This window comes from Corylus avellana, chromosome 6 (assembly GCF_965113065.1).
Source record: "Corylus avellana chromosome 6, dhCorAvel1.hap1.2, whole genome shotgun sequence".
NCBI classification, from domain to species: Eukaryota; Viridiplantae; Streptophyta; class Magnoliopsida; order Fagales; family Betulaceae; genus Corylus; species Corylus avellana.
The window spans coordinates 30,436,429-30,564,952 of NC_142495.1; the positions used below are offsets into that span (position 1 = coordinate 30,436,429).

Here is a 128,524-nt window from a genome sequence, read left to right on the forward strand (position 1 = left end):
TGGCTTTCAAAGGATCGCCACATATATATATTGACGTACATGTCGATACTTAACCTCTTGCGGATCTTTTTGTTCACAGAAAAACCAATATTAATTATATATATATATATATGGATCGACAATTTCACTCATCAATCCAAAATGAATTCTCTGTATCAAATTTATACTCTCTCTCTCTCTCTCTCTCTCTCTCTTTTTTCCCTTCATTTGATAATGAATGATGGTGGAGGGAGGGCCCGTTGAGTCTTCAAGAGGCTCTCCCTCTCCACCAATTTTACCTGACAAAGTGACGAGGAAAAGTAAAACTTGGTACTGGGTTTCTGCATTTCATTTTTTCATGCACCCGGCCCGCAGCATTTCGTCAACTTTCTCTCTCTTTCTTGAGTGAGCATGAGCTATCTATCTCAGTTGATGAGTACTGTGTAAATAGTACCAATACTTCTGAGCGATCTCTCTCGTTTTTGCCATTTTATGCACTCTGAAAGGTTAGCTTGCGTATCCCGTGCTGTAAAAACTTTAAGCATAAGGCAGGCTGTGGCTTTAAGCACTACCACCACGCTTCATTACGCCCAGGCCCAGCTCCAAAGTTTGATATTTTTTATAGTGACAGTACAGTCATGGGAGTTAAAATGGGGAAGTACTCCAATGGCTGGCGTTTCCATTATTAAACACTTAATATGGAAAATTTGGTAGAAGCTGCTTTTCTTTCAGGAGAATGGGTATCTAATCTAGTACATCTAAATCTGGGCTTTTTTAATGTTTATTTTAAGACCTCGCTTCTTTCTATTTCTGTGTTCATCGAGAGAGCGAGTAGTACAGTTCCGTTTATTTCTTTATTTCATTTGGAAATTGTGCCAATTGGTCTTTGTGTGTTAAATATGCTTCTACTAATTAAATTATCTTATCAGCACACAACTTTTGAAATCGGGCGGTGAGTGGTAATAACTAATAATATTGTTTATGTGTTTATGGGTCATGTGACATATGCCAAATATAGGCCTCGACTAAAGTTCCAGTTTGGGAAAAAAAAGGATTTGTTTCAATGAATAGACGACTAGAGATTATCTGGGACTTTTCCTTTGACAGATAGACGTGGTCCAACTTTTTTGTCTTATTATTATTATTTTTCCTTTGAAAATCATAAATAAGAAATCACATTTTTATTTCACAACTATAACTAATTAGTAATTTTTTTATATAAAAAAAAAAATTAAAAATTAGTTTGGACTATCACATTATCATTATGGAATAATTGTGAAATAAAAATATATAGCATTGCTCTAAAAGGAATGAGGCCAATGACGGTTATTAATTTATATGTAGTACTTATGCGTCTCTTGATGATGCATGCCATTGATGTTTTATTTTCTTCTATTAATAATTATTGTTTTTCCAACGCCAAAGACATCTCTGTCTTGGTTTAGGATATTGTGAAAATCAATTTTGTAATTGTATCTGCAAAAATAAAACTTCCAAAATATGATATATCATATATGCTTGCTTTTGTAATATAATAAACACTACCTAATTAAAAGAAAATGTATATAACCAATATGTATCTACAGCCTACTGGGGTGAATTAGAATTTTAGAATAGGGGAATAAAACAAAAAATAAAAAATCAAATTTAGAAGAAATTTCTAAAGTTATGTGACGTTTTTCAAATTTTTGGGATTGTAACAATATATGACACTAAAATGTTATGCCCTTTCTCCACAACATGTGTAAAATAATTACTGAGAAAATAGGTACCTCCATTGTGTGCATTAAGAGCATCTTCAGTAAGGGTGGCTATTTTAGCCATTCAAAATAAACAATTTTTTCATTTTAGGTATTAGTATTTTATTACGCATTCCAACAAAATATCTATTTTAACCATCTCTTTTAATTAAATATTATTTTATTATTTTGTTATTTTCTATCTTTCCCTTTTCTTCCCAATCTCTCTCTCACACACATAGCAAAAATTGATGCGCGCGGTGAAGATCACAAGTCACAACTTCTGCGAAACCAAAAATTGATGCCTTTTCTTTTTGCTCAGATCCACTTCTCATGGAATGAATGGTTTTCTTTGTCTATGGATTTTTATGCATCTCTGTTTCTCCGTCTCAAGAATTTCTTGAACCCGTATTTGGATGACAGTAAGGGTCCGGTGAAGATTGGGGAGTGCAGGGAGAAGTGTGATCAAGACCATAAATGTGCAGGTTTTATTTACAAATAGAAAACAAAAAAACCCAACAAATCATACACACTCAGAAAATCAAACGATAGGCCATTTGCTTCGAATGGTTTGGGTTTGAGTTTGTTTGAGGTTCTGAGGGAGAGGAGAGAACTCAGAGAAGGGAGCGTTGAGGGAGAAGGGGTGAAAGAGAGAGAAGAGAGAAAAGATTAAAAAAATTAAATAATACTTACAGTTGCTATATGAAAGTTTACTGTAACATTTGTAGACAGAAATGCTATTTTACAAGTACTGCTGGACGAAGGAAAAAAAAATAATGCTATTTTAACTAAAAAGTTAACTTAAAAGGACTGTTGGGGATGCTCTAATGTTGTGTCGGGGTGGAATTTGGTACTCTCTATCCTAATTCATTCACAAAATGGCGATCATGAAATTCAATGGGCCAACTCTATTCATATATAGGGTGAGATTATATATGGTCTTCTTCAAGTGCCAACAAATGGGCCTAGCTCATTATGAGAATAAAATAACTAGAATGATTATGTTAGTCCGCCCAAAATTAATGAGAAATGCTAAATATTATAATTTTATCCAACATTTATAAAATTCTCAATTAACCCTTAAATTAATTATTGTTAAATTAAAAATTCCAATGGTTGATCTAGAGTACCACAACAATTGTTAGACAATTGTAAAATAAAAATATAGTATCTAACATTACTGATTAAATACAATAATCTCTCACTTTAACAGCAAAAGTCTTTCAACCCCAAAACGCGCAACAAGATAAGAATACAATGGGAGGATGCATCTTGCTTATGAAATATTTTCTTCACATTTTTGTAATTGGTGATGACTCAAAATAGCTCTAAATGGAAGGAAAACTTTTTATAACCAAAATCTGAGATTTATGGGTTGATGGTTGTCATACAAAGTATAACCACCATGTATTATTTCGACCAGTCCAGTAAGCAGGAAATTACCACCAAAAAAAAAAAAAACATTATTCTAACCAGGAAATGGAGGTGATGGAAATAAATAAATAAATAAATAAATAATAATAAATGAGAGTAACACTCCGTTTATTTCTAAGCCATCCTAATTTTTGGTGAATGGTACTATCGAGAATTTTGGTCAAATAAGAAATATTATCGGTTGACCTAAAAAACCTCTTTTAACCCAAGGTAAAAATGATTTTTTATTTTCTTCGTAAACTATTTTTAAAGTTTAAACTTCTCATTTTTCACACATATTTTTTTTATCACAGTTTATTTTTCATCGCGGTTAGAGGCTCGCCTTTAGAAGTCTCTGAGACTACCATTTGAAGTCATCGAAATCTGTCATCGGAGTTTGTTGGAAGTCAGCAGTCGTTATCAATTGCCACAACCGGTTGTTGCCGGCCATTGCCAATTTTTTTATATGAGTCAAACACTAAAAACATATTTTAGTTAAAGTAATTTTTTTTCTAATTAAAAATAGTTTAATTCAAAACAACTGAGCATAAAATGAAAGAATCCCTAGTAGGACCAACAACAAAGTTTTCCTTCAAACTAGGTTGGAAAAATTTCTTTTAACCTAATCTATAAATAAAAGTGACATTCCTTTAACATTTGAGATGCATATGTTTTTTTAATGAGTAATGCAAGAGATCATCATTTTATCATTTTTTTTATCCTCCTAAAGCTGATGTGGCTTTTAAAATCACAATTAAATTTTAGATGAATCATACTCGAATTTTGATTCAATGGTGATTTTGAAAGCTACATTAACTTCGAAAATAAAAAAAATGGTTAATAACATTACTCTTTTTTAATGGAGTAATAAAATTGAAATAAATTTTATTAAAAACTCATGTGCATCCTACATGTTATTTAAAAAAGAAATATATGTCAGTTTTATAGATTAAGTTAAAGAAAACAACCCAATTTAGGAGAAAGCTTTGTTCTAATTAACCACCATCAAAATTCAAAAGGAGTAAACCGTGGCTTGGACGAAAGAGAGAGAGAGAGAGAGAGAGAGTTGAACAAGGGCCTAAGGCTTGAGAGTCCAGCAATCAAAATTTACCCTAATCAGGAAATACGGATACTGATCCTAAAGAAATGGGAGAGGAGAAGAGAAAGGGGAGCGGCATGTACAGACAGATTGGCTTGTGTAGGAAGTGGGAACAGAAGCGTCTCTGATAGAGATATCAATCTGGGAGAAAGATAAGAGGAGAGGAGCGTCGTCTCGTCTGTCCCATTAATATTGACATAATAAACAAGCAAAAACTTTGTGGGTCGTCGCCTCTTGAATCGGGGGATCGGACAGAAAGAAAGGAGGTACTTCCATAATCCCAACGCCAATTCTTATTCCTCAATTCCGACATACATACATCTGAAACACAGTCTCGTAACTACATCTGAATCTCACATATTCCTGATCCTGTAGTGTTGGCTATTATTAGATTTATGATCCTTCTTGTAATATTATCAACTTGCAGGGGGCATGATCCGATTTGAGTAGGATCTTTCTAAAATGATCAGGAATGTGTGATTCGCTTGATCGTATTTCCCTTAATTTATAATCTGTTTTTGGGTTTGATGTAACGTAACTTTCAAGTGTGGGCAAGTAATGATGTGGTTACCCTAGACCCATGCTAGAGAAGAGGGTTCAACTCATTTTATGTAAATTTATTGTGGCTTTAGCATCTAATGGTATTGGCAAAGAATCATGAGAGCAGGACTGTAAAACTGATACAGGGGTGTACAATGATAACAAGGGGGAGCTGAGGTGCATGAAACTAGTGAAGGGATTGATAGCAATGTGTATAAGACTAGGTATACCAAAGAGCAGGATTGATAAGGGTCTGAAGCTCACTGTAGCTGATATCAGCAAGCAAAATAAACCTAAGAAGGGGATGAGCGCTGTATCAAGGATATGTAGGAAAATTTATTGGTTCACTTGTTGCTGGTTGTAATTCAGTGAGAGCTGGCTCTCATTGATGGAATGCTCAAGATTTCCTGTTTGTCCACTTTACTTCTTTTGCATGTTAGATGTACTCTTAGTAATTCCTATGTTCTATGAGAGAGATAGCATTGTGCAAATTTAGCTTCTATTCAACTACTTTTCTGTAATCACTCTGATTGCTTAGGGTTTCTTCTTCCTATTTTAGCTTCCTTCGAGGCTTTGATTAACTCATGCTCTCCCCTGGTTATTGACTGCAGCAAGCACTCTGATAACAGCCACTTCGTCACACATGAGTTCAACCGTTTCAACATCTCAAGGAATACTTCCTCCAGCAAGGCTTGGCACCTGTGACACCCCAAATACTGGGGCCTCTGATTCTTTTAGCCAACCTGAAACAGAGTTCAATGACGGTGATGAAACTGAGTTACTTTGTGTATCTTGGAACCAGGACTATGGTTGCTTTGCTGCTGGCACAAGCCAGGGTTTTCGTATTTATAACTGTGACCCATTCAAGGAAACTTTTAGACGTGATTTGAAAAGTGGGGGTTTTAAAATTGTTGAGATGCTCTTCCGGTGCAACATTCTGGCACTTGTTGGAGCCAATTCCCAGTACCCACCAAATAAAGTTATGATTTGGGATGATCATCAGAGCCGATGCATTGGTGAATTTGCATTTAGGTCTGAGGTTCGTGCAGTGAAATTAAGACGGGATCGGATTGTTGTTGTTCTTGAGCACAAGATATATGTTTACAACTTTATGGATCTGAAGCTTCTTCATCAGATTGAGACTCTGGCAAATCCTAGGGGCTTGTGCTGCCTTTCACACCATTCAAATGCGTTTGTGTTGGCTTGCCAAGGTCTTCAACGAGGACAAGTTCGAATTGAACACTTCGGGCTGAATATGACAAAATTGATTCTTGCTCATGATTCAAATATTGCATGCTTCACCTTGACGATGGATGGGCTGCTTCTTGCAACTGCTAGTACCAAGGGCACTTTGATAAGAATATTCAACACAATGGATGGGACTCTCTTACAAGAGGTAGCCTACTTGCCTATGGATTTTAGTATTATTTTATGATTGTTCTCTCAAATTTATGCCTCACGGTTTTGAGATGCATTCTTCTGTATAGCCAGTGCTTGATTATTTTCATTTACTGCTTGCATGTAGGTACGTAGAGGAGGGAACAGAGCAGAAATATATAGCATTGCTCTCTCTCCAAATGTCCAGTGGTTGGCAGTATCAAGTGACAAAGGCACTATTCATATATTTGGGCTCAGAGTTAGAGTGGTTGGGGAGGACTCATCAGCCCAGTCAAATGCTGCTCAAGGGTTGGCACTGTTTCAGCAGAATTCTTCGACTTCCCTAGATGCCCTTATTTCTCCGAGTACTGGTGCCAACCCTGGTTCATCATTATCTTTCATGAGAGGTAAAGGAAGTTTGTCTGTAAATAATCCATTAGTCTTGGAATGACTCCGTTTAATCTGCCTTGATATTTGAAACTTTTTGTGCTAAGGATTGATGTGAATTTTTATATTATTGTGAGAAAACTTGACTATATTTGCTCTGGAATTTTAAAGTAGTGAAACATGAATATCAAAAATTTTTATCTCACACTTTGTAGGGATACTTTACATGCATTGAGTCAACATCTGGGCTTTCTAAGGGTGTCCATGGGGCAGGCCAAGACTATATAATAACAATCAGTGCTGGCGCAGGCCCAGCCCTGCCCTAGGATAGAGTTCTTAGGCCTGAGCACGGCTTCGCCAAGCTTTTTAAACAGTTACTTTGCATGAAATGTTATTTTTAATTTTCAACAATAAGAGGATCAGCTGAAAAGTTAACACTTCAAATACTGAACTAAAAGGTGTATTTTTTCCTTTTGCTTTTTTTTTTTTGGACACTAAGGGGAGGGAAGAGATTCAAAGTAATGACCTCTGCTTCATGAGACGTAGGCCCAGCCTTAGGGTCATCTCCAAATTAAAATTGTAAAAGTTGTTTAGGGTTATAAGGAAGAAATATTTAACACAAGAAAGTCTCAGTCTGTGCTTTGCTGGTGCAAGCCAAATGCCATCATGTCCATGCCTGCCCCAGACTTGATCAGCTTAAGAAAATCTAAAGCCCTAATATTTTTTGCCCTGCACTTAACTGGCCCCCTGACTGCCTGGCCCATGGCTGCCCTTTGGGTCAGCTGGGATGTAACAGCTCAATTCTGTGTTAAACATTTTACTTATTAGAACTCATGGTTTCTGAACTTTGCTTGGGCAGTTTTCCATAGCATTTTGGCGTGGGCATGGTCTTTTCGCTTTTTTTTTTTTTTTTTCCTTTACAACTAACATTTCTGTATTTTCTGATACTTCCCTAGGGGTTTTACCGAAATATTTCAGCTCAGAATGGTCATTTGCTCGGTTCCACTTGCCGGAAGACACACAATTCATTGCAGCGTTTGGATCTCAGAACACCATCATTATAGTTGGCATGGATGGGAGGTATGAATTGTATTATTTGTATGCTTTTATATATATATATATATATATATATATATATATATATATATATATATTGAGTTTTTGAATATGTTTCTGAATAGCTCGATTGAACATAATTTTAGTTCTGATCACATATAAGTAGTTTTCTGCTTATGTCTAATTCGGAGTTGTGAATGAAATTGATGAAGAAAAAAAATCCCCCAAGTTGTAACTATCAACATGTTATATTTGCTCATTTTTTCCTATTTCTACTACTTGTTTGACTTCATCATGATGATCTTAACCTCTACCTACTTGTGTCTCATGATTCTTCTCTTGACTGGTTCAATTCATTGTTTATGTGGAGATGCTCTTCCACACGCTTGAAATTACCTGATGATCTGCACTACATTCATCAGTAGCATGTAGCTCTGCTTGCTTTGCTCATTTTCTCTTCATAAGTTGACAGTATGTCCAGTCACTTAGAAATTGGAAATGGGAATCTCTAGTTTCGTATACAGTTGACAATTTGGAGTGAGTGACCTAAAATAGTTGACGAAATTGAGATGATAACATCTAGAAACTTTTGGAGTGGATTTCGTATCAGCTCTATCCCCCAAGTTGGAGACTGAATGCAGCGTAGGCAGTTACCTTTTATGTAGTGATTAGGTGCCTGTTTATATAGACTTGACTGGTTTTTGTTGTGGAACCTACTGCACATCCTCATGAAGTAAGCCAGTTATTGTCAAGTAAGAAAACATGATGAAGCACATGCCTCGAATGCATTTGAGTTATCATGTGCAAGGTCATGCAAATCTCTCAATGTTACTCTCTGGAGCCTGGTTTGTTCTACTCCGAGTGACCTTGCACGCCAATGAAAATTTATACCTGGTAGATACATAAAGGCTTATAGAATGTATCATATAGCAATATCAACAAAAATCATTAACAGCAGTATTTTAATATGCTTAACTTGTACTATTTGTCTCTCTCACCCTTCTTCCCGTATTAGCAGTTTCTACAGATGCAGCTTCGATCCAGTGCATGGAGGGGAGATGTTACAGCAGGAATATGTACGCTTTCTAAAAACTGAAAGTAGGCCCAGATAGGGCTCTACTGATAATTGCACGAGCAGTTAATTCTTTCTCATCGTGTGTAAATATGGAGGCTGAACATAACTGTGAATATTTTTGATGGCTACAATGTTCTTACTGTATATCATATATGGGCAATGGTGATGGCAATAATTGCTTTAATGGCAACTTGTACTCTGGATGAGAATCTGTTACTTCATAATTGCAGCAGCTTTGTTCTGGTGTATGTAATCATGTCCCATTGCTACAGAATTTTACTCAACGGTTGCTCTTTATAGCAACGACTATTTGCTTGTTTTACAGCCTTGGAAAATGCAGAACACTTTTAGGTCTTTGTTTTTGGAGTGAGGAGTGGTGTGACGTGTCCTCCCCCACTCCTCTCTTCACTCTCCCATGGATTCAATGGACCCTGACCTTCCCAAAATAATCTCAGAAACAGCCGGTTTAAGTTGGGAGGAAAATCCCCCTCATCTTGAACCGGCTTCGAAAGAACAAACAGCCATGCACAACCATTGGATTTGGGGATCCCATGGGCAAACGGCTTTGCTTTCAAATTCATGATGGGCTTACTATCTTTATTTGGAATGATCACTGGGTTGTAGGCTCTCCAGATCACATTCCTTCTCCAAACCCTCAAGGCCCCTCAACTCGGTCAGATATGAAAGTAGCTGATTTAATCATTAATAACCCACAACAACAACATTAGCAATTAGGGTTGTAACTCTAAGGTCACCGGTTTTTTTCTAGAGAGAGAGGCTCTAACTTCTCTCTAGAAAAACCTTTTCCACCTCCTTGTGAGGGCTTTTAGGGGAGGATGATTGGTTCTTTTCCTTTCTTCCTCTCCTCTTTTTTCTTTTCTTCCTCTGTTCTCTTTCCCGTTGTTGATCTTTGTAGTGTTTTTTTTGTTGTTTCCGTTCTGTCCAGATGCGCCGGCATCCTCCCTTTTCAGCTCTCAGCGGCCGCCGCTCCGCCAACGTCAGCTCTCTATGGCGCCGCACCGTCCGTTTCTTCACCGGGTTTGTTGAAGGTTTTAGATCTCATTTTTTCAAAACTAGATCTACAATTTTCTACCAGGCTTTTACCACCACGCGCCTCTCCACTGTGGCCTCCGGCATCCCACCTTTCAAACACCGGCTGCCACTCTTCGCTTCGATCACCACGCGCCGGAGCGTGGTCCACACTTACCGGCGCATGTGTCCTACGCGCCGGTCAGTGTGTACCACCTTCTGTTTTCCGGCCACAGCTGCTGCTTTTCGGTTGTTTTTTTTTTTTTTTTTGTGTTTTTGTAATTTCTTTTGTATTTCTGTTGTTTTTTGTTTTGAGTTATTGTCTCCCTGTTTTTTTTAGGTTAGATCTAGATGTGGAGGCTTTTGTAACTAGTTTGGTGTTGGTACCTCTCTCTTCATCAATCCCTGCTACGGACTTCGACAGTGCATATTCGACTTTAGCCTCTTTCCGGTGGTTGATGTTGTTTCCTAGTGGGGGTTCAAATAGGTTCGACTTAATCTGGGCCCCTTTTGCTTCTGTAACCGCTTCGTGCGGCTCTTTGAGAGGACCGGGTCACTTGTTTGTCCCATTTCCTATGCTTTGTAATTATTTCTGCACTGTTATTGTTTGTTTTAGGTTTGTTGTTGGGAAGCCTACCCCACTTTTAGTTTTAGGATTGCCTATTCTCTCTTCTATTCGGATCAGAAATGGGAAAGATCATCCCTTGTAACCTTTTTCCCTAATCAATTAAAAAAAAAAAAAAAAAAAAAAAAAAACCCACAACATTAGGCTATTGCCTTGAATATTCCCTATAATCTTATTGAAGTATTGTTCATATTATTTTATTTTGAATACGAGTCGAGCTAGATAATTTGTTCAAGCTTAGCTCATTTATTTTTTCAAACGAACTTAGGCTTGTTCACGAGTTGCTCAATTAACTTATTTGCTCATTATATAAAATAAATATCAAGATCGTTTATTTTTTTTTTCTTTGTAATTCCATATTAATTATTAGTTAATTAATAATTGTTAAGATTTTATCATTCGAGTTAATTAAATAAATTAACTTAAATCTTAAATAATCAAATATCGAGTTTATATGTATATATATGAATTCATTATGCGCACGCGAGCAAAAAACATATTTCTACACACACAAATACATATACCTATATCAAGACTTGCAATAACAATAATTCAAGATATATCTATTATATTAGGAAAAGAAGGTATTCTAATACAAAATTAAAATAATACTATAAAAAAAAAAAAAAAAAAAAAAAAAAAAACCCACAACATTAGGCTATTGCCTTGAATATTCCCTATAATCTTATTGAAGTATTGTTCATATTATTTTATTTTGAATACGAGTCGAGCTAGATAATTTGTTCAAGCTTAGCTCATTTATTTTTTCAAACGAACTTAGGCTTGTTCACGAGTTGCTCAATTAACTTATTTGCTCATTATATAAAATAAATATCAAGATCGTTTATTTTTTTTTTCTTTGTAATTCCATATTAATTATTAGTTAATTAATAATTGTTAAGATTTTATCATTCGAGTTAATTAAATAAATTAACTTAAATCTTAAATAATCAAATATCGAGTTTATATGTATATATATGAATTCATTATGCGCACGCGAGCAAAAAACATATTTCTACACACACAAATACATATACCTATATCAAGACTTGCAATAACAATAATTCAAGATATATCTATTATATTAGGAAAAGAAGGTATTCTAATACAAAATTAAAATAATACTATAAAAAAAAAAAAAAAAATTAAGTTATACGAATTTATGCAAGTCGAGCCAAGTTTATACGAGTATAACTAGTTTAATAATTGAACTTAATTTTATGTTCACGATGAGCTAATTTATTAAACAAATTGAATTCGAGTCAAATTTATATGGGTTAATTGTCAAATGGACTTGCTCATTTACAACTCGATCCATGGCTAGGCCATGGACAACTCTCTAATCTCACCTATTAAACAAAAAAAAAAAAACACTTGAAGTGGTTCTGTGGTTACACCATGGACCACTCTCTCTGTAACTTTCACTTGCAACTTTCCGAATGGCCAACCTCCCTCACTCTTCTTCAGTAGACAAAGTGGTTAACCACCCATCTCTAAAATGTGTTGAGTGCCTTGAATCGAACTCGCAAAAGTACTCTCAACTTTCAATCATGAACATGCATAATTTTTTCCTTTTTTGATAGATTTTTGCATTGGAGTAATAAATTCAATCTTCTGCCAAACTAGAATCATCTGTTTGTATTCATCATCTAATATTGCATTTTTCAACATAGTAAAAAAGAAAATATGGGTGAATTGTCAAACAGACTTGTTCATTTACAACTCGATCCATGGCTAGGCCATGGACCACCCTCTAATCTCACCCATTAAGAAAAAAACACTTGAAATGGTTATGTGGTTGCACCATGGACCACCTTCCCTGTTTCACTTGCAACTTCCCAGTTGACCAACCTCCCTCTCTCTTCTTCAATAGACAAAGTGGTTAACCACCCATTTCTAAAATGTGTTGAGTGCCTTGAATCGAACTCGCAAAAGTACTCTCAACTTTCAATCATGAACATGCATAAATTTATCCTTTTTGGATAGATTTTTGCATTAGAGTAACAAATTCAATCTCCTGCAAAACTAGAATCGTCCGTTTGTATTCATCATCTAATATTGCATTTTTCAACATACTAAAAAAGAAAAAAGAAAAAAGAAAAGAGAAAAAAAAAAAAAAAAAAAGCCGGGGGGTGGGGGGAACATACATTCATTTGACTTACTAATGAATGTAAGCCTTGCTGCATAACATCCTTCTTATATTAATATTTAACTTACTACCCCATGTATTTTGTCCAAGACTTGCATGCGCTTATATAGATGACATGGTATCAATAGGTCTTAGATTTGATTCTTAACAAAATTACAAAAGACACCATGAATTATTGATCTTAAGTTATGTAAAGGTGGAGTTTCTGAATCCTGAACATGTTAAAGCTTAGATCTTACACTTGTCTTGTCATCAAGAATAATCATCACCTTCCCAATTGCTTTCCTATCTTTGATAGCAGAAAAGGCTAGGCTGGCCTGTCAATAACAATTAATTGAGTTGATCAAATGATGCATCTCCCACAAAAAAAAAAAAAAAAAAAAAAAAAACAGAAGCATGCAAATTATGACAATTTTTTAAAAATTTAAAGCAACAAGTACACTATGCTTTGAATTGGAAAGGACTTGAGTTCCACGTATTGAAGCACAAGGGTGGAGTTGAGTGTTAGCCTGAATTTGAGCTATAAGTTGTGAAATATGTTTGAAGTCACAGTAGTCATTAATTGGTTAAGGCTATGGTGAGATATGTTTTACCTAAAACTCTTTCTCAATTAAGAAAAAGAAAACGCATGCACAATAGTGAATAGGGGTGGGGGAGCTTCAGGATTGCCTGACCTCTGACATGCTGTAAGTATGAGAAATGTGGATGGTGATGAAGCCTCTTGCCATCCATGAGAGTAGCTCCCTAACAGAATCTTCAAGAACACCCGGTCGATGTATTCTGTAGCTACCCCAATAAAGTCCGTGCACTGTCCAATTCTGTTGGAAAATGATTAAAAACGACAATAAAAATATAAGAAATAAATTGTACCAAAAATCACAACATGTGAAAAGGTGAAAGTATTTGATCCTCCAATTACAATTTACATATAATCGTACCTTGACGAGGGCGATGTTAGCAGGGATGAGAGGGACTTCTCCGCTCGCAAAGCCAATGACCAGAATCTGGGCACCCCAATTCAAAAGCCTAAGGGCTTCTTTCGTAAGCTTGCCTCCCACTGGATCGAACAAAACATCAACCCCTTTGAGCTTTCTAGCCTTGAGAAAGTCCTTGATACTCTGGGTAACATTTTCATGGCTCAAGTCCACTACATGATCAACACCCATTGACTTCAAGAAGTGCACCTTTTCAGTTCCCCTGAAATCCAGAACACAAATCAACAAATAATTCGTATGAAGAGAAAGAGAAAGAGAAGAGAAAGTACCTAGCGACGGCAATAACAATGGCGCCGCAAACCTTTCCGATTTGAACAGCAGCAAGGCCAACGCCTCCAGCTGCACCAAGAACCAGCAATACCTGTCCAGAGCTGAGATGAGCCCTGTGGACAAGTGCCACGTGCGAGGTTCCGTAGGCAACGGGAAGCGCACTTGCGCCCACCATATCACATCCCTCTGGTACTCGGAACCTTCAATTCCAATTTAAAAAAAGTCTAATCCAACAAAAAAAAATTTCAGACTTCATTAAATAAAACGAGGAAAGATAGAGTGACAGACAGTTGGGACTGGTCGACAACGATGAGCTGAGCAAAGGAGCCGAGGTTGGCGACGGAACAAACGGGGTCTCCGACTTGGAATTGAGAAACATTGGGACCCACTGCATCGACGATTCCCGAGTAGTCGGAGCCTGGGATGAAGGGCAGGGGAGGCTTCTCCTGGTACGTTCCCTGTATCTGCAGGTAATTGGCGTAGTTCAAACTGGTGGCTTTCACCCTGACCCTCACTGCCGTGGGAGAATCCACTTGAGGGATCGGGTGGTTCTTGATCAACACTATCGGGGAATTCGACTTGTCTTCTGTGGTTGGATCACCCAATTTCCTGCACAACACTGCTTCCATTTCCTTGTTTCTTTCAATTCTCTCTCTCAAAAAATTCAGGGCCTGCTTCTACTGTTTGTTGATGGTAAAAGAGCAAATTCACATGGGCATTTAGGCTTTACCGAGCAATCGCTTTTATGTTTCCTTAGAGCCAAAGAGACGATGTGACGATGTCGTTTCATGAAGAGAAAGAAAATGGAAAAAGATTTGGTAGTAGACAAGACGGGTAGTTTAGTCATTTTCAATTATTACTATCCTATCCTATTATATTTACCTGGTTCAGCCCGCGCTCCTCTTTCTTTATCCTGCCTGTTGCTCATAAGTCATATCTCAATTCTAAACTGAACAAGCCTATTACTATAGCATCTCAACCATACTAGATGAGGAGCGTGATGGGGGTGTTTCAGTTTCAGGAGAATCTGTTATTGGTTGGCCATTGTGGACGTGGTAGCGTTCCTCATTTCTCCGATTATGCTGGAAATAACTTGTCTCTAGAGATTCAGGGCAGCCACAGCTTTCCTTCTCGACTAAGATTTTCCCCCCATCCTCATGCTTCTACTTCTTCTTCTTCTCTCACTGCCTCAGGTGCCCAATATTCTTCTCCACCTTTTTTTTTTTTTTTTTTCCCTAAGGTTATACCTCAATTGTTAATTTGTTATGGAACTTCCTTATATATCAGATGCTATTGTTAATATGGACTCTTATATTTGAGCTTATTTCTACAAGTAAAATTATTATTTTTCAGGCTGTTGATTTATTCCTGTTTTTCCCCTCAATACTATTTCCATACCAAGAAGAAAGATTAATTTAATTAGATTAATTTAATTTGTATATCATAAAAAAAAAATTATGATATACTAGGGAACAAAAGGAAAACCTCGTACTTTGGTTTTCTAGATTCTATTTGCAAGGATTTATTTTATTTTATTTTATTTTAATTTCTGATAAACAATTATTGATCAGTATATCAAAGTTCTAAGAGTACTTTCTGTGTGCTTCAAATCTCCAGAGCCATTGTTCGATGCAAGTACAAAACAGAAAAAGAAGAGAATAGCTGGCATAGATCAAGACGAATTATTGGATCCAGCACTCTTGGCTGATCCGGACAGTTGTTTTTGTGAGTTCAGTGGTGTACAGATACACCACAAGGTATATGATGCAGAATCACAAGCACATAACTCATTACAGAATCAGACTCTTTCTCAAGTTCCTAACCAAACTAAAAAGGTTAGACTTCCTATGGTTTTACTACATGGCTTTGGAGCATCTGTTTTCTCATGGAATCGAGTTCTGAAGCCTTTGGGAGAGCTCACTGGTTCCAAAGTTCTTGCTTTTGATAGACCAGCCTTTGGGTTGACATCAAGGGTAAATTTCTCCACCACCACACATTCAACTCATGGTAATGAGGATGGAAAACCTCTTAATCCATACTCCATGGCGTTTTCAGTGCTAGCAACCCTGTACTTCATTGATTTCTTAGCAGCTGAGAAGGCAATTTTGGTGGGGTATGTATATCTCTCATCTTGCGTTGTTCTAGTGTTACTTGCAAAAATTTAGTTGGAAACCCACAGCATAATGCCAGTTCCAGCAGATATTCAAGGTGGATAGGTTGGTGCACGTTGGATCCCACTTAATTGATCTCCTTGCTCAAAGATAGACCAATAAACACCACTAAATCTTGACATCCACCATATGGATGGTAGCCTCCAATTTGTACTTTTGCATGTTAGGTGCAAGCTGCATCTGTACTTGATCCTTATTGCCTAGCAGACCAGTAATTACATTGACATCTATGTGGTTTTATTTATTTATTTTTTGATAAGTAATAGCCAGTTTTATTGAAAGCGTAAAGGCGTCCCAAAGTACACCGGGAGTATACAATAAGATCACCTAACTAGAGAGAGAAAAGCGAACAAGGAAGTCATCGTAGCTAATCGACACCGGGAAGACATATGCTATAGTCCAAAGATACAAAGTGTGGAAACAATAAGATAATAAGTCTTCCAAAGAACCTTCCAAATCCTCAAAACACCTATTATTTCTCTCCCTCAAAAGGCACCAAAAGAAACAAGTAGGCACCATCTTCCAAACCGCAGCACTCCCCCTCCTTCCCAAAGACCACCAACAGGCGAGCAAATCAGAAACCCGTCTCGGCATCACCCAAGACAGCCCAAACCGCCCAAAAAAAGCGCACCACAAAGCATAGGCTACCTCGCAATGAAGAAGAAGGTAGTCCACCGTCTCCTCATCCCTCTTGTACATCCAACACCTGTTCGTCACAATCACATGCCGCTTCCTTAGATTGTTTAGGGTCAGAATTTTGCCCAAAGCTGCCGACCACACAAAGAAACTTGCCCTCGGCAGAGCATGTGTACGCCACACTCTTCCAAGGGAAACGCCTCCTTTCAGAACCAGCCAAGGAAGCATAAAGGAGTTTGGCCTTGAACTGGCCTCTTTTGGAGAAGATCCACCACAACCTATCTTCACACCCTCGTCTCACTTGAGCAGAATGCAGCAACTGGAAAAAAGAGGCAAATACATCCACCTCCCAATCATGAGCCCCTCTAGAAAAACTAACATTCCACTGATTATAGCCACCCCTCACCTCCAAAAGAGCCGCAACTGAAGCATCCTTCGCACATGCAATACTGAAAAGATCAGGGAAAGCTGTCTTAAGAGCCGTATCTCCACACCACACATCATGCCAGAATCGAACCCTAGTCCCTTCTCCCACCTCAAAACGCGTGAAGCCTTGGAAAGTATCCCATTCCTTCCTAATATTCTTCCATAACCCTACCCCAAAAGTACCTCCACACTCCAAAGAGCACCACCCTCCCCATAAGCTTCCAAACTTCGCATCCACCACAACCCTCCACCAAGCATCTCTTTCCGAACCGTAACGCCACAACCATTTTCCTAGCAGTGAGCGATTGAAGACCACTAGGTTTCTAATCCCCAACCCGCCTTCCTTAATTGGAGTGCACACCTTTGACCACTTCACCAAATGGTATTTGAACTCTTCGCCTAGCCCACCCCATAAGAAATTAAGTTGTAGCTTCTCTATGCGCTTGGCAACGCTAACCGGAATAGGGAATAGAGACAGATAATAAATAGGCAAGTTAGCAAGAGTACTCTTGATAAGCGTGACCCTGCCACCCTTCGACAAGTACAACCTTTTCCAACCGGCCAACCGACGTTCTATCTTTTCGATCACTTCATCCCAAATATGCTTAGCCTTATAAGGAGCCCCCAACGGCATACCAAGGTATTTGATAGGCAGAGATGCAACCCCACACCCTAGAATGCTTGCTAACATGCCCACTTGCTCCTCATTCCCCACTGGTATTAACACCGACTTAGCCAAGTTGACCTTCAGACCGGAAGCAGCTTCAAATAATAGAAATAGACTTTGCAAATAACGGACTTGGGAGGGCATAGCGTTACAAAAAAGCAAGGTATCATCAACAAACAGAAGGTGAGAAACCACAGTGTTACCAACCTTGAAACCATCTAGCAGCCCCCCATTAACTGCCGCCGAAATCATCCTGCTCAAGGCTTCCATCACAAAAACAAATAATAGAGGAGACAGGGGGTCCCCTTGTCTCAAACCCCTGGAGCTGCTAAAAAAACCATTAGGAGATCCATTGATTAGAATTGAGAATCGCACCGAAGAAATGCAATATTCAATCCAAGAGCACCAAATCCCCCCAAAACCACACCTCCTCAGCATATATAACAAGAAATCCCAATTCACATGGTCATAAGCTTTTTCCAGATCCATTTTGCAAATAACCCCTGGCTCCCCCGATCTCAACCGACTATCGAGGCATTCATTGGAAATCAAAATAGGATCTAGAATTTGACTGCCCTTAATAAAAGCACTTTGCGACTGAGAAATAATCTTATCCAAAACAACCTTCAATCTATTTGCTAATACCTTGGCTATGATTTTATAGATACCTCCCACAAGACTAATCGGCCGGAAGTCTTTAAGATTGATAGCGCCGGGAACCTTCGGAAGTGGTTTTATTTATCTCATGCATTAAATTGATTAAACTATTTGTTTGTCATTGAATGTGAAATTCATTGGTGAAAGCTTGAAGAAATCAGTAACATAAAAGCCACCCACCAAAACAATTTAGCAGTTCTCTTATTCTGTTCACCCCCTCCCCACTCCCATTGAGATTAGACCTTACTCTGTGAACTATGTTCGTAGGAACTATTCCCCCTCCCCCCTCTCTTTTGTTTTGTTTTGTTTGTTTTTCTTTTTCTTGTATCTGAAGCCAAGATCTCTGAACCGTTGAAAGAATAATGTGCCAGGCATTCCGCTGGTTGCCTCACGGCCGTGAATTTGTATTTTGAAGCACCAGAACGCATTGCTGCTCTGATCCTTGTTGCCCCAGCAATTTTAGCCCCACTTACAGTGCATAAGGTTGTTGAAGGAAAACAATTGGGAAGAGAGAACCAGATGGGAGAAGACAGCTTAGATCTAAGCAGTCTCAGGAATCCATTTCTGAGGCTTTCCGAGATTTTGTTGAAGTGTTTTAAGTTTGTTGCACAGGCAATAATGCGAATGGCGAAGGGGATGGCAGTTATGCTGAACTCTTTGTATAAAAAACTATTGTCGGCTATTCTGCGCTCTGCCCTTGCTGTGATGCTGGTAAAGGATTTCTTTCCAGATGACTTTATACTGTACATGGTTTCAGTAATTTTTGGACCATAAGTTGAAGGTTTCGGTAATTTTTGGACCATGTTGATTCAACTTATACTATAGGCATGTCAAACCAAACTATCAAATGGCTAATTCTTCTCCAAATGTTTCAACATTTGGTTGTTAGAGCTTTCAACCCAAAGGCTTAAACTCTGATTATGTCCAGACTGAAAGAAACCGGAACCATGACCAACGAGCCTGGCATGTGGAGTCTAAGAACAAACGAACCGATCATTGATACTAATTTGAGCATCCAGCCAAAAAGCTCAAACCAATGTGTGATTCCTTAACACTAGCTTGCCATCGTTAACTATCTCAAATGACCCTGCCTTATCGTTAAATATCAAGATAAAGTACAACTTTAACTCAACCCATTAAAGATATTTCTTTTTACCGGTTCCAGGATTCATACCCAGAAAAGTTATCCTTTGAAATATGTAAGAACAAAACTGATTGATTACATACTATCTGTTTTTCTTTTTTCCTTTTTTTGGATGTCTAGTATTGTCTTGTTTTGCCTATATCAGATTATTAGTTTTTGAAGTTTAAGTGATAGTGCAGTATTTTGTGCAATGGGCTAGACTGATTGCCTATTTGATGCTGACATCCCCACATTATTCTCAGGTAAGGATGGTCATTGACAAATTTGGAGTAGCTGCAATAAGAAATGCGTGGTATAACTCAAGTCTGGTCACTGAACATGTCCTATATGGTTATACAAAGGTAATTATCTTAATCTCTCTCTCTCTGTCTCTCTCTTCCCCCCCCCCCCCTCAACAAAATTTTGGAAAGGTTATTGGTCAATTGGATGGTAATATGTTAAATGCAGCCACTGAGGACTAAAGGTTGGGACAGGGCGCTCGTTGAATACACAGCAGCAATGCTTACAGATACTGGGTTTGAGTCAAAGCCTCCACTGACAAAAAGACTCCACGAAATCACATGTCCTGGTAATAGCACTAGCCTTCTTTGTTGCTGAAATTTCCCAATTGACCCCAAACAAGACCTGGGGGGGGGGGTGGTGTTCCAGCAAATGTCACAACTTACAAATTTAGGAACCATTCAATCACCAAAATAAGCAAAGTAATAAAACTAACACAAAGCAATTTGGTCACCAAGTGGAAACCCTCTTAAGAACTCTTCAAAGGTAAAATCACTATGGGACAACAAAACCCAAAAAACTCATCCATTATAGAACAATTAAATTATACAGTTTAACTTACAAAATCTTTGTAACTAAACCTGATGTGTACACCGACAAACGACCGACTTGTCTCCCGAGTAATGTTAAGTACTATCTTTTTATCAATTCTAAAATCCTCTTAAAGCTGATGTGACTTTTAAAATCACCATTAAATTTTAGATGAATCATACTTGAATTTTGATTCAATGGTAATTTTAAAAGCCACATCAGCTTTAGGAGAATTTTAGGAGGATAAAAATATGGTACCTAGCATTACTCCTTGTCTCCTACTGTACTAGCTTTAGAAACTCTAGATAATTCTTCTATCGAGTCTCCTCTTGTAATCCTGGAACTCTGTTGGCCGAAGGATTTTCTGAAATTTAGGTGTGGTTTAATAAAACTCTAAGAGAGAAATTTAGTCAAGGCTCAAAACAAAAATTCTCTCTTACCTCACAAAACAATAGCCTCTAGATCTCTCTAAAAAGTCATGCATTGAAGTCCTTATATAGACCCAAGGGATTAGCACAGTGTTAAAATACAATTAAAACACTGAGCTATTTTCAATGGCGGCGTTTTGACGAATAATTCGGTCCATTCGGACACTACTAGGAATTCAGGATTTCTCTTGGCGGATGTTCGAACGAGTACCAGCTGAGCTAGCAACCAAGCAACACTGCTTGTTTGTGATCTTCAGTTCGTTCGAACACCTTTCCAACCAAGCTTGTGACCGAGTAACACCATGTCTTCAATGAAATCACCTCGTTCGATCGCATACCAAACAAACGTTCCAACCAAGCAATATTGGAAGACTTGATTTTATGAAGTAAATAAGCTTGTTCGATTGATTCTCCGAACGAGGCTTCCAACCGAGCAATTCTTGAACATTTGTTAAGTCTCTTGTTTGGACCCACAGCAAACTAGCTAGCAACCTAGCAGTATTGGAACTTTGTTTGAGCACCTCGTTCAGTCGAGTCTCCGAATGAGTCTTCCAACCAAGTAACATTGGAACTTTACTTGAACATTGCGTCCAGACCAATACCGAACACGCCAGCAAACTAATGCCTCGATTCTTTAACAAAACTAGTTAAGTACAAAATTTAGCCTATCACTAGAACATTCCTTGAGTCTCTTGTCTGGACCCACAGCAAATTAGCTAGCGACCTAGCAGTACTGGAACTTTGTTTGAGCATCTCGTTCGGTCGAGTCTCCAAACGAGTCTTCCAACCAAGTAACACTGGAACTTTACTTGAACATCGAATCCAGACCAATACCGAACGAGTCAGCAAACAAATGCCTCGATTCTTTAACAATACTTACAAGTTTAAAAACTAGTTAAGTACAGAATTTAGCCTATCAAATTTTGCCTTACACCGAAGTGTTTTAAACATCGAATTAACTAACATAAAACCTAACAGTTGCCCCCTTGGTGCTTTCTGCATTGGGACAAATCCTTACTTGAAACTAATCTGTTGGATGGACAAGAGTCTTGAAATTTAGAAAGTGAGTTGAAATCACATTAGAGTGGATAAATAGTATTGTATATGGTGCCAATTAAAAGTTGTCTAATCGATCTGTGTTGAAGATTGAACCAAGTCAAGAAAAGGATCCAGGCATTCTGCGTCCAAGTGAACCCAATAGGGTAGTCTAGATTAAGGTGATATTTGGATCACTAAGAAGGTTACAGGTGAAGTTGAAACAGCTGTTGGGAAACACAGTCTTCTTTATTGAGTACTAACTAGTTTCGGTGCAGTTTGCTCTCTTCCCCCTACCACCCCCACACCTTCAAAATAAATAGAGAAATGATTGGTGTTAATAATTTGTCCATATTTTTCTCATATTCTCCTACAAATTCAATAGATCAATCATTAAATTTGTGTAGTCCGGCATTGACTTGTGTGAGGTTCACATAAGTCCACAAATCTAATAGTTGATTTGTAAGATGAGATGGAGAAAATATGAAAAAAAATATTGACACCAAGCATTTCTTAAAAAAAAAAAAAACAGAAGAAGAGTACAAATTAGTTCCCCCTTTTAGGGTGCTTGCATGTTCATTGATCCAGTACGCATGTCCGAGTTATCTAATAGAAGTTGAATAGTGAACTTGGCATTCTTTTTATGAAACACAGTTCTAATTGTCACGGGTGATAGCGACAGAATTGTCCCCTCCTGGAATGCTCGGAGACTTGCACAAACAATACCTGGATCTTACCTTGAAGTAATTAAGCATTGTGGACATATACCTCACGAAGAGAAAGTGGAGGAGTTTGTTTCAGTTGTTGAAAAGTTTCTGCAAAGAGTTTTTGGTGAATCAGAGAAGCAGTGTCTGCAAGCTGTAACATGAAATTTGTCTTGTACACTAGTTTTTTTTCTTGCAAAATACGGATTGGTAAGTTTGTTTCAATGTTTTAATGGGAACTCAAAATTAGTAGATGTATGTAAACTTTACTGTTCTCTGCCCATAATATCACATTAGGATGTGGAAACATTGTACAGCCAAGCAATGAAAAGATCAAAGATGGTTATAATGTTACTTTGCTGTACAAGATAGTTAGAATATTCTAGGGTTCTTGTAATCTGACTCTTGCAATTGTGGTCTGTTCATGGACAGCGTATTAAATTGGGACTCTTCAGTTTTTTCAAATGGAATGATGAAACCAGTTTGGAGGAATGAAAACTTTCACCATTAAAGTAGTTAAACAATACAATGAATCTAAAATAGTTCCACCTCACTGCACTTGGTCTGTTCATGGACAGCGTATTAAATTGGGACTCTTCAGTTTTTTCAAATGGAATGATGAAACCAGTTTGGAGGAATGAAAACTTTCACCATTAAAGTAGTTAAACAATACAATGAGTCTAAAATAGTTCCACCTCACTGCACTTGAACATAATTACAGAAGCAAGTTACTGCTTGTTAGAAAGGAGGATCAGTTGATATGGTAAGACTAGCATCTTGTAAGCCTGCAGGAACATCAAATCCTGACATAAAGTCATCACCAAAGATCACAGCACCAGCTGCCAGTGCTCCAGCACCTAGTCCTATTCCAAAACCAGGTCCAGGTCCCCCGCCACGTCCAGATGGTGGCATATTTATATAAGTCTCCGACAAACGATCTGTTCTAGGGAGAAAAGTGGGCATGTAACCCACATTAGAGGGTGGGGGCGGTGGTGGAGGAGTTCTAGGCGGAGGATAGCTTGGTGCACCTGCTGGTGGGTAGCGTGGTCCACCTACAGATGGATTGGAATAGTTTGTAGGGTATGGCATTGGATGGGTGTACGGAGAATTCGACGGGAATTGATTTTCTTGGCGATGACGTAGAATTGGAGGCGGTTGTATGGCTAGAGCTGGCCCATCTTGAGAATGAGAAGCCAGGGTGATATTATTGTTGCTGTGGAGCACAAATCCTTCCTCGTTACCTACCAAAAAAAAAATCAATCTCTGAAATCAATAATCACACTCTAAAAACTGAGTCCCAAGTTGTATTCATTAAAGGAAAGAATACCTACCTATGTATGAAGTTGGCTCGCCGCCCCTTTCCTCAGATATACGAATTGAAATGTCAACAAATCCTTGGGGTTTGCTGGAGTTCCCTTTCCGCAATTGATAGCTCCCTACTTCTTCGGTTACTGGCCTTGAACCCTCATTATTCTTGACCTGCTTAGCCAAAAATTCTTTCAAGACGACACTTGCTGTGCCCTGAAGCCTCTCTCTGAGGAATATGGGCTCTCTACTGTAAACTTCGACGTGCAGCGCCAGATCTTGGAAGTTCGTCTGCGAGTCATCAACCAAGGCAGCAAACTTGGTTTTCCAGACGGGATTTGCATTCCCTGACGCATCGATCTTGGTGCAATATTTATTATTAGGATCAATCCACCCAACAGCAAACCACTGGAGCTTCCAGAGGGAGGAAGAACGCCGGAGACCCCTAGCAGATATCAGGCAGACTTCAACCCATAATTTCCCCATACTTGCTGTTCAAATGAAGAAAACGAGAGTTGGCAAGAAAATTTTCTTTAGTATCAGTATGAAGCCTTTTTCTTAGATAAAGTGGATATGGTAAAGTTAAGCTGTTTTGCATTATCTGTCAGGCTACTTTACCTTCACATAAAGAAAATTCTTATACCTCAGCAGCATTTGGAGGTCACCCATTGTCACCTTTTTCCCCGCTAAGTGCATTACAGATTGGCAGGAATCTCGTAACATTACAGTCTAACAATGTGGGTTAAACGGTCATTTGGACTATCAAAATAAAAATAAAATAAAATAAAATAAGTTGATTGACAATATGACATTAGCATAGCGGGATAAAAGTGAGATAGCATTACTCTTTATCAATGTGTGCACTGCGAAAATTTTTTTCAAGTACAATAATTTGATTCATAAGCTTGATTTTCTAACGAGAGAGTAATATTTGCTGAAACAGCACAATGACTTCTATGGTCCCGGACGGACTCCCCAGTTCACATCTTTTACTGTTGGTTGGTTTTGAATTTGACAATCGGATCAGTTAAGCCAAATTTACAAGCTGGACATTCACATTCAGACCCTATTTCTAATAAAACAGACAAAACTCATTATAGTCTTTCCCTAATGATTCGCTAGCCTTCAGAATGCAGGGGGTTCTGGAAGTGGCGGAGGTATCAGGAGCTTTCGACCTGCACGTATAATTTGATCACCTACATGATAAGTTGAAGCCTTCCTTGAATACATCATTGTAGTGGCGCCCAAAATGTCATCTCCAAATCCACATGCTTTGAAAAATAACCTAACAAGCAATTTAGACGAATCACCAATAGCAGCTATGATTTTTTGTTCTTCTGTCACATGTACAGAATACAAACAAGCATATTATTTGTTTTCCTTTATTTTAACTTCTAGATGCACATTTCCCATCTTTTCATTAGGATTTTCCGTTAATTTTAGAATTAAGTAAAATTTGATAGTGCGGTATTTTATCTTATGGAGTTCTTGTCAAGATATTTTGATGTTATGGGATGGTATTATGGATATCACTTTATTTGAACAAGGAAATATGTGTGGCTTAGTTTTTAGTTGCCTTGGTTGTATTATTATTTAGAAGATGTCATAGTTTTTTTAGGTCAAGAATGTCATAGTTATAGTTGTTATTATGCCCATATGGGTTCTTGGATATGACACCTATGACCCATGGATCTCCATGGCCATCGGTTTCCTCGGCCATGGTCATGGACTCACGTTAGCCATGGCTAGAGACTAACGGCGCTCCATGGCCATGGGTCTCCTCGGCCATGGCCATAATTATTTGGGAAAAATTTATTTTACCCTCCCTGAAGTTTGAGGTGTTTTTCAATTTTAACCCCAATGTTTAAAAATTTGCAATGTACCCTCTTAATGTTTAAAAAATTTGCAATTAACACCCCCCGTTACTAATTGCCGTCTAAGTAGACGGAAATGACATCACGTGCGTCTCACGTGGGATTTTTATCCTGCTTCTTCTAATTTTGCACTCAACCTAGCTAGTGAAATGAACTAATTGCCCCTCATTAAAACCCAATGGATGTTTTGATTTTTTTCTCGTCAATTTTGAACAGTCTTCGACTCAAGCGACTCAACGTGACCCATTTCATCCAATTGCTCCACCACGCGCTAAGATCCATTCGAAGTTTCATGAAGTTGATGATTTGTGATATGGAGTTGGCGAACTGGGATCTCGATGCTGCCGTCAAATTCATAGACCCCGATGCCGTTTTCACCAACCCAAGCCACCGGTTCTTCGCTTTCGAATCCTTTGTGTGCATAACCATGTTTGAGGGCTTCAATTTCTCTCAATTTGATCAGCCACAACGACAACCTGTCAACAAACACCACCACCGCCTCTTCTTTGACAAGTTCAAGAAGCTCACAATCGTAAACCCCAAACATTTTCTTTCCCATAACCCAAACTCGTCGTTCGCAAAGTTTGTGAGGTCCAAGTACCTCCACCTCGTACACGCGAAGATGGAATGCTCTCTCTTCGGCAACCTGAGCCAGCGAAAGCTCGTGAACACCAACGGCGTCCCCGACTCCGCGTTCTTTGTCCCGTTCACTGAGATGGTGAAGCACGTGTGGCTTTTGCATTGCCTGGCATTCTCATTTGACGAAGAGATTACCATTTTTCAAGTGAGGAAGAACTGTAGGTTCTCTGAAGTCTACATGGAATGCATGGTTGAAGAAGCGTTGGTCCTTTCCGGCGAAATTGCCGGCAACCGTGACGATCGGTTCAAAATTGACAAGAAAAACAAGAAGACATGCATTGGGTTTAATGAGGGGCACTATGGTAATTTCACTAGCTAGGTTGGGTGCAAAATTGGAAGACGCAATATAAAAATCCCAAGCGAGACGCATGTGATGTCATTTCTGTCTGCTTAGACGGCAATTAGTAACGGACGGTATTAATTGCAAATTTTTGAAACATTGGAAGGGTACATTGCAAATTTTTAAACATTAGGGTTCAAATTGAAAAACACCTCAAACTTCAGGGGGATAAAGTGAATTTTTCTCTAATTATTTTAATTTTTAATTTTTTAATTTTATTTGAGAGACATAATTATATTTTCACAATAAATTTATTTATTTATTCAACCAAAACCCTAACAGAGATTCCAATTTACAAATATGTTAAACACATATCTAAAACTCATCAAGTTGAAAACTAGGGTATCAAAGTCAAAAAGCATAAAGCGCTAGAGCATAGGGGGTTGTGACATTTTTCCTTTAATTTATGTGAATGTGGATAAATAAGTTGGAGGTTCAGAGAGAAAATGTGACATTTTTCCTTTAATTTATGTGAATGTGGATAAATAAGTTGGAGGTTCAGAGAGAAAATGACAGGTCAGATTTTGTAAATGACACCAAGATGCTCATTCTGATACTTCAATGAATTTTTATTAGATAAAAAATGGTAAATTTTGACCACAGCATTGAGGCTTTAACATTCAAGCAAATCAGTAAAAGTTAGTACCTCTCATTCTCCGAGCAAAGCGCTGCTATGTCATATATGTCTCTACTTGCAAGCATTCTGGAAGAAGGTAAATGTTAGACACTATAAAAGGTATGAAGTAATTATATTATACAAATAAAGATCATTTGATTATATGAATTGGATCCGCTAGCAATCACTAGGAAATCCGACCACCAGAAGTAGAAAGAAAAAAATGAAAAAGAAAAAAAGTAAAGTAACCAACACTAGAGAGGAGGAAAAGAAACTCATGAGAGATCAAACTAGTATTTCTTTTAATAAATAGAAAGAGCTATCCACTCAATGCGAGAAATGTGATTTAAATGAAACAATGAGAACACAATTAATGCCGAGGATAAGTATTACATCGCACAAACTGCAGGCTAAGCTTTAAATTTGCCAAACTACAGTCTGCTGCATTTAAAGTGCTCTTAAGGTCGCTTTTAAACTTTGGTCAGCTATGGGAAATAGTACTGACTAACCTTACGATTCTTTTACAAATCATCCTGCCGATTCCCATTCCCTGCAACGAAGGGGTAACCTGGGAGGCACTGAAGCACAATTATACATACGCATAAACATTAATTATCTAGTTTAAGGTAAAAAGCATTGTTAGAAAGCCCCGAGGAATAATACTTTCATGACTGAAAAAAAAAAAAAAAAAAAAATTATCATATTTTCAGTTCATCTGAGATATAGTAATGGCCATGTTGATAATACCCCCACAGCATTTCTGTGTTCTACCACATTTAGTCCAAAGATAAGAGTAGGTCTGTAGGAATTAAATACAATCAGACAAATAACATATGAAACGCAATGTCACTTCAACAGTATGAATTGGGTATATCAGCCTTGAAAATTCAAATGATAAGAACCAAGAAGGTCTCTTCAATTTTTTATTTTATTTTTTGATAAATAATGTATATTCAAACAATGCACAACTTCAATAGACAAATTAAGAAACATTGCTTGCTACTTCAAGGGAGCTGGGCTTCCTAATACAGCAAACTGTAAATTTGGAAAAATATTCAATGATAATTTTTTTATTCCTCCTGCACTCATTTATACACCTTGGAATAAGAGTTCAACAGAAATTGTTGGGCTGTCAACTAAACATTGTGTGGAGGTTCGATTTCCCTCGAACGAAGCCACTTAAACAGTATACAATTCTGTTGGTGTCATCATAGGGCGGTCTAAGAAGAAAGATACTCCGTATGTTGATTTTTCTCTGATCCAACGTCCAATCACAAGGCACCTTTTGCACATTCAGTAGCAAGAGGAGATGGAAGACCTAATGGTTAATCTGGAGCAGACCATGCAGTCCCTTTTGGACAGACAGAAGCAGATCATGGAGCGGCTCACAGAGGTTTTTCAACTACTCAACACGTCCAAGAACACACAATCAGATCATAAGGCTGGAGAAAGCTCTAACATACACAGCAGTGCACACAACCCACCAGAAAGGAATAACCAATTTCTCCCTCGCATGGTGAAGTTGGAATTCCCTCTCTTTGATGGAAGAGAAGACCCTACGAGTGGCTTTGTAGAACTGAGTAATTTTTCAGATACCATGGCACTCCAGAAGAAGAAAGGGTGATGTGAGCATCCTTTCACTTGGAGGAGGAGGCACAACTTTGGGTTCACCTCCTGCGGCAACAAGAGGCCAGGGACGTGCAATGGAAGGAACTAACTGAGGGCTTATTTGCATGCTTTGCACCTACACAATTTTTTGACTTGTTTGGAGAATTAACAAAGATGAAGAAAAAAAAAGGAGTGCCCGGGATTATCAAATTAAGTTTGAATCACTATTGGAAAAAGTTGGGTCACTCACGCAAAAGCAGCAAGCTAACCGTTCATTGGCAATTTGAAGGAATCCATAAAGGCAGAGGTATTAGCAGGAAGACCGAATAACCTTTCCTCAGCCATCGGTTTGGCAATAGTTTATAAATCCCGAAATGAAGCCTCCTGGAAGACGACGAGACCAGATTAACAAGAATCTTCCGCCACGACTAGCGTTGCCCGTCAAAAGGTTGACACCCACGGAATTACGAGAGAGGCAAGAAAATGGGCTTTGTTTCAAATGCAACAATAAATACAATAAGGATCATCGTTGCAAACATCTATTCATGATCAAGGCATGTATGGGTGAAGATGATGATGGAGATGTCATCATGGAAGACGAAGAGGACAAAGAAAAGAAATTCCAGCCCTATCATTGCACGCAATCGCAGGCACTGAAGCCCCCAGGGCAGAACGACCACAACACTCTTATTAATGGACACTGATAGCAACCACAATTTTCTAAGCGAGGAGATAGCGACTCTTGAGAAGTTACACATAGCAGCAAAATGCAAGATGGAAGTGAGGGTGGCATCTCAAGAGAAGATTGAGAGCACAGGTAAATGTTTCCACATACAACTCGAAATACAAGGGCACCTCTTCTATGTTGATTTTTACATTCTACCTTTGGGATGTTATGGTTTGATCCTCGGCACCCAATGGTTGCGTACCTTGGGGTATATTATGTGGAATTTCGTAACTCTTGAGATGGAGTTTTGGTGGCGAGTGGATTTCATCAAGTTGTGAGGATTGAGAAGAGGAAAAGAGGAGTGTAATACGCTTTTCTTTTTATAAGTAAAAAGAGGACTTATGGTGGCAGAAAATTCACAGAAAAAAGAAGAAAGGTTGCAGGAAATTCTGCAGCTGCATGAAGGATTTTTTCAAGAGCCAAGGGCACTTCCTCCGCCTAGGTCCAAGGATCACCCAATTCCATTGATGTCGGGTACAGGCCGGTGTCCGTCAAACCGTATCAGTATCAGTGCTTCCAAAAAACGAAAATTGAAAAGCAGGTGCAAGGGATGTTAGACTCCAGAGTGATTCAGGAATCCACAAGTTCTTATGCATCGCCAGTAATTATATTCAAGAAGCATGATGAATCAAGGCACATGCACATTGATTATAGCACACTCATTTCCAAACGGGATTTGAGGTCCGGATAGTGAGTAATGCTAGAATGAAGACTTATGTCCCTCTAAAGGTAATGTGGCTTTTAAAATTACCATTAGATCAAAATCTAATAATGATTCATTCCAAATCTAATTATAATTTTAAAAGTCACATCACCTTTAGAGAGATAAGAGAATGACAAAAGGCTTCCTTCTAGAATTACTCCCGGATGGCACCTAAAGCTAAAGATGTGGAGAAGCCAGCTTTTCGCACACATCATGGTCACTATGAATTTTTAGCAATGCCATTGGTCTGACAAATGCATCTTCCACCTTCTAGTCCTTGATGAATGAGGTATTCCATGATTTTTACGAAAGTTTAGTCTTGTATTCTTTGACGATATTTTAGTTTATAGTACATCATTTGAAGAACATATGACGCACTTGTTGGTTGTGTTGGAAACTCTCAAAAGGAACGTCCTCTTTGTCATGGCAGAAAAGTCCACTTTGGACAGCAACGGGTGGCCTATTTAGGCCATGTCATATCCGAACAAGGTGTTGGGGTTGATCCTGAAAAAATTACGGCTACGGTGGAGTGGCCGAAACCCAAGTTCTTGAAGGCTATAAGAGGATTTTTGGGGCCTCATTGGGTACTACCGATGATTTATTCAAGACTATGGGAAGATTGCAGCGCCATTACATAGAATGTTGAAAATAATGGTTTCAATTGGAGCCCTGCAACTGAAACAGCATTCGAAAAATTAAAAATAGCCATGACAGAGGCCTAGTTCTTTGCATTACCGGATTTTTCCAAACCCTTTTTTGTGGATTGCGATGCATCAAGAGTAAGCATTGGAGCAATGTCACTTCAGGAGCAGCACATTGCTTTCCTCAGTCAAGCACTTCAGGGGAAAACAACTATTGCTCTCAACATATAAAAAAGAGATTCCCGCCCTCATCATAGAAGTGGTGACCTTATTTACTATGGCAACAGTTTATTGTGTGCAGAGATCAACGAAATTTGAGTACTTATGGGGACAGAAAATAACAGTGCCAGCGCCGCAAAGATGGCCATACAAATTTATGGGATTCGATTTCATAATTGACTACAAGAAGGGAATCGAGAATGTGGTGGCAGATGCACTTTCACACAACATGGAGGACAAGGAGGAAGGGAATGAAACTAAGGTATCTCAATTCATGGCTATTTCTCACCCAATTCCAAACTGGGTTAGCGACTTAGTGCCGTAAAAGATGAAATTAAGAATGACAAGGTGTTATTGAGCAGAAAAGGTGAAGACAAGAGAGGCATTGGGTCCCTAGAGGCTGTTGGATATGGTGTCTTTGACGAGAGAGAAATGCTCAGAGCTTTGAAGATGTAGAGATTTCAGTGATAGAGTTACGGATTATTATGTTCAACAATTTCTATACTTGGATATTTGCTCATCATAGTTTGCTTATTTCTAGTTGTGCAGATTTTTTTATTTCTTTTTTCTTTTATTATTATTTTTTTTCAGATTAGGGGTTCTCTTGTATACTCCCTATTTACTAGGGTTGCCCCCATTTGCGCTAAATTAATGACAATGAAATAACTTATAAAAACAAAAGGACCAATTTTTCCACAAACAAGATTCCGCTCCAATACCACTTGATAAGAATCAAGAGGAAAGATCAAGCTGGCTACTTCGACAGAGCCGGGACCTCCTACTACAGCAAGCTGTAAATTTGGGAAAATATTCAATGATATTTCTGTATTCTTCCTGCACTCATTATACATATTGGAAATAAGAGTCGTTGAACAGCAATTGCAATTGAGACTCCTACTATTACAACTACTACTTGATAAGAAGATAAACTACTACTATTAGGTACTAGATAAACTACGATTACTTAACAATAAGAGACTTGATAAACCAGATAACTAGACCCCTATGACAACACTACTACTTGACGCCTACTTGGATAGTAATAAAAGACTACGGACCCAGCTGAACAAATTAACTAATTAAGATGAGTGTGTATCATCAAATTTCACAGCAATTGATGGATTATTAAAAGCTTTTGTCCCTTGCACTCAGCAGAGAACTAGTAGACCAATTTCTTCAGTGTGGATCTACTTGCGTGCATTGAAGCAAATGGAACCAGCAAAAAATGAAAAGTATGTCCAACGCTAAACTTTGGCAGCATTCAGTGAACACTTTTAACATCTAAAGGAAATCTGGAAACACCATCATAATTTAATTCGATAGAGGTAGGCCTTTCTATATTGAAATATCGGTCAAACGGCTAATGAGAACTATAACGAAATTTATTATTCTTGATATAGCAGTAATCGCAAGTCCATGATTATTGAAGATAGACCAAGGGCAGTAAGAATTTGTGGTATAATAATAAAACAAATTGTGTGAGCGCGTTTAGCAGCACTGAACAACAATGACCTAAAACTTTCTCCATAAAACACAGGATTGAGGTAAAGCATGATCCGAAATCAAGAATGGGGAAGAATGACATCCAACCCATCAATTATCATGCTGAAAATAACAGTCTGGACATACCATGATATCGTAGATGGAAGCAGTCAATCCAAAATCGGAAACGGCGCGGCCAAAGCCCACCAACTGCCCGTTGAATGGCGTGACCGGCATCACTTTCTGGAACAGTTGTCCGAGACACAGCAGCTTAATCGGGTCTTCTGAAGGTTCTGAGGAAGAAGGTTTGGTACTAAATAAAACATCGGATGGTTTGCAGAAGACGGAGACGACGACAGAGCTGTGGGAGAGAGCTATGCGTAGCTTGTGAATGTTCACCGGTTCCACTATACCCCCAGAGCCCACATAGTTAGGGAATCGGTGGCAGGAGTGATTGGAGGCGCTATAGAGGTCTCTGAGCTCCTCAAGGTTTATGTGCGATGGGTTTGTGGATATGTATATTGGGAATAATGCCGGTGGTGTTAAGGGTTTCTTTAGCAGCACCCTCTTTGCCTTGTCAATTCCGCTTTTCCTTGTGCTAACCCATCTCAATTCCATGCACTTGGACGGGTAACCCGGTTGCATTTGTTGTAGGCTACGGCTAACAACAACCTCCATCTTCCTCTCTCTTTCTCTCCTCTAAATGATATTATATTATTATCCATGTAGATAAAAGCACATACTATTTACATTGTTATCCGCGACTCTTTCCTCCGCTAGTTTTTCTTCTTCTTTTTTTTTTATTTTTTCAGAAAAATATAAGATAATTAGTAGTGTGTTTTGATATGTTTTCAATTTTATTAAGCAGTTTTTTTATTTTAATCAGGTTATTCAATTACTTATTTCCGTCACAATATTTTAAACAGAACCACCATTCTACAATTGGGATTGTATTTCAAATAAAAAAACGTGTATACATAGTGAAGCAGATCAACGAGTTTCACACTTTCACAAGACCATAGTGAAAAATTCAAACTTGATAGAAGGGAAGAAGAAAAGCAAGAGATGATTATATATATAGGCTCGGATGAGTTTAGCAGATATAATCGACTCTTTTTATCCCTAGTCAAATCCTTTTAATGAGGATATGTACACCGTGTCCAGGCTCTACAATCATTCTGTAAGCAGGAGAGTGTTGGTATCTGGGAGACAGGGAGAAAGCAAACTTGGAGATAATAAGAGAGAGGACAATCTTCAGTTGGACCATCGCAAAGTTTTTGCCCAAGCAGATGCGAGGACCCAGTCCGAATGGTATATAGGCTTGGGGAAACTTGCAAGCCTTGGAGACACCGTTGCTGAATCTCTCTGGTTTGAACTCATTCGCGTCCGGCCCCCAAATATTGTGATCCCGGTGCAGCGTCGGTATCAGAGTCCACAAGCATACATCCTTGGGAATGACAATATTTCCAAGTTGGGTGTCTTCCAGTGCCTCTCTTGAAACGAAGGCCGCTGGTGGATATAGACGCAGAACTTCTTGAATCACAATAGTCACCTGTAGGGTTGGAATGTCAAGGGGAAAAAAAAAAGTTTGGATTACTTGAAATTAAATAACTTATTCAATTACACGCTCAAAAGCCCGCACTATCTAAATATATACCGTCTTCAACTGAAGGACTGAATTTAAATCTGCCAGGCCATTTGGGCAAACTTGAGCTACCTCCCTCCTAATTCGAGCTTGCCACTCTGGATGTAAGGCCAGTAGCATCAAACACCAGGAGGCTGCAACAGCAGTGGTTTCATGCCCGGCAAAGTATATGTTCTTGCAATTGTCAACTATGAAACGCTTGGATGAATCCTTGACCAGACTTTGATCATTCATGGCCCCCTCCAGAAGCAACTGCAATAAATCCTTCTCGGATGAAGACGTCTCTAAGCATTGTTGTTCGCGTTCTTTCACTGCTTTCCAGATCAATGACTCGATCTCTCTCTCCAAACTGCTGATCTTCTTTTGCTTCCTCATTCTAAGAAAACTATCCTTTTATTGTTAGTGTCTAATTGCAAAGATCAATTGATTGTTATTATTTGTAATACTTAAATGTTATTTAGTAGACTGTTATACAAATTATATACAATTGGAATAACGTGACAGTAAAAATTAATATTTTGATTTTTTTATAAGTATTGATCTAAATATATACTAATTTTTATTATTATATCATTATAAGTTGTATAGCAGTAGCATAACAGTCTGTGAAATAGACTTACTCTAATTCATATATTAACGTACCTGAAACTGGTAACCCCAAAAAGGAAGTCTTGCTGGGAAATTGCTTTCTGAAGACTCCTAAGCTTTAAGAAAATTTCTTTGCCTTTAAAATAAGAGCTCCCAAAACAAGCCCTTGAGATTACATCTGCTGAGACACCCTTCAAATCCTCATCCACTTGAATGTCTGCTAAGATACCACCTTGAGCTTCGATGCAGTCTTCCCATTTTCTCAGCAATGGTTGAGCTGACTCGAGCATTAACCCCACCATACCCTGCCAGTTAACATCAGTGATCACAGCCAGTTAATTCCTATTAGATTAGAAGTGAACCTTTGGATAATTCTTTTAACCTGTTTAGACCTTGATTTGGGCTCTTGCATACTGCATAGTTAAAATTTCAAGGAGGCAGAAACAGGAACCCTGACAAAAAGATTTTGATCCATTACCTTTACTTTGTCCATGAAGAACTCAGGTGCAACAATTTTCCTGTGTTGTGCCCAAATAAGGCCGTTGGACCTCAAAATGCCATTGCCGAGCATGGATGCAAGTTTCTTCGTTATATAAGAAGGCTTGCCCAAGTCCAAGGTGATACACTGGTTCATTTCCTTTACTAGCTCCGGCTGGTTCACATACATGTGTTGCCTCATCCCCGTTGAATAAGTATATACTGGACCTGTTATCAAAAAAAGAACAGAAAAAGTATATATCAGACCTGCATGCGTTTCACGATGTCCATTTTACCATGTGTAATTTTTCACTGTAATAACAAATTACATCTGATGTTGGGAAAAGGACCACGAGTGGTTAACATTTAAGGAATTAAGGAAAGAGGCTTAACAATAATCAATTAATTAACTTACCCAAAAACAAATAATTTTGGAAAAACTTCAATTATCACTCTAATCTTTCACATTTGCAATCATACTCTTAAACTTAAAAAGTGTCAATTTAGAATTATTTTCTTTTAAAAGTTTAAACTGTTAACCCTTCCATCCAAATTCAATGTTAAATCAAACGGTTTATGAGTACAATTTTTAAAACACTCTTAAGATGTTATAAAATTACAAAAATATATTGATTTAATAATATTTAAAGTAAAAAAATAAATAAAAAATAACAATAACAAAACATTTGGGTCTAACCCGACCTAGGTCAAAGGTCACCCACTGTGGGTCAAACGCGACCCACATTGGGTCACTATGCTATTTAATAGAAATACGGGGTTTTTAGGAATTTTACTTCTTCTATTATAATTTAATGTTAAATTTAGACAGGAGGATTGACATTATAATTTTATGAAAAATTGTAACCTTAAATTAACACTTTTTAAAGTTTAAGGATACAATTGCAAAAGCGATAAAAAATTATGAGTAATAAGTTAAGTTTTTCCAAAAATTTATTAATTTAACAGCCACAATAAAATTAGTTGGTTTGGATTTGCCCAAATCGGTTTGAGGCCAATCCTTCCTAGTTCCATCCCAGACCCACTTCTTTAAAAGTAAAGCATATTTCATTTGGATTTTAAACGTGACGGAGTAGGGGTGTACATTCAGGCGGATATTAATTCCTGTATTTACTATCTGCAACTATTTGCTATCCATTATATGCACGTGCAAATGTAGTTAGCAAAAACTACTATTTGTATTCGCGGATGCAGATAGTGGTTTTATAGTACGCAGATGCTACCTTTTATATATAATGATATTTTTATATATATTATATTCAATAAATTCACTAAAACGATGTCGTTTTAGTAATTAATACCAAAATGACTTTGTTTTGGATTAAGTATAGGTTATATTTACATTGTTTTCAAAAGTAATATGCTACAAATATATTTTCAAAACATTAGGGCTTAAAAAAAATAAAACAAGCCCAAAACACAAAAAAATATGCCCAAATTATTTTTAAAATCGTTTAAAATAGGCTCAAAAAATGCCAAAAAGACTAAAATATGCACAAAAAGCTCATCATCTAGTATGCGAATAACGGATAATAACTGTAATAACCATGCGAATTAATGCTATTAGTAAAAATATGATGTGAATTGAATGCGGATGTAAATATTTAAAGTAAATATTCACATTTTGCGGATCCATTGTGAATATCATAAATAACCATATCCTCAGCATATGATACGATAGAGTACATATGACAATTGTCCCCGCTGAAACTTCTCAAACTTTTACACCTCACTCATAATTTTTTAAAAGTTTTGGAACAGCAATATATATACTTCGAACTATCGAAGAATTATAATATTTTTTCTTAAACAAAACGATAAGATTTTAATCAATTTTTCCCCTCTTTAAATCCGTTTATGTATTTTTTAAAGATAGGCCGTCATCTTCTATCTCTATATTGACTATTGAGTTCTATTTTTATTTTTTTTTTTGACTATTTAATTCCTTAAAAAAAAAAAACTGCATGTTAACGACATTTGTTTTTTTTTTGTTGAATTTGTTAACGACATTTGTTAACTTGCTTATTTATATTTATAAATATTTTAGTAGTTTAAGATGATTTTCCTTCCATGATTTTCCCGTTTAAATGAATAATTTCCTATATATATATATTAAAGTCTTTTAATATTTGGTTTTTAAATTTTTAAATTTATTGATTAGATATCATATTGGTTTAAATGTTGTAAACTTTAATCAGCTCTTATTGGTTAGGAGTAATGTTAGGAACTATTTTTTTTATCCTCCTAAAGTTGATGTGGCTTTTAAAATTACCATTTGATCAAAATTCAAGTATGATTCATCTAAAAGTTAATAATTTTAAAAGCTATATCAATTTTAGGAGGATAAAAAGATGGTTTTTATCTTTACTAGTTATGGACAGAAAATAATTAAGACAATCATGCAATAATTTCAGGATATAAAAAGTCATCGAGAACTCTCATGAGTTATATATTGATTTGAGATTGAAAATATTTTGCGGAGAAAAATATCGCTTATTTCAAGAAAATCTAGACTCCGTCATTGCTCAGGACCTAGCTAGATGAAGACGCAATACGACTATGTATACGAGTTAAAAGGAACCATTAATCTACTTCTGTGAGATCTTAGCTAGATTTGCTTTTAATTTACTTTCCGGCCATCGGACATTATTGTTGTTGTTGGTTTGACTATGAGAACATCACTTTTTCTTTTCTTTTCTTTTCTATATAATTTCATACTGATCATTTTAATCAATGAAAATTAAAGAAGTAGGAGCGTTAAATGGCACTTGTTACACATGCAGGGAGATATATACCCTTCGCGTTACTAGGTGAAACCAATTGAATGATATTAAAGACAAATTTTTCAAGTGACCATGAGGTTTTGATATCCCTTAGCCAATTTATATATCATGCCATGTATGAATGAGTTTTACAACAAACAAAACATGGATGGAAAGAGAGGTAGCTAGCTAGAAATTAAGTGGAAAAGAAACAATATCAATCGTACGTACCGTATTCCTTTCTCCACTGTTCAAAATATGGGAAGAGAGTGGAAGTGTAGTCGTGGGCTACAATTTCAGCATGATTTGGGGGCTTGGACGTCGTCGCCTGGGATTGGATCTTCTGCATCTCAGACAGACTCCCGTACAAAAAAGAAGGTGAAGGCCCTTTGATCCCTTGCACGCGCAGTTTCTTCCTGATCCTTGCAGACTTCAGCCACACGGTGTTGTAAACATGAAATAGCAATCCAACCAGGGCTATAAGAGCTAGCGGAAAAATCATGCTCAAAAGAAGAGAGACAGCCTTCATCATCTCCTCGATCCTTTCTTTGCTTTCGGTCTTCTTAATTATCTAGCCAATTCCACTGGCGACTGCTTGTGTGTATATATATCTCGATGCGCAGTAGATCGAATACAGTTCTCCCTTCTCCCTTCTCCCCAGTATGGGTTAAATTAACGCCGACAATTTGGGTCAAAAGTCATTTGGTGATGTCAGTGGGATCAGCCGATTGGTTTTCTAAGTAATTAGACCTCACACACACACACTCTCTCTCTCATGAACTCGTGAGTGGTCCTTTAGAGTAGACTATTAAGTAGAAAAAAAAACGAAATAAGAAACTGTGGTGAGGTCCTCGATGCTCGTGGGAGCAGTTAAGATTTCAAATCCCACGCTAGCTACTTTGTAACGATATTAATGATCTCAGGACCACCAGAGTCTAATTAGTCTCCTCTCTCTCTGTATATACTAGTTTTTCCTGAATTCCTGTCAGGATGTCACATGATGGACCGTATCCATATGCCCCCCCAAGTGTGGTGGGCATAAACATATATAAAAGGAGGGAAGATATCTCCCTTCTCAGATAGCAAAACCTTAGGCCAGAGCTAAGCTCTTCTAGTTCTTGATGAGGAAGGAAGGTAGCCAGGTAGGCCTATCGGCTATCAATTATCATGATTGCTGATAAAGAACTATATTTATGCTAGTATAATTTGGTGTATTCACAGAGGGACCGCGCCGTCCTCGAAGCATAGGGCTGCCGCGTGGCTCTTAAGCATCACGATAACAACATGGCATCTTCACTTGCTAGCTAGAGATGCCAGACGTACGTAAAGTGGGTCATTGTGCGAGGATGTCATTGTTAGAGCATCCACTTGCAGGACAGGTGGTCCAGACTTCCAGCCTAGTTCCACTCACCGCCATCCTAGCTAGCTAATTAGTAATTAAGAATTTGTGAACAACAGACGGGTTAGAGGGAAAAGATATCAGCATAAACAAGATATCTCTCTTGTACATCCCATTGTCCAACCAAGAGCTAGCAAGTACTCTCAGGCAATTGTGGGCACAATATAGGTATAATTTGGAACAGATAAGTTAGATGTATAGACATGGAGCACCCTATAATTAATTAAGTAACTAATTATATATATGAATAATAAATCAATCCCTAATGTACGAGTAAAGATGAAGAGCACCACTATATGCATGCTTGGGAAACAATTTATTGTATCATTGGTGAAAAGAGTATCAATCTTAGAAATTGATAATTAGTCTATATATATATATATATCAATCTTAGAAATTGATAATATATATATATATATATATATATATATATATATATATATATATATATATATATATTTCCATTTCAATTGATCCTCATCTTCCTCGAGGATGAAGAACAGATGGTAGACTTTAATAGGATATATAGCATGTGTACGTAAGGATCTTAACTATTAGATCAAATAAAATAAAATCTCGACTATAAAATCGTTCTTTTTCATTTCTATTTCAAGTACTAGTACTCCTATTTCCTCTGGTATGAATTGTATGATGGCAAAAATAAAATTATGTGTAAAAACGTACCACCAATGAATTCTCAAACATAAATACGTACGCTTATTATTTTCCTAGCTACATTCATTTATTGTGTGTAAAATCAACGATGGATTGATCTTGATGAATATGTCAATTTTTTCTTTTTATTCAAAGGGGTAAAGGAAAAGGATTAATTGATTTATGTAAGGATTGATGTATATATATGTCATGGCTTTTTTTTCTTCTTTTTTTTTTTCTAATTTTATATATGTCATGGCTTGAATGTTAATTCTTTGTGATTACATTTCGGTGTGCAGTGTTTATATGTTGGAGATTGAAGCTCAAGATTTATGATTGGAGATGAGTGAAGGACAATTATACTGATTGTATTATTATTATTATCATATTATTGTTAAGAATATAGTTAGAGTTCTACTATAAATCACATTTTTATTGTACAATTCTACAATGCTGAGGTGGTAGTCTCAATCAACTCTTAGATTAATCATTATTTAAAAAAATATATAATGGTTAGTTGAGATTGAACCTTTAGCATTGTGAGTGTTGAAATATATATATATATATATATATATATATATATATATATATATATATATATATATATATAATATAAAATATTAAAATATGAAAGAGAAAGAAAAGAGAGTGCACGGAAGCGGAAATAGACATATGAGTTACATCTTGTATATTCACTATATCAAACAATATTACATAACTCTCTATTTATAGAGAAACAATGCGTAGTGACTAAGAAATTCTAAAGTAGACATAAACTAATTAAAGAAGAGAATAAACCTTACGAGAAAATATAATAACGGAGAATAAAAATATTCTAACATAAAGAGAAATAACTTGTTAAGGAAAATATTAATAAACCTAATTTAGAAAATATAAAATATTCTAACATCCCTCATCAAACTCAAGGTGTAAGCCTGAGTTTGGAAAATAGAATAAATTAAAGACATCCGAAGTCGATAGTTGGATCAAGGTAATGCCAGTGGAAAAGGCTGAAAGTGACGGCCAGATAAATACCGGAGAATGAAGACAAGCCGCTAAAAGAATCCGGTTAAGGGTCATGCCGCATCTCACAATGATGGTCAGAGAACGGAAGCTAGCCGTTAAATCTTGTGAAGGGACAAACCACATTGTGCCAAAGTTCGCCGACAAGAAAGACGAGAAAGACTGAAAGTGACAATCGAAAAAATACTGGAGAACGGAGACAAGCCACTAAAAGAATCAAGTGAAGGGCCAAACCGCAAGTGACAATGAGGTTGGAGAACGGAATCTAGCCATTAAAAATCCTGTGAAGAGCCAAACCTCATTGTCCCAAGATTTGCCAATGAATAGAGCCGTGAATCACAACAATATTTGGAGATCTCTGGAAGAGCAAAATTGGGAGATCTTGGGAAGAGAACGCCATAAAACACTAAAAAAAAGAGTCATAAAACTTTTATTGAAAGCCACAAGAACTGGAGCATGGCTCTCATACCATGTTAAAATATATATAAAATATAAAATACTAAAATATGAAAGAGAAAGAAAAGAGAGTGCACAGAAGCGGAAAGAGACGTACATGTTAGATCTTGTATATTTACTATATCAAACAATATTACATAAGTCATATTATATAACTCTCTATTTATAGAGAGACAATGAGTAGTGACTAAGAAACTCTAAAGTAGACATAAACTAATTAAGTAAGAGAATAAACCTTACAATGAAATATAATAACAGAGAATAAAAATATACTAACATAAAGAGAAATAACTTGTTAAAGAAAATATTAATAAACCTAATTTAGAAAATATAAAATATTCCAACAGTGAGATAAAATTGTGATATATAACATTACTCATACGATTATTATTATAAGATTGTTATTGATATGAGTAATACTAAAAATCACATTTTTATTTCACAATTCTGATGTATTAGTCACAATGAACAATACTGTCAATTTTTTACCTGATCTCAGAAATTCAATACAAAATTAGCAGGTTCGAGTATGGTATAATCAGGTTCAAGTCACAACCATGTCAATCCCAGTTTGACCCACCTAATTCATTAGTGACCCGTTTAACTAGTCTAAAATTTTAATTTTTTAATAATGATAATAAAAAAAAAAAAACTCTAAAGCTAAGAGTAAAGTTAAATTGGCTTCACGGTTGACAATGTGGTGGGTTTCTTCAAAGCACATGCAACAACGAGGATGTGACAATTGGCAGCCAAGTCAATGATTCTCGAGTAGTAGTTGTAATTTGGTTCTGGTTTCTCAGATCTTGACCGGTAACTGATAAAGTATCCAAATGCTTGGGCTCCCTTCGCAATTGCTGGACCAATCCTGACGGGACCTGACCAACCCAACAATTGCAACAGGTGGACTGGGATCCACGGAAATACCCATGTAATTGCCCATCAATTTTTTTTTTTAAATCATGACCATCCATTCTCATTTAACGGCTAGACATATGCCACGTGTCCCACTTAATATAAAATAATAAAATATTATTTAAAATTTAAAAATAAATATAAAATAAAATAATTAAAAAATTAAAAAAATTATTATTAAAAAACACGAGGTGGTTCGGCCACCCCATTTTCCCCTTAGGGGGTGGCTGACCACCCTAGCTCAGTCTAGGGGGTGGCGTCGGCCACCCCCAAAGGCCAGTTGGTGGTGGCCGAACCCACCTAATGGGTTTGGCCTAGGGGGTGGCCGACGCCACCCCATGGGGCCCCAAGGGGTGGTTTGGGGGTGGCGTCGGCCACCCCCAACTGGCCTTTGGGGGTGGCTAGGCTGAGCTAGGGTGGTCGGCCACCCCCTAAGGGGAAAATGGGGTGGCCGAACCACCCCATGTTTTTTAATAATAATTTTTTAATTATTTTATTTTATATTTATTTTAAAATTTTAAATAATATTTTATTATTTAATATTAAGTGGAACACTTAGCGGATTGGTGGCTGTTGGATGAAAATGAATGGCTAGGATTTAAAAAAATATTTGATGGGCAATTGCAAGGGTATTGCTGGGGATCCCAATCCACAAAAGGCTACTACTGAACTGAAAGATATACAAAAATAAAGACGTACATAAATAGGCTTGTATTGAGGGTGGATTTGATCATTTGATAATAAATTATGAGATTAATGGCAAAGTCAAGATAATAAATTATGAGATATTCAATTTCAATTTCCGATTTCCTAAAATTGTCTTTAAATTTGAAATTCTCAAATTCATAAATATTAGTCGTTCATCTCATCTAAGCGTCTAAAATAAGCCAGGTTTTAGCATTTAATAAGGAAACATGGCTTATTAAATTCATTGAGGGTAGCTTCCTCATTAAATTTTTCCATCTAATCTAAACTAATCTAATCTAATATATATATATATATATATAATAGGGGACTTTTTTAGTAGGACGGCATAAAATTGCGACATGTAGCATTTTAAAATGTTGCCAAGTGTCATTTTAAGTTAAAAACAATCAAAAGTTGTTATGTTTCACACTTTCACTCAAACACTGCTTCCCCTTCCATTAAACGTGATAAACTAACCGTCTTTACATTTTAAAACATCACATACGACAACAAAAAAAAGAAAATCATCTTCGTCAACAAGGTTTTCTTCTCTTTCTTTTTCTTTTTGTGCTTCTTGAGAAAAAAAAAATGTTCGTTTAAATTTCCTCATCTAAGCTAATCTAATATCTAATATATATATTAGGGGCGTTTTTAGTAGGAGGGCATAAAATTGTGACATGTGGCATTTTAAAATGCTGCTAAGTGTCATTTAAAGTTAAAAACAATCAAAAGTTGTCATGTTTCACACTTTCACTCAAACACTACTTCCCTTTCCATTAAACGTGATAAACTAACCGTCTTTACATTTTAAAACATCGCATACGACAACAAAGAAAAGAAAATCATCTTCGTCAACAAGGTTTTCTTCTCTTTCTTTTTCTTTTTGTGCTTCTTGAGAAAAAAAAAAATGTTCGTTTAATTTGTACAAAATTTTTTCTCTCCAAACATTTTTCAATTTGTTTCTAGATCGTCCTCCTGTTCAAAATATTTCAAAAATCAGATTTAATTATGTTTGTACAATTTTTGTTCTCTTTTTAGTAGGAGGGCATAAAATTGCGACATGTGGCATTTTAAAATGCTGCAAAGTGTCATTTTAAGTTAAAAACAATCAAAAGTTGCAATGTTTCACACTTTCACTCAAACACTGCTTCCCCCTTCATTAAATATGATAAACTAACCGTCTTTACATTTTAAAACATCACATACGACAACAAAGAAAAGAAAATCATCTTCGTCAACAAGGTTTTCTTCTCTTTCTTTTTCTTTTTGTGCTTCTTGAGAAAAAAAAAAATGTTCGTTTAATTTGTACAAATTTTTTTTCTCTCCAAATGTTTTTCAGTTTGTTTTGATTTCAATATTTTGTTTCACTTTCACTCAAACATGGCTTCCCCTTCCATTGAACGTGATAAACTAACCGTCTTTACCATTTAAAACATCACAGACTCCAACAAACGAACAAAAAATCATCTTCATCAACAAGGTTTTCTTCTCTTTCTTTTTCTTTTTGTGCTTCTTGAGAAAAAAAAAAAAAAAAGTTCCATTTAATTTGTACAATTTTTTTTTTCTCTCCAAACTTTTTTCAGTTTGTTTCTAGACGTTTGTACAATTTTTGTTCTCTCCAAATGTTTTTCTCCTCCCGCTCAAAATAGTTCAAAAATTAGATTTAATTACATTAGTACATTTTTTGTTTGTTTTGATTTCAATATTTTGTTTCACTTTCACTCAAACATGGCTTCCTCTTCCATTGAACGTGATAAACTAACCGTCTTTACAGTTTAAAACATCACAGACTACAACAAACGAACAGAAAATCATCTTCGTCAACAAGGTTTTCTTCTCTTTCTTTTACTTTTTGTGCTTCTTGAGAAAAAAAAAAAAAAGGTTCCATTTAATTTGTACAATTTTTGTTCTCTCCAAATGTTTTTCTCCTCCTGTTTAAAATATTTCAAAAATCAAATTTAATCAAATTTAAAATATTTCAAAAATCAAATTTAATTACGTTTGTACAATTTTTGTTCTCTCCAAATGTTTTTCAGTTTGTTTTGATTTCAATATTTTGTTTCTAGATCGTCCTCTTGTTCAAACTATTTCAAAATTTAGATTTGATTCCGTTTGTACAATTTTTTTTTTTTTTTTTTTTCACTTCAAACGTTTTTTCAGTTTGTTTTGATTTCAATATTTTTTTAAAAAAAAAATGTATAAACACATACTAACAAGAAATCATATTTGCAATTGCAATTCATTTAACTACAAATATTTACACAAACTGTTCAAAAACAATGTCACTAAAACTATAGTAATATTTGTCTTGATTTTTTTTTTTCTTCAAATTATCCTAATTTATCATGTTTGTAAATATAGAATATAGGTGATTGCTTTTTATTTCTTTTGGAAATAATTTACAATACGTCTAGAGGTATAGCCATTATTCTTCTTGAATTTTTATTTAATACCTTTATTTTGTTTTGTAGCATTAGTTGCTTAATGTTGTTAGTGTACGTTTTTTCTCAATAGATTTCCTTGCTATATAAATATTACGATTAATAAATTGAATTGTTATATAATTATATTATTTAGTTGAAATATGATTCAAAACAAAGTCCCTGAAACTATTGTTATATTTATCTTAACTTTTTTACAAAAAAAAAAATAAATAAATAAATTTATCCTACCTATCATGTTTGTAATTAAATGCAAGTGATTTCTTTTATTTTTATTTTTCAGTATTCTTCTTAATTTTTATTTAGTTTCTTTACTTTTTTTTTTCTAGCATTAATTTCTAACAATACATTTTGTTTGTATTGCACTCTTTAGCTAAAATAATTAACATGGCAGATCTATAATTGATATGCTTTAAGGTTGTTTTAAAATGCATTCCTATTTTTCATTTTTGGTTAAATTGAAATTAAGATTGATGCCAATTTTTCACTTTTAAGTACAAAAACATAGCATTATGATATAATAACTCAAATTGTTCTTATCCAATTTGTAGATTATCTATTATGTTTGACACATATATGCTTTTGTGTGAATATATAATTTGTAAACACCCGCGCCTATTGCAGGTTATAGAGTTTTCTATTGGTGTTTTTGATAAGAGATATGACAATTTTTTATTTTATGATGTTGTACATGGATAGTTTTTTTCCTATGTTTAATACACATTGTTTACGTGTTTAATTGATGGTTATCATTGGCTTTAAAGGTTTTATTGGAGCAAAAAAAAAGTATATAACGAAAACAACTATTTTCTATTATATTAGTATTTTTCATTTTCTGTTTGACTTTATATTTTGTGGTCCTATTCTTATCTTTTCAATTTTTGTCATTATCTTCTATTCTAATTTATATATTTTGTTTAATTCTAATTGCTTCATTTTCCCTTTTTGTAAATTTTATAATGAATTAAGGGAAATAATGGTGAGAGCGTTTTCTATCGTTATTTTTGATACGAGGCATGACGATTTTTTAGTTTATGCTGCTGTTCATTATATATATAAATATTGTTTACGTGCTTAATTGATCAATGACATTGCGTAGGAAAAAATAAAGCATAGAAAAAAGAATTGATCGACGACATTGGCTTTTAGAGTTTTTATAATAGATTATGATTTTTACCTTCAAAATTTTTATGAGGTTATATCAAATTAATTTTTGGGTAGCCTAACATATAAGAAATATGATGTGTGTGATAATGTGTTCTTTTGATAGTCAGGAATATTTACAAGACTCATTTAGGTACTTATAAGATTGTTACAATTAGGCTTTTATGGTCAGTGGCGGACCCAGGAAATTCGTCCATGAGGGGCATGGTTTTTTTTTTTTTTTTTTTTTAAATGAATACAAAAAATAAAGTTTAACAAAAATATAACAAGCCGAATAAGTGAATAATTCAACAAAAATTTTAATTATGTTCTAAAACATGTAAATATAACTTACAATTTGTTTTGTCACGACTAGCACTAAGGCAATTGTCCTCGACGAGTCTTCATACCTTGGAATAGCTTCATGATTTCTTCATTATTGATAGTCTTGAATATATCTTTCTCAATGTAGGTAACCTAGGCATTAAATGGTAGCTTTTGTTTTATCGAGGTTTAAATGATTTTATAGACCATTAGATTTAAAATGAAGGGCCACGATTAACAATTGGAGAATTTCCAATTTTTTTTCAATTGAAATTTTTTTAATTTTTCCCTAATTAAAGGAGATCGGGATCCGAATTTGCAGCCTGGCAGGCCTAACGCCTGGCCTGCCCCCTTGGCCCATGGCCTTGGACTTGTCTTACACGTATCCCCTGGAGGCATAATTTTTTTTTTGTCTTGTGTGTTGTGTCAATGACAACATATTATAATTTTATTAATTTATAATATTATTTTTTCCACTCCAAAGTCCAAAGCAGGCTGCACCTGTACAAAATTGTCAAATGAAAAACAGTGCATTTGAAAACTGAACTGTTCATCATCTTCAAGCTTTCAACATTTCATTTTTCTGCAAGACTGCAACATTCAAATTCTTAAAAAATTTCAAATTTCAACGGAGCATAATATGGCCAGAGCTTGAGGAAGGGGGCATAATCATGAGTAAGAGGGGCATAATCAGGACATAAAAAAAATTTTACCATACTAGGGGGGATTTTTGGGAGTTGAGGGTGGGCGGATGCCCCCCCTCGACCCCCCCTGGATCCGCCCCTGTTTATGGTGGGTATGAGGAATGCTAGACTTACAAACACATTTTACAAAAAAAAAAACTTTTACAAACTGATATGTCATAGCTAAAAGGTTGTTTTTTATGCAAAAAAAAATAAAAAAAAAATAAAATGTTTTTTTGAATGATTATATAGTAAAAAAAAAAAAAAATTTATAGTTCCTTTCGTTTTATATTACATCTATAAGTACAACTATTTAATACGTTTCAATTTATAAGGATTACACTTTATAAATTTCTAAATTTAATGATAACCATGATTTAATGAACTTTTTTTTTTTTTTTTTTTTTTTGGGATAGCCAATTAGTTAATTCAATGAAGAGAAGGAAATTAGTTAGTGTAATTTCTCAAACTTCTCTCTTTGAAAGTATTTTAAATAAAGTTATTTTGGGAAGGGTTAAATACTCCATACCCCCTAGGGTTTTTCAATTTTATTTTTTTTCCTCCTGTGGTTTCATTTTTATCATAGGAGGTCCCTGTGGTTTTGATAAGTGACCAAGTTAGTCCATCCGTTAGTTGACCGCCAATCAGACGTCGACACGTGGCACATATTTCATTTAAAAAAAAAAATTTAAATGTATTTTTTTTTAAATTAAAAAAAAAATTATTTTTTTCCCTTTTTTTAAAAAAAAAAATACATTTTTTTAATTTTTTTTTAATATATATATATAATGTGTCACGTGTTGACTTCTGATTGATCCACGTGTCAGTCATAACGGTCAACTAACGGATTGACTAATTTGGTCACTTATCAAAATCACAGGGACCTCATGTGATAAAAATGAAACCACATGGGGGAAAAAATAAAGTTGAGAAACCCTAGGGGGTATAGAGTATTTAACTCTTTTGGGAATGCAATTATGCAAGGATAAGGCCTAAGGGCATGGAAAAATGACTTCAGCATTTGTGTTGTTGTAAAATGTAAATGGTCTCTCAATGCTTTTCTTTTTCTTTAAAGCTTTATAGAAGGGTGTTTTTTTTTTTTGTCATTTATACATCTACTAATTGTTATCATTATTATTATTTTTTTATATCCTATCATTTTTAAAAACGTACAACTCGTGCATTGCACGGGGTACAAGCTTGTCATATATATATATAAAAGCCGAGTTTTGACGTAGAGAGTGCTTAGAATTGCGACACGTGTCCATATCAGAATTTCGACACGTGTCCATATTTATTAAAAATCTTAAATTTTATTTTGTATGATTAATTTATTAAAAGATTTGCCGTGTCCATATTTTTTAATTGCTGTTTTATTTTGTATCATTAATTTATTAAAAGATTTGCGACATTAATTTATTAAAAGATTTGCAGGTTCAAAATTTTATTTATTTTATTTTGTATCATTAATTTATTAAAAGATTTGCAGGTTCAAAATTTTGTTTTTTTTGTTCAGCATGTATGAACCGGAAATTTATTAAAAGATTTGCGACATTAATCAATTAAAAGATTTGCAGGTTCAAAATTTTATTTATTTTATTTTGTATCATTAATTTATTAAAAGATTTGCCGTGTCCATATTTTTTAATTGCTGTTTTATTTTGTATCATTAATTTATTAAAAGATTTGCGACATTAATTTATTAAAAGATTTGCAGATTCAAAATTTTATTTATTTTATTTTGTATCATTAATTTATTAAAAGATTTGTAGGTTCAAAATTTTGTTTTTTTTGTTCAGCATGTATGAACCGAAAATTTATTAAAAGATTTGCGACATTAATCTATTAAAAGATTTGCAGGTTCAAAATTTTATTTATTTTATTTTGTATGATTAATTTATTAAAAGATTTGCCGTGTCCATATTTTTTAATTGCTGTTTTTTTTTGTATCATTAATTTATTAAAAGATTTGCAGGTTCAAAATTTTGTTTTTTTTGTTCAGCATGTATGAACCGGAAATTTATTAAAAGATTTGCGACATTAATCTATTAAAAGATTTGCAGGTTCAAAATTTTATTTATTTTATTTTGTATCATTAATTTATTAAAAGATTTGCGGGTTCAAAATTTTGTTTTTTTTTGTTCAGTATGTATGAACCGGAACCGGTTAAAAAAATTGAACCGGTTCAGTTTGACGCCGTTTCTTCCTTCTCTCTAACGACGGAAACAACGTTCTCTCTAAGACATGCTCTCTGTTTTCCTCTTCTTCCAATGAGATTGAAAGTTTATTTGATCAGTTTTATGAAAATATATGTGACTCCGAACTATGATTTAAGGTACGAGATATTCGAGATGAATGTATCTTTGTGCTTTTATGTACACATTTTTAGCAATTGTGAATTGATGATCTTTAGTTTGTTTCTTGAGAACTTTTTTTGTACCAAACACTATTTTAAATTAGAGATTAGGTAGAATATGTTTCCGTTTTGTTTTGTGAAATTTTTTGTTCTGCTTTTTTTTTTTTTTTTTTTTTTGTGGGTATTCAACTATTCTTCATTTGAATGTTTTATAGTTTTTTTTTTTTTTTTTTTTTTTTTTCATTTGCTTTTTTGAATGTTCAGAATTATGAGTTTTATTTGTATTATAATATAATAAGTATTACACCAAAAATATTAAAATTTTATGCTAATTTTATATTAATACTTTGATAATCAAAATTCATGGTTTCTTGCCTTTTTTTTTTTTTTTTTGCTTTATGCTTTTCATTTTAAACTACACATATGGGGACGAATTTAGGTTGTTTTAATTTATTTTTTAGATTAAGGGAAGATTGAAATGATTTATTTGATTGCATGTATGAAACGAAAATTTATTAAAAGATTTGCGACATTAATCTATTAAAAGATTTGCAGATTCAAAATTTTATTTATTTTATTTTGTATGATTAATTTATTAAAAGATTTGCCGTGTCCATATTTTTTAATTGCTGTTTTTTTTTGTATCATTAATTTATTAAAAGATTTGCAGGTTCAAAATTTTGTTTTTTTTGTTCAGCATGTATGAACCGGAAATTTATTAAAAGATTTGCGACATTAATCTATTAAAAGATTTGCAGGTTCAAAATTTTATTTATTTTATTTTGTATCATTAATTTATTAAAAGATTTGCGGGTTCAAAATTTTGTTTTTTTTTGTTCAGTATGTATGAACCGGAACCGGTTAAAAAAATTGAACCGGTTCAGTTTGACGCCGTTTCTTCCTTCTCTCTAACGACGGAAACAACGTTCTCTCTAAGGCATGCTCTCTGTTTTCCTCTTCTTCCAATGAGATTGAAAGTTTATTTGATCAGTTTTATGAAAATATATGTGACTCCGAACTATGATTTAAGGTACGAGATATTCGAGATGAATGTATCTTTATGCTTTTATGTACAAATTTTTAGCAATTGTGAATTGATGATCTTTAGTTTGTTTCTTGAGAACTTTTTTTGTACCAAACACTACTTTAAATTAGAGATTAGGTAGAATATGTTTCCGTTTTGTTTTGTGAAATTTTTTGTTCAGCTTTTTTTTTTGTGTGGGTATTCAACTATTCTTCATTTGAATGTTCTATAGTTTTTTTTTTTTTTTTTCATTTGCTTTTTTGAATGTTCAGAATTATGAGTTTTATTTGTATTATAATATAATAAGTATTACACCAAAAATATTAAAATTTTATGCTAATTTTATATTAATACTTTGATAATCAAAATTCATGGTTTCTTGCCTTTTTTTTTTTTTTTTTTTGCTTTATGCTTTTCATTTTAAACTACACATATGGGGACGAATTTAGGTTGTTTTAATTTATTTTTTAGATTAAGGGAAGATTGAAATGATTTATTTGATTGCATTAAATATTGAGTGAAAGATTTTGTTATTTTTGTATCCATTAAAAACAAAAAGAAAAAAAAAAAAAAAAAGAGATTTGTTATTTTGCTTTGTTTTATGTTTTAAATGTCCAGAATTTTATTAGTTTTATTTGTTTTGAAATATAGTAGGTATTACACAAAAACCTATTGGGTTTAGGGTTACTCTCAGTTTTGCTACCATTCTCAATATATTGTTATAGGGTTTTGAGTTACTCTTTCCTTATTTTCTGTTCTAATTTATATATTATTTTTCATTCAAATTTCTTATTGTTCTTTTATAAATTTAATTGACTTTGTTATTCATTATGTTTTTTTGTGTTTTAATATTCCTTCTACGATTTTTTGTCTCTTTTTTTGATGAAAGAAATAAAACGACTCCTATGAGAATAAATATTTTAATATGTTTTATGGGTCTTATGATTTAAGGGTTTTATGTTTTAACTTATTCCAGCTAATTTTAAATTCTACATATGGGAATTTTTTAATATTTTTTAATTTATATGGATTAAAACTAAAATTATATATGGTTCTTATGATAGTATATTTTTATGTGATTTATATATTCATGCAAACTTTTGTGTAATTGTGTCACTATGTTCAACAATATGCTGTTGAATAATCTTTTGTATTTTTTTTTATTTTTTTTTTATATATATTGAAATAGGCATGATAGATTTGACCTATAATAAAAAATACAATGGAGATGTGTTTTAAGTTTTAAAATCAAATTATTCTTTTTATATTCGTTTACTTATAAAAAAGTTTTAAAATCAAATTATAATGAATAATCCCGCGCATAGCGCGGGTTCTAAGCTAGTTTTATATATAATAGGGGAGTTTTAAACAGGAGAGTCTAAGAGTTTGACACGTGGCGTTCTATTTATTTGATAAATCATTATATTAAATGAAATTGTGTGTTTGAATTTTTTTAATGTTTTAAGTAGAATAGGCTAATATCATGACATGTGCCATTCCATTTAAAATCAAAACACGTGTTTTTTTAAACTGTCATCTTTCTCAATTTCAACTGCATAACAAATTTCTTCAAGAATCATTTTGTTTATGTGTGTCTAGAAATATTTTAATTTATCAAATAACGGGGTCAAATGAACTGTGACTGGGTCAATCCAACACGATTTGTTTATTAAATAGGTTATGCAGGCGGGTCAACCCAAACCCGATATGCTAACCTTAGTTCCAACCAACTTTTGGATAAATCTTTAACAATAAAAAAGAAAAAAAGAGTCTAAGGGTTCACTAGACCCTCAAACTGTCACATCAACACAGTGAGATAATTGTGGAATAAAAATGTAGTTTCTAACATTACTCTAAAAATATATATAATGATTGGTTGTGACTGATATATCAATGTTGTGAAATAAAAATATGCTTGTTAGCATTACTCTATTAATATTTGTTGACGTGGTGACTTTTTCACCTATCAATTAAATGGGTGGGGACCATTGTTTTTCCTTTTGGGAGTTGGAAACTCTTTTACGTAACCTACTTGGACTAGGAGAAGAAATCTCATTCTCCAACTTGTATTGGGAAAGTAGCCGACTTGGTGTATAAGCCACATTTTGTTCCTATATAAGGAGCCTTATACTAAGCCTTTGAGTATCACAATATAGAGCTGCACAAAGGCTAGTCTGTAAATGAGAGAAAGGTGGGCTGCTATATGTGTTAACAAAGGGCGCCGACTGTTTTCTTCTTGATTTTGGAGGAGTCAAAATAAGAGAGAAAAAAAATGGTGCTACTGTGGAAGAGAAAAAGAAATAGAGACCAACCGCCATCGTATCCCAGCAAAAGAAGATGAGTTTATATTCCTGTCTTTTGTATTCTCTTCTGGGAATAATCTATATTGTGTGATAGTGAGATTTGAGTGTATTGAGGTTTTGGGTCGGAGTGATTTTCTCTTTACTATATTTTTGTACTTTATCTTTCATAGAGAATTTCTTCGTGATCACCTCCGCCAATGGACGTACCTCACATTGAGGAAACCACTTAAATCTTGGTGTTATCTTGTGTGTGATTGTTCTCACCTTATTTAACCGTAATTGTGATCACATGTGTTTTTGCACAACAAGTGGTATCAGAGCTCAGGTTCGAGAATCAAATTGACGGCAAATATGACGAGTATCAAGTTTGAAGTAGAAAAGTTTAATGGGAAGAATAATTTCTCTCTTTGGCAGAGAAGGATGAAAGATTTGCTGATTCAACAAGGAGTCTACATGACATTATTGGGAAAGGCAAAGAAACTCGAGAAGATGGAGAATGATGTTTGGGAAGAGATGGATGCGAAGGTTGCCAGTGTAATCCATCTTAATTTATCAGATAAAGTCATTCACAATGTGATTGATGAAGAAAAGGTATAATCAATTTTGAAGAAATTAGAGAGTCTGTATATGGCGAAGAATTTAACGAATAAGCTGTATGTGAAGAAGCAGTTATATGGTTTACAAATGGAGGAAAATATAGATTTGCTGGAGCACCTCAACAAGTTCAACATGTTGAATACACAGTTGTTGAATTTTGCAGTGAAGATTGGAAAAGAGGATAAAGCGATACTTCTGTTGGCATCGCTTCTCCCTTCTTATGATCACCTGGTTATGACATTGTTGTTATATGGGAAAGAAACTCTGGCGTTTGAAGAGGTGACAGGATCTCTCTTGTCACATGAGACGCGGAGGAAACCTGTCAATGATCAGGCTGATGGGCTTGTGGCACGGTTTGAGCCAAAGTGCAGAAAAGATAAGTTTAAGGGGAAGAATAACAAAGGTAAGCAGTATCTGTCTATGTCACGATCGGCATAAGGTGAAGAATCTCAGTCAGATGCAAAAGATGTGGAGTGTTATTATTGTCATAAGAAAGGGTAGTACACAAAATTTTGTAGGATGATGAAACAAGACCTAGAAGATAAGAAGAATTAGAAAGGTTCCGCAAATTCAGTTAGTGTGGTCGATGGTGAGTTTGATGACAGCAAGGTTAGTGTAGATGTTCTTTCAGTTTCCTCAGGTAAAAATTCTCTCATAGACTTTTGGGTTTTGGATTCTACTTGTTTATATCATATGTGTTCAAATAGACAGTAGTTCGACACATTTAAATCCTGTAATGCGAGTACAGTGCTAATGGGCAATGATGCTAGGTGTAAGGCCATTGGACTAGGTACCATAAAAGTCAGGATGTTTGATGAGATTGTTAGGATATTCATTAATGTCAGATATGTTCCTGACCTTAAGAAAAATTTGATCTCATTAGGCACATTTGATTATTTGGGCTATGGTTATTCAGCCAAAGATGAAATTATGAAAATAACTAAAGGTGCTATGGTGATAATGAAGGGTAAGAAAATTGACAATTTGTATAAGTTACTCGGGGACACAGTTACAAGTGGAACTGCAGTGTTTAGCTTTGCAGAACCAAATAATGATAACATAGTTTTGTGACATATGCGGCTTGGTCATTTAGGCGAGCGCAGTATGTTTGAGCTTCACAAGAGGAATTTGTTGAAAGGTGTAAAGTCATGTAAATTGGGTTTCTGCAAGTACTGTCTGTATGGGAAGCAACGAAGAGTCAGCATTAAGGTGATATCTCATACAAGCAAAAGTGTTCTCGACTATGTTCACTCAGATGTTTGGGGACCAATAGCGGTGCCATCAAACGAAGGTGCACATTACTTTGCCAGTTTTATTGATGATTTCTCAAGAAATGTCTGTGTGTATTTTATGAAGCACAAGTCAGAGGTTTTCACCATCTTCAAGCAATGAAAGGCGCATGTGGAAAATCAGACTGGAAGAAAGTGAAGTATCTGAGATCCGATAATGGGTTAGAGTACAAAGACACTACATTCTTGGAATTCTGCAAAACAGAAGACATTACTCCCCACTTCACAGTGGGAGGGACTCCACAGCAAAATAGAGTTGCCGAAAAGATGAAAAGAACACTGTTGGAAAAGGTGAGATGTATGAGGTTAAGTGCAGGATTGCCAAAGGGTTTTTGGGCTGAGGTAGTTAATTATGCATGCTTCGTCACCAACTGATCTCCAGCTGCTGGGATAGACTTCAAGATTCCAAAGGAAGTATGGTCAGGTAAACCAGTTGATTATTTTATGTTGAGAATATTTGGTTGTCCGACATACGTTCATGTGCAAAGTAGAGAGCGATCAAAATTAGATTCAAAGTCAAGAAAATGTATTTATCTTGTTTTGGAATCTGGTGTAAAAGGATATAGGCTCTGGGATCTAGTCTCAAAGAAGAAGATTGTTAGTAGAGATGGTGGTGTTTGATGAGGCCTATATGTTAAGAAAGGGTGAGGGTGAAGCATCGACCGAGAGCTAGAAAGGGAAACAGGTCGTGGAGGTGGAGCTTGATGAACAGCTTTCACTCATAGACATATGTGATGACGAAGAATCGTCAAGAGATTCAGAGCACCGAGAAGAGCCTTATTGTTTAGCAAGAGGCAGAGAGAAACGTGATCAAAAAGCACCGGAGAGGTATGGATTTGAGGACATGGCCTCCCTTGCTCTGACAGCTAATAGTGGAGACTCATTGTGTATTCAGAATGACATGCTGACAGAGGTGGAGTTACTACAGAAAGGTAAAGCTTAGGAATCGACATAATTGCTCAAGGCAAAGAAGGCTAAAGGGTGCAAATGAGTCTACAGAAAGAAAAAGCCAATAGAAAAAGCTGTGTGGCCAAGTGGATTGGTAGAGAAGCATGGTAGTCTGTCTATACCAGATCCTATACTCAAGTTCAAGAGGTGCTTAGACTTGAGTGTCACTTATGGATTGTGATAGCCCTTAGGGGCTTAGACAAAGGCATCATAAGGAGATTCATATTGTTGCGACTTTTTCACCCATCAATTAAATGAGTGGGGACCATTGTTTTTCCTTTTGGGAGTTGGAAATTCTTTTGCGTAACCTACTTGGACTAGGAGAAGAAATCTCCTTCTCCAACTTGTATTGGGAGAGTAGCCAACTTGGTGTATAAGCCACATTTTGTTCCTATATAAGGAGCCTTATACTAAGCCTTTGAGTATCACAATATAGAGCCGCACAAAGGCTAGTCTCTAAAGGAGAGAAATGTGGGTTGCTATGTGTGTGATCAAAGGGCGCCGACTGTTTTCTTCTTAATTTTAGAGGAGTCAAAATAAGAGAGAAAAAGAAGGGTCCTACTGTAGAAGAGAAAAAGAAATAGAGACTAACTGCCATCGTATCTTAGCAAAAGAATAAGAGTTTGTATTTCTGTCTTTTGTATTTTCTTTAGGGAATAATCTATATTGTGTAATAATGAGATTTTGGTGTATTATGATTTTGGGTCTGAGTGTTTCTCTCTACTATATTTTTGTACTTCATCTTTCATAGTGAATTTCTTTGTGATTGCCTCCGCCAATGGACGTACCTCACATTGAAGAAACCACTTAAATCTTTGTGTTATCTTGTGTATGATTGTTTTTGCCTTATTTAATCGTAATTGTGATCTCGTATCGTTTTGCACAACAATATTATCAGAATAATACCAAAAATCGCATATTTATTTAACAATTATCTCACAATGCTAATGAATCTGTTTCAAACCATCCTTAAATTATTTTCTTTTTTTTTTTCGAAAATTGATCAAGACAATTTAGACCCACATTACATCGTGGGACAGACCTCTTCTTATATTGGTTTTCTATCTGGACCACGGGACAGCGTCTTAAAGTTAGAACAGGCTCAACCTCGGTCCAAAACGTCAGTCCAGTTTTACAAATATAATGTTCAAGCCCATAAGAGCAGTCAAATTTTGTCGTGAATACCCCAATTCCGAATTTGAAAAGGGATCGGACACGCACACACTGAAATCCGACAGAGATACTCAACTCTTTCCACCTTCTTGAACCCAGTATTACTCTTTCTGAGAGAATTTGTAAGGGATAAATAGATAGCAGCAACTCAGGGAAAAAGAAGAAGATAACAGTGGGTCGGGGCCTCTTCGGAATTAGCTCTAGGCTTTTCTTTTTGTGTTCTAAAAGAATATATAATTTGGGCATTTGGATAGAAGGAGAGTTAGGGTTTTATCTGAGAGGGATGGGAGCTGAAAGATTGGATTGGTTGTCGTAATTGAGGAGGAGCGGAGTAAAGAGATGTATGTTATTTTGTTGTCTAATTAGCTGATTATGCTATAAATTTTGAGCTCTACGCTTGTTGAGAAGCGTATTGCGAGAGAGATGGAAGGCGGAAGGAGGATATCGGCGAGTCCCCGGCCTTGCAGCGGAAGGCGGGTAGTGGCGAAGAAGCGAGCACGTGGTGGCGGCGTGGATGGGTTCGTCAACAGCGTTAAGAAGCTTCAGAGACGGGAAATCTGTTCCAAGCGTGACCGTGCTTTCAGTATGAGCGACGCTCAGGAACGATTCCGTAACATCCGTTTGCAGGTCTCTTCCTTAATCTTCTCGACTCGTCAGTAGCATTCTAACGAGCATTTACATTATAACTCTAACCTATATGGTTTTGCGCTAATGTTATCTGAATATTAAGGGATATCAAACACATTGCTTTCGGTTCCTGACATAAACTCAAGCTTACCGCCCCTTTTTTCTTTCTTTCTAGATCTCTTGACAGAGAGAACGAGAGATAAGGAGGACTGGAGTCAGTTTCTTATTCTTGTTATTCACGGGCAGAAAGATTTTTATATTTATTATTCCATTTGATTAAAAGCCATAAACTTTATTCTGGCGGCATCCTTATTATCCAATGCCTACTGGTATGAGCTTATCATGGGCTATTGCTGGTGGAAGATTTATCTATGTACACAATATTATTTATAGAAGCAAGACGCCAGATGCCTTACGAAAATGTGTTTTGTCATTTTGGACATAAATCATTGTGGCAATCCTGAAAACTTCATGTTTAGGTTAAATAGGAACTCACACATAATTACTTGCATTGGAACCCACAATCCCGTGGTTGGTAATTTATATTTGCTCCATTTTGCATCAGTGAGGAAAAAAAATTTTGAATCCTCTTTTCCTTCATGTAAAATTAGTATGAACTTATGTAGTGTAACATACACACATCTGGTCTTCTAAATTTCTGCCTGTTTGTCTTGGTTTAATCTATTTATGGATAGGAGGAATATGATACCCATGATCCAAAAGGTCATTGTTCCATGGTACTGTCTTTCCTGAGAAAGAGATCAAAGATAATTGAGATTGTAGCAGCACGTGACATTGTGTTTGCTCTTGCGCAATCTGGTGTTTGTGCAGCGTTTAGCCGAGGTTTGGTTGTATTTCCATATTTGTAAACTACAGTTTGTGTGCTATGAAATTCTGTTTGCACCTAAAACTAGAATGACTAAGAGGGGATTATATATGTTTCACTTGTTGGATGCAGAGACTAACCAGAGGATATGCTTTCTGAATGTCAGTCCTGACGAAGTTATAAGAAGCTTGTTTTATAATAAAAACAATGACTCCCTTATCACAGTTTCTGTATATGCTTCAGACAATTTCAGTTCTTTGAAATGCAGAAGCACAAGAATCGAGTATGTGAATCAACCCCCACCCCCCTCCTCCCACACACACACACACGCACAAAGAAAAATTAATTCCAAGAAGAGAGAGAAAAAAGATCTCAAATTGTATGATTGATTGTCTTAATTTTCTTTTGTTTGCTAGTACTTCTTGTTGAAATTGTTGACTGTTCATATATTCCAGATACATAAGGAGAGGTAAGCCAGATGCAGGTTTTGCACTTTTTGAGTCCGAGTCACTGAAATGGCCTGGTTTTGTAGAGTTTGATGATGTTAATGGGAAGGTACTCACTTATTCTGCCCAGGATAGGTAAATATTCTATTATATGAGTATTATTTTCTGCTAAGATATGATTATCTATTGTACGCTTGGCTTATTGATTTTGATATACCTTTTTTTTCTTTTCGCTCGTGTTAGTATTTACAAAGTGTTTGACCTGAAAAACTATACAATGTTGTACTCCATATCGGATAAACATGTCCAAGAGATTAAGATCAGGTAATGTATCTATACATGCTTTTACACATGCATAATAGTGGTAGTTCATTATTTATCAAAAAATAATAATAATAATAATAATAGTGGTAGTTCATGTACTTCCGCATTAACTTTTTGGGAATTAGCATATTGCGTCACCTCCTAGGTTTTAATGATACTACAAATATCACTAATTGCAGTTGGAATAGGATCCTCTCCGGTCCATTTGGACCGGAGAGGTCTCCAGTTGATGGCCAGGATGGCCCTAGGAGAAATCTAGGGCCATAAATGGGACAAGTGTCCCATTAAAAATAAAAATATTAAAATATTATTTACGATTTAAAAATAAAAACAAAAATTAATAAAAAAAATAAGGGATGGCTGGCCACCCCATTTTGGCCATAGGGGGTGGCCGGCCACCCCATTTTAGTTGGGGGTGGTTCCAATGGCCGGCCAGGGGTGTCCGAATCACCCCCATGGCCTATGGGGTTGGGTCGGCCACCCCCATCTTGCAAAAGGGAGCCACCCCCGTTGGGTCTGGGGTGGCCGAGCTACCCCCAAGGGCCAACCCATTATTTATTTATTTTTTTTGTCTTTTGGGCCTTTGGCCCTTTGAGCCACCCCCAAGGCTCTTGGGGGTGGTTCGGCCACCCCCTTTTGCAAGATGGGGGTGGCCGAACCACCCCCAGAGGCCATGGGGGTGCTTTGGCCACCCCTGGCCGGCCATTGGGGGTGGCTTGAACCACCCCCAGTTAAAATGGGGTGGCTGGCCACCACCTCCTATGGCCAAGATGGGTGGCTAGCTACCCCTTATTTTTTTTTTTTTATCAATTTTTGTTTTTATTTTTTTTAATAGTAAATAATATTTTAATATTTCTATTTTTAATGGGACACTTGTCCCATTTATGGCCCTAGATTTCTCCTAGGGCCATCCTGGCCATCAATTAGAGATCTCTCCAGTCCATATGGACTGGAGAGGATCCTATTCCATTGCAGTTGGTCTTTTTCTTTTTTCATATTCACTTTTGTTGATCCTTTGTGATGATTTTTCCTGAACAGTCCCGGAATCATGTTGTTGATTTTTACAAAAGGAAGTAGTCATGTGCCCCTTAAGATTCTTTCAATAGAGGATGGAACTGTTCTCAAGTCTTTCAAACATCTCCTTCACCGGAATAAGAAGGTGGATTTCATTGAACAGTTTAATGAAAAGCTACTAGTCAAGCAAGAAAATGAGAACCTACAGATTCTTGATGTAAGGATCTTTATTTATTTCTTTTAATGGCCTTTGTTCATTCTTACTCAGATATCTTGCTGTACTTTATGTAGGTCCGCAATTTTGAGCTGACAGAGGTTAGCAGAACAGAGTTTATGACACCATCAGCATTTATATTTCTATATGAGAACCAGCTATTCCTGACATTTAGAAACCGAACGGTGGCTGTCTGGAATTTCCGTGGGGAGCTTGTAACTTCATTCGAGGATCACCTTTTGTGGCATCCTGACTGCAACACTAACAACATATATATCACCAGCGATCAGGATCTTATTATCTCTTACTGCAAAGCTGATTCTGATGATCCGTTGTCTGAAGGAAATGGTAATTTTTTTTTTATTCCACATGCTATTTGTGTTGCAAGGATACAATAGGAGATCCAAAAGTGTAGCCTATTAATTAAGCTGGAGAGTTGGTCTCCTTTCAGTTTTGGCATGTTGGCCTGATGCGTAATCTGTGTATTACCTGAACAAATTTTATATGCATGTGACTGTGTGTCTGTCTACAATATTTACTAAGAGCTTTTAAGTGCTTTTGGGTAAAAGCTTCATTTTTAAGCTTTTGCCAAAAGTGCGTTTTTGTCATTTTTAGGCTTTTTGAACCCTTAAAAGCGCTTTTAATTTTTTTACCAAACAAATATTTTTTTCTTCAAACAGACTTTTTGAATGTTAAAAGCACTTTTAGGCGCTTCAAACGCAATCTGGCCCTAAGTGATATTTACTTGTGGCGGTTTCATGGTATGGGTTGGTATCCTCAAAATCTGATAAATTAGGCTGGTGATTGGTGTATGGGTATATCTTTCATGTTAGTTCTGTGTCACAAAATATATATTGTTGGTGATTAAGTTGTCTACATCTAATACCTGAATGATGAGAAGAAGAATGTGGATGGCAAATGATGTCATTTGCTTTTATTGTGTTTGTCTTGTGGCCGTATTTCACATATATATTTCTTTTATTCTGTTTTGAAAAAAGAGTCCTATATATTGTTTTTAGCTTCAGTTGTAGGGTTTTAAAATGTATGGCACTAACAGTGTTTGCATCTCTAATGCAGCAGGATCCATCAATATCAGCAACATTCTGACTGGGAAATGCCTCGCTAAAATTAGAGCAAGTAACAGCTTCCCCATGGAAAATGAATGCTGTTGCAGCGGTAATTGTTGTAGTAGCAGTTGTCCTGTAAAGAAGCAGACTCATGCCTCCAGAATTACAAGCACGGTTGCAGAAGCCTTGGAAGATATTACTGCACTTTTTTATGATGAAGAGCGGAATGAAATCTACACTGGCAATAGGCATGGTCTAGTTCATGTATGGTCTAACTGAAAATGATGGGTTGTTGAATTTTTTCCTAGTTTTCTTCAGATTTATTTTAGCTCTTTTCTATGGTAGAATTGATTGGTCTGCCGCACCATGATAACTGGTACTGTACCATTGTACGCTGTCATACCAATTCATTTTTTCTTTGTTTATCGAATTCTGAGTCCCTTAGATCCTTTTTCGAGTTGACAATCTACTTGTAGAGTTGGCCTATTGTGTTTGTGAATAAATCAAGATGTACTTAAGTTGTGTTATAGTCTGAGCTATATATACATTTGCAGATCAGTAAAGTTATTGAAATCTTAGTTCAGCTTCATGAAATTGGGAACGCAGACCTAAGGCGTATAGGGGTAAAGCTCACACTTTTTCACTTGATGCAGATGTGAAATGCATGTGCATGAGCATACATGAATTTGTGTCTTCAAAATTCAAATCATCTCGACGCTGGCGGGAATAGGTGAGTGGCTCCTGCTAGTGGTTTAGGGAATGAAAATTTTCAATTTATAATAAAAAAAGATAATGTAGATATGCCTATGTTTCCAAGCCAAGAAAGCGTACGTTGCTCCCGGCCTCCCTGACTTTGTGTGCACTTACTGCATGAATTATGAATGAAAAATGAAAAAATGTGGACCCGCATTTCGCGCTTCATTCTCGAGGGTTGTTTCACACCGTGGCCGTTCAGCCTTTACACTCGTGTGCCACTCCTCAACTTTCTCAAAAGTGTTCGCCATGCTGATCATGTCGCAGATATCATGGAAATAAAAAATAAAAAATAAACACACAAACTGATCATGTTGAAGTCTTGCAGATATCATCACAAATAACAAACCCTTCTTACCTTACAAATTACACAAGAATAAAGCCTTTTATTGAAATTATATTCGGTGAAGGTTCTTTTGATGCATGATTTGCTTCCAAATATGCACAATGGATTGTTTTCTCTTTTATTTATAAAAACTAATTTCTCTTTTAAAGTCTTAGGACAATTGTGCCATTTTTCGCTATCATAATTTTACATTACCCGATAACCACTGCTACCATAAATTTTAACAGTTTTTGGTAGCCACTACTATTGCTAGTAGTCTCGGTGTACTGCTATCATAATTTCACATTACTTGTAGCCACTATTGCTGTTATCAATCCTAATATATTGCTATCAATCATAAGATACTACTATCATAAATTTCCACATTCCCGGCTAGCTATTACTACTTCTATCAATCCCGATATACCTATATACCGCTATCAAAATTTCGCATTCTCCAGTAACTACTATTACTCCTATCAATCTCAATATGCTGTTATCATAATTTTCACATTTCTTGGTAGCCATTGCTACCGCTACCAATCCCAGTATACTGCTTTATATCTTAGTAGCTACTACTACCACTAATAATCACAGTAATACTGCTTTCCATTATGGTAGCTAATGATGTTGCTATTAATCTCAATAATATTGCTTCCCATTCCGATAGCTATTATTATTGTAATTATTCTCAGTAATATTGCTTTCACATGTAAATTATAAGATTGGAAAAAGTATACATATCCTTCCTCAAACTATCAACTTATTGTCAATGTCTTGCCCCACAAAACTATCAATTGTGTTACTGATCTCTCTAAATTACAAAGAAATGACAATGTTTCCCTCAATAACAAAAGTACCTTCATAAAATTAAAAAAAAAAATCTTAAAATTATACTAAAGATTTTTTTTTCTTCTAAAGTTAAAAAATTAAAAAAAGCTCAAAAAAAAAAAAAGAAAAAAGAAAAATCGAGCCACCCCCCATGGTTTTTATATATTTTTTTTCTTTTTAAAAAATAGTTTTATTTTTCAAATTTATAAAGATATTTTTGTTTTCTTGAAATTTTTTGATGACTATTTTTGTCTTTTTGCTGGCATTTGACTTTGCATTTTTTTCTTCTTTCTAAAATACCCTTGAAATTATTAATAAATAAAATTAAGGGGCTAATATGAAAAGGGTTACCCATTTTGATGTTTTTAAATGTTTTTTAGTTTTTTTTTTTTTTTTCCATTTATTAATAATTTCATTTTTTCAAATGGTTATTTTTAATAAATTTAAGAATATCTTGAGGAAAAAAATGTATAATTTAACATGCAATGATAGTCCTTAATGTCATTGTTTAAAAGTGATAATTCCTTTTCCCATTTTTTAAGTATTAGAGATTAAATTGAAAATAATTGAAATATATCTATAACGCAGCAAAGAAATGCTAGTATGTCCCGTTTAGTGGTGTCTGGCTCTGCGACAATCAACGCGCTTCACTCCTTTATTTCTGAGAAATTAACCTTCTCTGCACTCAGCTTACTAGCTCAGTTTGTGTCTCCTCCTTCACACACTGTACATGAATTTGAGTTCTCATTCGAAGATCTCTCCCTACCAAGAGAGAGATAGAGAGAGATATTTCAGATCTCAGGTATAAGGTAAAGAAATCTACTCGCTCACTCCTTGGATTTGGAGATTCATTAGCATTCTGCCTTGCTTTTGGTTTTTCTGATACTGCATTTAGTTCCAGTTTGCATTTCTTAAGTTACAAGCTTATGGTGTTTTCAAGCAAAAGTTGAACTTACCTTCTTTTCGATTTGAACTCGAATAATTTCTCATGGGATTCATACACTTGGTGGTTTTTATTATTGTTTACTCTAATATTTTTACTATGGTTATGGATTCTCATTGCGGATACTAGATCTACTGCAATGCACTTACATTTATTTAATTATTTATTTTTTTCTAAAGGTTTAATTTATTCGATGGAATATCTAACAGCTAAAGTTTCCTAGATCTCTCCCTGGTTATGGCACCAAGTATCTTGGAAATGGAGGAGGAGGTACAAATAACAATCTAAGAAGTTAGTGAAAATGCTGGGCAATTTTAGGGCATGTATATTAATGTGTTTTGGACAATTTTTTTTTTTGGAGTTGTTTGCTAATGTATTTATCTTTACAACAGAAAACAAATGCATTAACAAACATGGCCTTAGTTCGTGGGGAGAGTGTATCGGCTAATTAATAGCAATGTGGTGTTCCAACGAGAGAGAGAAAGAGAGAAAGAGGTCCTTTAAGGTACTGTACTTGGAGAAGAGGAAGAGAAATTTCACCCTGGTACTTGCTCAAGTAAGCTGTTTATAACAGTTTCGAGCATCTTCCTATTCAATGTAATTGTAGCAATGTTGATCCCATCGTCCTAAACTTGTATTTTCTTTAGCTTATCATCATAATAACTTATTAAGCTTAATCCCTATAACCATAAATTTCCTTATTACCTCTGGGTATATTTCGACATCAATCCTACACAATAGCATGTCGCAACCCTCCGAATAGTAGGAATCTGGACCAGGTCCCACATCAAATTGCAGTAGATTAGGTAGTTGTCTACTTGAGAGTTGCCTCTTTGGAGCCCCATAAGCCCTGTTCCCAGTCGAAGCAAGCACAAGGGATGTTGGATGCTAATCTAGATCTGAAAATCAAAGCTGAATGGCTTTGTTTGTTAATATGTTTTGTAGGGCATTTTTTTGTTTTTGATTTGAAAAAAAGTGTTCTGATGTGACATAAATGTGAAATCCATATAAGGCTTTAGATGATTGGAACCCATTTGAGGCTTCTCTAGGATACATGTATTATGCCTTGGCTTATGTAGGAATGAACTTCGTTCAACTAGAAGCCCACTTTTTTGGTGGGATGGTAATTTTGACCATGATGCATGTTAGACATTCTGGTCATGTTCCTTACATGTTATGCAAGTTCTTAACTTATTTAGCTTTACATTCTTCAGTTTATTGCAATAACTCTAACATGTTTTATCATCTAACACCACAATTGAACTTCCTGTTTTTGTTTCTATGGGAACAATTATTCTGATAAATGGAATTTAATTTTTTAATCTCCTTAATTGCATTTTTTTTTTAATTATTTATTTTTATCAATGGGTGTGGGATTAATATGCTGACCTTCTGTAAAATATTTTCTTTAGTCAATTGTTAACTTTCCTTGGACCTTGGATATCTTCCATCTCATAATTCATCTTGATCGTTGGTTAATTGATCTCTCTCTCGCTCCCCCGTTTAGGCTGGGGGTGGCCCCACTTCTCTCAGAGGTGGGAGAATTATCGAAGTCGGTCTGTGCTTCTAAGTCGAAAGGAAGGAGGGAATTGAAGAACTTGGAGAGTTCTATCAATTATGAGGGGTAAAGGCAAGAGGATGTAGGTCTTCTTTGGTGGGGGCTTTGGGTTTGTTTTATGGGTTTCTGGGCTCTCTTTGTTTTTTTTTTTTTTTTTTTTTTTTGTGGTTTTGTTTTGTTTTGTTTTGGCTTTTGTTCCTTGGTGTCCTTGTATATATTTCTGGTTTATACACCGAGTAAAAATACAAATCATGTTCCTTGTGTAAAAAAAAATGTTTGTGTTGTCATACTGACTTCACAAATAGTCAATGTACTTATACACCGAGTTCTCTAGAAGTACAAATCATGTGGTATGCAAGTTATCAGATGCATGGACTTCCTGGGGCACCTTTTTTTTTTTTTTTTTTTTTTTTTGTTATTCAAAGTTTTGTACATATTTGGAGTCACATATAGCGCATCCACAAACTCATATTTTGATTAATAATTTTTTTTTTTCTTCTTATTCTGGTTCCTTTGCTTCTACAGGAAGCTTTTTAAATGGAGGGTCGTATAGATGCTGATGCACCTTTAGATTATGCTGAAATTCAGATTTTGCCTATTCAACACAGGTTAAGGTTCTTCTGTGGATTATCTGAAGTGTTTAGTAGAGATAGAGCTGACAAAAACTGTTCATTTATCTTCTTCAGACCAAACTATTTCAAGCTAAAACCCAGCCAGTTAAAAGAGTTTCTGATTAGTTCTTGCAGTCTTGTGTTGGTAGCATGATTAGTATTAGAGAGGCTTGTTTGATCCATAACCAGCTGGGATTTAAATGAAACAATATCAAGTATCAATACCTTTTTAACTTCTAGGTGTATTGTGATATTGACTCAGTTGTCATTTTCTTTTGTCCTCGAATACCATGTTAGCAGGCTGTTTTGGCATCAAGGTTTGTTCCCCAAAAATTTTCTACTGGTTCCATATTTATTGGATAGGATTTTGAGGATTTCACTTTTTTTTTTTTTTTTTGAGAAATCTCTCAATTTAGTGTATCAAACTTTCAATTTTTTGCAATTTCACCCCTCCCTTTAGTATTTGGGGTTAAATCAAACGGTCATAGGGTAGAATGAACCTTATACCCCTGTAAACTTTGTTAAATTACATTTAAATTACAATTATTTTTTTTTTGCAAAAGTTATGAAACTGTAGGGGAGTTAAGTGAAGTTTCCTTCTTCCCCCCTCCCCCCCGCTAATGTAATCAACAGACTTGAGTGAAAAACTACCATTTTTTTCATAATTACCTTCGGATTTTGCTTGTATTGTAATTTTGAAGCTTTTCTGTGTACCTAGTAGTTTTGGTTTCGTCATAGTTTCAATAGACTTTGAAAGTTTTGCCTCTTGTTTTGATTTCAACTTGGATCGGATTGATGCTGAGACTTATGGGTGAAAATGTAATTGAATAAACACTTGGATTTGAGTCAAGCCTATCGCGCTTATTCTTATTGAAATGTCAATAACATTGGTCTTTTTTGTTTCTCTTTCCAGAGTCTGCACAAATCATTGCTCTAGTTTCTTTTGTTTTTCAGCACTATTTTTGAAAGTACAATTCTATGACACTATGTGTATGCTCCCTATCATGGTGATCTGTACATACTTATATAGGCATTCCTCTCAGACATAAGTATTACTTTTGTTAATAAAATAGCAATTTTTCTTTTATTGCTAATAAACTTCTCTAAAATGTTTAGGCTCAGAGGTGGGGGTGGTAGTTACGAGGTATTTATTTACAGCAACAAAAAAGTGGAAAAACTAGCAACTGGGCTTCTTGAACAACTGTTGCCACATATACCCAAAGTAAATGACCTGTATGCTAAAGAATCTGATGGTAGCTTCAAAATTCAACTACCGGGAAACCTCAGTGGTGCTGCATGGTTCACAAAATCAGTTTTAAGCAGGTTCTTATCATTTAAGTGTTTCTTGTTTTTATTTTTGGGCCTTTTCTTTGTATACTGTCCGTTTACTAGGATTGTCCCCTTCTTTGTGCTTTTTAATTAAATTTTATTTAGTTATTAAAAAAAGCACTTCTCTCTTTTGATTTAGTTGTTATGGACTAAATGTAGGTATCTATTTCTCTTAACACAAAACTCTTATTCTTTCTTGTCAGGTTCCTACATATTGTTCGTTCACCAGATCTAATGGATGCCATTGATGCCATCGAAGATGAGATGTTTCAATTGAAGGAAGCCAAAAAATTTCATCTCTCTTTATATGGCAAGGTCTATTTTCTGTCCTTGTATAAATTGATATTTGAATGTGTATAGTTATTTATCAACAAATATTTGATAAATATTTGTTTTCTCAGGACCGTGACAATCAATTTGGAAGTTCGGAAGCAGGTAACTTTTACTAAAAGTGCTAATCATTCGAGGAAATCTATTATGTCAAAGACATAATTATGTTACTCTCAATGTTTATGTTATGATGAACTCTTGTCCACTGTTAATATCTCCTCAGTGGCTGCTGACCAAACAGAGTGGGCCACTCTATTGGGGACTTGGGATTCTGAAAGTAACCTTCAGATAGATGAACCATCTCAGGAAGATGAACCTTCAGGGATTTCAAGATGCTATATGTTTTTCTTCATCTACTCTTTGTAAAACCTATAGTTGTGAAGGCATAAGTTTTATCTTTAATGTGTTTTGACAAAAAGGAGGATATAGAGACATCTTAGTTTGGTTTCTTTCTGGTTTGTGTTGTTATGTAAGTTGAGGAAAATCTGTGTCATAGTCTTTTATATAAATTGAAAGTTCCTCATGCAGGCTGCCGTATGGGCTTTTTTGGTGGCTTTCTAGATTATTTTTCACGATATAACTTACAAGTTGCATGTGCTTATGTTCACTTGATAAATCAAGTTCTTTAATCATCCCCAAGGCCACAACCTTGCCAAATAGGAAAAGTAATTTTGAAAAGTAGAAGATGGGAAAAATAAAATGTCCAATGGTATACTGTTGAGGGTTGGAAGTGCAGGTTGATCACAATGAGTTCTGGTTGTTTGAGGTACCTTCAGATATAATCCCCAAAAAGGATACCCTTAGGTATTCTTAGATATCCATGTGCCAAGCTCATCCATCTTGGTTTGAGGCACGGGTCTAAATGTCTCGGTTTTGGTTTCTGTTGGACCTTGACATCAGAAAGGGTGTTGGGGAATCAAACATCTGTTGCAGTTGGGAATCCATATGGTTCAATTTACTAGTTAGACCTTTATGCCTTCTAGCTTAAGATTTTGGGTTAGATGCTTTGAAACATGGGACTTTTAAACATAACTTAGTTTGCAATTGACTGTGAAAAGGGAAAAACCTAGAGAAATGGACTAAAAGTATTTAAGCAGTCATATATAAGATTAAAGGCAATACTAAAAGTTGTGCCACTTGAAAGGGTGACAAGTGTACCATTAAGTTTGAAAAGTAGTTGACTCAAAAAGACCTGGAATATGGTCTCCTTGTCGGAGATGTTATATTCTCTCAGGGTAAGGCAAGGAGATATGAATAGAATATGTTGGGTTCCTTCCAAAAGGAGTGATTTTGAAGTGAGGTTATACTTTCATGTGTTAACCATACGTACTAGTTCGTATTTTCCATGGAAGATTATTTAGAGAGTTAAGGCCCATTCTAGAGTATTGTTCTTTGTGTGGACGGCAACATTAGAGAAAATATTGATTTTAGATAACTTGAGGAAGAGGAACATTATTGTGGTGGATTGGTGTTGTATGTGCAAGAACAGTGGAGTGTCCATTGATCACTTTCTTCTTCATTGTGAAGTAGCGAGAGACTTGTGGAGCTCACTTCTTGACTTGTTTGGTGTTTTTTGAGTTATACCTAAAAGGGTGAGAGAGTTGTTGGTGAATAGGTCAAGTGGGACGTCGTAACACTTTGGAAGTTTGGAGGGTTTTCTCCTTTGTGTTTAAGGAGGTGTATACTTCTAGCTAGGTGTTTTCTCATGTATAGTTCTGTGTACATGGGGGCACTCTCGAATACTTATAAAAAAAAGTGGTGTATTTGGAGAGAACAAAATGTATGGAGCTTTGAAGATCGAGAGACTTCGGCAGTAGAGTTGAAAAAGTTCATGTTCAATTCTCTTTACACATAGATAGTAGCATATAATAGTTTGTTTGTTTGTTTGTTTGTTTTTTTTGTTTTTTTCTGTAGTTTTTGTTCTTTTTCTTCTTAAAAGGAGGTTTCTTGTATACTTTCTGTAATAGGGTTGCGCCCCTCGCGCTTTGTTAATGAGAATGAATTATTTATAAAAAAAAGACCTGATTTAGAATTTTTTAAAAGTTAATTGGCTTTATGCTTGGGACAATAACATTCATTTTTTTTTTTTTTAAAAAAAAAAATTCTTGCAATTATGTAATAGGTCAGAAGAGGAAAAGGGTTGATATTGTTTTGCTGATTTAGTGAAAGCATGTATTGAGTCCTTAGAATGTGGTCTTTAACAGAATAAAGTGGGGAGTATGATGGTTATCTTGTTGACATGATAGGGACATCTAAGATGGATTTGTAATTTGAGTGGATCTGTTAAGTGGCTGTAGCAAGGACTTTATTTTGGTTCTCTTTTGCTATAGCTGTTGGTGGTTGAGCTGTAGGGCTGGATCCTACTATAGTTAATGATAATGTTTACATTTCTCTGTATACATCTTTGATGATTGTGTGCCCATCTCTTAGTTTATTGGTAGAAATCAAGAGAGAGAAATCTAGTCCCTCTTTTGCAAAGGAGAAAACTATACCTCCTTTTTCTATTGTTGGAGAGGGAGATGGATCGATACCTTTGAGTGTGACATGAGAGATCCCTAAGTTCATTTGGTAGATCCTGTGAAAAATTTGATGACACAATTCTGTTAAGAATATTTTTAAAACCTTATATGTGGTTGGGTGATAATATCTTACGAACCTTTATCTTGGAAAATTTGGTTCTGCATGTCCAATGATGCTTAATGCATGCCATCTTGCATAAAAGAAGAGTTCCAGTTCAGTGTTCTGAATTGTACACAAAGTGAGGACAAAAAGAGGTTATATTAATCCATAGATCTAGGATTCGAAAAGAATAGATTGTTAGGGACTAGATCATTGGTCAGGCAATATCATGGATAACTAGATCATTGGTCAGGCAATATAATTGAGAATGAGACTTAAATTTTGTTTTCGTTAATTAAATGCTTTAGAGCTATGTGACTGTGTCGATATTGAAATCTTCTATATTTGGTATATGGCAAATTTTATTGAAATTGAATACAAGCAGCTTTAGTTATTCGGTCCCACACTTCCCCCCCCCCCCAAAAAAAAAAAAAATTCAAAATAAAAAATAATGGTCGCAGTAACTTTCTGATCATATGGTCTGAGACTCTAAGTGAATGTTCTTTTTCTTTTTTCCCCCCTCCCTTCTGAATTATCTCAATTTACTAAAAGGCGATCCTCTTTCGCCTTTTTTGTTCATCTTGGTCATGGAAGCGTTCAGCAGGATGATTAATGTTTATATCAATAGGGGGTTCATCAATGGTTTCTATGTGGGAGCTAGAGAGCCTGATCGGGTAACTTTTTCTCACCTTCTTTTTGCTGATGATATGCTGGTTTTTTGTGGGGCTGTTCCTGACCAAATCAGATTTATTAAAGCCCTTATTGGCTTCGAGGCTGTCTCTGGGTTAAAAGTAAATCGGGCCAAATCTGTTTTGGTCCCTGTTGGAGGTACGGATGAGGTGGGTGATTTGGTTTGTATTCTGGGATGTGGCACTAGTTCATTGCCTTTGAAGTATTTGGGTCTTCCGCTAGGGGCCTCGTTCAAGCTTTTGGCTATATGAAAGGACATGTTGGAGAAGATTGCTAGAAGGTTGGCCCCTTGGAAACGTATGTATTTGTCCAAGGGGGCTAGGCTCACCCTCATCAAGAGCACCTTATCCAATCTCCCTACCTATTTTCTGTCTCTTTTTCCTATCCCTGCTTCTGTGGCAAGTCGCATTGAGAAGCTCCAACGGGATTTTTTATGGGGTGGGCTCAACGAGGAGTTTAAGTTCCACTTGGTCAGTTGGCACGAGGTTTGCTCTCCGGTTTCTGAGGGTGGTTTAGGGATTCGGAGTTTGCGTTTATTTAATCAAGCTCTTTTGGGGAAATGGTTGTGGAGATTTGCTCATGAGGAAGAGGCTTGGTGGAGAAGAATCTTGGTGGCGAAGTATGGGGTGTTTTGAGGTGGTTGGCGTTCTAAGGTCCCTTGTGGATCGCATGGGGTGGGGTTATGGAAACACATTTGTACGGGATGGAGGTCATTTCAAAGCTACTTTAGATTTGATCCTGGTTTGGGGTCGAAAGTCAAATTTTGGGAGGATACTTGGTGTGGCGAGTTGTCTCTCAAGGAGGCTTTCCCCGTTCTTTTCAATATTGCTAGCAATAAGGATGCTTCCATTGCGGATATCAGGGAGTGTTTAAATGGTAGGGTTCTTTGGAATGTTACCTTTACTCGTAGAATTCAAGATTGGGAGGAGATGGCCTTAGCCTTTCTTTTCTCGCTCTTGTATTCGCTCTCGATGCGTGGGGAAGGGGAGGATCGGATGTGGTGGATTCCTTCAAGAAAAGGGAAGTTTGAGGTTTGCTCTTTTTATAGGAAGCTTGCTTTCAAAGAGCCCAACCACTTTCCTTGGAAAAGTATATGGCGCACCAAGGTTCCTTCGAGAGTGGCGTTTTTTGCTTGGTCGGCTGCCCTTAGGAAATCTCTTACTTTGGATAATGTTCGGAAGAGAGGTATTGTTGTGATTAACCGATGTTGCATGTGTGAATTGGAAGGGGAGTCTGTGGATCATCTCTTTCTTCATTGTGGGGTTGCGCGCACTTTGTGGGATGTTATCTTCTCTCGGTTCAACATGTGTTGGGTTATGCCTAGAAGTGTCAAGGAGATGTTTGCGAGCTGGTGGTCAGGCGGTTAATCCCGCAGTGCAGTGGTGTGGAAGATGGTTTCCCTTTGTCTTTTATGGTGTATATGGAAGGAAAAGAATGCTAGATGCTTCGAGGATTTGTTGAGGAACCTTGAGGACCTTGTTAATTTCTTTTTGTACACTCTCTTCACTTGGACGGCAGGTTGGCTTGCACCCTTAGTGATCAATTTCCCTGATTTTCTTTTTATGTTCTCCTCTTCTTTCTCCCCTTCTTAGTTACTCTCTTGTATACTTCTTGTGTACTTAGGTTGCGCCCATTTGCGCTCTTCTAATGCATTATTACTTATAAAAAAAAAAACTTTTTGAGCACATGGTCTGAGGGAATGTTCGGGTTTATTTTTTTTGTTGCTCCATCCCTTCTGAATTATCTCAATTTACTATAATCACTGTACTTCCCTTTCACTTTTTTTTTTTTTGGTGGGTGAATATATTCACGTTATTTCTATGTTCACAAAACCATATCACTATCCAGTTGATAACTCATTTTTCCCACTTCAATTGTTGTTGTCTTATACAAATGTAAGAACTTAAGTTAATGAAGTTTGTGATGCTTAAAATGTGAAGGGAGTTACTTTTGCTTTTGAAGATGAGCCTATAGTATTGTGATTTCCCTCAAATGTAAAGAAATTTTCTTTATATCTATTAAACATTAACTTTTCTCCTTGAAGTGAAATCAAGGGTCTTCTCTAATTGAGTGGATTGAATTTTGGGGTGTATTTGTGTGTTTAATATTTTCCCATACTAAGTGAAATCTTTGACTTCCCAGATTTCATAATTGCTTATAGCTATAGCTTTCCCCCTTTTTGACAGATAGCTGCAACTCGATTGATGTGACACCAAGCAACAAAGTAATTTTTTTTCCCTACAACTTCTTTTAGTACATTTTCAGTTTTCTAGTTTCATTGCACTGTCTAGATATTTAGAAGGCCATTTTATTAATTTATTGATCTTTAATTGTATTACATTTGAGATGGGGGCTAATTCAATTTGTTCTCTATGAACAGCCTGACGGCGAGATTGCATCAACGGATGTTTCAAAGTATGTTATTTTGTTTGTTATGTTTCATGTGGCAGATTCTTATTTACTTATTTATTTGTTTTTGCATCACCACTAAGCTATTGAAAATCATACTCCCAGAAATGAACTGTTGCGAGCTATGGACTTAAGGTTCACAGCATTAAGAAGGGACTTGGTTGCGGCTTTTGACAAGGCTGTTGGTTTCAACTGCTCCTCTAAAGAAATCAGTGATTTAGTACATTTCTCTCAACATTTTGGAGCTTCAGCTTTAAAGTAAGCTGCCTGACAAAATTAAAGGGTTCTTTGGTCTTCTAATTTACTAGTTGCCGCAAAAGTTCTTTAGATGCAACAAAGTGGTTCTTCATATTTTTTTTTGGTTTAAGTTGAGCTTTATGGCAAATAAAATTACATCTTGTAACTATCCATTGCAGGAATTTCTGCTCCTATTTAGGCGTTTCTCTTGTATGCTTCCTATATGTCTAGGTTGCGTTTTGTGCTTTTAATAATATTTTGATTACTTATTAAAAAAAACCTGTCCATTACAGAAATTCGTTGTGCAAATTTTTGGAACTGAACCAAGAGAGCCAGAGTGCTGATGCTCTAAATGATGATGAGGCCTCATCAAAATGCAATCCAAAGAATGAAAATGTAAATGAGACAGATACAAATAGTTGGATATCAAAACCAGAACATCCAATTATACCAGTAAAATATGGTGTTTCACCTGCTAAGGTTGCCCAGGTTGAGCGGGAGAGCTTAACAGAGAGCGAGGACGAGTTTTCCGACCCAAGTGCTGGGGATCAAACATCTGCAGAAAGAAGTCGAACTCTTATAAGATCCGCATCTCCTAGACGGTCAGCATCTCCAATGCGGAGAATTCAAATAGGGAGAACTGGATCAAGGAGGGCTGCGGCCTTAACAATTAAGAGCCTCAACTATGTTCCTACTAGAGAAAGGGCATTGTCTCATAGAGATGTAGCTGCAAACAACGGTGAAGATGAAAGATTTGAACAGCCTAGTAAGAAACCTGAGATCAATATTCAGAGGATGAGTGTTCAAGACGCAATAAACCTTTTTGAAAGCAAACAGAGGGATCATGCAACAGAAATTCAGAAACGGAGGTCATTAACAAATATCTCTACCTGTGCAAACAAATCTGTATTGAGAAGATGGAGTGCAGGTATAGGTGAAGAAGTTTCCTCTCAAGGTCAGCTAGAAATTGTTTCTGAAGACTCTGTTCCAGAGACTTCCAACAATCTTGTTGAGACAGGTGAAGTTGATGTAGAATTTGATAAGGGGGAAGAAAAAGCATATAATCCAATATATACTCAGGCAGACATGAATGATTTTCAAACAGATGCTAAAGAAATCCAAGGAGAGGAATTTATTAGAAAATCAACAACCTCGGATGAATGGAATCGACAAAAGGAAGTGGATTTGAACCAGATGATGATGGAAGTAATGGACAGTAAGCCTGTTAGACGTAGCAAGCCTCAAACTAGTAGAAATAAAAAGTTCTCATCTGAGCAGAGAGGTGGGTTTTATGACCACTATAAGGAGAAGAGGGATGAAAAACTTCGAGGAGAGAATGCTAGAAAGCGAGCAGAGAAAGAAGCAGAATTTAGAGCAATGCAACAAATTCTTAGTGAGAGAAAAGCAGAAATAGCCTTTGCAAAGGGGAATGATGTTGGTAGAAAAGATGCTGTGCGCAATCCCCAAAAATCACATAAAAGTTCATCTCAACCTGTAAATGCCAAAAAGGAAATCTCAAAGCCATGTGTCACAAAGAAGGTTTCATCTAAAACACCACCCTTGCCTGCTACACGTAAATCGTGGCCATCAACACCATCACCCAGAACCATAGGGACATCACCAGGTAAAACTCCTGGTGGCATATACTCTGCTGGTACTAAGTCAGCACATCAGAAATCTCATCCAGTACCGTTACTTCCTCAACCGAGCCCTAAAGTGGAAAAGTCCCAGCAGCGACTGAGAAATTTAAATGATACACGGAGTGATCATGACAGGAGAGTGAAGGTTGTGAATGAGAAAAAGCAGGAAAGAGTGCCAAACTCAAGCAAAACAATCAAAACAAAAGTGGTGAAAGCTTCTGGAGATTGTTCTGGTATAGTTCCGACAAAGCCTAGTTTCTATAACAAAGTGACAAAAAAAAGCAGCATAGTCCCACTGGAATCAAAACCATTTCTTCGTAAGGGTTCTCGGAGTACCTCTGCTGCCGCTCCTGTTAATAAGAAAAAGAATTCTCCTCAGGCAGAGGAATCTATGATAAACTGCAAAAATTTGATGAAAGCACAAGAAAGTGAGGTAAGTGTTAATGCTTCTGACCTGGTCAGTCAGCATCGGGAGGGAAATATGGTATCACTGGATCTTCATGATGCTGCTATACAATCAGAAACTCAGATAAATAGCCACTGGCAATGTGGTGAGACTGAGAACTTTGACCAAGTTGCTGCTCAGATTGTTAATGACTTCAACAATAAGGCAGAGTCTTCTTTGAAACTCCAAGTTGAAGAAGAATCTACCATTTCCCCCACTGCCTGGGTGGAAATAGAAGAGCATCAGGAACTGCCCCTTCCATGTGATGTCAGCACATCTCAACTTGCATCTCCAGTCAATGTTCCAGCTGTTGGATTGTCAAATTTACGTGTTCGTCATTCTCTGTCCCAGATGCTGCAAGAAGAAAGTAGTGAACCTGATATTATGGAATGGGGAATTGCTGAAAATCCTCCTGTCATGGTCTGCCAAAAAGATGCACCGAAAGGATTAAAGAGGCTCTTGAAGTTTGCTCGGAAGAGCAAGGGGGATGCAAATATTACTGGTTGGTCTAGCCCATCTGTCTTTTCTGAAGGAGAGGATGATGCTGAGGAATCTAAATCTTTTACTAAGAGAAACGCTGACAATTTTCTTAGAAAGGCTGCTCTTCAAGCAAAGAATTTTACCCAGCAAAAGACTTCATCATGTGAAAGCTATGAAAGAAATTCTGATGCTCATGGACTACTCCCTGGTATATTTTCCTCTTGCCTTTACTTTTTTCTTCAGCCATTTCTTTTAAATATATTTGTACTCATCCTTGCTGGCCCTAATCATTCCATCCTAATCTTCTTGAACTCCCCCCATTTGGGTAATGGGTAGTATTTTCTTACTGATTAGCTCTTCTCAGTTTAACACGAGTGTGATGTTGTATTTCATGTATATTCTGCATGCAGCTCAATCAAATTTGAGCACATTTACCGATCACCTTCCTCCTCACAAGTTGCAAGAAAGTGGTGACTCAGTTGTGGTTCCAACTAAAGGTTAGTATTCATCTATGATCTTAGAGTAATGTACTTCCTCCACAAACACTTGTATGCTGTGGTGTAAAACATAAATTTTGCATTTCCTGCTCATGATTCATCGTTTTCTAATTGTTATTTATCCCAATACTCTTGGTTATGTTTATGTTTCAGCTACAAGGTCGTTCTTCTCCCTTTCAGCATTTAGGGGCAGTAAACTGAATGAGACAAAGCATCGGTAATGCTGAGAATGATTATATAAGATGAATCATTATTATTTGTCCTATTTCACATGCCATATATAGGACATATTGGCTCAAAGCAAAATTACATTGCACTTGCTTTGGAGTTGTATATTGTTTTGCATGCAGCGATCAGGGATGCCATTCCTATGCTTCTGCAGGTTGTGTTGGTGAGAGAAGGGGGGTTTCGTAAGTTCGAATTATCATGGTGTTTGATTTGTATCCTGCTGGACTTTGATTGCTCCTTGTAAAGCTTTGGATGCCAAACATTAATCAATTCATAATTGATCTAGTCTTTTGCTTTTACTGGTATAATTACATGTAGTATAATATCCAATTTAAATAATTAAGCTTTGCTTAGATTTGGATTATGTATATGGCTTGATTCCTATATTGCTGCATGTATGCTTTGCTCCATAAGGATGTACATTTTCCAGCACTAATGGAAACAGTATGCTTGAGTTGTAGATCTTAAGAGCTTTGGACCTCCCCAAGTTGCCACTTCAAGGTCCGGTTCTGACCCCCACCGAGGCATACGTTTAATCCTCTGGGCAGGTAACACTCGCCCTGAAAATTGTGTGGAAATTCCTCCTGTCTAATTAGATTGTTGTTGGTGGTGATAAGAGCTATGGCGTTGATTCGGCCTATCTGTCAGGTTTGAACTCGTCATGACCAGGGGAAAACTAGGATATTTGTGGATATTTAGTATTGGTTTTGGAAGGTAACAATTTGATTTCATGGTCCTTGCATGCGCAAAGACTATAGTGTCTCTCAAATCAACTGCAAAATGCTTGGATAAGGATGATGGTGATTAATGTTATTATTTTCCAGGTAAAAAGGCCAGAACCTCTTTAGAATGCGCTCTGCTTGTACTTCAATGTTACCTTAAAAATGAAAATGTTGATGACTCCACCTGGAATATGTAACAGCAAAACCAAGGTATATCTTTCCATCAGGGCTATTATCCTTGATGATGATCCTAAAAGTGTTAAAAATGAAAGAGAAAACCTTCAATCCGGTCCATCTTTAAAACACCACTTTTTTAGCATTCAATAAGAATTTGACACCTCACTTAAAAAAACCAAAATACACTAGAGACGAACTCCGAATCATCACTCTTCTCATTTCCTTGATTCCTTCTAACCCACCAACCTGTAAACCACCCCATCTCTCCTGCCAAACTCCGCCGCCGGAATCCATGGAGCAGCCTTCGGTGTACACCGAAGGCTACCACTGGAATCCGTTAGTTTAAGGTAGATGAGAACCGAGAGAGGGTCTGTGATGGTTGATGGGTGATGGATTGATGGGTGATGGAGAAGAGAATGACATCGGCTGTGAGTGAGGCTGAAAGTGGAGGCAAAAAAATTCAAGCAAGGTACGAATTTTCCTTTGATTCTCTCGATTTGGGAATTTTGATTTAGGGTTTGAATTTATGTGGGTTTTGTTGATTGGGTTTTTCTTGGGCTGTTGATCATTGTTGTTGAGATGGGGTTCAATGGCCATTAGAGCTTCCAAATCTGGGTTTGCATAAGTTTTGGAGTGAATAAGTGAAGGATGAAGAGGTAAGTAGTGAAATTATTGTTGGGTTTCACCATTGTTGTCTGCAAGTAGAGAGAGAGAAACTGGACCTGCAACACGCAACCAAGGGGTAGTGACCCTTGCTCTGATCTAGCCAAACTAGTGGTGGGTCGGCCGTGGTGGAGGTTGAACTCAGCCAGCGTGGTGAAGGTGGAGCCGACCGCCGCAGTCGCCAGTGTCCGAGAATGGGTTGTGAGTGCCCGAAGGGAAGGGATGAAAGTGCCAAATTTGTTGATGGATTGGCTGCTTTCGTTTCTATTCTATCTGTTGTGTTTAGGTGATGTGCTAAAATTTTATTGGAGGCTGTAAAAGTGGTGTTTTATAGATGGACTGGATAGAAGGGGCTCTCAAAATGAAAATGTCAATGACTCGACACGAGAGCATGACTAGCCATTGAATACTAATGCCATGTCATGTAATAGGTTGGTTGGGGCGCAGAGGACGCGCTCGTGGGTATTGGGATTTTCATGTGCCTAGGTTAGGGTTTAGATGTCGATGCACTATAAATATGTGCTGTGTAACAATATTCATTGGATTTTGACAATAGTAAATTTGCATTCTCTTGTGGGTGTAGGCACGCTGCTGAGCTGCACAAAATCTATGTGTTTGATTTACCTCATCTTCTCTTGTTTAATTTAATTGATAATGGCTTAGTACCATAACAGACTCAAACATTGGCGAAGTAAATGGTACTCTTTTGACGATAAAAAATTTGCATGCCTTGAGAACCGAAACAAAAATTATAGTGAAAAGCGACTCCCTTATTGTGACCTATGCCACCAAAACCGTAAGGAGGCCTAAAAATGGAAAATTGAGGCGAAAAATATTTTCAATGAAAAAATATTTTTTTTGAAAAATGATTTCTTTCAAAACATTTTTTGGCATTTGGTGCGTATGAAAAATCACTTTTTGTTTTGTTTTGTATTTTTGTATTTTTTAAATATATATTTTCATTCAATTATATTAAACTTTAAATTATGATAATGTCCTGGCCAGGTTTTGGCGAGTCCCAATGGTGTCTTGACTAGGTCTTAGCGAGTGTCGGTCTTGTTCTGATCGGGTCTCATCAGTGTCTCAACTTGGTCTTGGCGGTGTCTCGACTGGCTTGGCCTTTCAAGATACTGGTGGTGTCTCGACCAGTTCTCATAGTATTTCATCTGGGTCCTAGTGGCGTCTCGATTGGGTTCTAGCAATGTCCCGACGATGTTGCGTGGCTCCCATCTGTGTCCTGGCAGGGTCTTGACGATGTCCCAACGGGGTCCTGGCAGTGTCTCGATCGGGTCTTAGCGATGTCCCGATGACGTCTTGGTTAGGTCCGTTGATTTGAGAATGAGAAATTCAAACTCGGAAAATGGTTTACGGTTTTAAAAAATGTAAATCATTTTATGGAAATTAAAAGAGAATTTTTGGTCAAATAGAAAATATTTTTCATCGCACAAAACACCCAAGAATACAAAAAATATTTTTCAAAAATTATTTTACGCTGAAACAAATGGACCTTGAATCTGTTATTGATGATATCCACCTCTTCTAAAGAAGGGTTCCTTTCTGGGCAGTTCAAAAAATTCGTCGTCAATATTGTTGAGTACTGTCTTATAACTAGAAGCATGCCCATTGACTTACCACCTCTTGTTCAAAAGACCGACTAGCGATCTCATGCTCCTTTGATCTTGCTTCCTCTCTATATTTGTCAAGAACCAAAAAAAGGTATATCTCAAGAACCATGTATCCTTTGTTTCAACTTTCAAGTGTAGAAAAGCATGTTACTGCTAAAAAGAAAAGCATATTACTAAGGACCTAATATTGAATGTGCTTCGCTAGTTGTCTGATTTAAAATGGCAAGAGTAAACAAGTTTGTTGCTAAATATAAATTTTATGCTGCTCAATTGTTCAATTGGTTAACTAAACCAAACAAGGAGAGAAATTGGAATTGGTCCAATTGCCAAACATCATAACTCCCATCTCTTCTGGAGGTGTTTTTTCATATTCAGCATGCTACTTTTTTTAATTCGGGTTCTCAATTGAGTTCTGAATGTAATGGTGAGGGCTATGCTTCTATTGTTGCACGTGGCAGTTTTAGTAGATCTCGTGGTGATCATGGTTTTTGTGATAGATGTGATTCTCGAGAAGGTGGTATGACCGGAAGTCGTGATCTTCACAAACACACTTATTGTTGTCATAATAATCATTAAGTGGATTATTATTGGAATAGGATCCTCTCCGATCCATTTTGGACTGGTGAATATCCAGTTAATGGTTAAGATTTCTTTAAAGAAATCTTAGGGCCATAAATGGCACATTTGTCCCATTAATATAAATAATAATAAAATATTATTTATATTTTAAAAATAATTACAAATTAAAATAATAAAAAATTAAAAAATAATAAAAAAAAAGTAAGGGGTGACTAGACACCCTAGTTGGGCTTTGGGGTGGCATCGGCCACCCCATGGTCCTTGGGGGTGGTTCGGCCACCCCAAGGACCAAATAAAAAAAAAAAAAAAAAAAATTATTTGGCCCTTGGGGTGGCCAATCCACCCCCAAGTGCCAAATCAATTTTATTATTATTATTATTATTATTAATTTTATTTTTTAATTTGGTCCTTGAGGGTGGCTCAACCACCCCCAAGGGCCATGGGGTGGCCAGTCACCCCAGGTCACCCATTACTTTTTTTAATTATTTTTAAAATATAAATAATATTTTATTATTATTTATATTAATGGGACATATGTTCCATTTATGACCCCAAGATCTCTCGATCTTGGCTATTAACTGGATATTCTTCAGTTCAAAATGGACTGGAGAAGATCCTATTCCATTATTGGTGGGATTTATGCGACAAAACATTGGTTTGCCAATCAGGTTTCTTCCCAAGAGGATTCTCAGCACCCAGACTACATGCTAGTTCGAGCCAAACTCTAACTTTTGATATGATTTCCATTTCAAAAATTGAGTATTCTCGGTGCTTAACCCATAAGCGGGCCTCTTCCTCTTCCATTGATACTCTTGCTCATTCATATATTACATCTCACTATCTTTTATCCTCCACTAGCAACCTGTTGGTTATTGATTTTCAAGCAAATGAACATATGACTGGTTCATCTACTTCTCTCTCTAATTATCACCCTAATGATACACCTTAAAGTGTCACTCTAGCTAATGACTCCCTCTCCAAAGTTGTCAGCTTTGGCAATACATATTTAAGTCCCAATATTGAGTGGTTGTTTGTTCTATATGCTCTGGTTTTTCTTTTTCTTTTTTATTTTTGGGTAATTATATTTTTTTCTCATCAACTACAACGCATTGTCACTTTGCCCCAATGAACTGTCAATCCTACTGCCCGACCCTATCAAACTATCATTTTGTGCCTAAAACTCAAATTCTATTAATCAAAGGCGTTAGCTCAGACGATCAACTCGTCACGTGCGTCTCACATGCCATTTGACATATGCATCGGTTGAGCATGGAAGAGTGAAAGTAATTCCCCCAAAAGGAATCTCTGACGAAGGCAGAGGTGAATTAGAAAACACGCAAGTTGGCCACTTTGTTGGCCCAAAACACGGTTTGCATGGAAAGAAAAGAGGAGGCTCTCGTTAATATCTTGTAGCCTACCTCACACAGTATTATATAGGTTTTGAAAAATATAACAATGACCACAAATACCCACAAACCCAAATACTCTTCTAACACTACTGAATTAGAGCAAAAATAACTGGAATAGATAAAAATCACAATAGATTAGATGTAACTGATCAAATGAATAATATAAATGATCAGATAAGATTTAAAGCAGTAGACTCCATAAATAGTTAATACTGTTTGAAGTGTATTATACACATGATATTGTCATCTGGAATTTTCCTCTTAAATGACACTGAAAGGATCAAACCTTTATTAAACAAACTTGTTAGTGTCTCCGCAAAGGGATTGCAGATATGGGAACATCATGTCTGATTGAGATCCATAGTAACAAGAAAAAATTTCACGAACTCGATTTATGTTCTTTGCAGCAGCACAATCTCCCATGGATAGCTGAATAGATGAGAGCTTCACAAGTTCATTTGCAATGGCAATGTGCTTAGGGCCATAGAGCTTTTCCACAATCTGCCATAGAAAAAAGCCATCAAGTTCTCATTCACATTTCATTACTTCGAAAACATATGAAGGCTGTTAGTGACAAATTGCTATATTGTATATCATATTAATGCAGTGCTTTTTGATGTAAAATGTGAAATACTAAATAATTGAACTTATTCCTAACAAAACATTAACAATAAGTTCAATTATTTAGTATTTCACATTTTACATCAGAAAACCCTGATTTCAAATAAGTATATTAAAATCAAATAGATTGACAATAAACTAAAGGAGAAAATATACTTTACCCCCCTAAAGTATGAGGTCTTTTTCAATTTGAACCCCAATGTTTAAAAATTTGCAATGTACTCCTTAATGTTTCAAAAATTTGCAATTAACATCCTCTATTACTAATTGCCATCTAAGTAGATGGAAAAGACATCACGTGCGTCTTACGTGAGATTTTTATGCTGAGTCTCCCCATTTTTCTCGTCAACTCTTTTGTTTTTCAAACCCACCCACACGACAGCACTCTCGTGCTCCTTTTGCAGAACTTGTCACATCCATGACCTTTTTTGTGAGATAATCATTTGGAAGTCAAGAGACCAAAATTTTGTAACCATAGCTTGAGGACAAAACACGATGTGGCAGGAAAAAGTTTGTTGCTTGTCAATACATAAAACCACGCAAGATATGCAAGAAACCAAGAGCATCTCTTGGCTTGGTTCTTTGTTCATGTTTTGAAGGGTAGAATCATCACTGTCTGAGTCTTCAAACTCCCTTTAGTTTCCTCTTGATTTTAGGCTACTTAATTTGTTAGATTTGCAAGGTGCACCTCTAGAGATATTCCCAAATGAGATCACCAAGCTGTTCCATCTGAAATATCCAAGCTTGAGAGTCACAAAGATAGAAATCATTCCAAACTCAATTGGGAATCTGCAGAACCTGGAGATGTTTGATCTTACACACACATGGGTGACTGCATTGCCTGTTGAGATCTCGCGGCTTCAGAAACTTCGCCACCTATTGGTGTATCGGTATGAGATTTGCTCCTATGCACACTTCAACTCCAAATATGGTTTTAAGGCCATGGCGCCACAAATCGGACGTCTCCGATTCTTATAAAAGCTCAGTGTCATTGAGGCCGATGATCTAGGTGGCGATGATATGATGAAAGAACTTGGAAGGCTGAATCAACTATGGAGGCTTGTTATTGTAAAGCTCAGAAGAGAAAATGGGGCTGCTCTATGCTCCTCCATTAACATGCTAACAAACCTCCGCGCTTTGTTGATAATGTCAACCGAAGAGAACGAGATCATCGATCTTGAAAGCCTATCTTTCCCTCCATTTCTGCAGCGGCTATACTTGGTAGGATGTTTAGAGAAGTTACCACACCGGATATCTTCTCTCCATAGTTTGGCAAAGGTATCTTTGAAATGGAGTCAATTGAGGGTTGATCCGCTTGAGTCACTCCAAGGTCTACCAAATCTTGTACATCTTGAATTTCTGCAGGTTTAAGAGGGAGAAGATATTGCAGTTTAAGGCTCAAGGATTTCAGAGGCTAAAGGTTTTAGGCCTTGATAAGTTGGATGTACTGAAGACAGTTGCAGTGGAAATGGGAGCAATGCCCTTTCTTGAAAAGCTAATCCTGCAGCGCTATAAATCCTTGCACAGGCTGCCATCAGGTATTGAACACCTTAGCAAGCTTAAACTGGTTGAATTTTTTGACATGCCTGATGATTTGATCATGACAATACGTCCAGACATCGATGGTGGAGATAATTGGAAGGTTGCCCATGTCCCCGAAATCAACTCTACCTACTGGAGAGATGATGCTTGGGATGTCTACTCCTTAGATCAAGCGAGAGAGAGGGATCAGCTCCCACCAGGAGCCATGAACTTCCTCCAAATTGGAAATAGCATTGAAAAAGATAGCTTCCCAAAAGGAGCATGAGAGTGCTGTCGTGTGGGTGGGTTTGAAAAACAAAAGAGTTGACAACAAAAACATAAAAACAGGCGTTGGGTTTAATGAGCGGCACTGTGGTAATTTCACACAGTGGGTTGGATGTAAAATGGGGAGACTCAGCATAAAAATCTCACGTGAGACGCACGTGATGTCCTTTTCGTCTACTTAGACAGCAATTAGTAATGGACACCCTTTGGAAGTGTTAGCCTCATTCTTTACTTTGTTGTATTCCCATAGAATGAGTAGGGAATGGGAGGATAAAATTTGGTGGGTTCCGTCTAGCAAATGGAAGTTGGATGTTAGATCTTTCTATAATATTCTAGCAAGTAAAGAGGCTAGTCCTTTTCCTTGGAAGAGTATTTGGCGCACCAAGGCATCCTCGAGAGTGGATTTTTTTACCTGGATGGTGGTGTTAGGAAAGATCCTTACTATTGATAATCATAAAAAAATGAATCTTATTGTGATCAATAGATGTTGCTTGCGCAAATCGGATGGGGAGACGATCGATCATCTTCTTCTCCACTGTGAGATCGCTCGTTCTTTATGGTATGCTATATTTAGTCAGTTTGGATTGTCATGGGTTATGCCTAGTAAGGTGGCCGGCTTGTTTGCTTGTTGGTGGTCGGGAGGGCGTTTTCGGAGTGTTGTTTTGTTGAAGATGGTTCCTCTATGCCTTGTGTGGTGTTTATGGTTAGAAATGAATGCGAGATGCTTTGAAGATTTTGAGAGATCCTTGGAAGAACTTACGACCTTCTTTTTCTACACCCTTTTCACTTGGATAGCAGCTTGGCTTGCCCCTTTAGTGATTAGCTATCTTGATTTTCTTGTTCTTTTCTCATTCTTTTCTCTTCTCATAGTTAGGTGTTTCTCTTGTATACTCCCGGTGTACTAGAGTTGCGCCCCTCTGTGCTTTTGATATATAAACATTATTTATCAAAAAAAAAAAAAAAATTGCATATTTTTGAAACATTTGGGGGTTACATTGTAAATTTTTAAATATTGAGGTTCAAATTGAAGAAGACCTCAAATTTCAAGGGGGTAAAGTGCATTTTCCCTTGAACCAAATTGAAATCAAATAAATTGTTTATTGTGAACTCAAGCATTACTGACCATATAAGCCTCCCTACACATCAAATCTCCTGTGTAAAACTGATATACAATTTTGAGGGAAAGTGCAAGCAAAAATTAGGTAACAAGTAACGTAGTAATGTTGTCAATCCTATGGTTCCCGAGATAAGATGTTCATGTGCCCCAATTTCTCCTATATTATGTGAAGTAGCACTGTTAGAAAAAGTACTATTTTTTTTTTTTTTTTGATAAGTAATGATGATATAAAAGAGCGCAAAGGGGCACAACCCATATACACAGGAAGTATAAACAGAGAGCGCCTAGGAGGGAGAGAAATGAAAAAAAAAAATCAGAGAAACTAATCACTAAAGGAGCTAACCAAGCGGCCGTCCAAGTACTATTTTATTAAAGTTTAAAAGGGTGTTACTGGTATTATTATACTCTCTATTATATATATTGGTATTATTATACTCTCTATTATATATATATATATATGAAAATAGTGAGGCCATAGTATGTTTAGAGTCTCTTTTTGGGCAAACCCTAATCTTGATATGGTACTAAAGCAAGATCTCAGAGTGCTAACAATTTTTTTTTTTCCAAGCCCTTCTTTTTTTGCCCCCCCTTTTTTGTCTTTTCTCCTATTCTTTTCTTGCCCAGTTCTACGATAGTGTTGCATTGTTGGTTTAGGCTTCACCTGATGCTCGTGGTTGGAGGTGAGTATTGTTATAACCATGACAGTAGGGATCCGTTGCCCTTGTCCTTGTAGGAATGGTTATTCTCGTTGATGGTTGTGTTGGACAGCCGATCCACATTGTGGTTGCTATGTTAGTGGCTTTACCGGGAGTACCAAATTGATTTGGGGGTATTGGTTGTTGTGTGTGGTGGTAACCCATGTCTGTAGGGGTGGCTGACGGCATTTCTAGTGATTGTAGCGGTTGACATCGAAGCATGTGTTGTGGTTGGTGGTGAGTTTAGAACTGAGGTGGTTGCTAGTGGTGAAAGCTTCAAGCTGTTGTGGTTGCTGGGAGTGTGTGAAGTCGCAAATCGATTTCTGGTGGTTGCCAATGGTGAGAACCAGTTGACACTATCGAATCTCCGGCTGAATTGGAAAAGAATCTCCGGCTGAATTGGAAGAGAAAGCTGGTGCTTGGTTATGGGAATGACTCTAATCCAGGTTAAAGATATCTAAGGCTCAGTTGTGTTATAACTTAGGACAAGTCTCTTTTGAGTTAAAGATCGGGTCAGGCATAGTGGATCCAGCCCATCAATTGGGAATTAGATTGATCCATCAAAACTGGCCTGGATCTGTCTTCATCAGCTCAATCACAGGCCTAAGTAGATCAACTCGAATCCGATCACATCAGTCGACCTGGATCGTAATTTCGGTTTCTTCAGTTTGATTTGGCCAATTCCCTCAAGTTCAGCCAGTACCATTTAGTTCTAGTCAGTTGCAGTGATTTTTCAGTCGATTCCACTTAGTTTTGGCCAGTTTCAGTGGTTTTCAGGCTGGTTTCATCTATTTTCGACCAGTTCAGGTGGTTTTTTTTGGCTGATTTCATCCATTTTTGGCTGGTTCAGGTTGTGTTTTGCCTGATTTAATCTATTTTCAGCCGGTTCAGTGCTGGTTAAGTCCAATTCTTGCATTTTCTGGCCAATTCAGCCTTGATTTCTTTTGAGACATTGTGATCCAGCTTTTTTTGCCCTACTCCAGCAAAAAGCATATATGGGACCATTGGGGGCATCCTATAAGGGGTTGGTCTCTACCCTTTAAGTATCTTGGTCTTCTATTGGGGGCATCCTATAATGCCAATCATATATATGGGACAATGTGATTGAGAAAATGGAACATAGGATTAAGTTAAAATTAATTCTGACAAGCTTAATAACGTCAGTGTAGTCATTGAGGTTCGACACCATCAATATAGCCTATTCTACAAAGATTCGTTTTATTGTGAGTGGTATTTTTATTATTGATAATTTTTACACAAAGAAAAGGCCACATCAAGAGGCGCTTCTGGTGACTAGCTCTATGGCGGTGCCAACAAGATCAAAGATGGCACATATGGTTCCGGCGACCAACCTAACGAAAAAACGGGTAGGTCAGAAAGCACCAGAGAACAGTGAACAACTTATCAAGTCTTCAACACTGGGAGAGCTCAGAGACATCATCACTGGCACTGGAAGAGGTTGTCAACGCTGATAGAGGCTGGACACCAAGTAACAATGGCAAGGATGGGTGACAGCAGCAATGACACTAAGGTGGCGTTTGGCAACCGCAATGGAGCCCGCCTAGATACTGTTTAACATTTGGTTCTGTGCCTTCCAACACGTGACCCTTGTAAAATTACTTTTTTAGCCATTTATTTTCTTAGTTGCGGTAGTTTTGCTGTTAAATCTCCCAACGACTGAGATTATACAGAAAACAAAGAAAAAGAAAACAAAGGCTGTGATTTCATGGAACGGTTCCTTCTCTCACGCTTCTTCTCCTTCTTCCTTTCTCTCTCTAAACCCATTCTTCTTCTTCTTCCTTTCTCTTCTTGTTTTTGTTTAATCTGAGAAGTAATCAAGACAATTTCTAACCAAACTGAGTATTTTCACGGAATTTCTCTAACCTTCTTCTCCCTCTTCTCCTCAAAACCCATCTTTCTCTCTTAAACCTCTTCCTTTCTCTCTCTCTCTACCCACCTGGGTTGGTGTTCTTGCAATTCATGACGAAGAACATGTTGAATGTGGAGAAAAAACTGGACCTCAAAACTGGGTTCAATTTAAGAACAACCCAAATCTTCAAGAACACCAACCCAGGCAGTCAGTAGAGAAAAAAACCTAAGAAAATTCAAGCCATAACAAAAAAAAAAAAATCAAGCCACAAACTTCTCAAGAAAACCAACACCTTCCTTCCTCCCAAACCAAAAGAAAATAACCAATTAAACTCTCCTATTGATCGGCCTAGGCATAAAAAATAACCTAAATAAAAACAAGAAAGAGAAAGGAAGAAGAAGAATGGGTTTAGAGAGAGAAAGGAAGAAGGAGAAGCTAATGTAGTCGGAGAATGGGTTTAGAGAGAGAAAGGAAGAAGGAGAAGCTGATGCAGTCGGAGAAGAATGGGTTTAGAGAGAGAAAGGAAGAAGGAGAAGCTGATGTCGGAGAAGAATGGGTTTAGAGAGTGAAAGGAAGGAGGAGAAGCTGAGCAAACAAAAAGCGTGGGATTTAATTTCTGTGGAAAAATTGCAGAGAGAGGGGCAATATGGTGAAAAAATGACAAATGTTGAGGGAGAAAACCGGTCAATGGGTCAGACACTGAACAGTGTCTGGGCCAAGGATTTTACGAAAAGAAGCCCAAGTGAAAACTGAAGCCAACCCAGATGTGAGCAATGACACATGCCGAGGGCCACATCATATCCAAAAGGGCCCAAACTAATTTAAGAGTTCACTAAATAATTGTTCCACTTCCCCCTGAAAGGGGTTGCCAGTAAAAGAGCTTATCAGTCCTATATCATCCTCACACACCAATTAGGGCTAATCAACATAAAATAAACCCTAAACCCTAAACATTAAGTTATGTGGACAACTTTTGAGCTAATGAATATTTTACCTCAATTGATGCTTCACAATGGTCCACTGCCAGCTTTAATTCTCCAACCAAACAAAATGCCTGAGCAAGATTGTCCTCGACCTGTAAATATCACATCATATACAGTCATTGATGCAGCCAACAAATCAAACTAACCAGTCCATAAAATCTGTGATATGATATCTTTTGTGGGTTCAGCAGCCGTTCCTTAATTCCTTATTTTGGGAACTAAAGATACAATTATGATGGTCAATAATTATTAGGTCTCGTTTGGTTTGCAAAGTGAGTATTACATTAAGAAAGGGAATAGTTATTGCTGAGAATAGATGAGAGTGAAATGAAATAGTTATTCGTAATCCTTAGTTTGGTAACAACACACATGCTCTAACTGGAATTGAATCAAAATTATTAAAAACCCTACATTATTTATTTTATTTTTCAACTCAATTAAAAAATTAAAAATTAAAAACCTAGAAAATAAAGTGGGTGCAACCACCCCCGGCGACCTGCGAGTGTGGCTAGGACCACCCCCGAAGCCCTCGAGGGGCCACCATCAGACGCTCCGGGGGTGGTGCAACCACCTTTGACCTCTTCTTTATTTTTCAATTTTTATTTTTATTTTCAGACCCTAAAATTTTTATTTTTTAAGTTTGAAATAAGGGTTAATAACCTTTCTAGTACTTAGGTTTTCACTTTTTTATTTTTTCCTACCTAGGTTTCAAGTCGTATCACAGATGGTACCTGACTTATAGGTAAAGACCAATTTAATACCTTTGTTACATTCCATCAACCGAACTAATTTCGGCCACCTCACATTTTTTTTCTTTCTTTTTTCAAGTTTTGTTTTTAATTATTTTCATTAGTTCTATGATTTTTTATTTTTTATTTTTGTTAGGACACATGGCAATTTTTTGTTATAACACATGTCAGTCTGTTAGTTTGATTGACAGAATGGTGACGGAGGTACTAAACCGGTATTTACCCATAAGTCAGGTATCATTTGTGATACGAATTAAAACCTAGGTGGGAAAAAATAAAAAAGAGAAAAGCTAGGTACTAAACAAGTTATTAACCCTTGAAATAACATGAAAAATAATATGGGCGTTTTTTTGGGAAAATGCAGTCTATTCCTTAAGGAATAACTATTCCCCTAATTTTTTAGAGGAACAAGCATTCCTCTTCGTAAGGGAATCGTTATTTCTACGAGAATAACTATTCCTATGAATAGATCCCTACCAAATAAAAGAATAGTAAACCAAACGGGACCTTAGTCTTTTGACTTGGGAACTCTAAATTGTATTTATAATCTGTCTAGAGAATGAAAGGGATTTTAAATAAGGGCCAAGATGGTAATCTCTATATACATTCGACTAAAAATATAAAGAAATGATTTATTTTTTGATAAGTAATAGAAAGCTTTTATAAAAAGTGAAAGGTGCCCCTAGGTACACTAGCAATATACAAAGGAAATCACCTAACTAGAGCGAGCAAAAAACAAAAAAATCCACAAAACACCAAAAGCCCTCAAACCCAAGACCCACATGAAGCGCTCAATGCTAAAAAAGCGAGCCTTGCCTTTCCCCTGCCTTGAGGGCGCTCCTGAATACTTGTAGTTAATAGAGCATTTTAAGTTTATAAGCTCCCTCCTACCTCTGGAGCACGCACCCTTAACCTCCTGGGAATGATCCTCTTCAATGGCTGTTAGGAGAGCCACAACCTGATCCTCGTTCCCCTCACACAAAAGCCTCACCACCGGACCACCAGCCAAAAGATTTCTGTCAACTGAAAAATATTCATTGCTGGTTTTCCTCCCTTATCAGCCTTCTAAGGCTTCATTTTCAGTTTTACAGTAAGATCTAATTGTTACAGCATCTTTTGGCTGCATCAGCATAAATTTGTAAGTTTTAGTTAGTGCTTGTTAGAATATTAATTTTTTCTGATAAGTAAAAGATGTTGATTAAAAGCACAGCGGGCACACCCCAAGCATAAAGGAAACATAAAGAAAAAACACCTGGTAAATCAAGAACGGGAAAAAGAGTAGTCAACATTTGGAAAGAACAAAGGATTTGACCTCAAAAGATCTTTGAGTGCATCCAACATAGCTTATCATCTCCTCCCCGACACACCCTAGTGGAATACAAGACATTGAAGAAAGAGGAGACTGAGTCCACATGAAGCTAATGTCCCAATGAACCACATCATTGCTAACAATTCTAAGGTCAGCCACCAGAGCATCCCTATAAGGGCAAGGCAAAATAACTCCGGAAAATATTCCATTAAAGGATGACCTCCACACCACATGCTATGCCAAAATTTGGTGCGAGAGCCTTCACCTACTTGAAAACTAGCAAAAATAGAGAAGGTATCCCATAGGGTCTAGTGATGTCGTTAGTGCACCATCCACCTGCCAAACTCCCATACCTTTTTATCCACAATCTGACGCAAAAGGCCTCTCCTAGCAAGCCTCTAGAACCACTTTCCCAATAGAAGCCTGATTGAAAGTAATCAAACGACTAATTCCCAGCCCTCCAAATTGAATAGGAGTACAAACCTTCTTCCAATTAACAAGATGGAATTTATACTCATTATCTAAACCACCCCAAAAATATGTCTACAATTTTTTTTTTGACTAATTAACAACGCCAACCAAGATAGGAAAGAGGGAAAAGGCATAGGTGGCAAGATTGGAAAGCGTTCATTTAATCAATGTTACTCTACCGCCCTTAGACAAGTAAAGTAATTTCTATCCAGTATACCAAATAAATTTAGCCTTAAACAGAGCACCAATGGGAGGCCCAAATATTTCATAGGCAAAGATGAGGCCCTACAACACAATATTTGCGCCAGCCCACTCACATTTGGCACATTACCCACAGGTTTAAGTTCACTTATCTCCTATCAACTTAACATTTTGGAACGAGTGATTTAATAGAGTATGAGAGTAAATGTTTTGAGTTAGAATCTTTACTTCATATTATACCTCTCATTTAAATATTCTGTGTTGGGCCCACTAAATGAGGAAAGGTTTAGTCCTACATGTGAGAAGAGTGTTAAAATATTAATCAAATGATCAAATTCACCTGATCACATTCACCCTTTTCTCTTAGCTTATACTTTTGAGGCAACTAATGATATACAATGCTAATGTATGTCGATAGACCTATTGTGCACGTGTATAGTAGATCAAGGGAAGCTAATTTATTGGCATCCAGTGTTTGTCCACACTTATCACCAGCCAGACACTTCACCAAAACTTTTATTTGCAGTGATTAAAAATACATTACATTGCCCTCAAAAATAACGAAAAAGAAAAAGTGGAGGAGAGGGTGGCCAAAACTTACTTCTGCAATGGCCTTGTTATATGCATGCAAAGTTGATCTCAGTAGACAAAGGGATCTCAGTGCATCTATCACTGTAGTACTTGACATTTCTCTAGAAACTATTGCATCCTGCAGCCTGTCAAGAATTGATAGTCTAGTACATAAATCGAAGGGGAAACATATGTACCTTTGGGCGTAAGAGTGGGCATGCTAATATATCTAAATCCTCAAAAGTGAGTTATTTCGTAGGATTCAACTATAAAATGGATGTTAAATCATATGGCTTGGAGTACGAGGTTTCCAAAGCAATCACGGATGATTTCAGCGAGTATGGAGCCAACATTGATTAGCATACCTTAAGCATTAGAAGTAAAAGACCAACTCTTGTTAGTGACCTAGTAGATTAAAAAGAATAGCTGAGGATGCCAATGATGAAGCTTCAACAAGATACAATGTAATATACCTTCTAATAGAAATCCAAGATTTATTAACTGCTGCCAATGAAGATTCCAGATCACAATAAGAACCACATTTCAAACAATATCCAGGATCAATATGAAGGGAGCCATTGCTTTGAACACGCTTCAACATATTGACCTGTAAAAATACCAAGTTCCAGTGAAAGGAAAGAAATGTTGGAACCTTTTTATTATAGCAACTCAAGAGTGCAGGCAACAGTCACATCAAAGGTCCACAAGTGGCATAAAATCAAATTCATGCATATACAAAATAAGACCCACTACTTCAGAATTCAACATATAACTGCATCAGTATAGATTCAAATAATTGCAATCTCATTTGCCTGCAATTGTTTCTTGTTTGTTTTCAGTGCTCATCCAAAAGTACAAAGTTGTACATGTTTAAGCCAATCCCTCCTATTCAGATTAGGATCAGATGCCTTGGCACTCAGGAGCGAGTGAATATTGTCCATCAAGAATTTTAGGATGCAGCAGCAAGACCATGATTACATTACATTTCATGGTTACCCAAAGTTTACATCATAGAAAATATAGAATACCTCCATATAAGACTTGAAGCTGCTTATCTCGGTGGCACTCTGGAAGTGCATAGTTTTCTGTTTCTCACGGTTGACCACATAGCTATCCAAGACTATACCATGACAATTTGGATGGACACAGTGATAAGCATTCAGAACAAGGTCGGAGAGATTCACTTCTGTACAAGAACTGCACTGACATCTAAATGAGTACTCATCTTCTAGAAAATTAAGGCGATCTTTACAGTCCCACTGGCCAACCTGTAAGACAAATCCATTTTTTTACTAGTTGAACAAGGTATTTTCATATTTATTGTTACATGATGTGAGAGGTTTAACCTACTATCACTACTCAATCAATAATTTTGGGGGGATCAGCAGTTCCATGCAAAGAGGTCTAATAGTCAAGAGCAGGAATACCTGTGGACCATAGGACAATTCCAGGGGACACCCTACTGCCACAAACTCTGTTGTCCGTATAAAGAGAGTACGCGAAATGAAATATGCATGGAGATTTGGCCGGCAAGAATGGTTGAACAAACTACCGGCTCTATAAATAGCTTGACCTACTCGGACCTGTGAGAGTAACAAGTACAATACAGCATGATCTAGGGGCATAATTGTCTCTCGCACATGTAAATGATGACATGAACATGAAAATTTATACTAAGCAGCAGATAGCAAATGGAGCGGGGGAAAATGACATACTATGTAGACAAACCTGCTCTATGTTACTTGTTAAAGCACCTTCAGTGGGTGAAAATTTTCTGAACTGATCTAGTAACCCATTAACATCAGCTGATTTCACTCGAACAATTGACATTGAATTCACCCTAATTTGAGATATAAGTATGACAATCTGCATAAAACAGGAGAAAATAAAACCCAATAACAGACAACAAATCTGTGGAAATATCAATGAAATGTAACAATACAAGATGATGATTACAACCTACAAATGAAGATCCTGACAGGAACTGTGGTACATACTACCTGAAACATTTATCCATGATGTAAAGTGACATTACTTTTTTTCTTTTTTTTTCTTTTTTTTTTGAATTGGGAAGTTACACATGCACCCGTTGGGAGTTGAACTTCTAGCGGGAGGGACATGCATTTCTCAAGTGAAGCGTGGGCCCATTGTTTATTATTTTTTTGGAAAATTTTCACTTTAGACCCTTGAACTACCGCGCGTTTTGAGAAGACCCCCAAAACTCAAAAACTCTTATTTTACACCCTTGAACTTTCAATTTCAATCAATTTACATTTAGGGGGCAGTTAAGGGAGTGGAAGGCTAATATTGTATGTTTGCAAGAGACAAAAATGGAGGATATTAGTAGGGAGGTGGTTTGTAGTGTGTGGGGGTGTATTCATGTGGATTGGTTGTATGTGTTCGAGAGGGGCATCAGGATGTATATTGTTAATGTGGGATAGGCGAGTGGTTGAGAAGGTAGAGGAGTGTGTGGGAGATCTGTGGTAGCTTGTACTTTCAAAAGTGTCACAGAAAATATATAATGGGCGTTTGCGGGGGTTTATGTGTCAAATAATGATGTGGAACGCAAAGACCTATGGGTTGAATTGGCTGGTCTAATATCCTTATGGGAGATGCCGTGGTGTATTTGGCCCCAAGGGGGGGGGGGGGGTTTGATAAGTAATGTTTATATATCAAAAACGCAGAGGGGCGCAACCCAAGTACACAGGAAGTATACAAGAGAAAACACCTAATTAGGAGAAGAAAAAAGAACAAGAAAATCAAGATAGCTAATCACTAAAGGGGCAAGCCATGCTGCTGTCCAAGTGAAAAGCGTGTAGAAGAAGAACGCCGTGAGGTCCTCCAAAGATCTCTCAGAATCCTCAAAGCATCTCGCATTCCTTTCTAATCATAAACACCACACTAGGCAAAGGGGAACCATTTTCCACACAACAGCACTTTGAGAACTCGCTCCCGACCACCAACAAGCGAACAAATTCACCACCTTTCGAGGCATGACCCATGACAATCCAAACCAGCTAAAGATAGCATACCATAGAGAGCGAGTGATCTCACAATGGAGAAGAAGATGATCGATCGTCTCCCCATCCGATTTGCACAAGCAACATCTATTGACCACAAGAGATTCCTTTTCCTAAGATTATCTATTGTGAGGATCTTCCTTAACACCGCCGTCCAAGTAAAGAAGGCCATTCTCGTGGGTGCCTTGGTGTGCCAAATACTCTTCCAAGGGAATGGATTAGACTCAGTACTAGCCAAATACTTGTGAGGATTTTAACGTCGTGTGGCGTCCTTGTGAAAGAATAGGGGATACCAGGCAATCTCAAGCAATGGCAGAATTTTCTAAATTTATTTTTGAGCAGGGTCTCATGGATATTCTGATGGTAGGAGGGAGTTTCATGTGGTCCAATCGTCTGACATGGTCCATAATTGATAGGTTCTTGTTTTCTCCAGAATCGGAGGAATTGTTTCCTGACGTTTCACAAAGAAGGTTGTCTCGCGTATTGCTTGACCACTTTCCATTATTACTGGACTGTGGAGTGGAGAGAAGGGGTAGCAGGCCTTTTAGACTTGAAAATATGTGGTTGCATGCAGAAGGTTTTGAGGAGCAGGTCAAGATGTGGTGGAGCTCATATATTTATGAGGGCAACCCGAGTTATGTGTTGGCTCGAAAGTTGAAGGCATTAAAAGTGGATCTGAAAAAGTGGAATGAGGAGGTTTTTGGGGATGTTAGGAAGCGGAAAAAGGAGATGGAGGTGGGTATTGGTGAGATGGATCAAATTGTAGAGACGAGAGCACTAATGGAAGATGAATTTCTTAAGGGACAAGAGTACTCTAGAAAACTGGAGAGGTGCATTTACCTTGAAGAAGTGAGTTGGAGGTAGAAATCTAGGGCTTTGAGGTTGAAAGAGGGCGACAACAATACAAAGTTCTCCCATCGATTGGCAAATTCACACAGGCGAAACAATGCAATTATATCCTTCGTGGTGAATGGGAGCCTGACTGAGGAGCCAGAAGTTATAAAAGCCCGTGTTGTGAATTTTTTAAAAAAATTATATTGGGAAGAATATAAGTGGAGACCAAAGATGGATGAGCAAATTTTCAATTCCATTGATGTAGAGGAGAAACAATGGATGGAAAGAGAGTTTGAGGAAGGTGAAGTGTGGGAAGTGGTGAGGAATTTAAAGGGCGATAAGGCACCAGGACCTGATGGTTTTTCTATGGGTTTCTTCCAAAAGTTTTGGGTGGTATTAAATGATGATATTATGGTGGTTTTCAGGGAGTTCCATACCTATGGAAAATTTGAGAAGAGTTTGAATGCTACGTTTATCTCAATTATCTCAAAGAAAGCAGGGGCAGGGGAGATTAAGGATTTTCAACAAAATTATCTCTCAGGTGATAGCTAATCCCTTGAAAACAGTTTTGGGGAAGCTCATCTCATACTCCCAAAATGCCTTCATCAAGGGTCGGCAAATTCTTGCCTCTATCTTAATGGCCAACGAATGTCTTGATGGTAGGATTCGCTCTAGGGAACTGGGCATAATTTGCAAATTGGATTTGGAGAAGGCCTAGATCGTGTGAATTGGGAGTTTCTTATTTATATGTTTGAGCGGTGTTGTTTTGGTGAAAGATGGCGAGGTTGGATAAAACACTGCATTTCCACGGTTCGATTCTCTATTCTTATAAATGGATCACCTGCGGGGTTTTTTGGTAGCTCTCGAGGAGTGCGACAGGGGGATCCTCTTTCTCCCTTTTTATTTGTAGTTGTGATGGAGGCCTTCAGTAGAATGATGACCGCGTCGGTGGAGAGAGGGCTCAGGTTTGGATGGGATTCAAAACATGAACTCACCTACTACCTCATTATTAAGTGGGGTGGAGGTGCCATAAGTCTTAAAGGCCATCAGCAGATGGGAGAGGAACTTCCTAGCTTATGGATATTGCACACCAGTAATCTACTAAGAATACAGTCTCGCAAGTGTGTGTGTGTGTGCATGTGCATGCATGCGTGTGTGAGAGAGAAGAGAGTTAAAAGATAACCTGTGAGGTAGAAACCTCATTTAGCGGAAGTTCCAGGCCATAAGAATGTTGAAGACAGCATAACAGTGTGATGGAGTATATATGTAACTCCAATTTGCTTTCCGGATGAATTTCTGTATACTTGTGAGAGAGCTCCTGAAGAAAAAGAGGTTTAATATCCAACCATAAAATAATGCCACAATCAACTGAACTGAAAATCAATGCACAAATATTAGTCATGAAATATACCAATGTTTCTGTGAACTTAGTAATATCCTTGAGTCTTCTTTGCGTTAATGACTTTACTAGCACTCGTCCAGCCAAAACTATCTCAGATGGAAATATTGCAGGCCAGTGTACACCTTGACATTCATGCACATGTTCAGGAATGTCAACATCTGGTTCAGATTCTTTGCATAATATAATCTCTGAAATATACATTTTAAGATTATCAGACAGATTTTCATCAATGCCATGGTTCACTAAACAATTCCTGAATACTTGTCCTCCAGCTTGTATTTGGCAGCGCTGCGAGCAGTACAATGGTATTGAACATGATGTACAGGAGACCATATCTGCTGGCAGTTCATTCAAGCAGTAATGGCAATGAGTTTCCCGACAATGCTTCAATATTATCTGCAAGTTACAGGGCCAGTAAATTTCTTCTTCCTCATCAGCAGTAAGGAAGCCATTGGCTTTGTTAACAAATAATGAAAGAATAAGTCATATTCAAAAGGAATAGATGGCAATAACAAAAAAAAAAAAAAAAAAAAAATTTAGAGAAGGCCTATGACCATGTCAACAGGAAGTTTCTGTTATACTTGTTAAAGAGATATGACTTTGGGGAGAGATGCCAAGTTTGGATGGATCATTGCATATTTACGGTGCGGTTTTCCATTCTCATTAATGGATCTCCATTTGGTTTCTTTAGTAGTTCACGTCGATTAAGACAGGAGGATCAGTTGTCTCCTTTATTGTTTGTGGTTATTATGGATGCATTAGCTGGATGATGTCTGCTATGGTGGATAGTGGGCTCTTATCTAGATTTTCAGGGGGATTGAGAAATCATGAGGAGATGATAGTGTTACATTTGTTGTTTGCCAATGATACTATGATCTTTTATAAGCCTAGTTGTGAACAACCTCGTAACCTGCAATGTTTGTTCTTATGTTTTGAAGCTGTGTCAGGATTGAAGATAAACTTGTCTATGTCAGAGATTGTTCCCCGGTAGGTGATGTGGAAGGTTTGGCTAGCTTTCTTGTGTGTAGATTGGTTTCATTGCCAATGAAGTATTTGGGTCTTCCTCTGGGAGCTCTTTACAAAGCTTTACTATTTTGAATGGCTTTATTGAAAAGACGGAGCATCGGTTGGCAAGTTAGACAAGACTTTATTTATCAAAGGGAGGTAAGTTACCTTTGATAAAAAGTACTCTTTCTAATTTACCGACGTATTATTTGTCCAGTTTCCCTAAACTTGTAGGAGTGGCTAATCGACAGAAAAAACTTATGAGGGGTCCCTATAGTGTGGGAGTGTGGAAATGTATAAGGAGGGGGCGGGAAGGTTTTCCTAAATTTGTGAGGTATGAGATGGATTTAAGGTGCAGTTTTGGCATGATGTATGGCATGGGGAGCAACCCTTTAAGTTATCTTATCAAGAATTATTCACTATTGCTTATTGTAAGGATGAATAGGTAGCAGATTATATGTAGTTCCGAAATGAAATTCATTGGAATATTATATTTACAAGGTTTGTGCATGATTGGGACCACTAAATGGTCTCTATTTTCTTTGAGTTGTTATATTCTTAAAGAGTAGGGCAATGGGATGAGGATGAAATTTGCAGGATTCCTTCTAAAACGAAATCGTTTGAAGTTAAGTCTTACCATCTAGGATGTTGCTAACCATAGCCTACAAAACTTCAAATAAGTTGAGAACCAAGAGCCAAATATCACTAGTTTACTCATAGAGGATAAGGAATTTACTGTCACCTCATTCTTCTTGCATAGGCAATACCAGTTTACAAGAGTAAAACCCCGCCATTTTAAGATTATCAAGCATAAGGATTTTATCCAAAGCTGCCGTCCATGTAAAGAAAGCAATGTTGGGTGAAGCGTTAACCTTCCAAACACTTTTTCAGGGGAACGGACAAGGCTCTCCAGTCTATAAAGTTTTATAATAACTCTTCACTTCAAACCCGTAATTACTAGCCAGGGTCCACAACATTCTATCTACCTCCCCACTTCAAAGCCTAATCACTGTCAATGGCAAAAGTGAGGAGTAGATCACCAAATAGAAATCTTCCCAAGCAACAATTACCATATCAGCAATATATCTATGCAATATAAGTAGATATGGATTAGTTATGGAACGCAGCTTCTCTTTTGAAGCTAAAACCTTCTGCCTTTCGGCAAAGGTTGGGTGTCCTAACCTTCGTCTGGAGGAAAGGAGAAAAGGATTCGTGGGGTATATTTACGCGAGCATTCGGTGTTCGTCGTGGTTGGTGGAAACGGTGGAAGCGGCGATTCAGGTTCAGGTGAAGGAAGAAATTGCCAAATCTTACCGTGAGGGTGATAAGGCCACGATGGTCCACGGGGGAGGTAATAAGGCCGGTAGGTTCTTGGAGGTATCGGTGTTGGCTGAGGGTGGTCGTAAGGGAGTCATTTGGCTTCCGGAGGGACGCTTTGGGAGGGGCTGGCGGCGTTTTGCGGGAGAGCTTCGGCAACTGTTGGCAACACAGATCAAGTTGGATGGTACGGCGGAGTTTGGGGTTCCATCTTCGGCGGGGTTTCTCATGGATGGTCCTTCTTTGGGGGTCGACTCCGGGAGGTCTTTCGTGGATGTCCTTCGATCTTCTCCAGGCGTCGAGGCGAGAGCAGTTGAGTATTCGAGGTCTCTCGATTTGCTTCCAGGGTCGTCTTGTTGGGATTCGGAGTATGACAGTATGGGGTTGCGTTCTGCCGTGGATTGCTCTGCGTTGGAGAGCTTGCCTTCTCCTCTGGCGGAGACGGCTGGGTCAGTGAGTTTGAGGAAGAAGAAGGGGGGCAAGATCGGTATTAGTGGGTTGTTGAGGCTTCTAGGGCAAATCCAACGTAAGTTGGACCGGGTCCGTGCTGGGGTTGTCTCGAAGCCCAATCGCAGGAGTAAAAGGGTTCGTTTTTTGGGCCTATCAATTTCTGCTTTGGGTTGTGATTCCGGGTCGGTCTCTGAAGTGGGTTTGGGTCAAAATTTGGATCCGGTTCATTACTTGGATCCGGATTACTCGGATCCAGTCCATAACTCTTTTTCATTACCTTTGGAGTTTGTTTCTGCTGGGATTCCTCTAGTCTCTGAAGAGTTTTTGGAGCCGTTGGCTAGGTCTTCTTTGAGTTTGCAGGCTACCGGTTTGGATTCCGGCGATGGGTCTTCCCTGGCAATGTTCTCTCTCTCCGGTGCGAGTTTTGGGCGAGATTGTTGGGTCTGCCGGTGACGGGTCCTCTCAGGGGGCTACTTCTTTCCATTCTGTGGAGGATTTACCGGCAAGCACGTTGCGCAAGGACTGGGAGGGTTCTCTTTCTTCGATGCCTGAAGCCTGCCTGGGTGCGACTGTGTCTTCGGAGATTTCTGATTCGGCTCGTCTTTCTATTCTCAAGGAGGCCTTCTCTGTTCCTTGGGAGGTGGACTCTCCGGCGAGCCCTCTTTGCAGGGATAGGGAGGTTCCTTTTTCGGGGGAGGAGGAACTGGTTGTTCGTCCTTCTTCTCCGGCGAAAGGTTTGTTTCGTTGTGGGTTCTTTGGTCCGAGAGCTGTCTCTCCCTCTGCGGTGGTGTTGAAGGATTCTTCCTTGTCTTCTAAGGGAAAGGACCCTGTTCTAGTTCCCTCTGTGCCGGTGGAGGTTCAAGTAGGCTCTACTGTCTCACCTACCTTTGGGGTGGCTGAGCTGGGTCTTCATTCCCCTGCTACTACCTCCTTGTTCTCGTCACAGGGATGCACTTCTCTCTCGACTACTTCCCTTCTCGATGGGGCGGCTGAGATGGGGAGGAGTCTTAGCCGTCCTTTTCCTCGCATGACAGAGAGTGGTACTCCCATTTACTCCTCTATATCCTCGTCCCAACTGTTTTATACCCGGAGGGTGAAGGAAAAAGTCGCAAAGCAGCTGCATAAGAACAAGGACCTGCTTGCTGAGGTTGAAGTTTCTGCCCCTAAGGTTGAAGCTTCTGCTTCTAAGGTTAAGGGGTTGAGGGAGCTCAATAATCTGGATTGCTCCATCTCTCCGGTGAAGGGCCGGCGTCGGCGGGGATTTTTGGGATCGAAAAATGCTTTTTCATTTCCCCCCTGAGGTGCACTAGGGTTCCACCTGAGATGCACTAGGGCTTTTCTTGGGTTTGGTTGGGTCTCTTGTATTCCCCTTTGGTTGGGTGTTTGGTTTGATTGGGTTTTTCTGGGTTTTTGGTTTGTTAGGGTGTTTGGTTGGGTTCCTTTGTATACATTATTGTGTACTTAGAGGCGCTTTGCGCTTTTTTTGATATATACTACATTACTTATCAAAAAAAAATATAAGTAGATATGCTGAAACTCATTTTGGTACAACCTGTTTGGATTTGAAGTGCTGAAAATTGATAGGAAAGAAGGATACAAAAAACTTAAAACAGTTCATGATATGATATGCGGAACAGAAATCAGTTCATACCATGGCATAAGGTTCTTCAGTATGAACCAAGGAAGCTGGAGGGATGTCACTTGGTGAAACCATACCCCTTCCTTTATTTGCTGTCGTGACACACTTAAGTTTTATTTGGTGTTGCTCATCTGTCCAAAAGTTCAATGTAAGCAAACTACATTAAAAGTTCGATAAGATCAAACTTAAAATTATCCTTGAACTAAAAGAATATCTAGACCATCTTAAATATTTCAAAACTAAGGAGCATAATTTATATCTGCAGAATAAACTTGAGATGAACAAATTACACTTGGACTAGAAGTTCCATATGAGCAAACTGTTAATCCAACCCAAGACTTAAGCTAGCAGATGAAGAAATGCAACAAGTGTATAAACGATATGGATTCTTAAAACAAACCATATTAAGCATACACAAAACTGATTTATAGTGGTGAAAGTCTTTTAATAGCTGCAAGGAGTGATGGAAGTTATATATGTCTTTTTAGACTGAAGAATGATTGAACCAACATGTTGTCAAAGTGCAACTGCTACCAATCTAAGTGGGATATAAGTACTATCCAGAATTTAAAAAGAAAAACAGTTTCCAGAAAAGAAAGAAAGAAAAAACAAGAAAAAAACTCTCAGACACTCCAAAACCCTTCTCCTTATCATCCATCTTAAGTAATTCCTCCCTTACGTAACTGAACATAAGAGACAGTATCATTCTATTGCACCCCAAAATCAAAACGTACAAAACTAAGATTCCATTATTATTTCCCATCTTCAATAGGCCACAAATAATAATAAACAAAAGCATCCTTATCTTCCATTATCAAGAACAAATCAAGAAACAGATCCTTTATGGCAGTATCCGCACCCCACCCATCATGTCAAAACCATGTCATCCTCCATTCCCTATCTCCAATAGCATTTTTTTTTAAAACCAACAAATGAAGTGGTTTTGAGATGTATAAAAGAATTTCAGAAATTTTTCATAATTATATACGAGTTTTTTGTTGCAAAAAGATATTTGTCAACTTAACTAGACTATGGAGAAACAACAGAATGCAACATAATCAAATTGGATGACCTCTAAAACATAACTCACAGATACTTCAAGACATGGCTTTACTAGAGCTCTTTAAAGCATTGAACATAGGTCTACCTCAATATTGACCACCATCCAGACCCCCATTTGTGGCCAATTTTCGAAGCCCAGTACAACCTAGATGAAGGGAGAGTGTGGGATGACTCGAATTAATCAAAGAATTTCACAAGAAACAAGGAAAGCTCTCATTCAAGTTATAATAAAACTTAAAGGCCAAAGATGAACGAACTATAGGAGCAGTATTGTTGAGTCCAAAATGTACAATATGTTCTACTGGTTAACAATTATAAGCAATAGTACTGAACTGCCCGAAATTCACTTGGGGAAACAAAATGGCCAAAGTGGGTAACATCAGAACATTAACGTACAACCCTCCCTATAAGGATAAGTTAATAATATAAGGGATAATCAACATATATGGATACTTAATACTGACTATCTTACCCAAAATATCCAACTTATTCTCATTATGTGGTACCATTGAAACCTCTGTCCTCTTATATTGGTCTGAAATTATCTTGAGTTCACTTTCTATTTGTCTCCTTCCACCCGATGACAATTCAAAAGTCTTAGCTATAATCAGGTCACGGGTTGCATCTTCATAGTTTCCCAAAGAAGCATTCACTTTACCTCTCCTATACCATGCCTGCAGCAAGGACAAGTTACATATGGAGATGACCAGATACTACTATCCAAGTAGACATACATGCACGTAAAAGCACATCTATTTCCAATTAATAGTCAAATGACCACATTTGACTACTTCAAATGAATATGAGTAGTTGATGTCTCAAAGTGACATCTAAGATTCTCAACATATTTCCAACGAATAGAATGAATTGATTGGACTTCGTTATCTGTCCAACTGTTTCATGATTCATAAGTAAAAAATATGAATCCCACATGTGACTATATGAATCCCACATATGAATCCCTAAATCTTGACAATTAAGAATTTTCTCTAAAATACTACGATGAACAACCCTAGTACAAAACAAGTATAAAAGAGAGACCCTCAAGAAAAGAAATATTAAAAATGTACTAAATATAGGAAGACCTAAAGAGAAACTTTTTTTTTTGATAAGTAAAAGTCAATGTATTAAAAGTGTAAGGGGTGCAACCCATGTACACAGGAAGTATACAAAAGAGTCCACTACATGAGCTTTAAACTGAAAAGGATGTATAGAGATCTATAAATTTCGTAAGCGTTGAAGCTTGCGAAGAAAACCCCAAAACCCTCCAAGAGGAGTGTTTGGAGCACCCTTTTCTTCAATTCTATAGTTTTCATTTCACGATCCTCAAAGCTCCGCGCATTCCTTTCTCTCCATAAGGACCACATTACACACAAAGGAGCCATCCTTCAAATGTGCATGACTGTCCGCTTTCCCCTTTGCCCTCTCCAACTTCCCAAGCATTCCTTCAAACTCCCCGGCATCACCCACGTTATACCAAATAGCTGGAGAATCATATTCCATACCTCTACAACAGCGTGACAATGCACTAAAAGGTGATCAATAGATTCGCCACTCTTCTTGCACATACAACATCATTCCATCACAATGATGTTCTTCTTTCGTAGATTGTCCAATGTTAAAATTTTCCCCATAACTGCTGTCCATACGAAGAAAGCCACTCGCAGAGGAGCTTTACAGGAAGACCTAAAGAAGACCGGAGAGTCAGTCGATCATCTTCTTTTCCACTGTGAGCTCGCAAGTGCTCTTTGGCACACAATTTTTAAGCGGTTTGGGTTGCATTGGGTCATGCCTTGCAGGGTGAGGGCCTTGTTTGATAGCTAGTGGTCGGGAGGGCGATCTCGAAGCGCGGTTGTGTGGAAGATGATCCCTCTGTGTCTTATGTGGTGTATTTGGAATGAAAGAAGTGCTAGATGTTTTGAAAATTCCACTAGGACCATAGAGGAATTAACTCATTTTTTCTTCTTTACTCTTTACTCTTGGACGGCCGCTTGGCTAGCTCCTTTAGTGATTAGTTTATTTGATTTTCTTTTTCATTTCTCTCCCTCCTAGGCGCTCTCTGTTTATACTTCCCATGTATGTGGGTTGCGCCCCTTTGCACTTTTTATATCATCATTTACTTATCAAAAAAAAAAAAAAAAAACCTAAAGAGAAACTGTGGTGCAGAACCTAACAAATCAGCCCCAGTTTAGCAAGAACTAAATTTCTTCTAAGGCTGCTAAAAGGAGCAGTCCTAGGATATATAACACACCTCCATAAGAGTAGACCTCTACAAATCACTTATAACTTTAGTGACATTCATTATTTTTAGCCATTTTGTTACAAGCCAAAATGAAAGTCGGAGAACTTTAAAAGTGAGAAGAAGTCCACCATCATTTTACCCTTTCCACAAATTGCTCTTATTTTAGCCACATATTCTCGACTTAAAATATCTTTTACCTTTGCAACTCTAACACCAAAGTCTCTACATCTTCAAAGCTCCGAGTACTCCACTCTCTCCAAAGGCACTGCATTAAAGACAATGGATTCAACCTCCATACTTCCATAACTTTACCACATCCTACCTAACCTCTCCAACTCACCAACAAATCAATCACCCATCTAGGCATAACTCAATCAACAACAAACAGATTATGAATAGAGCTCGATAACTCTCTTGTTACTTCACAATGAATTAGTAAGTGATAGTAAGTGATCAATGGATTCTCCATTTTTCTTGCACATGCAACATCACTCAATTACCACAACATTCCTCTTCCTCAAATTATCCAGTGTCAAAATTTTCCTTAAAGGCGTTGTCCACACAAAAAACAACACTTGCGAGGGAGCCTTGACTCTCCAAATACACTTTCAAGGAAAAAGAGATCTATTCGTACTAGTTCACACTTGATAAAACTATACTTCAAACTTGCTCTTTTTGGAGGGATGTTGTTCGGATGTGTGCCTTAAACTCCAATTATTTACTAAACATTTAGTTTAAATTGAATAAAGTTGTTTACTCATTGATTTATTTAACAAACATTGGGCATGTAAACTGATTAGATGTATGCTATTAATGATTATTATTTATCGTATACATGTAAAGGTCCATAGGTTGCATTAAATATGGTTTAAAGTGTGAGTAATGAGATTATCACACATAAGATCTTAAAACCATAAACCTCGCAACTTATAAATTATTATTTTTTTTTTTTGATAAGTCAATCGCAACTTATAAATTATTGTTTGAAGTTAATCTTGGTGAGCCTCACCTTGGGCATTGCCTCTGCCTCTATCTTCTTCTTTGCCCGCTCACTCTCCGGAACCACAAGCACAAGATCAACTAGGGCCCTACTGTCCAGCTCGATCAAAGAGCTCTTGATCGAACAAGACAAAGAAAAAACATGCATTGTGGGTTTGTAGACGATCGAGATCAATGGGTTGGAATGGTAAATGGGATTGTGTTGGATCTTGGCATTGTAGTTTGTGTAGGTAATTTTCTTGATGGTTCCAAGCTTGAGGTTGAGGTGGTTGGTGATGTGTAATTTATGGTCAGAAACATGTTTGTGGGAGTGTTTAGGTTTGTGTCACGCCCAAAACCCAAAAAAGACATGATGACAGCTGAAACTTTAGTCCAAAATACTATAGGACAACTAGAGCAACTAATAATTCCATTAAAACAATTCCAAAGTCCACAAAATATCGGTAACCACAATACCATAAAACAAACCTAAAATAATAATAATAAGAGGAACAAACTTTAGGGAGTATGTATAAAGGAGTGATTAAATTTGTAATTTTATATTTGACTAGGAACGAATTTAAATCAATAAGAAGTACGAAGAGATTCTTGGATATTGGAATTCGCTAAGTAGAGTTTGTTAATTTGGGTTATTTTTCCAATACCCAAATATAATGCTTCTATAAAAATTAAAGGTTGCTCGAAATTTTGTATTATTTGTATATAATGTGGTATTTATGACTGTGTCAACTTATCCGCGTTATCACCCAAAAAAGACTAGTCAATTTGGAGCTTTTGTTGGCTTTATTATAAAGCTCAATTTCACCTAGTAACTAGGCAATGTGGGATTTAGCATTCATGACTAATTTTATAAACCACCCACTCTATGTGGGCTACTCCTCATCTTCCCAATATGGGATCGGGGCGTTACAAACTCCTACTCTTAAATTTTTGACATCATCGTTAGAGCCACGTCATGTAGTGCTACAGTACCCCATGTCTTTGTTCTTCCCTATAATAAGTGATCCGAGTTTTTTATCCTATTCTTTGTTTAGTGGCTATAACAAGGCAAACTAAGCCACTTAAAAATGCAGATACTACTCAAAAAGCTTATCATTTTTTTTTTTGATAAGTAATAACCAAGCTTATCATTTGAGAAACGTTATACACCATTCTATATTTTTGTCTCAAGGGCATTTTGTCCTTTGCAAGTGCTGTAATTAGCTGATTAAATCTTATCTTGTAGATCGTAGATAATTAGTTATTCTAGAGATAATTAGATCGTAGATAAGTGTTCCTGTAGAGAAAAAACCCATAAAAGAAAAAAGGAACCATAGACGAGGATACGACAGCTTGGTAACAAGTTGTAGAATGTCAGATGTTGCTTGTACTTTAGTATGATTTTAGCTTGTATTTAGGAGTAAGTGCAGTCTCTACTTTTGGCCAAGGGAAAATCCTGAAAACGTAAGACATTTCATACGATTTTTTCTCGCTCTCCCTCTACACTTTTTAGGTTAGTAAGATAGTTTTCTGCCCTAGCGGCAGCGCTGTTAGGCGCTGTGCGCTAGGCTCTGGTGAGCTGCAATGGAACGGCGCTTCCCCATAGAAGCGAAATCCTTTTGCTTGTCAGCGAAGGAAGGGTGTCCTAATCTCCGTTTGGAAGAAAAGAGAAAAGGGTTCGTAGAGGTAATTTTCGTGAGTCAACCTTGTGCTTCATGGTTGGCGGATACGGTTGAGGAGGCGAGTCAATCTCTGTTGAAGGTTGATATTGCCAAGTCATACAGTGAGGGCGATAAGGCTTTGATGGTGCATGGGGGTGTTAATAAGGCAGGTAGTTTCTTGGAGGTGGCTGTCTTTGCTGAGGGAGGTCGTAAAGGAATCATTTGGCTACCTGAGGGCCATGATGGGAGGGGATGGCGTCGGTTTGCAAATGAGTTGCGGAGGATATTGGTTCCATAAGCCTCAGTGCACCTTGTTCCGGGGACGCAGCTTATGCTTGGTATGGAAGAATCCATCTCTGGATGTCATCCTGGGCGCTCCTTTGCGAAGGTTCTTCAACTGATGTCTGGTTCAGAGGTGCCTCCCGTTGGGAGGAGGGTAAGATCTTTGCAACCTCTTGATCTTTTCAGGTGAAGGACTCTTTTGAGCCGGGATACGGTGATTATGAGTTGCGGGTGATGGTGGATTGTTTCGAGTTGGAGTCGTTGGAGCCTGCTAATTCTGTTACATGTTCTATCCCGGCGGCTGATCATATGAAGAAGAAGAAGAAGAAAACAAAGACGATGCTAGGTCTATTTCGTTCTAATTTGGGCCGGGTCCTAGTTGGGTTAGTTAAAGGACTATTAGTTGGGCTGGGTGTATTACCTTTAAGGAAAAAACGATGGGTTTTTTTTTTAAAAAAAAAAGGCTTACAAGGTCTCGGGTTTGGGTCTTTCTTTCCTTAAGCCCAAACACACTGGGTATCTTAAGTCAGGTTGGTGCAGGGTATGAAGCGTCATGTTAAGTGTTTGCCTAAGTCTCAACAATCTGGGTCTGCCTCGCCGGGAGATGTTGATTTTCTGGCTGCTCGTAGGGAGGAGTGTAATTCTGAGGCATTTGCGCCGGTCGCCAGTGGTCTCGCCGGGGTTTCCAGTGATGATTCCGAGCTAGCGTTGGTGGGGCCATCGTTGGCGGAGGTGCATCCGGTGTTACCTCAACAGTGCTGTGCGTTGGGGTCTGTGTCTCATGCTACGGTGGCGGCCCCTGTCTTTCCGACTAAGGCTGCTCTAATGCCGGAGAATACCCAGGACCGGTTGTCAACTCCGGTGAGTACCATGGCCAGTATTGGGGATCTTTTTATTTCTTCTGTTGATAAGGCGGAGGCCCTTGTCTCTCCAATGTCTCCGGTGGTGGTCTCTGTCCATTCGATGGGAGTTGGTGCTGTTCCGGCAAAGGACGTTGAGCCTATTAAGACTGCTTCGACGAAAGGGTTGCTACATCGGGGGTTTTTAGGGTCTAGAAATGCTTCTTCTTCTCTGCTTGGGATGAAGGAGGCTTCATCGTCGGCAAAGGGTTCTAAGGTTCTAGTCGAAGACTCAAAGATCTGTTCTTCTTCGAAAAAGCACGCAGCTGAGCTGGGTTTGAGAATAAGCGAACCTTTTCCTTGCATGTCGGAGAGTGGTGCTCCAATTTACTCCTCTGTTTCCAAATCTCAAATAGGGTATGCCCGGAGGGTGAAGGAGAAGATTGCTAAGCAGTTGCATAAGAACAAGTAGCTGTTTGCCGAGGTTGTAGCGGAACCTTCAGAGAAAGGGGTAGAGAACTATTCGGAGATGGTGCTAGATGCGGTGAAATTCACCTCCAGTGTGGGACTATCTAATGGTGAAGGAGGTGATGAGAAAAGTCTTTTAAATCTCTTTTCGAAAATTGAAGAAGAGCGGGAGCCCTATACCTCTAAGGTAAAAGGGAAGAGGGAACTCAAGAATTTAGAATGCTCCATCAATTATGAGGCTAGAGAGAGACCTTCTCCGGAGAGGTGCCATTGCCCGCAAGGTTGTGTTGGGACCAAAAAATGCATTTTTCTTTCCTCCAGAGATGCATTAGGGGCTTGGTGTTTTTTTAGGCTTGGTGGTGGGCCATTGTGGGCTTCGGTCTTTGGGTGTTTTGGGTTCTTTCTTTGATTTACCGTTTGGTTGTGGTTATTAGTTGGGTGTTTTGGGTGGGGTCTTCTTGGGTTTTGTCTTTGGGTTTAAATTGGGCTACCTATGTATACTTTCTTGTGTACTTAGAGGTGCATTGTGCTTTTTTTGATATATACAATTTACTTATCAAAAAAAAAAAAACATACTGGAAGATTTAAGAGTCTCATTGAGAAAGACGGGTGGAAAAGATCAACTTTAAAAGCGTCTATGGACAACATCAACCTCACTTCATTCTTCATAACAAATGCTGTATAACGGAATTCAAAACAATAACCACAAAGCTAAACTTTTATTAGCAAAAAACGGAAGAAAGAAAACAAAATGCATAACCGTTTTCTTCCCACCAAATCATTTTCATTTGCGTTTCTCTTCATCAACTTATATCTCAATGAAAATAGCAAGATAAACCAATGTGTAGTATATATTTTAAGACAACTCTTAATAGGTGCATCAAAATGTTTCATTTATTTATTTATTTTTTAATTTTTTTTATAAATAAAGCAATGATAATAATTTATTTGCCCACATTCTGCGCATTGAAGAATATTTTTACTTATTATGCTGCTTCTCCAAAAACAAAAAACTCATTAAGCACATTTACATTTTTCAAATTCAAATAAGAGATTACAGTCAAAGATGAATAAGAAAAGAAGTTGACATTATGTTTTGCCTAAAAACCACTAGCTTTCTAACTTTTAATTGTCTTCCTCAAACAACTGCTAATTTAGAGCGCAAATCTAATGAATCCACATACAAAAAATATGAATTCATACAGTATATTCCCATCTCCAATTGCAGTTAACAAAGACACCGTATGAGAGCCACATGATAAAAGCATTACCTTGGCATAGCTTGTAGAAATCTGAAGAGCTCGATTGCAGTCTCTTAGGCACTCTGACAAAAGGTCCATTTTCTGAAGGAAGCCAACAAGCATATAAGTAGAAATCCACCAAATGATGAGTATAAGCATGTTTATGATATCTCAGCCACACAAAAAGTCTGGTTTTGCCACTGCCTCATTCTCATTTTGATCATTGTTAGCAATTACTTATCTCCCTTTTTCAAACTAATAATGACACTTGTTAAATTTGGACTCACATGCAGCACAGAAGCCCGATTGAGATACAATGTTGCAACTAGATTTTTTTCCATGTCATCAGCATCAATTGGAGCGAGTCGTAGTGCCTGTGTTTCATGCAACAGAAGAAAAAGAAATAAAAAAGAAAAGAACGAAAAGAACATCAATAAGATAAAGAATAGGGAAAGAACATAATCAATATGCAGTTGCCATTCATCTTCCACAAAAGAAAGAATCAAGGGTGGGGTTTAGAACCCTTTAGGCCAGTGGTTTGACTCTACTAAGTAATCTTCTTGAGGCCCATAGGTTATATCTTGGACACAGTCCCTTCTCCTTATCCTCGCTTGGTTTACACGTTTCAGTGTCTGTTCAAGCCAATTGCTAATTATCCCTAGTAATAGCTAGGGTTTAGGGTTTTCGAACCTATCAAAATTTTCCCTTGTAATTCCAACATGTGGAGCACAGATCATCTAGATCAACACTTGACAGACCACAAAATCAATATAAACAAAGAAAAAGAAAAATGCTCTATGAAACCTGGGAATAGCAAGTCAGAGCCGTGGTGTAATCTGAATTGATGAAGCAGTGATTACCCTTCTGCTTCAACTCCAAAGCAGCATCCTTATTCTTACCACAGAGAGCCCTTCCTTGATCAGTCAAATCTTTAACCATCTGAGAAAACCGAACTCTTTTAAGTCTTTTTTGTCACCAAACAATCAGGGGGAAAATATAAGATACTGTGGCTGTGCTTCGCTTACCTGATGAAATGGCTCCAAATTAGAAAAATAGTTAAGAAGAGAATAACATGTTCGCGGAAGATCATCAGGAGTGCTCGCTGCCACAATCCGCTTTAGGCTGTCTGGAACCAGAGATTTCAGTTTCTCCATATCTCCGATTTACCTAAAGATACATATCTTTACCTATCTTTTCTTTATATCTTTACCCAAAAATATATTTTTGTCTTTTGGCATTTCTGTTAGATGGTTTAGTGGGAAACAGTGATTTTTCTTTCATAGTCTAAATTTCTTTGTTCCTAATGATTAAGTTGGATAAGGTTTTTTTTTTTTTTTTTTTTGGCATTTCTTTAGATTTTAAATTACTAATTTGCCCTTTAACGTTGATGTTAAAATACTATTTTAATCTTTCTAAATCTTATGAATTTAAAAAGTTGTCTGGACTGGCAAAACAGGTAAACGGGTAGACACGATTACGACCCGTTACACGATTATCTTATACACGAACACGACCTGTTTTACTAAACAAGTTAGCGGGTCTAACACGATTAGGGCTGTTAAGTGAGCGAAGCGTTTTGCGAGTAAGCTCGGGCTCGGCTCGCATAAGATCGGCTCGTGCTCGACTCGAATATTAAATGAAGCGCTTCATAAACACAAATCATAACTCGAATATTAAATGAAGCAAGCTCGGCTTGACTCGGTTAGGCTCGTAAGCAAGCTCGTATAAGCTCGTGTGTGTGTGTGTGCAAGGCTAGATCTCTCTCTCTCTCTCTCTTGAGGGCGGGATACTGTTGGCCAACAATGGCTCAAGATGCACACGACATGGTCAAAAGTTGTAAGAAGAGCCAACAGTTTGCAAACGTCCCAATAAGTCCGTCGGAAGATCTCACATCAATATTCACTCCTTGGCCGTTCACACTGTTGGGGGTAGACATTGTAGGATCCTTACCACCAGGAAAAGGAGGAGTCAAGTTTGCCCTAGTGGCGGTCAACTACTTCACCAAGTGGGCAGAAGCCAAAGCATTAGCCACCTTCACATAAAAGAATATTGAACACTTCATGTGGCGATCTGTGGTTTGCCGGTTTGGTATCCCACACTCAAATACCTTATGAAAACTAACCCCCACAATTTAGAATTAAATCACTACCATATTTAGTAGAGTTTGTTTCACTCTATAAGACATTTACCATGTTCAACTACTTGTAAACATTTACCATGCTGAAGTGCTTGTACCATATTTGAGAAATACGCTTGTACTAGAAAATGTAGTCATTTACAAGTAAAAGTAAACCAAAAATTAAAATTAAAATACTTTCGATCAATTGGTTTGTGTAACTTACTAGAAAACTAGTATACCCTAAAATCTGTGATGCATTCCAAACAATTACATAAGACTTCCTTCTTTAGTTTCAAGGCTAGATATCTCTCTCTCTCTCTCTCTCTCTTGAGGGCGGGATACTGTAGGCCAACAATGGCTCAAGATGCACACGACATGGTCAAAAGTTGTAAGAAGAGCCAACAGTTTGCAAACGTCCCAAGGAGTCCGCCGGAAGATCTCACATCAATATTCACTCCTTGGCCGTTCACACTGTTGGGGGTAGACATTGTAGGATCCTTACCACCAGGAAAAGGAGGAGTCAAGTTTGCCCTAGTGGCGGTCAACTACTTCACCAGGTGGGCAGAAGCCAAAGCATTAGCCACCTTCACATAAAAGAATATTGAACACTTCATGTGGCGATCTGTGGTTTGCCGGTTTGGTATCCCGCACTCAAATACCTTATGAAAACTGACCCCCACAATTTAGAATTAAATCATTACCATATTTAGTAGAGTTTGTTTCACTCTATAAGACATTTACCATGTTCAACTACTTGTAAACATTTACCATGCTGAAGTGCTTGTACCATATTTGAGAAATACGCTTGTTCTAGAAAATGTAGTCATTTACAAGCCAAAGTAAACCAAAAATTAAAATAAAAATACTTTCGATCAATTGGTTTGTGTAACTTACTGGAAAACTAGTATACCCTAAAATCTGTGATGCATTCCAAACAATTACATAAGGCTTCCTTCTTTAGTTTCAAGGCTAGATATCTCTCTCTCTCTCTCTCTTGAGGGCGGGATACTGTTGGCCAACAATGGCTCAAGATGCACACGACATGGTCAAAAGTTGTAAGAAGAGCCAACAGTTTGCAAACGTCCCAAGGATTCCGTCAGAAGATCTCACATCAATATTCACTCCTTGGCCGTTCACACTGTTGGAGGTAGACATTGTAGGATCCTTACCACCAGGAAAAGGAGGAGTCAAGTTTGCCCTAGTGGCGGTCAACTACTTCACCAGGTGGGCAGAAGCCAAAGCATTAGCCACCTTCACATAAAATAATATTGAACACTTCATGTGGCGATCTGTGGTTTGCCGGTTTGGTATCCCGCACTCAAATACCTTATGAAAACTGACCCCCACAATTTAGAATTAAATCATTACCATATTTAGTAGAGTTTGTTTCACTCTATAAGACATTTACCATGTTCAACTACTTGTAAACATTTACCATGCTGAAATGCTTGTACCATATTTGAGAAATACGCTTGTTCTAGAAAATGTAGTCATTTACAAGTCAAAGTAAACCAAAAATTAAAATTAAAATACTTTCGATCAATTGGTTTGTGTAACTTACTAGAAAACTAGTATACTCTAAAATCTGTGATGCATTCCAAACAATTACACAAGGCTTCCTTCTTTAGTTTCAAGGCTAGATATCTCTCTCTCTCTTGAGGGCGGGATACTGTTGGCCAACAATGGCTCAAGATGCACACGACATGGTCAAAAGTTGTAAGAAGAGCCAACAGTTTGCAAACGTCCCAAGGAGTCCGCTGGAAGATCTCACATCAATATTCACTCCTTGGCCGTTCACATTGTGGGGGGTAGACATTGTAGGATCCTTACCACTTGGAAAAGGAGGAGTGAAGTTTGCCTTAGTGGCGGTCAACTACTTCATCAGGCGGACAGAAGCCAAAGCATTAGCCACCTTCACATAAGAGAATATTGAACACTTCATGTGGCGATATGTGGTTTGCCGGTTTGGTATCTCGCACTCAAATACCTTATGAAAACTGACCCCCACAATTTAGAATTAAATCACTACCATATTTTGTTGAGTTTGTTTCACTCTATAAGACATTTACCATGTTCAACTACTTGTAAACATTTACCATGCTGAAGTGCTTATACCATATTTGAGAGATACGCTTGTACTAGAAAATGTAGTCATTTACAAGTCAAAGCAAACCAAAAATTAAAATTAAAATACTTTGATCAATTGGTTTGTGTAACTTACTAGAAAACTAGTATACCCTAAAATCTATGATGTATTCCAAACAATTACATAAGGCCTCCTTCTTTAGTTTCAAGGCTAGATATCTTTAGGTGCTAGGTTTTCTTTCTTTTCGCTCTAGCGCCGTTAGACAGCAAGAAAGGGAAAAAAGCCTGAGGAGGAGGGAAGAACTTGTTCTTCCCTCCTCTCCTCCCCTCTTTTATCCCTCTTTCCTCTCACCATGCTGCTTCTCATAGGTGATTTCTTTTCTCCGGTTATTTCCACTTCTTTTGAGGTCTTATCCATCGCCTTGTGCGATTTATCCAATCTCATCCAAAAATCACAACTCCAGCCTAACCTCCGATGCTCCACCGCTCCCTCCGAGCCACGGCAATGGTTTTTTCTTTCGGATTTGTCATGGGTCTCCCATCCGGTTTCTTTGAAGCTCGATTTGTCATCCTCTGGCACCCCCGCTTCTCCACCTTCGTCTCTGCCATCATATCTTCCCGCTGCTGCCTTTCGCTCAACCTTCCGGCCACCTCGAGTCTCTGCGACTCCGCCATCTCCGCTCCTGTTGTTGCTGATTTCTGGAGTTGTAGATTTTGTCCTGCTTTTTAATTTTATGCTATGCCTTCTGTTGCTTTTGTTGGGCTTGTATTTTCTGTTGCTTATGTTTTTTGTGTTTGTTTTCGGATTTGTGCTGATTACTCTCTATGCTTCAGTCCCTTCAACGGACTACAACAGTGCCCCTTCCGCTTCTATCACTCTCTGGTGGTCGTTGCCGGATCATTCTGGGGGCTCAGATTTTGTCTGTGCCCCTTTAGCTTCTGTTACCGCCTTGTGCGGCCCTTTGAGAGGACCGGGTCACTTTTTTGACCCATTTCCTACCATTTGCAATTATTGTTGCACTGTTTTAGTTTATTTAGGGTTTGTTGTTAGAGAGCCCACCCTTTTTTTGTTGTTAGGATCTCTCACTTCTTCTTCCTTTCGGATCAAAAGTGGTAAAGAGCCTCCCCTATAACCTTTTCCTTATTTGCTTAGAAAAAAAAAAAAAAAAAAAGGGCTAGATATCTCTCTCTCTCTCTCTCTCTCTCTCTCTATATATATATATATATATAAGTTCCAGTTGGTGTATCAAACAAAATTAAATGCAAAAAAACAAAAAACAAAATAACATGCGCACGATTTCAACTGCACTTTGAGATTATCATTATTAATTTTGAGATTATCATTATTAACTTTTAATCTATTGATTGTCAAAATTGAGATTAAATAAATAAAAAATGAAAGAAAAAACAAATAATAAGTTATAATATGGAACAAAGCAAATTAATTACATATTACATGAATTCCATCTCTATGCTTAGTTACTAACTTAAACATATAACATATTGTCTAAACATATAACATATTGTCCAGTCGGCTGTTCAAGTACATACATCCACATGGTCCACATGAACCATATATGGTACTTTCTCAAAAAAAATAATTACATCACATGATACTTTCTCAAAAAAATAATTATATCACATAAACCATATGGTAACTCTCCGATTCTAGTCGGTTGTTCAAGTACATACATCCACTTGGTCCACATGAACCATAGTACTTTCTAAAAAAAAAAAATAATAATTACATCACATAAACCATTGGGCAACTCTCCAGTTCCTGAAAACAGAAGAAAAAATAGATAAGCTATCAAAGCAGAGACAATTACAACAAGAACCTCACAGAGGTTTAAAACCAATCTACTTGCTCATAGGTAAGCTATCTCCCTACTATCATCACTCACAGTTGGCCCAAGTAATTTTTTTAGCTTCCATTTTAATACACAGGTTTAAAACCAATCTACTTGCTCATAGATAAGCTATCTCCCTACCATCATCACTCACAGTTAGCCCAAGTAATTTGTTTAGCTTCCGTTTTAATACATTAGCAGGAGAGGGCAATCATATCTCCTATCATTGATGAAGACAACACAAATTAAATAGAATCCAACAATGCAAAAGCAGCATAGATGAAAGAAAGTAGCATATGAAACTGGTTTACATCTATCTATATATATATATATATATAGATAGGAAGGATGGGCTTTGTAAAAGCACTAAAAACAACACCCAGTATTTTAAGGCAATAACTTCGATAACCACAACCTCCTATGGCAACCTCCTATGGTGGGGGGACATCGTTATGAAAACCCATTGGAGATGCTCATAACACCATAATCGTATTGCCTCAAAGTATGTATCAACTGAGATCTCGTGAACTAGCTCATTGGGCAGGTTCATGCAAAAAAAATTAAAAAAAAAAAACTTACTAATGCATTGTGTGGTGAAGAAATATCCGTCAGAGATTGACATTGAAATTCTATAGTGAGTCAAAGAAGAGGAAGATCCGATAGAATATGAATATTGGCGACTATGTTTGTCGCCATACTTGATAGAGCTCAAAACTCCTCAAGAAATATACCTAGACGAATTTGCAGGGAGATAGCTTGTCAGTGTTGGAGAAATAGAGAGGGGATGAAATGAAAACTTAGAGGATCGAGAGAGATGGTAGTTTTACATCTTTCTCTGTGGTCTTCTAATCACACCATTTATAAGGAAATGCGGTCCATCCGTGGGGGTGAGGGTTAAAAATAAAATTTACAAAAAAGAAAAAGGAAAAAAAGGTAATGTTATTTTGACGGGTGAGAACCGAGGCAAATTGAAGGCAAACTTAAAATTCATTGAAGTTGCTGCATCTACTTGCCACGTATGAACATTATGAAACTGCACCTGCCCTTTGCAGACAGCAATAAAAACCAAGTAATGGTACAAACGCTTTTACCTTTTTTTTTTTTTTTTTTAAGTACATTTATGTTTGAGAAATGTTTTTTTTTTTTTTTTTTGAAAGAAAATCATTCTTATCTCATTAATAGAGGAATCAAGAGCATTAAAACTCTTATAATCACAGAACATAACGTTTTGAAAGATCCTAGCCGAAGCTAAAAGATCAAAGTCGTAACTAAAAGATTACACATCAAAGACACCAAACATCCGCTAACCTATAACTAATCTTCAGTTGGAATAACAGATCTGCGCTAGGCAGACACAAACTAATGCATAAGTAGCTCTTATTCCTCGACCCTGGGATCAAAAGGACCCCATGCCGACACACATCCTCCTGAACCCGAAAGCCAGGATATCATTCACATCCACAACCCCAGGGGTCTGGACCAAAATAACAAGCGAGGAGATCAAGAAAGAGGACATGGCCTTATTACAAGCAGCAAGAAAAACAAGAAAAATACAAGAAAAATCAAAGCAATACAACTAAAAATTTAAAAATAGGAGCATGTTTGAGAAATGTTTGGTTGTAATAAAATGTCCATGTTTTGGCCATAAATGTACACGTGGCCATAATTTTAAAAATTCCACAAAATGATAGAACAAAAATGACAGGTTCATAGGAGAGAGAAGAGAGGTTTTTTTTTTTTTTTTTTTTCCAATTTAAAATTCTGGTCAGGTGGACATTTATGGCCAAAACATGGACATTTTATTGCAACCAAGCGTTTCTTTGTTTGTTTAAATCAAGTCATAACAAAAAAAAAAAAAAAAAAAAATGATGTTATCAAAATTAACCTTGTCCGTTTCGGATCCGGATCCTCTCAAATTTTTTTATCTTGGCTGTGGATTTTCATCCGATGGTTTACATAACGTCATGTATCTCATTAATAATAAAATACTATTTAAATTTTAAAAATAAAATCAAAATTAAAATAATGACCCATGGCCCTTGGGGGTGGTTACCCCAAGGGCAAAAAAAAAATTTACTACTACATGAGACTACGTACTCTTGATCCTTCATTAATGGAAAGCTATGAAAATGGTTGCCTATAAGAGTCTCAAGAGAGCTAACGGAATCTTTACCGAACAACCAAAACTCCAAAACAAGAGTTTAGAGAATGTATATAGGCATGTTGCTAGTGCTCTAAACTAATGTGATAACCATTCACGTATTTATTGTCTTTTGGAGAAAATAGTGTTTTTTTCCACTTTTTGGTCCACCCTACCATTGCCGGATCGATAAATGAAAATAATTAGTTGAGGTTGGTGAGATGTGGACATGTGGTCAGCTATATGGATAGTATAAGAATATAAAAAATTAAGTGGTCTTTTTATATAATTTGGTAGTTTTGGTGCTATTTTGAACAGTAAAAAGCTATATTGCAAAAGGCTGAAACTTTTTTTTTTATATATATATATATATATATATCTTTGAATTTTTTTCCTTTCCAAGTCCTCCCATTCCTAAAATGAAAGTTATTGTGGTGAGAAAGAGAGGAGTTTGGGCAGTTTCATCATCATGTTTTCTTAAATATAGAGAATGTGAAAAAGTATGATAATGATGGCTTAAGGAAGTCATTGTACTATCTTATTTCAAAGTTCAAATACTCTCTTATTTTAAAGGCCAAGCAAACAATACACTGTGATTTACATAGAAAAAATAAATATTAGTCTCAGCTGTGATTTGCTTTGGAAAATGAAATATGGCTGGATAGTGTTGGCTTTTCTCTTTGCAGCTATGATTTGCATAGGAAAAATAAATACCATCTTTGCAGCCGTAATTTGTATAGAAAAAAGATATATGGCTAGATTTAGCTGTGGTTTCAGAATTTATGAAATTATAGCTGTGTAACCGGTTTTCTTGGGACGAGCTTGATGGAGATGCGACCTTTTGCTCTGTGCGCGCAGAGAGTCAGTGATACGTTACATCAGTTTTTTCCTTTGCCTCTCTTTTCTCTCTCACTCTGTTGGACGTGGTGGGCCCCTTTCTCGCTCTCACCCTCTCCCTCTCCCTCCCTTTCTCTTTGGCCCTGTTTTCCAATGGCCCTGGGCTGATACTGTACCAGGGCCGGCCTCAATCCAAAAAAAAAAAAATTTCACCTCAAAATTAATTTTAACATTTTTATTTTTGATACCACATTAATCATTTTTTATTATTATTATTCAAATAAAAAAATTACTACAAAACAAATTTTTTATTTTTTTTCTATATAAAATATATTTTTTCACTTTTCTCCATAAAATATTTTCACTAAAACCAATTAAACACATATACCTAAAAAAAGTGCTACAGTACTGGCCCTGACATAGTACCAGTGCAGTGCAGGGCCATTGGCAAACTGGGCCTTTAAATTCTGGGTTCACAGTACAAAAAACACTCCCTTGGTGCTTTTCAGCCGAAAAATTCAGTGAAAATGTATAAGTGAAAAATAAGTAAATAAGAAAAAATGAAGTATAGAAGAAAATATAATGGAAAATTATTTTAAAAAATAATAACTCTTATGAAGAAAATTGGTCATGGTAAAGAAATTAAGAAAAAAAAAAAAATGAAGGAAAAATCAAGCAGGAGAAAATACGTTAAAAGTTAAAAAATGATAAATCAAGAAAATGATGTTCAAAATATAGAAAAAATGAGGAAAAAAGGAATTGAAAGAGAAAATAAGAAAAATAGCTCCAAACACACCCGAGCTTCTGGCCTGCAATCTGCCAAAAAGTACACAGCCATCTTTGTCAATCATGAACTAATTTGGTTGGGATTGAAATCCAACAACCATTTACAATAGGAGAAAATCTAACAAAATCTGTAGAAAAGTGGAAAATAGTTGAAAAGAAACTAGCCTGCCTGCATCCCACGTGTGTTGTCCCATCAGCAACCATCGGAAGGAACTTGATACGATGGAGCACTACCTCTATTAACAATATAATAATTAACTTCATTAATGAAGACAAGAGATGCTCAACTACTCTTTTTGTTTTTTTCAACAATCATCAATTGGGACTAGTTGTTGCCATCTGTGCAGTCATAATGACCTATTTTCTTGATAACTGAAATCAATAAACACGAGATTTTAGGCAAGAGAACAGAACTAGAACAGAACAAAAAAAAAAAAAACCCATTACCGCAACAATATTAAAAAAAAAAAGGGAAACTTCAATATGTTCCATAAACTTTCAGTCGATTCGATAAACACTCTCTGAATTATCAAAACTCTAATTTGGCCGTTTGAACTTTGGTTTGTTCTCACTTTAGACCTTTTTGTTAGTTTTTACTGTTAAAGTCAAACAGTTTGACTTTTTATACTCATTTTACCCTCAACCAAAACTACGTTGTTTTAGACTCCAAAACTATACTGTTTTGGGCTTTAAAACTACATTACCACCCAACCCAAAACGACATAGTTTTGCGCATAATATTAAAAAAAAAAAAAAAAAAAAAATCGGGGTGGCTCCAGCCACCCCCTTGGCCAAAATGGGGTAGCTGGAAGGGTCCAAAATGAGAGTAAATCAAAGTTCAGGGGGCTTAAGTGAGAGTTTTGAAAATTCAGGATGTGTTTGTCAAATCGGTTAGAACTTCGGGGGGACTTAGTGAAGTTTCAAAAAAAAAAAAAAAAAAATACACATATAGCTGTTAATAATTTATATTTTTAAGGATGAATTGGTTTTTATCTTGACATGGTAGCTGTAAAAGATTTAATTGTAAACAAATTATATTGGTAGATAATTAAAGACAATATCTTTTCACGGATGACGGATGTTTCTTCACCAGATCTTGTTCGTCTCCAAGCATTAGCAAGTTTTCTTTGAACTTTTTTTTTTTTTTGGTAAAGTTCTTGTACCTCAAATCACTTATAAAGTCCCCTCAAACTTTCAATTGTTACAATGTTCTACCCAAACTAACAAAATAATATCAATATCCCCTAGAGGTTATCAAAAATATAAAAATGTGATTATATATTTTTAAGTAAGACACAAATACTCTTATAAATTCGAAAACAATTTAAAGAAATTAAGTTTTTTTTTTTTTTTTTTTTTTTGTAAACGAAAATTTTAATTAAATTCCTTATTCACAGTACAAAAAAACTCCCTTGGTGCTTTTCAGCCTAAAAATTCAGTGAAACCGTAGAAACACAAAAAAAAGTAATTAACCATTTTTTTTTACTGATTTGTTTTATGAACACCCAAAAGCATTGTTTGCAACAAAAAATGGAAATAGCCAGAGGGTATCAGGCTAATAGGGTACAATAACGTTTAGATATATTCATGTTAATTATAGGATAACATGACAAGGGCTAGGGTGAGACAGATGCCACAGCCATTAACGAAAGTTGGAACAAAAGAGAGAAATAAATATATATAAGTTTCCTTTCCCCTCCCCTTTTTCACATCAATTACTTTCAATTAAAATATCCATTACCAAAACACACAATCCATTGCCATCCAAAATCTTTTCAAAGCTGGAAAAACAAAGACCAACTGTACAATACGATTAAAAAACAACTATAAAATATAAATTGATTTTTTCCAGTAGCGACAAAAACAACTGTTCTAAAACATTTATTTCTACTCATCTGTTATTATGCATGTAACATGTCCATATCTTTTATAGAACATGGGATCGATCAGGAACGCTGATGCTTTGAAGGGCATCATCAGGAATTAATGACACTATTTGGTTGATGTTTTTATCCTTAATTCTCATTAAAAATGATCACCTAATGCTCGAGAACATGAAAGCCTCTACCTACGTACTGATTTTAATTTCTTTGGTAGATTGCAGTATAAATTGGTAGATTGTACTTTAATTTCTCATTTTTTTTCACTTTTTATATCACAACATTTACTTTTTATTATTATTCAAATAAAAATTAATAATTACAAAATCAAAGTTTTTTCATACTACTTTTTCCCCTTTTTCTTTAATACCAAAATTTTTGTATTTTTCACATTAATCAACGCCAGTTACAGTAACAAAGGGCAAAAGGCTGTAACAAACGGACTCGAAGTATTGTTCAACAAAAAAATTATTCGTCGAATAATAGGGGTGCATCATTGCATGTGATTGTGTACAGTAAGATATGTGTGTAGTAGTATTAATGTGATGCAAGTGAAGAAAGGAGAAGATGATGGCATTTCCATTTTAGGAAGGTTTTTCACTATCTATGCTTTTCAGCATTTTCTTGAGAATCAAACAAAGATATATATTTCCCTGAATTCGGAAAAGAAAAGCCGTGATGTACGTTGATACCATTTGGTTTGAGTGTTCTAATCAAAGTGCTGTCATCTTCTCCAATGATGATGGCGTCTTGGGAAGAGAAACGAACACAACACGGATAAGAGCTTCACGTGAGCGTCAATGACAGCTGAAAATCTGAAGGATTTAATTGTGTGTGAAATTGTTTAGGAGGTGTCACAAACCCATTGGATAAAGGAGTAGTATGAAATTGACAACACATTTTCACCAATTTTGAAAGCCTTTTAGATACCCTCCTCTCACATTTTGACAGCATATATTTTCTCAAGCTTGTATAATGACAGCATGAGGCGAGTCGATCTCTTTCACACTGTGTTTGTGTCTCACAGTTCACTTCGTTTCACCATCAGTTCATCTTTGGACTCACCTTCCATCGGTTTTTAGTCAAGTTGTATCAAAACCGCTCATTCCTTTCTGAAAGAAAAAGTTCTAGGACATTTACTCTTTTGGTGGACTAAACTGTACAAGACGAGCAAATTAATTAGTTGATGGGTCAGTCCGCCGTGAAGTTAATTAATTAAGAACTTGAGGCGTCCATCGTTGGAAAACATTTTGGTATTTTTGAGGAGATGCCTTTTTTAAAGGAGTATATCGTTTTATTTTTTTTAGACGAATTTGTCTGTGAAGTACTTTCTTTTCTTGAGGTTAATTCTTTTATGGAGTATTCGTGTATTTGTTAATAATGACGAAGGAGCATACGGGGTTGGAGTTTTCAGTAATGCTATAGTATTCGTGTATTCCTTTTCATTGTATTCCTAGTATCATGAAATCTCTATGTATTAACAAATGTGAACTGTTTGAGAATGCTATGAAATCAGATACCTTCTCTCTCTGACCAAGGGGTAGCCGAAGGTTTCCAGGATGAAATCATCTTAGCATGTTTGACGAGAACTGCAAAGTTGACAGTTCATTAGAAAAAAGAAAATTGTCTGTATAATTTTTTTTTTTTTTTTATAAAAGTAAATGGTCCATATAATTGAGAGGCCAAGGAATAATGCTATATTATATTAGGAATGACGTGGTAGTGAGAATCGGTCCTTAATTTTTTTTTTTTTTTTTTAATAATGATTTATTTTTACTATCACGTCATCTCAACGAATTATATTCATATGCTAATATACAAAATAACATTACTTGAGGCCAAGTGTAGAGAAATAAGAAAGCACTATAGTTGGAGTCCTCAAAGGAGCCGAGCAATCTTTTGATGCCTTAGAAGAACTACCACCAACTACTCTTGAACTTTCAATCTTCCGGATTACTTTTGAAGTGAATCTATTAATTAAGTTCTCTAATAGGAGTGAAATTGACTGACTTATGATGTGATTTAGGAGATCTCTTCTTATCCAGAGTCTATTGCTGGCTTCATACTCATTGACTTGCAATAGATTTCCTTCATATTTTCTAAACCAACATTGAGCTACAGCCCCAGGCATTCATGAAGCTTACCCCATTCATTATTTTAACGCAAAAATTATTTCCTTTTCCATTGTTTTTTTTTAATATATATATATATATATATATATATCTCATTTTTTTTAGTTATTTCCCTTTTTTGGTTTTTCAGGAGTTTTTATACGTTTTTTTTTTTTTTTTTTGTTTTTTGTTTTTTGTTTTTTACAAGGGAAGGGGAGGAGACGAAGGACATGGAGTTGGCAATAACTTATTTCGATACTCATTGACTTGCAATAGATTTCCTTCATATTTTCTAAACCAACATTGAGCTACAGCCCCAGGCATTCATGAAGCTTACCCCATTCATTATTTTAACGCAAAAATTATTTCCTTTTCCATTGTTTTTTTTATTATATATATATATATATATATATATATATATATCTCATTTTTTTTAGTTATTTCCCTTTTTTGGTTTTTCAGGAGTTTTTAAACGTTTTTTTTTTTTTTTGGTTTTTTACCTTTTTTTTTTTTTTGTTTTGTTTTTTACAAGGGAAGGGGAGGAGACGAAGGACATGGAGTTGGCAATAACTTATTTCGAGGTGATATCGATCCTAGTTCCTATTCTATATTTAAACCTCTTGCAACCTATTTACACGAAAAACCCAGCCCCCAGAGCAAGACTGGAATTGACGTTCTATATAAATTTCCAAAGGTTTACGTTAATCTCTAAAGTTCTTGCGGGCGAAGTAACAATCTATTATTAAAAAAAAAAAAAAAAATGTGCCACGTAGGAGCTGGCTTACCTAACGTTGCTTTGTTTGTCTAGTCAATCAGTAAAAAAATGATAAAGAAAGATTGTGTAAATGAAAAGGAAAGTTTTGATGGGATAGAAGCGAAGAGAAGGGTGCTCTGTGCACACCTTCTTTGCAACGGTCTGAATTCAACTTTGTAGCTCTCTCTCGAGTCTCAGCTGCGTTTGTGTGTCAGACTCCTAACCTACAGACGTGCGAGAATTGAGAGGCACTTAAACAAATATGTAGCTCTCTATATTTTATCAAAACTCTCTCATAAATCCTTTTTATTTCTCTTTTCTTTTTCCCCTCTCTCTTTTGGTATTTCCTCCTTACTTGTCCTAAGATTGTCTTTCGCAAGCCCCTTTCCCTACGCAGCTCTATTTCTTCTTCTTGTGTGAGGTCGATCTGTGAACGTTTTTCTTGCTTCTGCTTTGATTTTAAAAAAGATATATTTTTTTTTAATTGTTAGGAATTTTTGGGTTTTCTATTTGTAAACAGCCAGAGTGTGTTTCCAGCTTTTTCCAATGTGGTTAAGCCCATGCAATGCAGCTGTACATGTTTCTTTTGTTTTGGTCTTTTAGGTTTTATGAAAGTGGATTTTCTGTTCTGAGCTTGGTACCGAATATATTTGCTTGTTTTGTTTTTTATTTTTATGTGTGTCATGTCTGGAGCTTGATTTGTGCTCTTTTGCAATTTCTTGTTGTAGCGCTACTGGAATTTCCTTGAGAAGTTTGTTGTCCTCTTAAGAACGAAGCCGTGGGAATGTATGTTATTTTTAGGCTTTGTAAAGAAGTTTTGGTTTATTACTAGTGTCAGTCACACTGTCACTCCGTTCAACAATAGATATATGCATTCTCTAAGTTTCCTGCTTGCTCTTTAGAATTGGTTTTTTTTTTTTTTTTTTTTTTTTTTTTTTTTTTCTTTTTTATACTTGTGTTATGTGTTATTGTATGGGTGATTCTGATTTTCAAGAGCTTTCATGGGTGATTCTGTTCAGTTCTGTTTGTTTTTTGGTTTTTTACAACAATGGAAATTAAAACCGTAATCAAAATAAATAAATATTAAAACCAAGAAAAACAAAGTTTTACAAATATTGATATTATTAAAATTAAAACAACGTATTTTAAGAAATATCTTACTATCATTTTAATATTTCACTTAGAAATTAATAAATTCTATTTATTGTAATTTTAAAATTTTATTTAGATATAATAATATAATAATATTTTTAAAATGAAAAATTGGATTTTGTAAAAATATCTTACAAATTTTTAAAAAATTCACTTCAAATTTCATTTCATTTGATTTTTTTTATTTTGGTTTTATACGTTTTTTTTGGTTTTTTACCTTTTTTCAGGTTTTATACGTTTTCTTTGGTTTTATACGTTTTATTTTGGTTTTTTACGTTTTTTTTTTGGTTTCTTACGTTTTTTTTGGTTTATACGTTTTTTCTTGGTTTAAACGTTTTTTTTTCGGTTTTTCACGTTTTTTTTTTTGTTTTTACGTTTTTTTTTTCGTTTTTTTATTTAAACGTTTTTCCTGTAAAATACGTTTTTCTTGTAAAATACGTTTTTTTTACGTTTTTTATTTCTACGTTTTTTTAACGTTTTTTAATTTATACGTTTTTTTAACGTTTTTTAATTTATACGTTTTTTTTAACGTTTTTTTACTTTGTACGTTTTTTAACGTTTTTTTACTTTGTACGTTTTTTTTAACGTTTTTTCATTTATATGTTTTTTACTTTGTACGTTTTTTTTTAACGTTTTTTACTTTATACGTTTTTTTAACGTTTTTAACTTTATAAGTTTTTTTTTTTTTTTTTTTTTTTTTTTACGTTTTTTAGTTTAAAGTTAATAAATTCTATTTATAGTAATTTTAATTTTTTTATTTAGATCTATTAATATTTTTACAATGAAAAATTTTATTTTGTAAAAATAACTTACAAATTTTTTTATAATTCATTTCAAATTTCATCAATTTCATTTGATTTTTTATTTTGGAATACTTTAAAATTTTTTTATCT

The 128,524-nt window shown here is 36.7% G+C and overlaps 9 protein-coding genes and 1 long non-coding RNA gene across 22 annotated transcripts; 4 read left to right on the forward strand and 6 right to left on the reverse strand.

Annotated features, from left to right (window-relative positions):
* The first annotated feature begins 4,183 nt into the window (after positions 1–4,183).
* Positions 4,184–8,849, forward strand: LOC132187515 (autophagy-related protein 18c). The gene is made up of 5 exons (XM_059601854.2): positions 4,184–4,496; positions 5,382–6,166; positions 6,296–6,554; positions 7,491–7,614; positions 8,609–8,849. The coding sequence occupies exons 2-5, from the start codon at positions 5,414–5,416 to the stop codon at positions 8,700–8,702; spliced, it is 1,230 nt and encodes a 409-aa protein (XP_059457837.2). The 5' UTR covers positions 4,184–4,496; positions 5,382–5,413; the 3' UTR covers positions 8,703–8,849.
* Positions 8,850–12,342: 3,493 nt separating this feature from the next.
* On the reverse strand, positions 12,343–14,482 carry LOC132186700 (GroES-like zinc-binding alcohol dehydrogenase family protein). Its single transcript, XM_059600717.2, has 5 exons — positions 14,022–14,482; positions 13,733–13,933; positions 13,407–13,665; positions 13,143–13,286; positions 12,343–12,785 (listed from the first exon to the last, which is right to left on the reverse strand). The coding sequence occupies exons 1-5, from the start codon at positions 14,360–14,362 to the stop codon at positions 12,690–12,692; spliced, it is 1,041 nt and encodes a 346-aa protein (XP_059456700.1). The 5' UTR covers positions 14,363–14,482; the 3' UTR covers positions 12,343–12,689.
* Positions 14,483–14,594: 112 nt separating this feature from the next.
* LOC132186699 (alpha/beta-Hydrolases superfamily protein) lies at positions 14,595–22,870 on the forward strand. Of its 2 annotated transcripts, none has more exons than XM_059600716.2 (6): positions 14,595–14,926; positions 15,351–15,846; positions 18,662–19,001; positions 19,677–19,775; positions 19,882–20,002; positions 22,390–22,549. In XM_059600716.2, exons 1-6 carry the CDS (start codon positions 14,722–14,724, stop codon positions 22,452–22,454), a joined length of 1,326 nt encoding a protein of 441 aa, XP_059456699.2. In that variant the 5' UTR covers positions 14,595–14,721; the 3' UTR covers positions 22,455–22,549. The 2 variants fall into 2 exon arrangements, with proteins under 2 accessions (XP_059456699.2, XP_059456698.2); XM_059600715.2 differs by having other exon boundaries at positions 14,607–14,926; positions 22,362–22,870.
* Positions 22,871–22,961: 91 nt separating this feature from the next.
* On the reverse strand, positions 22,962–24,552 carry LOC132186701 (Calcium-dependent lipid-binding (CaLB domain) family protein). 2 transcript variants are annotated; one of them, XM_059600719.2, is made up of 3 exons: positions 24,335–24,552; positions 23,743–24,207; positions 22,962–23,652 (listed from the first exon to the last, which is right to left on the reverse strand). In XM_059600719.2, the coding sequence occupies exons 2-3, from the start codon at positions 24,200–24,202 to the stop codon at positions 23,150–23,152; spliced, it is 963 nt and encodes a 320-aa protein (XP_059456702.2). In that variant the 5' UTR covers positions 24,203–24,207; positions 24,335–24,552; the 3' UTR covers positions 22,962–23,149. The 2 variants fall into 2 exon arrangements, with proteins under 2 accessions (XP_059456702.2, XP_059456701.2); XM_059600718.2 differs by lacking the exon at positions 24,335–24,552 and having other exon boundaries at positions 23,743–24,313.
* Positions 24,553–24,646: 94 nt separating this feature from the next.
* On the reverse strand, positions 24,647–33,258 carry LOC132186703 (Acyl-CoA N-acyltransferases (NAT) superfamily protein). Its single transcript, XM_059600720.2, has 4 exons — positions 32,713–33,258; positions 27,695–27,753; positions 27,216–27,272; positions 24,647–25,001 (listed from the first exon to the last, which is right to left on the reverse strand). The coding sequence occupies exons 1-4, from the start codon at positions 33,241–33,243 to the stop codon at positions 24,842–24,844; spliced, it is 807 nt and encodes a 268-aa protein (XP_059456703.2). The 5' UTR covers positions 33,244–33,258; the 3' UTR covers positions 24,647–24,841.
* A 239-nt stretch (positions 33,259–33,497) lies between these two features.
* On the reverse strand, positions 33,498–39,192 carry LOC132186994 (cytochrome P450 714A1). 2 transcript variants are annotated; one of them, XM_059601133.2, is made up of 5 exons: positions 38,287–39,192; positions 35,277–35,503; positions 34,853–35,103; positions 34,223–34,586; positions 33,498–34,117 (listed from the first exon to the last, which is right to left on the reverse strand). In XM_059601133.2, exons 1-5 carry the CDS (start codon positions 38,585–38,587, stop codon positions 33,692–33,694), a joined length of 1,569 nt encoding a protein of 522 aa, XP_059457116.1. In that variant the 5' UTR covers positions 38,588–39,192; the 3' UTR covers positions 33,498–33,691. The 2 variants fall into 2 exon arrangements, with proteins under 2 accessions (XP_059457116.1, XP_059457115.1); XM_059601132.2 differs by having other exon boundaries at positions 34,223–34,595.
* An 18,299-nt stretch (positions 39,193–57,491) lies between these two features.
* LOC132187696 (uncharacterized) lies at positions 57,492–62,514 on the forward strand. Of its 3 annotated transcripts, none has more exons than XM_059602092.2 (8): positions 57,492–58,094; positions 58,790–58,937; positions 59,053–59,203; positions 59,376–59,501; positions 59,610–59,690; positions 60,729–60,921; positions 60,996–61,266; positions 61,999–62,514. In XM_059602092.2, the coding sequence occupies exons 1-8, from the start codon at positions 57,891–57,893 to the stop codon at positions 62,262–62,264; spliced, it is 1,440 nt and encodes a 479-aa protein (XP_059458075.1). In that variant the 5' UTR covers positions 57,492–57,890; the 3' UTR covers positions 62,265–62,514. The 3 variants fall into 3 exon arrangements, with proteins under 3 accessions (XP_059458075.1, XP_059458076.1, XP_059458074.1); XM_059602093.2 differs by having other exon boundaries at positions 60,729–60,849; positions 61,996–62,514; XM_059602091.2 differs by having other exon boundaries at positions 57,493–58,094; positions 61,996–62,514.
* A 1,996-nt stretch (positions 62,515–64,510) lies between these two features.
* On the forward strand, positions 64,511–80,095 carry LOC132186400 (uncharacterized). 7 transcript variants are annotated; one of them, XR_009440745.2, is made up of 14 exons: positions 64,511–64,703; positions 66,921–67,003; positions 68,123–68,329; positions 68,539–68,650; positions 68,737–68,770; positions 74,161–74,198; positions 74,355–74,389; positions 74,489–74,641; positions 74,914–77,393; positions 77,596–77,682; positions 77,836–77,899; positions 78,372–78,458; positions 78,559–78,624; positions 78,735–80,095. XR_009440745.2 is itself a non-coding variant. In XM_059600363.2 (12 exons), the coding sequence occupies exons 2-12, from the start codon at positions 66,933–66,935 to the stop codon at positions 78,376–78,378; spliced, it is 3,288 nt and encodes a 1,095-aa protein (XP_059456346.1). In that variant the 5' UTR covers positions 64,511–64,703; positions 66,921–66,932; the 3' UTR covers positions 78,379–80,095. The 7 variants fall into 7 exon arrangements, 2 of the variants coding, with proteins under 2 accessions (XP_059456346.1, XP_059456348.1); XR_009440747.2 differs by having other exon boundaries at positions 78,372–79,278; positions 79,410–80,095; XR_009440743.2 differs by having other exon boundaries at positions 78,372–78,624.
* A 3,105-nt stretch (positions 80,096–83,200) lies between these two features.
* Positions 83,201–113,141, reverse strand: TPR9 (Tetratricopeptide repeat (TPR)-like superfamily protein). Of its 2 annotated transcripts, XM_059599838.2 has the most exons (15): positions 112,943–113,134; positions 112,722–112,856; positions 112,205–112,291; positions 111,948–112,019; positions 104,679–104,880; positions 103,157–103,275; positions 98,743–99,129; positions 98,515–98,649; positions 95,206–95,343; positions 94,905–95,060; positions 94,506–94,745; positions 93,951–94,084; positions 93,509–93,623; positions 90,189–90,269; positions 83,201–83,586 (listed from the first exon to the last, which is right to left on the reverse strand). In XM_059599838.2, exons 1-15 carry the CDS (start codon positions 113,069–113,071, stop codon positions 83,377–83,379), a joined length of 2,340 nt encoding a protein of 779 aa, XP_059455821.2. In that variant the 5' UTR covers positions 113,072–113,134; the 3' UTR covers positions 83,201–83,376. The 2 variants fall into 2 exon arrangements, with proteins under 2 accessions (XP_059455821.2, XP_059455823.2); XM_059599840.2 differs by lacking the exons at positions 83,201–83,586; positions 90,189–90,269 and having other exon boundaries at positions 93,591–93,842; positions 112,943–113,141.
* Positions 113,142–117,517: 4,376 nt separating this feature from the next.
* On the reverse strand, positions 117,518–118,849 carry LOC132188354 (uncharacterized). The gene is made up of 2 exons (XR_009440875.2): positions 118,551–118,849; positions 117,518–117,901 (listed from the first exon to the last, which is right to left on the reverse strand). It is a non-coding gene; the product is annotated as an uncharacterized LOC132188354 (long non-coding RNA).
* Positions 118,850–128,524: the final 9,675 nt, after the last annotated feature.

Excerpts from the sequence above, each read along its gene's own strand:
- LOC132187515 (XM_059601854.2), top strand. The coding sequence starts at position 5,414 with ATGAGTTCAACCGTTTCAACATCTCAAGGAATACTTCCTCCAGCAAGG. Across the intron at positions 6,167-6,295 it reads ATGGGACTCTCTTACAAGAG|GTACGTAGAGGAGGGAACAG; the intron begins GTAGCCTACTTG and ends GCTTGCATGTAG. Across the intron at positions 6,555-7,490 it reads ATCATTATCTTTCATGAGAG|GGGTTTTACCGAAATATTTC; the intron begins GTAAAGGAAGTT and ends ATACTTCCCTAG.
- LOC132186700 (XM_059600717.2), bottom strand. The coding sequence starts at position 14,362 with ATGGAAGCAGTGTTGTGCAGGAAATTGGGTGATCCAACCACAGAAGAC. Across the intron at positions 13,666-13,732 it reads ATTGTTATTGCCGTCGCTAG|GGGAACTGAAAAGGTGCACT; the intron begins GTACTTTCTCTT and ends TCTGGATTTCAG. Across the intron at positions 13,287-13,406 it reads CTAACATCGCCCTCGTCAAG|AATTGGACAGTGCACGGACT; the intron begins GTACGATTATAT and ends ATTTTCCAACAG.
- LOC132186699 (XM_059600715.2), top strand. The coding sequence starts at position 14,722 with ATGAGGAGCGTGATGGGGGTGTTTCAGTTTCAGGAGAATCTGTTATTG. Across the intron at positions 14,927-15,350 it reads TTCTTCTCTCACTGCCTCAG|AGCCATTGTTCGATGCAAGT; the intron begins GTGCCCAATATT and ends TCAAATCTCCAG. Across the intron at positions 15,847-18,661 it reads GAGAAGGCAATTTTGGTGGG|GCATTCCGCTGGTTGCCTCA; the intron begins GTATGTATATCT and ends ATAATGTGCCAG.
- LOC132186701 (XM_059600719.2), bottom strand. The coding sequence starts at position 24,202 with ATGGGGAAATTATGGGTTGAAGTCTGCCTGATATCTGCTAGGGGTCTC. Across the intron at positions 23,653-23,742 it reads CGAGCCAACTTCATACATAG|GTAACGAGGAAGGATTTGTG; the intron begins GTAGGTATTCTT and ends TTTTTTTGGTAG.
- LOC132186703 (XM_059600720.2), bottom strand. The coding sequence starts at position 33,243 with ATGGAGGTTGTTGTTAGCCGTAGCCTACAACAAATGCAACCGGGTTAC. Across the intron at positions 27,754-32,712 it reads CTTCCATCTACGATATCATG|GTTACCCCTTCGTTGCAGGG; the intron begins GTATGTCCAGAC and ends AGTGCCTCCCAG. Across the intron at positions 27,273-27,694 it reads ATTTGTAAAAGAATCGTAAG|AATGCTTGCAAGTAGAGACA; the intron begins GTTAGTCAGTAC and ends ACCTTCTTCCAG.
- LOC132186994 (XM_059601132.2), bottom strand. The coding sequence starts at position 38,587 with ATGATGAAGGCTGTCTCTCTTCTTTTGAGCATGATTTTTCCGCTAGCT. Across the intron at positions 35,504-38,286 it reads ACAGTGGAGAAAGGAATACG|GTCCAGTATATACTTATTCA; the intron begins GTACGTACGATT and ends TTTTGATAACAG. Across the intron at positions 35,104-35,276 it reads TCTTCATGGACAAAGTAAAG|GGTATGGTGGGGTTAATGCT; the intron begins GTAATGGATCAA and ends GTTAACTGGCAG.
- LOC132187696 (XM_059602091.2), top strand. The coding sequence starts at position 57,891 with ATGGAAGGCGGAAGGAGGATATCGGCGAGTCCCCGGCCTTGCAGCGGA. Across the intron at positions 59,502-59,609 it reads ACTTATTCTGCCCAGGATAG|TATTTACAAAGTGTTTGACC; the intron begins GTAAATATTCTA and ends CGCTCGTGTTAG. Across the intron at positions 60,922-60,995 it reads AGAACCTACAGATTCTTGAT|GTCCGCAATTTTGAGCTGAC; the intron begins GTAAGGATCTTT and ends TACTTTATGTAG.
- LOC132186400 (XM_059600363.2), top strand. The coding sequence starts at position 66,933 with ATGGAGGGTCGTATAGATGCTGATGCACCTTTAGATTATGCTGAAATT. Across the intron at positions 68,771-74,160 it reads ATTTGGAAGTTCGGAAGCAG|ATAGCTGCAACTCGATTGAT; the intron begins GTAACTTTTACT and ends CCTTTTTGACAG. Across the intron at positions 77,394-77,595 it reads TGCTCATGGACTACTCCCTG|CTCAATCAAATTTGAGCACA; the intron begins GTATATTTTCCT and ends TTCTGCATGCAG.
- TPR9 (XM_059599838.2), bottom strand. The coding sequence starts at position 113,071 with ATGGAGAAACTGAAATCTCTGGTTCCAGACAGCCTAAAGCGGATTGTG. Across the intron at positions 99,130-103,156 it reads CTGAAGAACCTTATGCCATG|ATAATATTGAAGCATTGTCG; the intron begins GTATGAACTGAT and ends TGTAACTTGCAG. Across the intron at positions 90,270-93,508 it reads ATAACAAGGCCATTGCAGAA|GTCGAGGACAATCTTGCTCA; the intron begins GTAAGTTTTGGC and ends TGATATTTACAG.